Source organism: Dasypus novemcinctus, chromosome 13 (genome assembly GCF_030445035.2).
Source record: "Dasypus novemcinctus isolate mDasNov1 chromosome 13, mDasNov1.1.hap2, whole genome shotgun sequence".
Classification (NCBI taxonomy): Eukaryota; Metazoa; Chordata; class Mammalia; order Cingulata; family Dasypodidae; genus Dasypus; species Dasypus novemcinctus.
Window position 1 is genome coordinate 38,618,355 of NC_080685.1, and position 141,504 is coordinate 38,759,858.

The 141,504-nt window shown below is 44.5% G+C and overlaps 3 protein-coding genes, 1 long non-coding RNA gene, 12 other non-coding genes and 3 pseudogenes across 18 annotated transcripts; 6 read left to right on the forward strand and 13 right to left on the reverse strand.

The window, feature by feature from the left end:
* Positions 1-698: 698 nt before the first annotated feature.
* LOC101415597 (retinol dehydrogenase 10 pseudogene) lies at positions 699-27,747 on the reverse strand (annotated as a pseudogene).
* Positions 27,748-34,131: 6,384 nt separating this feature from the next.
* On the forward strand, positions 34,132-35,059 carry LOC101444765 (solute carrier family 25 member 44 pseudogene; annotated as a pseudogene).
* A 4,254-nt stretch (positions 35,060-39,313) lies between these two features.
* On the reverse strand, positions 39,314-44,339 carry MPZ (myelin protein zero). The gene is made up of 6 exons (XM_004448322.2): positions 44,231-44,339; positions 41,795-41,961; positions 41,293-41,506; positions 40,914-41,049; positions 40,694-40,754; positions 39,314-40,554 (listed from the first exon to the last, which is right to left on the reverse strand). The coding sequence occupies exons 1-6, from the start codon at positions 44,292-44,294 to the stop codon at positions 40,453-40,455; spliced, it is 744 nt and encodes a 247-aa protein (XP_004448379.3). The 5' UTR covers positions 44,295-44,339; the 3' UTR covers positions 39,314-40,452.
* A 3,357-nt stretch (positions 44,340-47,696) lies between these two features.
* SDHC (succinate dehydrogenase complex subunit C) lies at positions 47,697-88,392 on the forward strand. 2 transcript variants are annotated; one of them, XM_004448320.2, is made up of 6 exons: positions 47,697-47,772; positions 56,191-56,247; positions 61,466-61,586; positions 70,984-71,045; positions 85,394-85,557; positions 88,120-88,392. In XM_004448320.2, exons 2-6 carry the CDS (start codon positions 56,193-56,195, stop codon positions 88,222-88,224), a joined length of 507 nt encoding a protein of 168 aa, XP_004448377.1. In that variant the 5' UTR covers positions 47,697-47,772; positions 56,191-56,192; the 3' UTR covers positions 88,225-88,392. The 2 variants fall into 2 exon arrangements, with proteins under 2 accessions (XP_004448377.1, XP_004448376.1); XM_004448319.2 differs by having other exon boundaries at positions 47,703-47,772; positions 61,485-61,586.
* A 2,572-nt stretch (positions 88,393-90,964) lies between these two features.
* On the reverse strand, positions 90,965-94,095 carry CFAP126 (cilia and flagella associated protein 126). The gene is made up of 5 exons (XM_058310007.2): positions 93,990-94,095; positions 92,656-92,718; positions 92,381-92,461; positions 91,722-91,898; positions 90,965-91,381 (listed from the first exon to the last, which is right to left on the reverse strand). The coding sequence occupies exons 1-5, from the start codon at positions 94,014-94,016 to the stop codon at positions 91,085-91,087; spliced, it is 645 nt and encodes a 214-aa protein (XP_058165990.1). The 5' UTR covers positions 94,017-94,095; the 3' UTR covers positions 90,965-91,084.
* An 11,332-nt stretch (positions 94,096-105,427) lies between these two features.
* LOC131280804 (Fanconi anemia group E protein-like) lies at positions 105,428-106,345 on the reverse strand (annotated as a pseudogene).
* Positions 106,346-109,353: 3,008 nt separating this feature from the next.
* LOC139436232 (uncharacterized) lies at positions 109,354-110,783 on the reverse strand. Of its 2 annotated transcripts, none has more exons than XR_011645318.1 (2): positions 110,636-110,783; positions 109,354-109,672 (listed from the first exon to the last, which is right to left on the reverse strand). It is a non-coding gene; the product is annotated as an uncharacterized lncRNA (long non-coding RNA). The 2 variants fall into 2 exon arrangements; XR_011645317.1 differs by lacking the exon at positions 110,636-110,783 and adding an exon at positions 109,786-109,879.
* Positions 110,091-110,163, reverse strand: TRNAV-CAC (transfer RNA valine (anticodon CAC)). Its single transcript has one exon. It is a non-coding gene; the product is annotated as a tRNA-Val (tRNA).
* Positions 110,784-124,107: 13,324 nt separating the features above from the next.
* Positions 124,108-124,179, forward strand: TRNAE-UUC (transfer RNA glutamic acid (anticodon UUC)). Its single transcript has one exon. It is a non-coding gene; the product is annotated as a tRNA-Glu (tRNA).
* An 843-nt stretch (positions 124,180-125,022) lies between these two features.
* Positions 125,023-125,094, reverse strand: TRNAE-UUC (transfer RNA glutamic acid (anticodon UUC)). Its single transcript has one exon. It is a non-coding gene; the product is annotated as a tRNA-Glu (tRNA).
* A 3,272-nt stretch (positions 125,095-128,366) lies between these two features.
* Positions 128,367-128,440, reverse strand: TRNAN-GUU (transfer RNA asparagine (anticodon GUU)). The gene has a single exon. It is a non-coding gene; the product is annotated as a tRNA-Asn (tRNA).
* Positions 128,441-131,411: 2,971 nt separating this feature from the next.
* TRNAG-GCC (transfer RNA glycine (anticodon GCC)) lies at positions 131,412-131,482 on the forward strand. The gene has a single exon. It is a non-coding gene; the product is annotated as a tRNA-Gly (tRNA).
* Positions 131,483-134,096: 2,614 nt separating this feature from the next.
* TRNAE-CUC (transfer RNA glutamic acid (anticodon CUC)) lies at positions 134,097-134,168 on the reverse strand. The gene has a single exon. It is a non-coding gene; the product is annotated as a tRNA-Glu (tRNA).
* Positions 134,169-134,513: 345 nt separating this feature from the next.
* Positions 134,514-134,585, reverse strand: TRNAG-UCC (transfer RNA glycine (anticodon UCC)). Its single transcript has one exon. It is a non-coding gene; the product is annotated as a tRNA-Gly (tRNA).
* A 711-nt stretch (positions 134,586-135,296) lies between these two features.
* On the reverse strand, positions 135,297-135,368 carry TRNAD-GUC (transfer RNA aspartic acid (anticodon GUC)). The gene has a single exon. It is a non-coding gene; the product is annotated as a tRNA-Asp (tRNA).
* A 564-nt stretch (positions 135,369-135,932) lies between these two features.
* Positions 135,933-136,015, forward strand: TRNAL-CAG (transfer RNA leucine (anticodon CAG)). The gene has a single exon. It is a non-coding gene; the product is annotated as a tRNA-Leu (tRNA).
* A 2,036-nt stretch (positions 136,016-138,051) lies between these two features.
* Positions 138,052-138,122, forward strand: TRNAG-GCC (transfer RNA glycine (anticodon GCC)). Its single transcript has one exon. It is a non-coding gene; the product is annotated as a tRNA-Gly (tRNA).
* Positions 138,123-140,732: 2,610 nt separating this feature from the next.
* TRNAE-CUC (transfer RNA glutamic acid (anticodon CUC)) lies at positions 140,733-140,804 on the reverse strand. Its single transcript has one exon. It is a non-coding gene; the product is annotated as a tRNA-Glu (tRNA).
* Positions 140,805-141,165: 361 nt separating this feature from the next.
* Positions 141,166-141,237, reverse strand: TRNAG-UCC (transfer RNA glycine (anticodon UCC)). The gene has a single exon. It is a non-coding gene; the product is annotated as a tRNA-Gly (tRNA).
* Positions 141,238-141,504: the final 267 nt, after the last annotated feature.

The following is a 141,504-nucleotide window of genomic DNA, read 5'->3' on the forward strand; positions in this document are numbered from 1 at the left end:
CTGACCATCTCTTCCTGTTTCTTAGTATGGCTTGTAATTTTTTCCTGATGTTTAGGCCTCTGAATATGCTGGTGAATTTACTCTGATGGCCAATTTCTCTCTCTTGCCTATTGTTCCCTTTTCATGGCTTTTCTTTGATATTGGTTCAATTTATTCTCAGTCTTTAAAATCGCCCAGCTTAAGTTTTCAAAATCGGACCAGGGACTCAATAGTGGGGCACAGATTTTCACCCAGGGTTTGGATACAGAGAGCAGAAAGTTTTTGCCCATGCAATTTTCAGACTGGCCAGCAGATGGTGCTTGTCAGAGCACCTTTCCACTGAGGTGTTTCAGTCTCCACTTTCCTGTGTTCCTGTGTTGCGTCTCCAGAGTGGAGATTCAAAGCAGGCTCTGCTGGCTGAATTCACTGAAGAAAAGCACCTCGACCTCCTTTCCCTTTTCCCCTGAAACAACTGACAGGAAGGAAGATGTCTGTTCCCCTCAGTTGGCTGCAGTGAGCCAGGGTTTTAACGCAGCTTAATATCTTGGGGGTGAGGGAGGGGAGCCCTTCCCGGCTGCCATGGGGGCTTGGTAACTCATGTTTGTGGCTTCAGCCTCTTTGTTTCTCTGTCCATCATCCTCCTGGGAATTATGTAGCACTGTCCTGGTCTGCTGACCCCCATAGCAGGTCCCTCAGACAGCTTTTGTCTCTTTCTCTGTTGTTTTTGTTAGAGCATTCAGCTCTGCCTGTTAGTCCATTTCCATTTTCCCCACAATCCTTTGTGTATTATTAGGTTCCAGTTTTTGCTTCATTATTATTTGTGGCTTGTTTTCTTTGCTCAATAAAGGGGTGAATACACATGTCTGCTCCTAGGAACCAATATATGTGCACAATTGCTTCGAAAGGGAGGATGCTCTTCAAAGCTCAGTGTACGTGAGTCACAGTGTGCAGGTCGGGAGCTAGTCGTCAGGGATGGTCTTCATGGCCTGCTTCACACAGGAATCAGGCTTCAGGGGCTGCAGGAAAAGCTCAATCTCTTTCTTGATTTGCAGCCTCTGAACATGCCTGTGTTGACAAGGTAAGGGCAAACCAGTGCTATTTTAATTCCATTCTTTTCAGCAGTCCTTAGCTCATGACTCAAGGAGACATGAAAACCCACAACTCCACATTTACTGGCAAATAATACTCAACTGCAGCAGTACGGCACAATCCCAAAGAACTTGCAACTGTCACAATATGACCATGATTGAGCTCCAGCATTGTAGGAAGAAAAGCCTTAGTGGTTCAGAAATGGGTATAGCAACTGATCATCATGGTCTCAGTGAGATCAGTAGGACATTCCAGAAGATGAAGCCCAGAGACCATGCTGACATTACTACCAGGACTGTGACCTCGCCTACAGCCTTATGGACACTTTCTGCCATCAGGTAGAAAGGGTCCCTCTTCCCCACATCATAGATATAGGTAAAAACCTCCCTTTGCAGTTCTCACTCCCTGCCATGGGGTGTCTGGGCCTCCACCTACCAGCCCAGAGGTTGGGAGAGTCCTGGCTGCTGTGGCCATCTCCTGCTGGCCATCTGGTCTAAGACCACTCTTGGTACATATCTTTCTGTAACAACAAAGTCTTCCTTGTTCCCTATCACTAATTGACCTATTCTTGATATCCCTCCTTCTTTTCCCTCCCATGTCCCTTCCTCCTCCCCTCCCACTGTTTGTTTTAACCAAACTTAGGAAATGGAGAAGAGGACTCTGGGTCAATAGAGAGCATCACTGTCAAAGTGAAGATTTGAAATCATGAAACAAAATGATGACTTCAAGTAAGCTTACATTGCTGAGAAATAATCTCTCCACATTGAAACCAGAAGCCAAATGCTTTCAGATCAAGCAGGGAATATAGCCCCTGCTGACCCCACTCCCACTCCCCAATGTACCTGCCACTTCTTAGTATTTATCCTTCCCTTTTCAGTTCAAGAAGGCAGAAGTTTAAAACTTGTAGCAATTATGAATAGCAAACAAGGGACAATATCTCCGGAAAGCAACCTATATTTCAAAGTTTATCCACGTCTAGCAAACCCATAGCTACAGTGTATTAGGAGGACTGTACAGTAGTAGTTCAAGGACGTACCTCCTCCTCCAGATGCCAGAGAGAAAAATGTTGACTGCTGTACTTGGCATCTGTTCTGAGTAAAATATAGTGCTGGTGGTGGCCTTTTTGGCAGATAAAAGGCTAACTTCAGGGAAACGGACTTTGGCCCAGTGGTTAGGGCGTCCGTCTATCATATGGGAGGTCCGCGGTTCAAACCCCGGGCCTCCTTGACCCGTGTGGAGCTGGCCATGCGCAGTGCTGATGTGCGCAAGGAGTGCCGTGCCACGCAAGGGTGTCCCCCGCGTGGGGGAGGCCCACGCGCAAGGAGTGCACCCATGAGGAAAAGCCGCCCAGCGTGAAAAGAAAGAGCAGCCTGCCCAGGAATGGCGCCGCCCACACTTTCCGTGCCGCTGACGACAACAGAAGCGGACGCAGCAAATAGACACCAAGAACAGACAACCAGGGGAGGGGGGGAAATAAATAAATAAATAAATCTTTAAAAAAAAAAAAAAGGCTAACTTCATTGCCATACCTGGTGTGGGTCCAATATGTCCTATGAAAACACTAGTATTCCCTATTCCTTCATTGCATAAATATGAGATGGGAATTGAGTGGTGCTCAATCTAGACCATCTTGGTCTGCCCTGATGGAAACTTAGGTAGAGTAGGTGCTCCTTGTTCCTGGTGCTGTGGGCTTTGGAGAGTCAGCTGGTTGTTGAGACAATGGTGGAGTTCCACTGCCTGGAGGATATCTGTGAGTTGGTTGTTTTTATTTATTTATTTATTTATTTATTTAGCCACATTGATCTGGAGAATAGTCCTGAAATTATTTTTCTCTTCACCATCTCTTGCTCCAAAAGTGATGTTCTCATCACACTTTTAAGAAAAAGGCATGGTAGCAAAAGTATAGTCTGTTGCTTTTAAGAGAATTCTGACTGTGGAAAAAGAGTTTTGGGCATCCTTGGCTGAACCAACAGTATTCTCAGTAAAGATAATGAAAACTGGTCTCTTTCTGCTGGGCTGCTGCCCCTATTATGGGACATGAGTTGAGTCTCTTCTGTGTGTGTGTGTGTGTGTGTGTGTGTGTGTGTGTGTGTGTGTGTTTGGTTTGTTTGATTTTTGTTTATTGTGTGTGTGTTTTGTTCGTTTGATTTTTGTTTATTGTGTGTGTATATTTTGTTTGTTTGATTTTTGTTTATTGTGTGTGTGTTTTGCTTTGATTTTTGTTTATTGTGTGTGTGTTTTGTTCGTTTGATTTTTGTTTATTGTGTGTGTGGAGTCTCTTCTCTCTGGTGACACATCTATAACTCCTCCTTGGGGCCCTTGGCTTGGACTGGCATTTCCCCATTAAGGCCCTGGGGTGGGCTGGTATCTCCTCCTGGAGGTTCTAGAACACATTTTCTCCTCCTTGTCCTTCAGTGCTTCGTTTTGTGGAGCAAAAACTGCAGGTGAATTGGTGAATGCCCTTATAAACGACTTTGAAGGAGAGACAAGCATGAGAACCAGTCAAGGAAGAAGTGGTGCTGCTATTGCATTGATATCACTAATAAGTCTTTCAGTGCTTTTTCACTTGTATAGGAGTGGCAGACAAAGAGATTACAGACTTGATAAAAGTAGAAGAAGTCTGGAGATCTGAGTAGGGATATATATTTGAATATGTTCTCAAAACCCACACTTGGAAGATGAAAGCCTTGGGGCAATTTAGGCAGTTATGGGGACAAGGATCATGCTCCCTGGACAACCTTGTTCTCCTAATTTCAGGTACTTGATGTCATTCTGGCAAGTGCCCTTGGCCTTCCCTTGTTCTTGCTCCAATATCACACTTAACATCTCTTCTATCTTTTACTCTTGCATCTAACCCCTAACAATGTCCTTTTCAGAAGCTGCACCTCCTGCCCACACTTTAGCCTCTCTCTCCATCCCTTTTGCCATTGCTGAGTTTCCCTTTTTTCTGGAGTTGTTTGTGGAGGGAGTGGTCCCTGGTAGTTACTTGGCCTTTCTGTACTCAGTCCCCGAGAACCAATCTTCTTGGAATCACTCTCCAATGAGTTTCTGTCTTCTTGTTCTTTGCTATCTTTTCTCTTAATGCAGACTTTCTGCTGTCTGTGCCTCTGAAGTTTGAGGATTTCAGAGTCCAGGGGGTTTGTTTTTTGTATTAAGGTGGAGATTACTGGTGTTTTCTTTTCTGGTTGTTTGGATGGCAGTTGTGTCTCCAGATATGCAGAAACTCAGCCTGTTCACAAAGTGGGAAGGAGAAGCTTTCTTTTTTTTTTTTTTTTTAAAGATTTATTTATTTATTTAATTTCCCCCCCTCCCCTGGTTGTCTGTTCTTGGTGTCTATTTGCTGCGTCTTGTTTCTTTGTCCACTTCTGTTGTCATCAGCGGCAAGGGAAGTGTGGGCGGTGCCATTCCTGGGCAGGCTGCACTTTCTTTTCACGCTGGGCGGCTTTCCTCACGGGTGCACTCCTTGCGCGTGGGGCTCCCGCACGCGGGGGACACCCTTGCGTGGCTCGGCACTCCTTGCGCGCATCAGCACTGCGCATGGCCAGCTCCACATGGGTCAAGGAGGCCCGGGGTTTGAACCGCGGACCTCCCATATGGTAGACGGACGCCCTAACCACTGGGCCAAAGTCCGTTTCCCATTCACTCCTTGGCTGCTTCCCTCCTGCAGCCATTGGGTTACAGTGGCATTGACAACTCTTCATCTTCCTCCCGGCACACTGTTCTTCCACCGTCCTTCTATACTACTACTGCTGCTTCTACTACTATTACTGCTGCTGCTGCTGCTACTACTACTAAAAGGTCTTCAATATTCCCAGTAACCTAGATCTTCAAAAATGAAGGAAAGAGAAAAGAAAGAATGAAGCAAGGGGAGCTAACCCCACTAGATCAACTCAAACTATCCTCATCTGCACGTAATTCTCAGTTGACTTAAGTTTTGTAGTTAGGGTCCTTGGGAATGCTTGTCTGCCAGGTGGGCATGATTCCCTAGCCTTGTGCTACCTGAATGGTGATGATAACAGCTAGATCTAAGATTTGTAAAGTGCTGACTAAGTACTAGAAGTCTGTTCTAAGTACTTTCACATACCTTGACTAATTTAATGCTTATGACTCTGTGACAAAGAAACTATTATCTCCATTTTACAGATGAGAAAACTGAGGCATAGAGAGATTAAACAACTTGCCCAAAGAAAGACTAGTGAATGACTGAGCTAGGACCAGAACTCAGGCAGTCTGGCTCCAGAATGTGTGCTCTTTATACACTGCCCTGATAAGGGATTGGATGAGGGATGGACAGCCAGCTTGGTTGGATGTTGTCCGAGCCTAGTTTAGCTTAGCTTAGATAAAAGAAGCCAGAGCTTCCCTTAGCTCAGCCATACCTACTTGGTCCCTCATAGCCCAGAGAGCTAAAATCTGGATCCCCGCCTGGTCCGTCATCCTTCCAGGGGAGGACCAGAACCTGGCTTTACCTGACTCATTCCAGAACTGTAACAGTGCTTTGAGGTCATCCAGCTGCCTCCCCACGTGCTCCCAGGGATCCTGTGGCCAAGATCTCTGGAAATAGTAGTGGTTTGAAGTGAAATGGAGAGAAATGGTGCTCAGAACGGAGGTAGGGTTGATATGCAAGCCTAGAAAGAGGGAAGGGTCGACAGGCTCACATTTAGGATAATAAAGGTGGATAGGGATGGGCATCGGGAAAGGAAGTCAAACTCTAACTCAAGGAGGGCTTGAAGTCTCACTATTTCCCTGGCAGTTCTCAACCGGGGGGTTACACTGCCCTCTAGGGGGTGTTTTGAAAAATTGGGGGGTATTTTTCATTGTCACAATGATGTTTGTGTCTGCCTGGGGGGGGGGGGGGGGGGCGGGTACTCCCGGCATTTAGTAACTAGGGTCAGAGATGCTCAGTATTCTAAGATGAACAGGATGATGCTGTGCAAAAAGGAATTGTTCTACATCCCATGTGGCTTTTGCAAGATCCACCGAATATTAATGTATGTGAAAAACCTGTTCTTATCTGACTCTACAACTCAATTCCCTTTTACATACAAATCCATTTTTTTTGCACAGTTTCAGACATGGAATGAAATGACACCATGAACTGAAAGAAGATTATAACTTGTTTTGTTCAGATTTTTACCAAGAGTTGCTTACCATTTCACAAGCTAATATCACAATGACAACACTCATGGGAGTATGAATCACTAGTAGCTCTGACCCTATCGGTTTGCATTTGTTGCTGTTGCATTCATGGTGATTCTAGATATAGTTTAAGGCTCTGACCACTCTATTGTGTTTCCAGCATATTTATGCCTGCACATTACATATTAAAATACCTATAATTTTATCTTAAATTAATCTCTCTTTATTTTGTCTTTTTTATTTTTATTATATTTATTTATTGCCTTTATTTTTTAATGTTACATTAAAAAAATATGAGGTCCCCATATACCCCCCACCCCCCTCACCCCTCTCCTCCCATAACAACAACCTCCTCCATCATCAGGGGACATTTATTGCACTTGGTGAATACATCTCTGAGCACTGCTGCATCACATGGTCAGTGGTCCACATTATAGTTTACACTTTCCCCCAATCCACCCAGTGGGCCATGGGGAGGACATACAATGTCCGGGAACTGTCCCTGCAGTACCACTTGCAGCTCCAAGTCCTGAAAATGCCCCCACATTACATCTCTTCTTCCCACTCCCTACCTTCAGCAGCTACCATGGCCACTTTCTCCAAATCAATGCTACATTTTCTTCGATTACTAATCACAATAGTTTATGAATAAACTATCAGTAAGTCCACTCTGATCCATACTCTATTCCTCCATCCTGTGGACCCTGGAATAGTTGTGTCCACTCCACATCTATAACAAGAGGGGGCTTAGATTCCACATGGATGCTGGATGCAATTCTCCTGCTTTCAGTTGTAGGCACTCTCGGTTCCCTGGTGTGGTGGTTGACCTTCTTCACCTCCATGTTAGCTGAGTAGGGCAAGTCCAATAAACCAGAGTGCAGGAGTTGCTACTCTGTTGAGGCTCAGAGCCTGGCTATCACATGGACAGTCCAGAGATTCAGGTTCCCTGGGTATACCCCAGTGCCAACCACAGGTCCGGTAAAAGTAACAGGAGAGGTTTGTGAACAAAGATCACATTTGAGTCCAGTTCCATCACACAGAAACACAAACTCCAAAGTAGGGCCAACTGACATGGCACTGAACTCCATCTGCCATGACCATAGAATCTGTGGGTCTCTGTAGCCCTCAGAAGAACCAATACCTGGGGTTGTATCTACTTTATCTGTCTCTGGGACTCTGCTGAGGTGTGTGTAAGGGTGACCCCTCTGATAACCTTCCAGCTCTTTTTTGGAGACTCATAGCCATATAAACTCATTTGTCCTTTCCATTTCCCCCCTTTTATTCAGGTCAAAAAGCATTTTTAACTTCTGATATTGTATGTAGGCTGAGATATTCTGCTGGTCTGAGTTGACCCTTTTATTCAGGGTCATTTTCTAGTTACATCATCAGCTGGTAGTTGGTAGTAATCCCTCGGTGCCAGGGAGGCTCATCCTTGGGAGTCATGTCCCACGCTGGGGGAAAGGCAATGCATTTACATGCTGAGTTTGGCTTCGAGACTGGCCACATTTGAGCAACACGGAGGCTCTCAGGAGGTAACTCTTAGGCACCCTGCAGCTCTAGGCCTTGTTCTTATTTCAGGCGCACAGGCTCACAAGCATAGTCATTAGTATCAAGAGCTCATTGTTGGACCATCCTTCTTTTTTGGTCTTTGCTGTTGAACACGGGTTTATTTTGTCTTTATAATATAATTGGCATTATATAACTATTTTGATATTGTCTATAGGTTATATTACAAAATTAATCTCTCCTTACTTTGTCTTTATAATATAACTGGTGTTATATAACTATTGTGTGTGTGTGTGTGTGTATATATATATAATATAACTATTTTGAAATTATGTCTATAGGTTATATTACAAATGAATTTCATTTCAGGATAGTGAAGATGGGCTGGGTTCATTGCTTGGTGCACAAGAATAGACAAACACCAAACTAGGCTAGGAAGGAAAAGAGGGTTTTTTGGCTGGCAGGGGACCAGTGATGTACAATCTCAAATCAGCCTCCCTGAACTGCAGAAATTCTAATACTTTATACCATCAGGATGCTAATGAATAATAGGGGCAGAGTTGGACACAGGTTCCTTCATTAATAAACATTAAAGGATTGAACATGGTGGGGTGGATACAAACCAGGGTGAGTTACAAAGTTACAAGCATTATCAGACATCAAGGCTCTGGGGATAGGAAAGTACAGAACAGAGTAAGTCACAAGGTTTTCCACATGGATATTAAACAGGAGGATGGAGTGGTTACCATTACAATGCCAATATACAGAAGGGTGAGCCTAGTTATAAAATAACCATAAACAAAGGTAAATTCAGTCTAGAATTACCATCACAATAGTAAGTATACAGAAGGGAGAGGCTAAGTTTTGAGTAACCATAAAAGGGTGAATTTTGTTTAAAATGGCTGTAGTAATAGGCTAAATCCAGCCACTTTCAGGAGTTCAGATATTAACACTTTGCTATTTTTTATAATATAAATGGATCTATATAATTCTTAACCTTTGGTTACAAAGTTTCAGTACAATGCCTCAATATTTAAGCTCTACTGGGCTTTTCTAGCAGTACAATAGCAAAAGGGATGCTGGGTCTGATGGGATTGGGCACTATTGTTGTAAGCTTTTGAAAAGACATGCCCAACATGACCCTGAAAACTCAGGAATCCTGCCTATTTCCTGCCTCCCCTTTTTTCTCTAAAAATGAGTCCTCCAAACCTTACTGTCAAGTGGAGACACTGAGCTTGTCTGGGCTGGACACTCAGGAAGGGATTGTAGGATAGATAGCTGGGCCTAGGCTGGGAGCCATGCTTAATGCCTAGTAGGGAATGCCTTAGCAGGACAAAAGGATGGAGTCTGAATTGTGAAGCATGGTGACAACCTGATCCAGACAGTGAGTTAGCACTGCTCCCTTTAACCAAACAGAGGAAGAAAAGGGAAGTAGAGGATGAGTAGAAACTAGCATAGATGGAGCTCTCACTCTATGCAAAGTTCTTTGTGTCTTGGTTTGCATATGTTCTCGATTTCTTCCTTTAAATATACTATAAGAAAGCTATTATTAATTAATTAATTAATTTCCCCCTCCTTCCCTTCCCTCTGCCCTGCTGCTTTTGCTGTCTGTGCCCATTTGCTGTGTTATCTTCTGTATCTATTTCTCTTTTTGTCTTCTCATTTTTTTTCTTCTCTAGGATTCACAGGGATTCAATCTTGGGGACCTCTGATGTGGAAAGAGGTTCCCTGTCAGATTTGCCACTTCAGTTCCTGGTTTCTGCTGTGCTTCACCTTGACTCTCCCCCTTGGTCTCTCTTTTGTTGCATTATCAGCTTGCTGTGCAACTCACTTGTGCAAGTACTGGCTTACCACGTGGGCACTCAGCTTGCCATGCAGGCATTGGCTCACTGTGTGGGCACTGGCTCACCACACAGGCATGCTTTCTCTTCTTCTTATTCACCAGGAGACCCCAGGGATCAAACCCAGGTCCTCCTATATGGTAGGCGGAAGTTCTATCAGTTGAGATACATCTGCTTCCCTATTATTAATTTTGAAAAACCTACTTTTCTGCAGTCAAGTGATTTAACCTAGGTCACACAGAGCACAGAAGGAATTTAAGCCAATCTCTCAGAGATTCTGTTGATCCCTTCTTCTTCACCTAAAGCAATATTAAACAACATTCATGTACTATGCACACTAGAATCAACCCTCTGCTTATGAGATTTCTGTGTATGTGTACATCTGCTTAGTTCCAGCCTCCTTACTTTTGTGAGGAAAATATACACATTTGTCTTTGCCCACACTTGGGTAACTGTTTCCTAGGGGTAGCATGTTCTAATCTCTTTTCTTTCCCTAGAGCTTGAACAATTGGGAGTGAGGAGCAACAGTGAAAATACCACTATCTCAGTGGACTCTGGATCAATGTCCAAGACTCTGTTCTTTAGCAGCCATTTCTCATAAGAACTTTGCAAGCATTACATGTTCCATTCATTTCAATACTAAGTATAACTTTTTTTTTTTTGAGGTACTGGAGCTGAGTTTGAACCCAGGACCTTAGAAGTGGGAAATTGGCACTCAACCACTGAGCCACATTGGCTCCCCTGAGTTGTTTTTTCACTTGTTTGCTTATTGTTTGTTTTTTTAGGAGGCACTGGGAACCAAACTTGGAACCTCCTATATGGGAAACAGGTGTTCAACTGCTTGAGCCACATCTGCTCCCATTGCGTAAACTTATTTTTTAAAGATTTATTTATTCTCTCCACTGCCCCCTGTTTGCACTTGCTGTCTGCTCATCTTCTCTTTAGTAGGCACCAGAAACTGAACCTGGGACCTCCCATGTGGTAGGTGGGAGCTCAGTCGCTTGAGCCACATCCACTTCCCTGGTATAACTTCTTAATAGTCATATTTATTATTTTCACTTTTCTAAGAAAGAAAAAAAAATCACTAATTCTATGGTGAGTGTTAGGGATGCTTTAGGTCTAAAAAGATAAATTTGACTTAAAATCCTCTAGACGACTCCAAAGCACTCTCCGTGGAAGGAAGTTTTTATTGAAGGTTATTCTGACCCAGGCATATTCATGGGCAATAGTTCTTTATTCTAACCCTAATCTAATAATTTTGTATTAGATACTTTCCTTGATTTTCATTAGCAATTATCGTCCCTATTTTATAGACCAGGTAAAACTGGAATTCAGAGGAGTTAAATAATTCCCTTTAAAATTCAGGCTAGGAAGAGGATGTGGCTCAAGTGATTGAGTTCCCTCCTACCACATGGGAGGTCTCTGGTTCAAGTCCCAGTGCCTCCTAAAAGGGCCAGCAGGACAGCGAGCTGGCATGATGGAGAGGCACAGCAAGCTGGTGCAACAAGAGACACAAGGAGAGAAACACAATGAGAGACAAAGTAGGAAATAGAGGTGGCTTGAGAGATTAGGCACCTCCTTCCCATATTAGAGGTCCTGGGTTCAGTTTCTGGTGCCTCCTAAAGAAACAAGGAAGACAAAGAGACACAGCAAGTGCAGACAATGAGGGGGTGGGGAGAAATAAATAAATAATAAATCTTTTTTTTTTTTTAATGCAGCCTTTTGGGAGTGGATGTGGTCCAAACAGTTGAGCCCCTGCCTTCCATATAGGAGGTCCTGAGTTCTGTTTCCAGTGCTTCCTAAAGAAAAAAAGAAACAGAAACCGACAACAAATAAGCAAAAACAAGCATTAAAGGGGTGGGAATTTCAGGCTTTTCTGACTCCAGTACTCAGGTTTTATTCTGTACCTCTAATTCTCTCTGTTGGTCTCTGACTATGCTTAATATGCAACCCTGACTTGTGAGTCAGAATGGCACACTCAGCTCCCTTGAGTGGGTTGAGCAGGAAGACAAGAGTGGAGGACATCAGGAGACCATGTGGCCTGATCTTCCCATCATGAACTGGGTATTGGTTAACCTACTTGGCCTTTAGATTGGGCATACACACAGCAATTTATCATTAAATGGAATATAATACATCAAATTCAAGCAAGCCTAGAGGTAAATCCTATGAGCAGGTGGCTCAGGCTCTGATATTAGCTCCTGCTGGGGCATTTCTTATGACCAGCTAACTGAAGAAGAAAAAAAACTTGTATCTGGCATAAGATGGGTCTGTACCATGCATATGCAGGTACCACCCAAAAGTGGACAGCTACAACACTATAACCCCACTCAGGAGTAACCCTGAAGGAAAATTTTCACAGAGGGCAGAACTTTGAGCAGTACATTTAGTTGTCCACAATGGCTAGAGTGAGAGATGGCCAGAACTATAGGTCTACCTTGATTTGGGGGCAGTTGCTAATGGTCATTGGCAATGGCTGGAAGTCAGAGACTAGGAAGGAACAGGATCAGAAGATTGGTCACAAGGAAGTTTGAGGAAGAGATATGTGGATAGAACTCTCATAACGGATGCAGATTGTGAAAAAGATTTGTGCTAGATTCCATTGTCTTAGATTCCTAGGGCTACTGTAGCAAAGTACTACAAACCAGGTGGCTTACAATGACAGACATTTATTGTCTCACAGTTCTGAGTGCTAGAAGACTGAACAGAAGTGTTGGCAGGGCCATGCTTCATTTGAAGTATGCAGGGTACTGGTGGTGGCTGGCAATCCATGATGTTCCTTGACTTGTGGCATAGCTCAATGTCTCCCTCCATCACATGGCCATCTCTCTCTGTCTCTTACTGAATGTTTCCAAATTTCCTGTCCTTATAAGGATACCCATCATACGGATTTGACCTCATTTTAACTAAGAACATCCTTAAAGATCCTATTTCAAATAGGATCACAGTCATAGGATGGGTGATTAGAACTAGATCATATCTTTTGGAGGACACAATTCAATCCATAACACCCTCCAAAGGGCTCTTTCTCTGCCCACCCCCATGCTTGCTCAATAGGCCCTTGAACAAAGTGGCTATGTTGGCAAGGATGGAAGTCACGCATGAGCTCAACAACACAGACTTAGACTTCCCTTTATCAAAACTGAGCTGGTTAAATGCTACTGCTGAGTGCCAAGTCTGTCAACAGCAGAGGCTGAGTCCCTGATATGCACTATTCCCAGAGGAACAGTCTGTCACTTGGTGGCAGGTTAACTACATTAGGCCTCTTCCATCAAAGAGGGGGCAGAAATTTATCCTCACTGAATAGACACATTCTGTATCATGTGTCTATTCCAGGGAGACTTGCCCATTAGACTTCTGCCAGCACCACTATTTGTGGACTCACAGAATGCCTTATTCATAGTCACAGAATTCTCCAAGAGCATCATGTCTGATCAAGGAACTTATTTCACAGCAAAGGAAGTACAGCAATGGGCTCATGCCCATGGAATTAAGTGGTCTTACCACATCCTACATCATCTGGAAGCAGATGCCCAATTGAAAGATGGAATGATTTATTGAAGACCCACAGCACTAGTAGGAAGACAGCATCCTGAAAGAATGGGGTTCTGTCTTACAAGATACAGTATATATGCTTTGAATTAGAGAACATTATAGGGTGCTATCTTCCCTGTGGCCAGGATTCATGGGTCTGGGAGTTGGGGGGTAGAAGTAGGAGTGGTTCCTTTTACTATTACACCTAATAACCTATTCATAGAATTTTTGTTTCCCATCCCACAACTTCAAACTCTGCTGGCTTGGGAGAACATAGTTCACAAAGGGAACACAACAGCTATGCTTCCATTGAATTGGAAGATGAGACTGTCACACAGCCATTTTGGGCTTCATATGCCACTGAACCAAGAGGTAAAAAAAGGATTACTCTGCTAGCTGGAGTGATTGATTCTGATTACCAAAGAATAACTGGTGCTACTACACAAGGGAAGCAAGGAGAATTGTCTGGAAACCAGGGAATTCTCTGGGGATGCCAGTTACTACATCCTGGCCCAATAGTAAAGATACGTGGAGATCTTTAGTAACCAAAAACAAGCAGGATGATTGAAGACTCAGACCCTTAAGAAGGGAAGGTTTAGGGTCACTCCACCAGGTAAAGACCCCTGATTATCTAAGATTCTGGCTGAAAGTCACGGAAATACAAATTGGGTAGTGGGAAAAGATCATAGATATAAATTACAGCTTCTTGACCAATTACATAGATAATAGGCTCTAATAACTTTGAATATTTTCTATTTACTTTTTATAGATACGCACTGTATTAGTCAGCTAAAGGGGTACTGGTGCGAAATCTGTTGGCTTTTATAAAGGGTATTTATTTGGGGTAGAAGCTTACAGTTACGCAGGCCAGAAAGCACAAGTTACCTCCCTCATCAAAGTTTATTGCCACATGTTGGGGCAAGATGGCTGCCGATGTCTGCTGCCGATGTCTGCTTCCTGGGCTCCTCTCTTCCCGAAGCTTGCTTCTCTCCAGGCTCAGCAACTCTGTCAGCGCCACAAGGCCAGCTGTAGACTATTAGGCGAATGGCATGTTTCTCTTCCTGGGGTCTTTTCTCTTTCCTCATGACCAAGCTCCTCTGTGTGCTTACTTCCCAGGACTCCAGCTTAAAAACTCCAACTTCCCTTCTTTGCAGTGCAGTTTCTCTGTACGTCCTATTGATATGGCCCAATGAAAGCCTTAATCATTATTTAATCAAGTAAAAGTAAAACCTTTAGATCCAATACACTCTAATACGCCCAGAGAAAAAGACTAGTTTACAAACATAATACAATATTTCTTTTGGAATTCATCAATAATATCAAACTGTTACACACACTTATTTGCTAATGCTAACCATTTTCTTCATCTCTCTTCTTTCCGTTTTTTTTTTTTATCCCCCCTACTTGTAGCTTTTTGCGTGCTGTCTGTTCTCTGTGTCCATTCACTGTTCATTATTCTGTGTCTGTATTTAGTTATTTTATTTCCCCTCCCCCCTTGCGACTTGCTTGCTATCTGCTCTCTGTGTCCATCACTGCGGGCTCTTCTATGTCTCGCTTGTCTCCCTTCTTTTTGTTGGGTCACCTTGCTGAGTCAGCCCTCCGTGGTGTCTGTGGGCCAGGCGGTGTTCTGCAGCGTGCAAGTGAGCCCACCTTCATAAGGAGACCCGGGATGCGAACCCAGGGCCTCTCATATGGTAGACGGGAGCCCAATTGATTGAGCCATAGCTGCTTCCCTCTTCTTTCCATTTTTATTTTATTATGTAAGTTGTAACTTTAAACTTGTATGTACACTTTACAATTTAGGTTAGATGACAGAATATTCTGTGAGGCTGTGACTAAGTTTGAGGAGCACTAAATATAGCCAAAGGAGTGGCTACAATGACCGTGGGCCTAGTTGAGCAATTGTGAAGAACTCTGGGTATGTCGTCTGAACCCTTTTGGCTATACCTTACCTCTACTGAACCCCAGTCCCACACATGAATATTTGTCCAGCAATTTCTTGAGACAGAGTCACAAATTCACTTACTAAGGATGGTCAGCAGCAGGTAAGGAAATGAGAAAAGCGAGAATGCAGGCCCATCTAAATTTTCAACCGAAGGTGATTGTTGCCTATGTCAATCAAACGTGAATTAATTTGAATAAACAAATATTGTGTAGGACAAACAAAAGGTGTCTTCCAGTCTTTTGGAATCTGTGCTTTAAAGCTTTTTCATGTGTTTCTCAAACAGGTAGGCGAAAAACCAGGAGAATGGCTTTCGAGGAAGTCAGGCGATAAAATGTAACAAGAAGTAAGAGGCAGTTGAGGAAATGGTGCATGACGTTGACGGTGGCTGAGAGGATGAGAAAGACTGAAAAGTGACCACTGGATTTGATAAAGCGGATGTCATTATGGCATTTGATAAAAACAGTTTCAGGGTGTTGGCCTCGCTGCGGCACTGCAGGCGGGTCACTGCAGGCGAGTCGCTGCCGGGGATCGGGCCTACGCCACGGCCTGACCGGGGCGGCAGCGGGCGGCTCAAGGCTTGGTGGGGACGCGCGGTTCGATGGAGGAAAAACCACGGAGACGAGGTCTATGCACAGGTCTGATTTTATTCAGGAAGTACATGGGGTTTATAGTGTCATGGAGGCGGGGAGGTTGTGGGAGGGGCATGTCCGCGGGGCAGCTGAGGATTGGCTGCAGAGGCAAGGGCGGACCTGCGGTTTATGACGTAAGCCATTGATGGCAGAGGGGGTTGTTTCCGAGGTTGTGCCGGGGCAGATACGGGATGAGGGCGGTTGAAATGAGGCAGGGAGAACAGCGATCGGCTGGGAGGGGGAAGATAACAGTGGCTGGGAGGAGGGGGCAGAGGGAGGCAGCAGCACAAACTGCTGCTGAGAAGGGCCATAATACAGGGAGGTTACGAGGAACAGGCGGGCAAAAGTATAAGGAAGCGAAAGGCAGGGTGGGAGCAGGGGACATCAGGGCAAGAAATATGGGGACAGAAGCATGTTTGGAGTGGGTTGAAGAGAGAATGAGAGATAACGGAAATAGCATCCAAGACTTGTTCAAGTTTTGTATAAAGAGAAACATAAAACTGAGGCAGTAGCTGGGGGGTGGGGGTGAAAAGAAAACAGGAGCTATTAGAATATCATATGTATAGGACGATATTGCATATGTGTTATATTTTTCTCCATGATTACCAATTACCTTCTGAGTTTGTTTATAGTGTATTTTACCATTAGAGGTTAAGGATTTTATGTTATTCCTTTATAATTTTCGGATTTCCTATCTTACTTAAATGAAGTCTTTCCCCATCTGAGATTAAGCAAATATTCTTATTTCCTTCTATGTGTATTCTTTTATTTTTAAAAAATATTTATTTTTATTTATTCTCTCCCCCTCACACCCCCACTATCTGCTCTCTGTGTCTATTTGCTGTGTATTTTTCTGTGTCTGTTTGTATTCTCATTAGACAGCTCTGGGAACCAATCCTGGTACCTTCTGGAGTAGGAGAGAGGTGATCATTCTCTTGCACCACCTCAGCTCCCTGCTCTGCTTTATCTCTTATTGTGTCTCCTCTGTGTCTCTTGTTGCATCATATTGCTGTGCCTCGCTCCGTGTCGGCTGGCACTCCTGCGCTGGGGTGGGGGTGGGAGCCACAGGATGAGACATTCCTGCACGGAGCAGCATTCCTGGGCAGGGCAGCACTCCCGCGTGGACCAGCTTGCCTTCACCAGAAGGCCCTGGCATCGAACCCTGGACCTCCTATACAGTAAACGGGAGCCCAATTGCTTGAGCTACATCTGCTTCCCTTTTATTTTTTACATTTAGAGTTTAGTTTTGTGTAATAATAGTGTGAGATAAAGACCTTACTTTGTTTTCTTCCAGATGTATAAGCCAATTGTGCCTATATATGTTTTTCTTTTTTCTTTTTTTTTGAGGTACCAGGGCCTGGGATTGAACCTGAGACTGGCACTCAACTACTGACCATATTGGCTCCCCTGAGTCATGTTTTTTTGTTTGCTTGCTTGTTGCTGCTTTTTTGTTTTGTTTTGTTTTGTTTTGTTTTAGGAGGCACTGGGAATCAAACCAGGACTCCCATGTGGGAAGCAGGCACTCAATCGCTTGCACCACATCCGCTCTTTCTCTCTCTCTTCTCTCTCTCTCTATATATTTTTAATTTTTAAGAAAGCTTTAGAGTACATAAATGTTATTTCAAAAATATAGGGGATTCCCATATGCCCCACTCTCTCCCCCTCTCACACTTTCCCACATTAACAACATCTTTCGTGAGTGTGGTACATTTGTTACAATTGATGAACAAATATTGAAGCATTGCTATGAACCATGGACTATAGTTTGCACTCTACCCCACAAAAAAAATTTATAGGTTATAACAAAATGTATAATGGCCTGTATCCATCATTGCCACGTCATGCAGGATAATTCCAATATCCTGAAAATGCCCCAATGTTACCTATTCTTCCCTCTCCCCACCCTCAGAACCTCTGGTGTCCACTGCCTTTATATCAAGGATAAAAATTTTTCCATTGCTAGAATAGTAAGTCTATAGTAGAATAATAATAAGTCTTCCTTAGTCCATTGCTCATTCTTGAGGATTTGGGGGTGGTGATGCCCACTCTGTTTCTAATCGAGAAGGGGTCAAGGTTCCTTAGGGCAGTTGGATGGAACTATCTTGCTTGCAGTGGCAGACACTCTCTGTTCCTTGGGGTGGTCATTGTCCATCATCATCTCCTTGTTAGTTGTCCCCGGTGAGTCCAGCGAACTGGAGAGTAGGTGTTGCAACTCTGCTGAGATTCAGGGCTCAACTGGCACATGAACAGACCAAAGATTTGTCTCTGTGACATATATCTAACAAGTATGGTGCGAATTATAGATTCAAATAAAAGGGGCAGAAGAGCCACGTGTAGGGAAACTGTAAATGAGTCTAACTCTGTTACACTGGGGAGCATAAATTCCAAAGGAAGGCCCGCTGACAGGGTGCTGAATTCCTGAGCTTGTCTGCCCTGCTTATAGTGTCTAGATAGCTTTAGAACCCTCAAGAGCCCATTGTTTGAGGCGCTGTTTACTGTGGCAATTAAGTGAGATCCTGCCGAGATGTGCATAAATGTAACCCCTCTGAAATGATCTTCCAACTCACTTTGAAATCTCTTAGCTATAAAAACTCATTTGTACTTAATATTCCCCCCTTTTGGTCAAGGTCTTTTTCCAGATGCATTACTAGCTGGCATTTGGTAATAATTCCTCAGTGCCTGCGACACTCATCACCAGGGGCCATGTCCCATGCCGGGGGAAAGGTAGTTCTTTTATATGCTGAAACTGGCTTAGAGAGAGACCGCATTTGCGCAACAAGGAGGCTTTCAGGAAGTAGCTCTTAGGCAATATATAATACTAGACTAGGTTTCGATTTCACAAGTAAAGTTTCATATGCGCAGTCATCAATATCAAGGGCCTGGCATAATGGTCTGTCTCCCTTCACTAGGCCCTGCCCATGTGCTTGGATTCTTGCCACTCTGTTAGAGAATGTAGCAGGACACCCCAGGATGGGAATTCCATAGTCTTTTGGTTATTATGCGGGTCCCCACCCACTGAGACAATGCCCCATGAACACTTGAACATATTCATATGCCTTAGAGGCATGCCCAGGTGCACCCCTTGCCACACATCCCCCTTCGCCGATATCCCACACCAGTGATCCTCCCCTGCCACAGTCGTGACCCTTCTGTGACCCTCTCCAAAAACGAAGTAAAAAACAAAACAAAACAAATAAAATTAATAAGAAAATAAAATAATAATAACTTAAAAAATAACAAATAAAATAGAAAAATAAAATATAAAAATTTTGAAATAAAATAAAAATGTTACATACATTGTGTCTTTCATCACTGTAAGATCTGTATCTTGTATGTACAGTGATAATTTCTTCTGTATGTTCCCCCAGTGTCTTTTTTTTTTAAAGATTTATTTATTTATTAATTCCCCCCCCCCCCCCCCGTCCCCCGGTTGTCTGTTCTCTGTGTCCATTTGCTGCGTCTTGTTTTCTTTGTCCGCTTCTGTTGTCGTCAGCGGCACCATTCCTGGGCAGGCTGCACTTTCTTTTGCGCTGGGCGGCTCTCCTTTACGGGGCGCACTCCTTGCGCGTGGGGCTCCCCTACTCGGGGGATACCCCTGCATGGCACGGCACTCCTTGCGCGCATCAGCACTGCGCATGGGCCAGCTCCACATGGGTCAAGAAGCCCTGGGGTTTGAACCGCAGACCTCCCACGTGGTAGACGGATGCCCTAACCACTGAGCCAAGTCCGTCCCCCCCACCCCCACCCCCACCCCCAGTGTCTTATTTTTCTCTTTACCTTCAAAGAAGCTTTAGGTTACAGAAAAATCAAACAGAAAATATAGAGGATTCCCATAAACCCAACGCTCTCCCTTTTCCACTCTCCCTATTAATAATATTTTACACGTGGATGGTACATTGTTACAACTGCTGTACAAATATTGAAGCATCGCTACTAACCATGGTCAATGGATCACATTATGGTTTACATTTTGTACCATACACTTTTATAGGTTTTGATGAAATTTAAAATGGCCTGTATCCATTATTGCAGAACAATTCTAATGCCCTAAAAATGCCCTATGTTCCAGCTAGTCTATTCTTCCCTCTCTCTCCCCTCAGAACCTATGGTAACTACTAAGTTTTAATTTTTGAAGAATGAAATTCATGGTTTCTTGCAGTAATATTGAGGACTTGACGTATTGGTCTGTTTTTCTTTTATTTGGCATTGCCTATGTGTTTTTTTTTTAAGATTTATTTTTACTTATTTCTCTCCCCTTCCCCTTCCCCCACCCCAGTTGTCTGTTCACTGTGTCCATTCGCTGTGTGTTCTTCTGTGTCTGCTTCTATTTTTGTCAGTGGCATGAAGAATCTGTGTCTCTTTTTGTTGCTTCATCTTGCTGTGTCAGCTCTCCGTGTGTGCAGTCACCATTCCTGGGCAGGCTGAACTTTCTTTCACACTGGGCGGCTCTCCTTACTGGGCGCACTCCTTGCACGTGGGGCTCCCCTATGCGGGGGACACCCCTGCGTGGCACGGCACTCCTTACGCGCATCAGCACTGTGCGTGGGCCAGCTCCACACGGGTCAAGGACGCCCGGGGTTTGAACCGCGGACCTCCCATGTGGTAGGCAGATGCTCTATCTGTTGAGCCAAGTCTGCTTCCCTGCCTATGTTCTTGAGAGATTCTTGCCCTTCTAATTGAGAACATAGTAGGACTCCCCAGGAGAGGAGTTTAATATTTTCTTGTTTATTGTGTGGGTCTCCACCCACTGAGATAACCACCATGGCAAGATGAACACTTTGATGTTACATAAAGGCCTGTGCCAGGTGCACCCTATCCCACACATCCCTCTACGACTGATGACCTACACCAGTAACCCTCCACATATTTGCCAAAAGAACAATCCCATCATTGTAGTTTGAACCACAGACCTGCAAATCCCCATAGTTCAGCTGCTCTTTCTTCCAACCCTCCCCCCAGTTCCATGGATAGTCCAACCCCACCCTACCACCCTGCTCCTCCTCACAGACCAGCACTGCCAAACCCATTCACATCATTGCACCATTATTATTAAATAGTCCATTCTCTGACCACTGAACTGAAATTCAATTTAAAATTATAATATGTTCTCACATTTATTTGCATGTTTCTGGACTCTGTTTTTGTTTTGTTTTTTAAAGTAGTACTGGGGATTGAACCCAGAAACTCATCCATGGGAAGCAGGCGCTCAAACACTGAGCTACATCAGCTCCCCGGACTCTGTATTTTGTTCCACTAATCTCTTTGTCTAGACCAGTCCTATTCATAATATTTGATTACACTAGTTTTAGAGTAAATTTTAATATGTGGTAGGGTGAGCTTCTCATTATTACTTTTCTTGTTCAGAATGTTCCTGGCAATTTCTTGGATATTTATTCAACTATATGGACTTTTAAACAGTTTGGTCCAGTTCCAAAAAGAATCCATTTGGATTCCCAGTGTAATATTCTAAGCATGCTTCTTACTGATGAAGGCAGACATTTTTATATTATTATCTTTTTTAATAGAATGGGACATGGTATATATTTTTAGTTATTCAAATCTTAAGTCTTTTAATAAATTTTATAGATTTCTTCATACAAATTCTTAAGTTTTCTTGTTAATTTTTGGTTTGGTTCTTTTTACTGTTGTGAATGGCTTCTGTGCCCCATTCCCCATTTCTATTTGTAACTAGATGTCTACACATACATTTCAATACATTTATCTTGTACTCACATTACCAAATTGATTTATTCAATAATTTCTAGTTGAATCTTATAGCTTTGTTAAGAATACAATGATATCATCTGCAAATAAAGGGAAATTTTCTTCTCTATTCTAATATACAGGATGTTTCTTGTTCTGATTACCCTAGTTAATTATTCAAAACAATATCAAGTATTATTAGTGACACAGAAGTGTTTTCCTTATTTTCTATCTTAATGACATTTTCTTAACGAATTTTCTTGTTTTCTATCTTAATGACAAAAGTCACAGTATTTCACATTTGATATGGTATTTGCTTTTTTGATTTTATAAAAATAGTCTTCCTCATGTTTGGGTAGTTTTTCTTTTGTTGATATATTTTTGGTATAATTGTGTTTTTCTTTTCTCTAGGTTAATATGATGAATTTTGTTAGTACATTTCCTAATACTAACACTCTCTTACATTCCCACAATAATTTTTTATTTTTTAAATACTAGGGGCAGGGGTTTGAAGCCAGCCCAGACCACTGAGCCACATTGGCTTCCCTGAGTTGTTTTTTGGTTTGTTTTGCTTGTTGTTCTTTTTTTATTTTTCGGAGGGCACTGGGAACTGACCCTGGATCTCCCACGTGGGAGGTGGGAGCTCAACTGCTTGAGCCATATCTGCTCCCCCCACAATAAATTTTTCATGGTCATAATTTATTATTTTATTAACTCACTGTTAAGAAATGACTAATATTCAGAATTTTTTGCATGTATATTTGTAAATTAAATTGGGTTATAATTTCTGTTTTTTATTTTCAGGTTAGTGTTAGAAGAGGCTTTAAATTATCAAAATTAATGTTATGATTAATGTACTGGGGATTGTGAATGATTTATTGAAATGTGGTAATTAGATGAGATGCAACCTTGCCATTTCTTTTACCTGAATTATTATTCTAGACTTTAGGTAATAATTTTAAGGATAGAAAAAAATGGGACTTATTTTATTGGGAATTATAGAAGTTGTGCATAGTCCTGGAAAAACCCATGGAAATGTGCTCTGTCTGTGAAAATGCAGGGCGGAAAACTGTAAAATTTTTTAAAACGTATCCTGATGGAATCAGAAATATTGAAACAATTGGGTAAGCTGAGCTGGTAAAATGCAAGTGACTGGTAATTTTTATAGCGAAAGTGTATTTCAATGAGAAACTTTGGGCTAGGCTTTATCTCTGAAATGACACCATTATGAGAGTCTAATTTGACTCTCATAACATCCTGGAAGTTAAGCAGGGCACACAGCTGCAGCTATCTAATGAATAATGGACAGTTTAATATCTCTAGTGTAAAGGAATCTTTAGCTCAGCTTCTTTACCCTTCCAAAACAAGCTTTATAGGATCTATTAGTTTATATATTAAAATGAATATTCAGATACTTTTTCTTTTAAAAGAAGTGGAAGGACACCCTCTGGAAAATGATGCACTCTGGGTGTTGGCAAAGTTGGTATTAAAAATCTTATCTTGATCCATTTTAAGTTAATTCTTATACAGGGCGTGAGGTAAGAGTCTTTTTTCTTTCTTTTGGATATGGCTATGCAGTTCTCCCAGCACCATTTGTGCTGTTCTGGTCCAGCTGGGTGGGTTTAACAGACTTGTCAAAAATCATTTGGCTGTAGATGTGAAGGTTGATTTCTGAGTTCTCTATTTTGTTCCATTAGTCAATCTGTTTGTCCTTATGCCAGTACCATGCTGTTTTGGTTGCTGCTGCTGCTGCTGCTGTTGTTGTTTTTACCACTGTAACTAAGTAATATGCTTTAAAGTGAGGAAGTGAGAGTCCTCTGACTTTGTTCTTCTTTTTTAAGACTTTTTTTGGCTATTCGGGGCCCCTTACCCTTCCAAATAAATTTGATTATTGGCTTTTCGATTTCTGCAAAAAATGCTTTTGGGATTTTTATTGGTACTGTGTTGAATCTGTAAATCAGTTTTGGTAGAACCGACATCTTAGCGATATTTAATCTTCCAATCCATGAGCATGGAAGTCCTTCCATTCATTTAGGTCTTCTTCAGTTTCTTTTAGCAATGTTTTGTAGTTTTCTAAATACAGGTCCTTTATGTCCTTGATTAAGTTTATTCCTAAATATTTTATTGTTTTAGTCACTACTATAAACGGATTTTTTTTTCTGATTTCCTCTTCTGATTGCACATCAGTAGTGTATAGAAACGCTATTGATTTTTTTGTATTAATCTTTTATCTCGCCATTTTGCTGAACTCATCTATTAATTCCAGTGAGCTTTGTTGTGGATTTTTCAGGATTTTCCAGATATAGGATTCTGTTGTCAGTGAATAGGGAAAGTTTTACTTCTTTCTTTCTTATTTGGGTGCCTTTTATTTCTTTGTCTAGCTTAATTGTTCCAGCTAGAACTTCTAGCACAATATTGAGTAACAGTGGTAACAGTGGGCATCCTTGTCTTGTTCCTGACCTCAGCAGGAAAGCTTTCATTTTTCATTGTTGAGTACAATGCTAGATGTGGGTTTTTCATATATGCAGTTCACCGTATTGAGAAAATTTCCTTCTATTCCTATCTATTGCAGTATTTTATCAAGAAAGGATGGTTTATTTTGTCAAGTGCCTTTTCTGCATCAATAGAGAGATTCATATGATTTTTCTTCAATTTATCAATTTGGTTTATTATACTAATTGATTTTCTTGTGTTGAACCACCCTTGCCTACCTAGGATAAAACCCACTTGATCGGGAAACGGACTTGGCCCAGTGGTTAGGGCGTCCGTCTACCACATGGAAGGTCCGCGGTTCAAACCCCGGGCCTCCTTCACCTGTGTGGAGCTGGCCCATGCACAGTGCTGATGCGCGCAAGGAGTGCCCTGCCACGCAGGGGTGTCCCCTGCGTAAGGGAGCCCCACGCGCAAGGAGTGCGCCCCGTAAGGAGAGCAGCCCAGCGTGAAAGAAAGTGCAGCTACCCAGGAATGGCACCACACACACTTCCCGTGCCGCTGATGACAATAGAAGCGGACAAAGAAACAAGACGCAGCAAATAGGCACAGCGAACAGACAACCCGAGGTGGGGGGATGGGAATTAAATAAAATAAAATAAAAAATAAAAAAACCCACTTGATCATGGTGTTTAATTTTTTTTAAAGATTTATTTATTTATTTTCTTTTTCCTCCTTCCCCTCCTCCTGCCCTGCTGTTCTTCCTGTCTGTGTTGTCTTCTCTTCTCATTTTCTTTCCTCTAGAATTCCCTGGGATTCAATCTTGGAGATCCCTGATGTGGAGAAAGGTTCCCTGTCAATTGCACCACCTCAGTTCCTGGTTTCTGCTGTGCTTCACCTTGACTCTCCCCTAGTCTCTCTTTTCTTGATGTGTCATCATCTTGCTGCATGACTCACTTGCATGGGCACTGGCTCACCAAGCGGGCACTTGCACAGGCACTGGTTCACCACACAAGCACTTGCGCTCACTACACAGGCACTCACGTGGGCCCCGTCTCACCATGCGCACCCTCGCACAGGCACTGGCTCACTGCACGGGCACACTTTCTCTTCTTCTTTTTCACCAGGAGGCCCCAGGGATTGAACCCGGGTCCTCCCATATGGTAGGCAGAAGCTCTATCACTTGAGCCACATCTGCTTCCCAGCATATAATTCTTTTAATGCTTTTGGATTCAGTTTGCAAGTATTTTGTTGAGGATTTTTGCATCTATATTCAACAACCATAAAACTCCTAGAAGAAAATGTAGGAATACATCTTCAAGATCTTGTGGTAGGCGGTAGTTTCTTAAACCTTATACCCAAAGCATGAGCAACAAAAGAAAAAATAGATAAATGGGACCTCCTCAAAATTCAACACTTTTGCACCTCAAAGGACTTTGTCAAAAAGCCAGCCATCTTGATGGGAGAAAATATTTGCCAATCACATATCTGATAAGGGTTTAATATCCATGCTATATAAGGAGATCCTACAACTCAACAATAAAAACACAAACTATCTGATTAAAAAAGGGGCAAAAGACTTTAAAAGATGACTGCCCAAAAAAGAAATACAAATAGCGAAGAAACATGAAAACATGATCAACATAATAGTGATTAGGGAAATGCAGATCAAAACTACAATGCAATATCATTTCGTACCTGTTAGACTGGCTGCTATTAAAAAGCTGGAAAACTATAAACGTTAGAGAGGATGTGGAGAGGTAGGGATGCTTATTCACTGTTGGGGGAATGTAGAATTGTACAGCCACTGAGGAGGACTGTTTGGCAGTTCCTAAGGAAGTTGAGTATAGACTTGCCTTGGGACCCAGCAATACCACTGCTAAGTGTATACACAGAAGCACTGAGAGCAGTGACATGAATAGACATGTGCACACTGATGTTCATAGAAGCATTATTCACAATAGCCAAAAGCTGGAAACAACTCAGGTGTCCATCAACGGAAAAATGGATAAATAAATTGTAGGGTATACACAATGGAATATTATGCAGCTGTAAGAAGAAATGAAGTTGTGAAGCACAGGACAGACAACATGGATGAACCTGAAGGACGTTGAGTGAAGCAAGCTGGACACAAAAGGATAAATACTGCATGATTTTGTTATTATGAACTAAATATATTATATGAAATATGAATATGGGTAAAATTGAGTGTATAAGACTGTTTTTTTTTTTTTTTTAAAGATTTATTTATATATTTAATTCCCCCCCTCCCGTGGTTGTCTGTTCTTGGTGTCTATTTGCTGCGTCTTGTTTCTTTGTCCGCTTCTGTTGTCGTCAGCGGCATGGGAAGTGTGGGCGGCGCCATTCCTGGGCAGGCTGCTCTTTCCTTTCACGCTGGGCGGCTTTCCTCACGGGCGCACTCCTTGCGCGTGGGGGCCCCACGCGGGGGACACCCTTGCGTGGCACGGCACTCCTTGCGTGCATCAGCGCTGCTGCATGGCCAGCTCCACACGGGTCAAGGAGGCCCGGGGTTTGAACCGCGGACCTCCCATATGGTAGACGGACGCCCTAACCACTGGGCCAAAGTCCGTTTCCCAAGACTGTTTTTCTTTGAAGCTGAACAAATAAAGATTAGTACTATAAAATATTACTATCAGACCAAAAAAAAAAAAAACACCCCATTATACTAAGAGAAGGAGACCAGACACAGAGTACTGTTGTCGCCTTTCTCCGCCCCTCCTCCCCTTTCAGCCCCCGCCGCCCTTCCCGCCAGTCCCGCCCATATTGCCAACCTACAATCTGCCCTCTTCCCCAGTAACTGCTTACCTCAGGTCTATCCATCAGCTTCAGCCTGTCCACAGCCGCCCCTTAGCCAACCCTCCCTTCATCACGCCCCTCCCTCTACCCAACCCTATATAGCTAAGTGTACTTCTGTAATAAAGCAGACCTGTTCTTGCGCTCAAGCGGTCTCCGTGGTTTTTCCCCAACTGCGCGTCCCCCACGCCTGGAGAACCGGTGCTCCCTCTTGGGGCACCTCCCGCCGGCTGATCGGCAGGAGCAAGCCCCCCCGACTCTTGGGCCTGAGCGAGGACGAAACCCCCACGCTCAGCTACAACTGGCGCCCAACGTGGCAGCTCCTCCCTCGGCCCCTCTCTGCTGCTGCTGCTGCTGTAATCGGCCATCATCCTCCTCTCCAGGTAGGGACCCCTCGCCGTCGTCCCACCCCGGGGCCCCTCGCTGTCGTCCCGCTCCTATCTCGTCATGGGTGCCTCTTTGTCATTGCGTCAGGCGCCTCAAGTCAGGGCCCTCGCTGCCCTGCTCGATGCCAATGGAGGCCACGTCTCCCTGCGGCAGCTCCAAAAGTACTGGGATCTCTTGCTCCCTTTTAATCCGTGGCTCGCCACCTGTCAACTCTGGAGTCCAGATACGTACTCGCGTCTCATAGATCGAGTCACCTCCGCCATGGAGCACGAGAAACGCACCTTCCCAGCAGGCCTCTTACCCATTCTCGTTGCCATTCGCGCCTGTCTCCTTGGTGCTCCGACCGAAGCCGTTTATGAAGCTTCTCCCAAACAGCCTCTAGACTGTGATCCCGATGACCCGGCCGACACTGACTCTCTGTCTAACCAACTTGCTGCTGCTCTCGAGCGCGAACCTCCCCGCCCGAGCTCCCCGCAGCAGACAGAAACCACTCCTACCGCTCCCCAAGTAGGCGGACTTCCGCCTTCTTCCCCCACTTCTGCCCAAGATGGCGCGCATCCGGCTTCTTCTTCGCCGGTGTCCTCCTCCTACCTCTACCCGCCTCTTCCTGCCCAGTCAGCATCCGGTTCGGGCCCGGAAACTGCATGGTCGCCATCTTCCGCTAAACCGGAAGCGCCCCTCACGCCATCTTGTCCGCTGCCGGATGTCGCAGCTCTGCCATCTTTGCCGGCACCCGGAAGGGTCCCGCCGCCATCTTGTTGTCACCCGGAAGCCGCTAAGCTGCCATTTTCTCACCCGTGTTCCGCTTATCCCTTGCCGCCGCCGTACGGCAATAGTCCTTCACCTGCCTTGGCTGCTCCATCAGTCCCCGGTGCCACATCTTCTCAAACCCCTCAGCTATATCCGCTGAATCCGCAGCCCACGCCGCAGTGACCCCAAACTTGGTTACCCTTTACAGTGGAAGAGGTCAGAACCCTCCGCAAAGCTGTGAAGGAAGACGGGATTGGCAGCCCCTATGCGCAGCAACTCCTTGAGGAGTTGGGGACCCAACTCGTTCTCCCATATGACTGGATTGCACTGGCCCGTGCCATCCTGATTCTGGGTCAATTTATTGAATGACACGCCCATTACCAAGCGGCTGTTGACTGGCAAATCGTGGAAAATGCCCAAGCTGGCGTCCTCGATCCCTCCGATGCATATACAGGGACCAACAATTATGCAGACCCTCGTTCTTATCTCCAAATTGACCCAGGGTTTTGGCACCGGGTAAAAGTTCTCGTCCAGCGGTCTTTCTCTCTAGTCTCCACCAAGCAGCCCACCAAACTCGCGCAACTGCTTCAAGACTCTAATGAGACTTTCCCAGCATTTGTTGCCCGCGTCCTTGAAGCTTGTCAGCGAAAAATTTCTAGCGAGGATGCCCAGTTTGCGCTGGCCAAAGAACTTATCATAGACGGGTGCCTTGCGCCGTTCCGGGCCGTAATCCTTCCCATACGCGACAAAGCTCTGCACGAATGGGTCCTTGCTTGCCGTGACGTCGACCCCACAAGTCAAAACACTCACCGCTGCCTTTGCCTCTGCCATGGCTGTTTCATCCGGCCCCACTTCTGTCTGCTTTCGGTGCGGCCAGCCCGGCCACTTCGTCCGCGAGTGCTCCCAGCCAGGCCCAGCGCCTTGCTCAGACCCGCCGTTGCGACGGCCAAGGGGCCCTCCTACGCCATGTCCGTGTTGTGGGAAAGGATATCACTGGGCCCGTGACTGCCGTGCCGCCCAAGGTTCCCAGCAGCCTTTAAACTCCCAGCGGGGCAGGCCTCAGCCCCACCCTCAAGAGGCCCCCAGGAGAATTCCCAAGCCATAATGTGGACAATGCCCATCACACGCCGCCAAAAACCTTCACTGGAGCTCAAAATCAATGGGCAATGGCTCGATGGGCTCCTGGATTCTGGCGCTGAAGTCTCCTGTGTTCCCTTCGAAGTCGCTACGTTCAATCACTGGCCCCTGGAAACTGGCCCTCAAGTCATTGGCGCCACTGGGGCCGCCACCTCCTGGAAAACATCCCAGCCTCTGCATTGGAGCGACCGAGAAGGCCACGAAGGCCAAATTCGCCCACTCGTCCTTTCGTCTGTCCAAACCATCTTATGGGGGAGAGATGTCCTCAGCCAGCTAAAGGCCCGAATCACCACAGAAGCCTTCTCAGCTGCGCTGCCCCCCCCTTCTAGGGGCCACTGCTCCCATCTCAAAACCTGACCCTATCCCTCTGGAATGGGACACAGAGGAGCCCATCTGGGTCGAGCAGTGGCCCTTGCCAGCTCACAAGCTGCAAGCTCTCTCTGCCCTCGTCGAAGAGCAGCTACAAGCAGGGCATATAGAGTCATCCACTAGTCCCTACAATTCACCAGTCTTTGTCATTAGCAAAAAGAACACCGGCAAATACCGCCTTCTCCACGATCTCCGCGAAATCAACAAGCATATCAAGCCAATGGGGTCACCTCAGCCAGGATGCCCGCATCCCACCGCAGTCCCCCAGCATTTTCACGTGGCGACCATCGACATCAAGGACTGCTTTTTCTCTATTCCTCTTCACCCGCGAGACTGTCCGCGATTTGCGTTTACAGTCCCACGCACCAACAACCAGGGCGCAGCACTTCGATTCCAATGGCGAGTGCTACCGCAAGGTATGCGGAACAGCCCAACCATATGTCAGCTCTATGTCAACCATGCCATTGAGCCGATGCGCTCAAGGTTTCATCCAGAGCAAACATACATTCTCCACTATATGGATGACCTTCTCTTAGCAGCGAACTCCAGCGCGCTCCTCAATGACCTGCTCTCTGCAGTGATGACAAACCTTTCAAGCCTCGGACTTACCGTGCAATCAGACAAAATAAACCTCCAACCCCTTTTCAATTTTTGGGCTTTCATTTTCATCACTTCATTCAGCCCACAAGCCCACAAATTCATGTCTCTCACAAGATGACGCTGACTGAACTCCAACAACTTTGCAGACAAATCAATTGGCTTCGCTCGGCGCTGCCCATCACAACAGCGCAGATGCAACCCCTCTTCGAGTTCTTGCAGACCAAAGACAGCCCACCAACTGCAGCCACCCGCAGCATCACCATCACTCCTGCTGCTCGAGAAGTCGTCCAGCAAGTTAGCGCCGCTCTGCAGCAATGCCGCCTAGAGCGGTTCTCCCCTAACCTTCCAATTTTGGCTTTAGTTCTGCCGACGCTGGTCACTCCCACGGGTCTCTTGTGGCAAGATGGCCCCCTCCTCTTTCTTCATACGTCAAAAAGCAAGCTCCCAAAAATCTGCCCTTTCATAAGAGCCTGGATCACGTTGGCCACTGACCTAGTACTTCTCTCCATACAAACGTATGGTATTCCGCCACACACCATTGTCTGGCCTTTAGATGCCAAAGAAGTTACCTCTCTCATCATGAACAATGCCCAAATGCAAAGCCTAATAGAGCTCTTTCGCGGCTCCTTTGACAACCACTATCCTCATCACCGATTGCTGCAGGGAATGTCTCAATTGGCGTTTTCCAACCCGTTCCATCCATTGCCCGCGCGGAACCCAATCCCCTCAGCCATCTCTGCCTTCACAGATGCCTCAAAAACGGCATTTGCAGCCATTATATACACTCCTGGAAATCCTGAGCCACAGCAACTGCTGTTCGCAAATGACTTCTCTGTTCAAGTAGGTGAGCTTCTAGCCGTCGCTGCAGTCCTTAACCTCCACCCAAACCAGTCTCTCAACATCTTCACTGACAGCCTATACACCCTTCAAGTGTGCCGCAGCCTCCCGCTTGCCACTTTCTTACCGAGTGACTCAAACATTGACCGAGCGCTCGCCTTCGTACAGCGACTGCTTGAGGCGAGGCAGCAGCCTTGGTTCATTGCTCATATCAGAAGCCACTCTGGCCTACCAGGACCACTGGCTCAAGGGAATGACCTCGCTGATGCTTCTGTGTCAAGCCGCCAGGTAAACCCGGTCCTCCTACATGAAAACCCTGCCGACGGGCCGCGGCTTGGAGACTTTGTTAATCAAGCCAAGCTCCTGCATTCCCAATTCCACTTCTCCGTGCGGTCCATCCGGAAGCTCTTCCCAGACCTTCCCATTGAAACTTGCAAACACCTTGTGCGCGCGTGCCGGACTTGCGCGCCATTGTTGCCACTTGGGCCTTTGCAGCCTCAGGGTGTTAACCCCCGCGGCCTCCGCCCAAACTCAAGGTGGCAATTAGATGTCACTCATGTCAGTGCATTTGGCCGCCTCAAATATCTTCATGTGGCAATTGACACCTTTTCACATCTGTGCTATGCAGTCCCTCTTATGGGGGAAAGTGCTAAACACTGCGTCCAGGTGCTTCGCCAAGCTATTTTGTTCATGGGAATTCCATGGGATCTCAAGACAGACAACGGACCAGCATATCACAGTGCCGCCTTCGCCAGCTTCGTGCAGATGTATCACATCACGCATCATTTTGGCATTCCATACAATCCACAGGGGCAAGGAATCGTCGAGCGCACTCACCAACAGCTCAAGCTACTCATTCAAAAAGAAAGGGCCTCCTCTCCCCACAAGGCCCCCGCCGACGTCGTGACTGCCTGCCTCATTCATCACAATCTCCTAACCTTCGATGACCGTGGACTCTCCCCCACCCATAAACACTGGGGACCCATGTGGCAGCCCTCGCAAGTTCCCCTCGTCCATTGGAAAGACCCTGCCACAAATCGTTGGCAAGATCCAGCTCCCCTCCTAGCACAGGGGAGGGGCTTTGCTTGTGTCTTTCCAGAGTCTGAGCCGCAGCCGCTCTGGGTTCCTGGGCGTTGCATTCGGCCCGCCACTGACCCATTAGTTCCACCGAACGATCAGCACCCTATGCCTTCGGTGAGAGATAACATTGACAGTGGATACGGCCCAGAGGTCGCCCCGTTCACCCGGATCCAGCACCAGCCATCATCAAGGAACGCCCCTTCTTAAAACGTTTCAGACCCTTATCCCGCTCTCCTTACCCCCCTCATGCTGCCCGCTCGCCAAGTGTGGAGAGCGAGGAGTTTTCTCCACAGATGCCGCACCGTCAGGTGATGCCTCTACACAGCCTCGCAGCCGTTCTCTTCGTCCTGGCTTCCCTCGCTCTCCCAGCCGCTGCCAACCCGAGTCACCAGCCCTTCAATTGGACCCTCTCCCTCTGGCAACAAAAAAGGCTCCTCGCCTCGAACGTAACCGCCTCCGCCCCCTCTTTCACAACTGATGTCGCCAACCTCACTGGACGCACGAACCTTCCGTTTTATGAGTGGGGGGGACACAACCCCGCTGCCACAGGTTTCTCCACCTACTCCAGACTGCACGCCTATAGCTTCTTGTCTTCCTCTCCTTACTTCTCCCCAACTACTCCTCCCCCTCGGGCGAGGGGTACAGGGGCATCACAGGCCCGTTTCGCTGGCAAGGCTCGGCGCGCGCCAGGCGCCGGCGTGCGCCGACCCTAATGGCGGGCACATGCATCCTGGCCAGATGCTATGTCGTCCGCTCATGGCCGGCTGGTCCTCGTGGTCTTCCCCCACCCCTCGTCCTATTCCAGTACCCGTCCTTATAACCTCCTTTTCCTCCTCCTCCTCATAATCCTTGTCTTTTGTTGCTGCGCATGCCGAGTTATTCACACCCACAGTGCGCACCAAAACTTGTTGCCTCTATTTCTTTTTAAAACAAAAGGAGCAATTGCTGCCGCCTTTCTCCGCCCCTCCTCCCCTTTCAGCCCCCGCCGCCCTTCCCGCCAGTCCCGCCCATATTGCCAACCCACAATCTGCCCTCTTCCCCAGTAACTGCTTACCTCAGGTCTATCCATCAGCTTCAGCCTGTCCACAGCCGCCCCTTAGCCAACCCTCCCTTCATCACGCCCCTCCCTCTACCCAACCCTATATAGCTAAGTGTACTTCCGTAATAAAGCAGACCTGTTCTTGCGCTCAAGCGGTCTCTGTGGTTCTTTCCTAACTGCGCGTCCCCCACACCTGGAGAGCCGGTGCTCCGCCTGGAGCACCCCCCGCCGGCGGTTCGACTGGAGCAGCCCCCCGACTCCTGGGCCTGAGCGAGGTTGGAATCCCCCCACTCTGCCACAGAGTACTACATATTGTATGATTCCATTTATATATAATATAAGTATAAATCAATTTATATAGATGAAATTAGATTAGTGGCTATATAGGGCTGGGAAAGGAATGCTAAAGGGTGTGGAGTCTTTCTTTTTGGAGTAATGAAATTGTTTTACAATTTTTGAGAAGATGAACAACATTGTTATTATACTAAAAGCCATTGATTATACACTTTTTAAAAAAAGATCTACTTATTTATTTCTCCTCCCTCCTTGTTGTCTGCTTTCTGTGTCCATTTGCTGTGTGTTCTTCTGTGTCTGCTTGTTTTCTCTTTAGGTGGCACCGGGAACCAATCCTGGGACCTTCCAGAGTGGGAGAGAGATACTCAGTCTCTTGTGCCACCATAGCTCCCTGGTCTGCTGTGTCTCTTATTGTCTCTCCTCTGTGACTCCTTTTGTGGTATCATCTTGCTGCACCAGCTGTCTACTCAGGCCAGCTCGTTGTGTGGGCCAGCACTCCACGTGGGCCAGCTTGCCTTCACCAGGAGGCCTGGGAATCGAACCCTGGATCTCTCATATGGTAGACAGAAGCCCAATCGCTTGAGCCACATCCACTTCCCTGATTATACACTTTAGGTAGATCATATGGTATGAGAATACATCTCAAAAAAACTGCTTAATAAAAAAAATCTTATCTTTAGCTTCTTAACAAGAACTGACTTTGTGGGAGTCTTGTTTTTCTGCCAGGAGAAATGATACATACATACAAACATATTTATATATATGTTTTGTTTCCCCATGATCATTTAAGGATTCCAGGATGTTAATGGTGTACCTAAGTTGGCATTGATAGTGTACCTAAAATGGTATGCCAGCTATTTTGTTCATCAAAATTTCAGAGTACTGGGACCTGAGCCAAGATGGAAGATGCTAGTGGAGGCCAGCAGTCATCGGTTACGGAGGGTAGAGGGGTGCTGAGGCCTAGTGGTCTGGGCTTGGGGTTTGTCTCAGATGTGGCAGAACTACCTGGGCCTGAGAAGGTCTTCAGGTACAATGGAGGACAAACACAACATCCAGATCATCGAGCGGGAACACCTGGACAAGAAGAAGTTCTATGTGTTAAGTGTGGCAATGGTAATGATGATCTGTGTCAGCATCTATCTGTTCACTCTCATCCACACCTGGCTGCAGGTACAGAAGGGCAATAGTCTCTACCATGGGACCTTTGATGCCTTCATCAAAACCCTGTGGGCAGATGGAGTAACCAGCCTCTACCAGGGGTTCCTGGTCAACACCTTCACCCTCATCTCTGGCCAGTGCTATGACCACTTATGAGCTCACCTGGAAGTTTGTAACTGATTATAGCCAGAGCAAAAGTCAAATTGCTGGTGGTGGGTGGCTTGGCCTTGAGCATCACAGTGCCCATTGATAAAGTCTCCCAGCACCTGATGATGCAGCACAAGGATGATAAAATGGGTCGCTTTCAGGATAGGAGAACCTAGAGGGACAAGGGGTCCCTTGGTCCTTTGGCCAAACCAAGGACATCATCAGCAGAATCTGCAGGCTGATGGGCTTTGAGACTTCTACCATGGCAATGTGGCTTCACTGCTTACCTACATCCCAAAGAGTGCTGTTTGGTGACCCTTCTATCACTTCTATGCAGAGCAGCTCTCATACATGTGTCCTAAGGAGTGCCCTCACATTGTCTTTAAAGCTATCTTGGGGCCCTTGGCTGCAGTCACTGCCTCCATCCTCACCAATCCCATGGATGTCATCCAAACCCATGTGCAGGTTGAGGCAAGACTCCATCATACTGACCTTCAGACAGCTGATGACAGAGGAGGGCCCTTGGGGCTTTATGAAGGGCCTCTCAGCCAGAATCATCTCAGCCACACCGTCCACCATCGTCATTGTGGTGGGCTACGAGAGCCTCAAGAAGCTCAGCCTCTGACGTGAGCTGGTGGACTCGGGACACTGGTAACCAGTGATGGAGAGAGAAACCTTTGAACTGCTCTTGCTGAAGAGGCTCCAAGCCTGGATACCCTGCCTTCACTATTTTTAATTCTCTTTCCAAACTGGGCTCCCTCACTCAGGCCCTGTACTTGATCCTACCTTAAGGGAACTCCCACCTGTTAATGCTTCTTCTTTTTTTTTTTTTTAAAGATTGACTTATTTATTTAATTTCCCCCCCCTCCCCTGGTTGTCTGTTCTTGGTGTCTATTTGCTGCGTCTTGTTTCTTTATCCGCTTCTGTTGTCGTCAGCGGCATGAGAAGTGTGGGCGGCGCCATTCCTGGGCAGGCTGCACTTTCTTTTCACGCTGGGCGGCTCTCCTTACGGGCGCACTCCTTGTGCGTGGGGCTCCCCCACACAGGGGACACCCTTGCGTGGCAGGGCACTCCTTGCGCGCATCAGCACTGCGCATGGCCAGCTCCACATGGGTCAAGGAGGCCCGGGGTTTGAACCGCGGACCTCCCATATGGTAGACAGACGCCCTAACCACTGGGCCAAAGTCCGTTTCCCTGTTAATGCTTCTTCTGACTTCCCCCCCACCTGTATCCCTGAGATCCTGAGAAGAGCTGTACATAGAATTTTCTTCCTACCACTGGTTCTTCCTCTTGGACTTACAGACCAGAATCCAAGCAGCTGCCATCAGTCCTCTCCTGCTTCATCTCCTAGACTGGCTCATTTTTATTTTGGGACTGAGTTTCTCCTGCCATTGAAGCAAGGTACCAGCACTTTTGCATCAGGAGTAGGAGCAGCAAAAAACCTCTGGCTCTCCAGAGCTCTCATCCTTTTTGTTTTGTGTGTGTGTTTAACATCGTAAAACAAGCTATTGTCTTAGTCCTGCTAAAATGCTGATACTGCAGTCAGAGCCCACCCCCTCCTCTGCAGATGGGAAATGAATGTAGCTTTTTCCTTAACTCCACTTCCCTATCCTTTCTTTTTTTTTTTAAAGATTTATTTTTTATTTCTTTCTCTTCCCTTCCCCCCCCCCCAACACCCCCATTGTCTGCTCTCTGTGTTCATTTGATGTGTGTTCTTCTTTGTCCGCTTCTGTTGTCAGCGGCAAGGGAATCTGTGTTTCTTTTTGTGGCGTCATCTTGTTGCATCAGCTCTCCATGTGTGCGGCACCATCCCTGGCAGGCTGCACTTTTCTTTCACGCTGGGCTGCTCTCCTTACGGGGCACACTCCTTGTGGGTGGGGCTCCCCTATGCGGGGACACCCCTGCGTGGCAGGGCACTCCTTGCGTGCATCAGCACTGCGCATGGGCCAGCTCCACACGGGTCAAGGAGGCCTGGGGTTTGAACTGCAGACTTCCCATGTGGTAGACGGATGCCATATCATCTGGGCCAAGTCCTCTTCCCCGCCTATCCTTTCTATGTCCCCTTAGTCCCAGAGCCCCAGGACAATATAAGCTGTTGGCTTCCCCTGGCCCAGATGACCACAGTGGTGAGCGTAGTTCTAAGTAGGTCAGGCTGTCTGGGGCACAGTGGACCTGGACCACTATTCTTAAAGGCCAGTTCGAGAGCGACAAGGGGGTGCATGTGCCGCAGAGTGTCTCCCCCAGGCCAGCTGAGCCAAGCCTAGGAGAGGGCAATGGAGGTTCTCAGCTCCAGGCAGCTCTGATCCTGCACATATCCGCCCCAATCACTGGGGCTCATCGAAGCAGGCCTTCTTACATGGGAATCTCTGAGATGCAGGACTGTTTGTGTTTCTCCTCCCTGGATGCAGAGTCCTCCCAGTCATGTTACTCTGTGGAGGGAGGCTTGGAGGAGAGTAAAGAAGTCACCCAATACCAGGACTACTGCACTTACCAGCCTATACTGCTGAGATTATCTGTTGGTGCTCTCCTCAGGAGCTGGGAGATGGGCACTCCTTCCCTGCCTCCTCCTTCCCCCCAGGCCCTCCACCAAGTCTGTGTTGCACAGAGAGGGGCAGCACACAGAATGAGAAGAAGGCACCTCAAAAACCCTGATTTTCTCCTTGAGACATTCAAACCTTCTTATTGGTCCCACCCTCTGGTAAAGGGCATGGTGCCAATTTGAAAGGTGCTAGTTACCTGAAGCCTTGATATTTCTTATGGACACCCCACAGTCTTCTTCCCTGGCCAGAACAGAATTTGAAGACTTCATTTGTCTACCTTCACACCACCACTGCCCATCTTGGTTTCTAGAGGGTTGGGCCCATAAATCATTGAATCTTCTGGGTCTTCGGCCATGCTTTTACCTTAAGAGCTACAGTCTAATGGAAGCCAGGGGCCTTTTCTCTTCAAGCTTATCCTAAGGAAACCATTAAAAGCTAGTTTTCTTAGCTCCACACCTTCTTTTCCCTAGAGACTTGTCTTCAATCCTGCCACTATGGTGAAGTAAGTAAAGTGTCACAGAGGAGACCATCTCCTTGCCTCTCATGTTGTAGAGTATTTATCCTCCCAGACTCTCCTTTCCTTGTTTATTTTTCTTGTACAGTATTTCACAGCCTTTCACCCATAATCATTTCTCTCTCTCTGTCTCACACACATGCAGAGTTTTAAAGGATGATGTGTATATTACTAAAGGGACCCATGGCCCCAATTTCCCATCTAAATTAAGGGACTGGGATTGGGTTTAAAACATGTCTTGGTAGGGATAGTACCGTGGACCTCTGTTCTTCAGAGCTAGATACCAGATCAGCTGAAATTTTGGATGAATTGGTCTAAAGACAAAACTGTAGAAGAAATGTGGAAGACTGGGCAAGATGGAAAACTACTGAGGGACAGGGGGATGAATATGCAGATGCAGTATGGACTCTTGTGGATAGTAACAGTGAATATTCACTGTTAAATTGTACAAAATCTTTGAAGTATAATGAAAAGTTTTTATTGAGCCCCTGAAAAAAAAAGTTCAAACAGCAACTGTAAAGACTGCAGTAACTCAATCCAAGTCAATTCTGACCCTAACTACTGGGAGTTAGGCCAGATTCCACAGGGTAAGGAAGTCCTCCAACTTCTATCCATGAATGGCTATAAAACTGAACTTCAGGCACTAGTCTCAAGTTCAGGGGCCCAGGCTGACCAACTGGCTACAAGTTTGGGGGTTCCTACCACCCCTTCAGGTTTCAATAATTCTCTGGAATGATTCACAGAACTCACTGAAAGCAGTGTACTTACGATTATAGTTTTATTATAGTAAAAGAAGCCAAAAGAAGAGACACATAGCATGAAGCCTGGGAGAATCTTAAATACAAACTTCTACTCCTTTTTACCTAGAGTCAGAATACATCATCCTCATGGCACAATTTATCCCAATTATTGATAAATTAATATGGAATCTCATGTAGGCATGATTGATAGAATCAATGGCCACATGGTTGAACTCAATCTGTAGCCTCTCCTCTCTCAGAGGTCTGGGAGGTGGGCCGATAAGATGTGGGTCAAAGCCCCAACTCCCTTATCACTCTGTTGGTCTTTCTAGTGGGGCCAGCCCTTCACCCTAAGACTGCAGGTCTGGTTGGCCTCTCTGGTCATTCTTTTAACATATGGACTAGCAGGTAGGTAAGACCTTTTTCCACAGCACATTTCCACTAAGGAAATTCCAAAGATTCAGAGCTTACTTCCCCAGGAACAGAGGAAAAAGTTCAGCCAAGTTTTTCATAATACCACACCAACAAAGTTGTTGGGTTTTTTTTTTTTTTTTTTTAATAGGGGCGAATGTGATTGTGCTAGTTTGTAAAGAGGACTCCTTTAAGTGAGAACTAACACCATCTTTAAGAGGGCTGACCTTAAATATCTCTTAATAGTAAATCAGTTTATACAGGATCTCACTGGATTCTCATAAAAACCCTGGGAATTAAGTAGGGCACGTATCATTATCTCAGTTGTTTACAAATATGGAACACAGTTACCGAAGTCAAGAAACTTGCCCTGAATTCAGATTCTGGTGAAGAGGGATTCTAGTGTTTTAATTGATGTAAACGTAGAGTTTGATACACTGTTTAGAATATAGTATAAGATCATTGAATGTTTGTTGAATGAATGAATGAAAGCATCTTATCATCCTACTTCAGAGTTCTTTCCACTTTATATGCCCAATATACCATATATCTGCCCATACCATAAAAGTAAACTCTTGAACACTGAAATCAGCTAATGAGGCATAGGAGATGGGACGGATGGGAGAAGGTGGGAGTTTGAGGATGGGATGAGGGGCAGGGATTATTCCCTGGAAGATGAGGGAATGAGAGACGGAGGCAGCGGCTTCTGGAAATGTCAGTGTTTATTAAACATTTAAGGACGTTGGGGTTTTGAGAAGAAATGTACAGAATGTAGAAAAAATTCTAAGAATCCCCTGTGGCTGAGAGTGCAGCCTCTTCCCTTTCCCTCCCCCCACCCTCCCATTTCCCACTTGTTTTTCCTGCTTTCTGTTTGGTTGTTTAAATGCCATTTATTAAGGCTTAGCTCACCCCTCTTCTACCCCCTGACCTGTTAAGATTTATTGTCCCTCTCTCCTTCCCCGAGATCTTGAGTCCCAGGACTGTGCTCCAAAGTGATCAGGGGGACTAATCCTGTAGCTGAGGTTGAGGACCAGGTACCCTTTTTGTAGGGCTGGCTCTCATTTAAGGACTTAATGGGGGGTGGGGAGTTGCAAAAGAAACATGACGTCATTGGTCCTCAGTCATGAGGGGAGGGGGCAGAACAGGACTTAGGTTAAAAAAAAAAAAGGCATGGATTAAAAAATAAAAAATAATCAACAACCTAAATAAACCCTGAAGGAGAGACTGATCTGGGGTTAGCTCTGAAGACAGAATATGGGACTGAGCCACCCAATGGAGGGGAGGGAGGAGTGGATAAGAAAGAACCAGAGGGACAGGCTGGGCAGTGCAGGGGAAGAGAATGCCAGGTGGCTTGGAGTTGGGGGGAGTTATCAAGGTCCCTTTCTTCTTGGTGCCCAAGAGACAGGCACCAAACACACAGTCCTTGCGGCTCAGGTGGGGACTGGGATCTGTCTCTGGGCTTCCAGAGAGCCAAGGGGTGAAGGTGGGGAGAGTATGAAGTGCCTGGGGAAAGAATTTTGGAATGAAACTTACATCTCAAAGAGAGGGGAGGGGAGGGCAGGGCAGGGGAACAAGGGAGGAAAGCACCTAGACTGAGGATGAGTGGAGCCTAGGTCCCATGCTCTGGAAGGGCCTACGGGGGGAGGGGTGATCACTTGTCCGAGTCCAGGCCCATCATGTTCTTGAGGGCGTTCTTGAGGCTGGTTCTGCTGGGGGACTTGACAGCAGGCCGGAGCTCCGAGCTCTGCTCATCCTTTCGAAGCTCCATCTCGATGACCACCACCCGAGAGCTTTTGGAGGGCTCCGCCCCTGACCCCCGATCCCCCGCCCGGCCCGCTAACCGCTATTTCTTATCCTTGCGAGACTCCCCCAGCCCCTTAGATTTCTTCTCGCTGGCAGCTTTGGTGCTTCTGCTGTGGTCCAGCATGGCATACAGGACTGGCGTCTGGGGTGGGGGGAGAGGGTATGCACACGTCAATCACCACTCCGGTGAAGCTCACGGTTCCCATCCCACCACTCACTGCTGCCCACCAGCTGCCAAGGTTCTCCTCCCCCGGCTTATCCAGGCTCCCAGCCCCGCTAACCTGTCGGCCACGCTTAGACGAGTCCTTTGCGGCCTTGTGCAATTTCCCCTTCTCCATGGCACTGCAAGAAAAAGAGGAGCTGTGGATTTGTACCCGCCACAACCCTTAGCAGAGGGGACAGCTTCCTGTTTCCTTTGGCCCGCCCACCCACTGGACTAGTCTCCTCTCAGACGAGGAAGGGTGGGGTTGCCAGAGACCTGAGCCAGGCATAGCTCCTTACCTGAGCCTCCTCTGTAGGGCCGCCTGCCTGCGTAACCAGCAGTACCGGATCAGGTAGAAAAGCAGCAGCAGCAGCAGCACCACCCCCAGGACACCCCCGATCACGGCTCCTAGCACCACTCCATATCTAGTTGGCACTGGGAAGGGAAGGGGAAAAAAGTGAGGGAATGAGCTCTTTGGTTCCCAGCACCCCCGCTTACTCCCCGCCATTGAAGATGTGGGACTCCCAGCCGCCAAGGTGGCCTCCCGCCCACGCTCCCTGAGCTTGAAGGCCACTAGATGGAGCTTTTTGACACCCTCAGCCCCCAGCCTCTTGACCCTGTCCTTTCAAGGCCTTGGACTACTTTGTACTGCCTCCCCATCCCCTGTCCCTCTCACACCTTTTTCAAAGACGTAGAGTGTGACCTGAGAGGTCTTGCCCACTATATCTGGTGGGTTTTTGACATCACAGGTGAACGTGCCATTGTCACTATAGTCCAGGTTGTGAATGACAATAGAGCCATCCTTCCAGAGAGGATCCCCTACCCACTGGATGCGCTCTTTGAAGGCCCCCACCTCGTCGATGTAGGGTTGCCCCTTGGCATAGTGGAAGATCTGTGAAGAATGAGAAGTATGTGAGAGGACCCTATGAGAATAGGGCTGTCAAAACTTAGCTCCAGCCTCAAGGCAAGGGACGCTTGGCTGGAGACCATGGTACTGGGTAAGGGGAGATAGTGTGGATAGGCCCCGACCAGGGTGGCAAAGCAAACTTGCCAAAGTTGAGGTTATGACTCAAAAGATTTCCTGTTCCTTAGCCCAAGTTCTCTTCTCTGTTGCTCTTTGAAGCACCCCTTTCTGCCTCCCTTCCAGTTATCCACCCCCAAGATTCCCCCACGTGCTCACAGAGATGGCATCACGGCCCCCTTCTGGTTGGTAGCGCCAGGTGAAAGAGATGTCATCTGAGACCCACTCGCTGGACCAGAAGGAGCAGTGCAGGGTCACCTGGGAGCCCACAGCACCATGGACCTCCCTGTCTGTGTAAACCACAATGGCCTGGGCAGGAGACAGCACTGCAAGCACAGAGCAGGGATCAGATACACTGCAGGCCCAATGAGGGATATGAGGAAGAGAAATCAACAGGGGGTCAAGGGCTGAGTCACAGGACAGAGACCATAGCAAAGATTGGGGCAGAAGTGATCAATTCAGAGGCCGCAATCCCTAGACTAGCTGAAGAGATGCACATAAATCTTGGCTCAGTTCAAGGTCTTCAGTATGTTCTGTAAAGGACATGAAATTGGCAATAACAATTCTCTTGAGGACTTCCAGAGGTTGGATTCTGTCTCTGAGTCTCACTTTCCCTTGGACACAGACTTTAAATTTTTAAACAATAATTTATTAGAAATTATTCAGGTAGTACATAGTGTATTATTCTTATAAACTATTCAAGCAACAGAGATTAAGCTAAGGCCCCTTGACATCCCCAACCAATTCTCTTCTTGTAGTCCCCTCCCAGATAAAACCACCGTTATCAATTTTGGTGTGTGTCCTTTTCTTCTGCATTAAACTCAACATACACTCAAAATATACATATATCTATAAGAAATCATTTGTCCTGCGGACTTTTTTTTTCTCACGTTACATTATACCCTTTTTTCTTTTTCTATGTTCTGGAGGAGATTTCCATATTGATCTATACAGATTAATCTTATTTTAAACAACTGCATGGTATTTCATAGTATGGCAAACTCAAATTTCATAGAGAAAAATAATAGAGATAGCTGAAGAACGTAAGTCTCCTTCCCTGACCTGTCTCCCTCACTGTTGAATTCCCTGTTACTGTACAGCCTGCTCTTGGCTGGGGGATCAGGGAGAGAAGACCCTCACACCCTGCTCAGGAAAGCTGTGGTATCCAGCAAGGCCCCAAGCCCAGAACTCAGATGACTCTGCATGTGAGCCCTCTGTGGTTCTACCCCTCTCACTCTCCTCTTAGCCATTCTGGCCCAGTGCCACTCCAAGGCTTCCCACACAAGGCAGGCCATTCCATGGAGATTATGTGTGTGGGCTGGTGCCTGGCTGGGGGTGACTGTAGACCCTTTTGTTCTACAGAAGGGGAGGAGGCAACCAATCAAATAGAGCCTCATTGTCTGACTAGTGTTTTTTCATGCCACCTTCCCACGTGGTCCTGAATCTCCCACCTCAGCATGCAACATCATTGACTTCCCCCTGAGATCTCAACTTTAGAGCCTTTCTGGGAATCCCACATATACCAAGGGAGATTATTCATTAAACCTAATTTCTATTTCTCCTGTTATAATATCAAACATTGCCCTTCTCAGTTCTGCTCAACGGTTCTATGAGTGGAACAGGTGACAGGACAAGGCTATCTATCCTCCTGAACTCTAAGATTCCCCCTATTTTCCTCACTTCTACCCTTAATGTTTTTCAGTGTTCTCCAACTTCCTTCTACTCCAACTCCTTAACATTTTCTCATCGTGCCCAGAATAGTCCAGTGTAGCCTAGAAGAGTCTAGATTCCAGGTTTAGGACTCAAGTAGCTCACAGCAAAGAACCGTGGACATTCTGATCAGGCCCCCACCCCTGTCCTCCCGCCTGCCTACTGTTCACCCTTTGTACTAGCCTTCAGGGCAGTTCAGAGAAGGGAAGGATCCATCCAAATAACCCCATTTTGACCTCCTCTTGCTCACCAAATATCTGCCAGGGGACAAGGAAGGGGCTGGTCAATTTATGAAAGAAGGCAGCTTTAGAGGGCAAGATCCTAGAATCTCATAGAATCTCCCTTCTTCCTCAGGCACCCACATAACAGACAATGGAGCCACAGAAAAGCAATCAAGGCACTGAGAAACATAGGACATTGGATATGAGGAGTTGGGATGACAAGCTTTGGGCTCCCTCCCTTAGATCACACTCCCTGCCTTTTCTTTTCCAGGGAAACTCAGGTTAGTTACCTCCTATACTCCTAGGAGATGCATGGGGACTAGAACCCAAGTGTCTGGGCCTCCTCCTTCCTGTGCTCTAACACTGCCTCCTACCAGGCCCTCAGCATGGCTCTGTGGGCATGTTACTAGTTTCCCACTTGGGTCCAGTCACACCCATCTCAGGAAAACTGCATAATCACTCTCTTTTATCATCTCCCTTCACAGTATACCTTTACTGCCTCCCTCCAAACTGTACTTTTCCTCTCTCTGAATATATTCTTGCTCTTTCTTCGATTGTAGAGGAGGTGCAGCAAAGGCAGAAATGGATAAGGACCTTGCAGTGGGAAGTTTGCTGAAAGAAAACCTGAATCCCAGGGCTCCCAGACTAGGATAGCTCCACTTACCCAAAGAGAAGAGCAGCACAGCCAAGATAGGGCTGGGGCTGGACGAGGGCGCCCCAGGAGCCATGGCTGGGGCAGGGACTAGGGCCCGGAGTGTCTGCGGGGTTGGGAGAGTGGGGGACAAGGAACTGAGCGGGGGTTCCTGGAACTTGCTTAAAACCCCCCAGGGCCCCAGTATGAGGGGGTTGTCCTGAGCCAGGAACCAATTGCAGCCTGGCATGTGCAATTGAGAGGTGGTGGGGAGGGCAGAAGATTGCAGGGAGCAGAAGGGGCATTGTGTCCTCTGGGTGGAGGGCTGAGGGGGGCACATACCACCCCATACACAGACGGCTTTGTGTCCACTGGCCTCCCCCTGCCCCAGGCTGGAATGTTGGGGGGTGGTGGTGGTAAGGGAACAGGACAGAAAAAGGGACACAGACACACTTCTCTGAGGGATAGTTGGGCAGGAGAGCCTGAAACCTAACATCATGAAAAAGGATTCCTCCCTAGCCTGCTTGACAAAGAGTGGCTGCCCCAGAGCCCTAGTGGCTAGAGGCATGTTTCTCCAGAGAACAAGGAAAATGGGATATCCCTTGTTATCCTGACTACCACGGGCTGCAATACAGGCTTCTTGAGATGACCAGGTCCTTTGGGAGTCTTTTTTTTTTTCCTTCATCTCCCTGCCCACTGAGTGAGTAATTCTTCCCAGAGAGAAACTTTCCCCCACTGGAAGATTTCCAGGGAAGAAGCCCCTGACCTTTCCCTCTGTCACAAAGTTTTTAAATGCTTCATGCTTCAGTTTAAGCCCGTTTCAACTTAGAGCAAGCCCACAAAATTTTGTTGTGTGCCAACTGTTAAGTTAGGAAAGGGGATGGGAATAATAGAGGAATAAAATTAAGACCCTCCTTCAGTGAGTTCAAAATCTAGTTTGGGGAGTTGGAGAAGTGAGGATCAGAGGACAAACGCATCAACAACCGAGTATAATAAACCCTAAAGTAGAGCAATGAACAAAGTGCTGGGAGTACAAAGGAGGGCACATAGATGTAAAATCAGGAAGACTAAGTTCTGTAAAAGATTCAAAACAAAGATAAAGTTGATTTAATAAATGAAGTTCAGAGGAAGCATTTATAGGAGGCAATATTAGAGATGAACCAATTTTGAAAGATGTGTACCGTTTTGAAAAGGTCGTTTTTTAAGGATGGGTATACAGGCAGATAGAGAACCAAAAACAAAGAGGAAGAGATTTAGAGGTGGTGTGTGTGTGTGTGTGCGTGAGTGTGTATATGTGTGTAGATCTGGGCAGATTCAGGGCAGATCTTGTACCACCTCTTTTAACTTATTTGGGGGAACCTGAAGGGGCATAGTAAGAAACGAGCCTGGATAGGAAAGTTGGAGCTAATTTGTGAGAGGGCTTAAATGACCGACTAAGGAGGGTGAATTAAATTAGATATATCATAGGAATCTAGATTATTGCATCCTCTTCATCTAAAATGATTTTGCTTTTCCTGGCACTCGTATACTCATCTGAAATCAAAACGATTTCTACCTTCTCCTCCTTCTTTTCTCTTACCTCAGGCCTTCTTTTCCCCTCCCCCCTAGAATCCTGCTTACTTTTTGGATAAGCCTTGGCATTAAGGGGCTTGACTTTGTCTGGTTTGAATTTTTTCTTTTTTTTTTTCCAGGCACCCAGGATTGCACCCTGGACTTCAAACATGGGAAGCACACACTCAACCAACTGAGCAACACTGGCTTCTCTATGTTTGGTTTGAATTTTATAGTGATTCATTTCCATCAGTTATGGCCTGGAGTTCATTTGACAGGGGAGATCACTGTCATTCTTCCTTTTGGTGAACCCCTGAAGCAACAGTTTCTTGGCATCTCCTCAGACCACAGTCCTGGAGGATTCTGTGATTAGGATTGGATTTGGGTTGTAGAACTCTTAAAATGGGACTTGATTACAAATGCTACAAACAAAATCTTTACCATCAACAAATGCTTACAGGATGTTGTACTCAATACTTGAGGCCTTGGCATGCCTCCCCTCACCCCCAGCTATATATAATCATTTTCTCCTTATCCGCATACCCCTTTTATCTCTATACTTTCATGGGAATACTACTCTCTGTAATATTCTGCTTCTTTTTCTATTGCTCCTGACAAGGCTATAAGTTATTTGAGGACAATATATATGTCTGTACCTTTGTGTCCTCTACAGCACTTTTCAAAGACTCTGGCACAAAGCCAATATATATTTGTTATATGAAATTATTTGAAGAGCTAAGTGAAAGAGGCACTCATTAGATTCATTAATGTGAAGCTTCAGAGAGCTAAACTAGGATCAACATCTGGAAGGCCAATAACAGAAAACTATATTTTAACATAACACCTTCCTAATGTTTAAGCTGTTCACTAAATGAAGCTTGTTTTTTGGGGGGGTGGTAGTGAGGTACTTATCATTGAATGTGTCTGTCAAGGATGTTGCAGAGGAGATTCTTGCATTGGTTAGGAGATTGGACTGGAAATATCCATGATCTGTACTAATTTTAAAGTCTATGAAAGCACTTTCTTTGTCAAGCATTATCGAAATGCAAAATTGAATTATTTATCTGATGCAATAAAAAGTGAATTTGTGCTATTTAAATCCTGAAAGGAAAAGTGCAGGAGTACTAAATATAAACAGATCTGCATATTACTATAACTGAGTATGTCTTATTGTAGAAAAGGAGTTGTGCTCTGGGCAACTTTACTCCTCCACATTCCTCCTCCACCCAATGAAAGGCTCAAGAACTTTTGCTCTGTTTTCTTCCCTTCTCACTTGCTCTTTTTCTTATTTAAGTAGTAAGTCCCCTGCAATTAATTCCTGCCCTATGGGTGTGCATAGATGTGTATGAATATATATGTATATAAAATTGCGCCACCCCCACCCCCCGCCCCGGGTTCTTCTGGCTGTGGGTGTCGCCCACACAGCATTGAGACAAGGAACAAAGGAGCTTTATCTTTGGCTAGTGGGCATTTGGTGCATATAGCTACTCGAAGGTGGTTGGAGAAAGCTTTCTGTTCTTATGAGTGGTAGTCTGCGAGTGTCTCCGTTTTTGTTTCTTTGTATTGGTGAGTTACAAGAACGGGAGGGAGCCCAAAGGATACCCTTGGGTGTCTATCACAGCTGGCTTACCACGACGTTTTCAGGCTAACGTAGAGGTGAGGGGGTGAAAAACCGGTTGAGAAGTTTTCGGTGAAGAATCTGTGCATATATGTGTTCGGTAGTGCGATACAAATTGAATACATACGCAGGCAGAATATAGATGGCAGATTCTGAGCCAGCGGCACTTGCGCCAAAAGCCTTATAAATTCAGCAAAAGTAGGCAGGGGCTGAGACCAAACAACCACCGAAAACCAGCAAACGCCCTCTAAACTGAGCCGGAGAGGTTCCAGATGCCTTTCGAAAGCCCCGCGTTGTCACGTGACAGGAGCACCACCCCCTTCTCCTCCTCCACCTTGGGGTCGCGGGGCCACCTGACGTCACTTCCGTCCAGCCTGGAATCCAAGATGGCTTCTCTGCTGCTGAGGTGACTTTGGTGTGGGGCTGGGAGTCGGTGCCCGCGGCCCTCGGGAGACCTGAATTGGCTCCTCAAATCTGGTTGGCAGTGGTCTACCTGTGACTGGGCAGGGAAAATACCCGTGGATGTGGAGGCCCACGCTCCTTGGAATCCTAGGGACTCCCCCTCCCCAGCCGCTCCGCTGCGCTCGTTAGGGTTTCGGGGTAACTGGCGGTTCTCGCATGCCTCCTTAGGGCGGAGCGGTGGCACGGCTTTCGCTACTCCTCATTCCTCCACCTCTCACTTCTTCCCCACATTGCCTTCTGGGCCTCACCCAGAACCTAGTCCCGAGAGAGTAAATAGTCTACTTAGAGCAAAGTCAGCGGACTACGGGTTCTGCAGTTCCGAGATCTTATTTAGGAATAGGCCTCGAGGGGGGAAATCTTGGCTTCTAATTCTTGCAGACAATAACTGCAGCTTGCAGTGCGTGGGCCTTGTCCGGGTTCCTAACGGGCCCGAGCAGAGGGTGCAGGAGGCCTGGACGCCTACGGGACTGGCGGTTAGCAGTAGCGGGCCGAGCGGTTGCTCAGCTGTCTCATAGTTGCCTAGGGAATTCATTTTTATTTGGGGGTTGAGGTGAGAGGAGGTGTCCCAGTTTTTCTCTGCAGGGCCAAGTCACTGCCCGGATTAATAAACTATGATTTCTTCCTTTCTGAAATGTCCACTCTCCAGGCCTCATTTTCCTACGCAGCCTTTCTAGTCATAGCAACTTTAGAGACTCCTGGTACAAATCCCAGCATAGTTTTGTGCCAGCCCTAATTTTTTAAACTTTATTTTTATTTTAGTAACATATATATACAAACTAAAATTTCACCCTTTAACCACTTTCTGTGCCAACCCTAATTTTGGAAACTATTTGTTATGGAAAGTTAGCTTTAATGTTTTTGAGATCTCAATTCCTGATTTCCCAAAATGTCTTCTCATTTCTTTTCCCCCTTCAATCATCCAGGTTAAAAATAGAGGGACTTCGTTTATTTTTTCTTTGTGACCAAATGATTTCCTCTTGGAGTTGAGATCAGGAATGGGTTATTTTAACCCTTCATTTTCTCCTTACCTCTTATTTCCATATCTTGTTTTCTAAGCTATGCCAGGACCCATCTTGCCAGAGCTGCCCTTCTTTATTCCATGTGGTTTGAACATAATTGAATATTTAATTCTTTGATATATCATATTCTGGTAGATGTCAGGTACTGTTGGTGGAATTAACATTAATGGTTCCAAACAGTTCATTTTAGGATTTTCAGGATTAATGGTTAGAAGCTGAGGGTTATCATACTCTGGAAGTTTGTCCAGACAGTATCATTTTCAGTTCTGTAGCATAGTCACACTAGGATTCATTGCCAAGAAACAGACTTCTTTTTCAGTAGTGTTAATGCATTCTGAAGCTCTCATCAAAGGGTGCCTTGCTCCGTTTTTCACAAGGGCTTTTTTAGGAGGAGAAATAGGGACTTATTGTCACTAATTACATTTATTTTGAATAAGTCAAGGTCATAGAATCCATAGCTTTTTTCTTCATTTGTGAATTGAAAATAATAATTATTGGACCCATTTAGGAAAAATAGTGATTAACTTTTTTCCCAGTTAAGAGATGTGGGTTTACAGAACAATCATGTATGAAATACAGGATTCCCATATTCCACCCTATTATTTTTTTTCTGGCATTTAAAAAATTTATTAGGGAAGTTGTAGGTTTACCAAAAAATCATGCATAAAATACAGAATTCCCGTATACCACCCTATTATTAATAGCTTGTGCCACCCCATTATTAACACCTGGCGTTGGTGTGCTATGTTTGTTACAATTGATGAAAGCACATTTTGATAATTGCACTATTAACTGTAGTCCCTAGTTTAACTTAGGGTTCACTGTGCCATGCAGTTCTGCAGATTTTTTCCTTTTATTCTAATACCTTATGTACAACTTAAAATTTCCCCTTTTAACCACATTCAAATATATAATGTTAACATTTTTAATGCTTGGCTAATTAAAAATGACTGGTTGTCAAGAGTACTATATATCATGACTTTTGAGTAGTGCTCTATTATATATATAAAGACACTTCCTAAGTAGTTTATAGGCCAACCAGGGATGAACAGCCAGTCCCAAGTGACATAAACTCCACTGGCACTCACTCAAGGAATGGTTTGCCAAAGCCAAGAAGGAGGTAGAGAACTAAGTTCTGAACAGCTAGACTTCTATATAATAATTATGTAGTAATGTTTATGCTGCTTAACTACAAAATCAGCAGGACTCATTAGCTGCCTGGACAGTGCATGTCCTATTAAATGCTGTATGTATGTGAAAGACCTTTAAAATTTAGTTTCACTCTAAATTCAGGAGGCTGCTTTTTAAAACAAGCACTATTCATTCATAGACCATTTCTTTAGCCTCTTCTATTTGCCACATATTATTAAAGTTACTATGGCTACAAAATATTCCAGTCCTACCCTTGAGCTCAAAGTCTAGTAAGGGAGCTAAATAAATGGATTAATTATTAAGCAACTTAATAAATATTGATTAGAAATAACAAGTGGTGTAGAAGCATGACAAGCGAAGCAAGAAGTAAATGGTGAAGTTGCCATCCAGGAGTTGTTGGGTTTTGAAGGATGTGTTCATCAGGCTGAGAGGAGGGGTTCCAGTTAGAGAACAGCATGAGCAAAGGCATGTAGACAGTCATTAGAGGGCTTGCTGTATCTAGGCATTAGTTCAGTGTGACAGAAGTCTGGCAGGTGGAGAGGAGTTTATGGGAGGATAGGTCTGGAGAGTTGAATTGTGGCCATGTTGAGAAGGGCCTTGTTTACCCACAATTTAGAGTTTATACTATAAGCAATGATGAATTGTTACTAAAGATTTTGAAACAGAAGAGTTATTAAAAGCAGCTTTAATTTTCAATAAGCTAGCTCTGGTGATAATGATAGAGATTGGTGATATGGAGATCAGTTGAGGAGCTCTTGTTAGATTCCTCCCAGTAAAAAAATAAAGAGGATATGAATTTAAATAATGAACTGGAATGAAGAGACGTTTCCTAGATAGTATTGATAGGATTGGGTGATGTATTGCATATGTACGGGAGGCGAGAGAAAAGGAAATACTGAGGATGACTTAGGTTGTAGCTTGGGAGTTGGTTGGATGTAATAAGCATTTACCAGAACTTTATATATAAATGATTGCTTTTCATCATGCTCTTCAAGGTTATATATCTATTTTAGAGTTGTTGTTACCACGGACATTTATTAAACTCTTTTTGAGATCATGTAAGACAAATTCTCATTATGCTATGGTCACATCTTTTTGGATCAAAAATGGTATTACTCAATTTGATCTCATAGACTTGGCTTTGAATAGCTTTTGTTTTTTTTTCCAGAAATCAAATCCATCCTCAGCAGATAAATTTTTTTTATCACCAATGAGGGTTTTAAAAAAGAATGTGATAGAAATTCCAAAGACCTTGGGGGAACCAGTAATACTAATATCTTACATATATGTAGTATCTTGCAGTTTATAGAATACTTTATCTGTACATTTTCTCATGTAATCATCCCAGCAACCAATAAGGTATTGTAAATGAAACATGAGGTTGAGTGATTTGCCCTGAATTACACGACTTATTAAGGGCAGATCTAGAACTGTTGGAGAATAAATCATGTCTCCCACAAAAGGCATGTTCAGGTCCCAACTCTTGGTCCTGTGGGTGTGAGCCCATTTGTAAGTAGGACATTTGAAGATGTTATTAGTTAAGGTGTGCTCAAAGTGAACAAGGATGTGTCTTAATCCTTTATGGCTAAAGTCCTTATAAGCAGATTGGATGTGAAAGAAGCCATGGGAAGCAGCCAGAAGCTGGAAATCAATGGAACCTAGAAGAGAAAGGAGAAGGTGCTGCCATGTGCATTGCCATGTGACAGAAAAGCCAAGGATCCCCAAAGATTGCTAGCCAGCCAGAAGATACCCCAAGAGGAAGCAATCCTTCTAGCCTCTGACGCTCTAAGCCAATAAATTCTTATTGTCAAGCGAACCCATTGTATGTTATTTGCTTTAATAGCTAGGAAACTTAAAACAGTTTTAGGTTCCAGAGAGTGGGGCACTACTATGACAAATAACTAAAAATGTGGAAATGGCTTTGGAATTGGGTAATGGGCAGAGGCTGGAAGAATTGTGAGGTGCTTGATAGAAAAAGCCTAGGTTATTTTGAAGAAACTTGCTAGAAATATGGATATTAAAGATACTGCTGCTGAGACTTTAGAAGGAAACAGTGTATATATTAGAAATTGGAAAAGGTGAACTTTGTTACAGAGTAGCAGAGAACTTGGTAAAATTGCATTCTTTTGTTGTATGGAAGGCAGAACTTTTAAGTGATGAACTTGGATATTTAGCTAAGGAGCTTTCCAAGCTAAATGTGGAAGATATAGCCTGGCTTCTCCGTGTAGCTTAGTAAAATGTGAGAGGAAAAGGATAAGCTAAGAATTAAACTCTTAAGCACAAAGGAACCAGCAATTTGATCTTTTTGAAAACGTTCAGCCTATCCAGACAGTGTGTCCGAGACTAGTGCCAGAAGTGGCTCTCTCAGGGACCTATCTGAACTCCCAGGAAGTGAGTCCTCAGAGAACAGGACACCATGTTAGGGTTCTACTGAACAACCCTTTGCTGAAGAGGGTGTGGCTGAACATGGTTGCAGTCAGCCATTTCAGTGGATGTCAAGATTGGAAATTATCAAGTTATCCAGGAAGGATTTTTGGTTGTTTATATTTTCTGGTGGTTTGAACCCCCTGGAACTGCACACAAAACTGACAGGGTTTTTGCCTATTTTGTGTGAGCAGATCCACGGCTAGCCTTGACTGAAAGGGAAAGAGAAGGGACAACTTAAAGGAAGAAGACCTCAAGGGCAGAACCTTGGAAACAAAAATCTGGACTGAAAAGATTTCAGGCCAAGATAATGGGCCCACCCATATGTGGGGAAAAGGCAGGTTTGCTCCTGCACTTGGAGGGGCCAGACCTTCTGCCCACGTGCTTGGAGGGGTGGGTCTTGTGCCTTGTTGCTCAGGAGAGTTCCAACCCCAGTGCTTGGAGATAGTGAGGTCTGTGCCCCAGTGCTTACATAGAGCCTGGCTGCCATTCTGCTACTCGGAGAAGGTGGGGCATACACCCTAGCATTAAAAAGAAAATGGCCTCTGCACAAGTATTTGGGAGTGGTGGGATGGCTACTCCATCAGGCTGAGGACAAAGAATCAAGCCAGAGATGGCTCTCAGACTTTAAGGTCTAAAGAGTTTGCCCTGGTGGGTTTTGGACTTGTTTGAGATCCATAACCTTTATTTTCCTTCTCCCTTCTGGAATGGCAGTTTTTGTCCTACGCCTGTACCACCATTGTATATGGAGCAAACAACCTGCTTTCTGGGTTTCATAGATCCATCGGAGGAATTTTGCTCTAGGGTAGAACAAGTCTTTGGTATTTTAAAGCTGTATGTACCCCTGAAAAACATGTTCTTAAATCTAATTCATTCCTGTGGGTATAAACCCATTTTAAGTAGGACCTTTTGATGGGGTTATTTCAATTAAGGTGTGACCCACCTCAATCAGGATGGGTCTTAATCCTATTACTGGAGTCCTTGATAAGAGAATGAAATTCACACACAGAGCAAGCCACCAAAGCAAGGAACTGAAATTTACAAAATCCAGCAGAGAAGGGAGAGACGAGCAGATGCAGCCATGTGCCTCACCACGTGACAGGATCTGATGATCCTCAGCAGTGAAAGCAGGAGAGAAAGCATCACCTTGGTGATGCCTTGATTTGGACATTTTTCTGGTTCAAAACTGTGAGCAAATAAATTCCAGTTGTTTAAGCCAACCCATTTTCATGATATTTACTGGACCAGCCTAGGAAACTAACACAAAGCCCATAGCTGTTTTCAATGAGACTTTGTACTTGGCATTGTTACTAAAATGATTTAAGTCTTTCGGGTCATTGTGAAGGAATTAATATATTTTTGAATGTGGGAATAACGTCCTTTTGGGGCCCAAAAGGCAAACTGTTGGGAATTGAGCCATGTCCATCACAAAAGGTCCCAACTCCTGGTCCTGTGAGAGTGAGCCCATTTGTAAACTGGATCTTTGAAGATGTTATTTGTTTGGTGTCTAAGCTGAATGAGGGTGGGCCTTAGTCCAATATGGCTGAAGTCCTTAAAAGCAAAGGAAACTGGACATGGAAGAAGCAACAGGGAGCAGCCAAAAACTGAAAGTCAACTGAACCTGGAAGAGAAAGTAGATGGTGCCACCATGTGCATTGCCATGTGACAGAAAAGCCAGGGAATCCCAAAGATTGCTGTTCAGTCAGAAGATACTGACCCTGGGAGAAAGCAAGCTTTCCAGCCTCAGAAACTGAGCTGATAACTTCTTACTGTTAAGCCAACCCATTGTGTGGTATTTGTTTTAGCAACTAGTGAACTAAAACAACTGCAGTCTGGCTTTTTTACTTTGTCCATTACTGTTGCTCCCCCAGTGCAGAGAGGAGTTTCAAAAATGTTTTGAGCAATGATTTCCTTTTGTGGGAGAAGTATAATTTGGAAGGGGGTAACACTAACTAGAAATTAAAATTTCTGGTTTGTTAATTAAAAGTAAAAAAAGTACTATTACTTTCTCACTGTAACACCTGAAGCACCATTCACAGGTGGAAAAAGAGACATCAGTGTCCCTGGCTTAACATGAAAGCAGCGATAGAGATCTACTTTTGTCATATTTTGAATAAGGCTATGGAGTTTGTGCAGCTAGTTTTTGAAAAGGTCTTATGCAAACTTTACATTGGTATTTATCTGGGAAACAATAGCACTAGACAGAGAACGAGTCATAGATTCCAACCCACATCTGCAAACACTTGCTGGGTAGCTGAGTTACTGGGCCCAGCCTGGTGTGAGGAATGTGTGCCCTGCAACTTCAGAGCCACAATTACTTCAATTGATTTAAAGAGTTTTCTTCCCACTTCTTTCTGGGAGCCTTGGGCACACAATGATTGTATTTACCTCTTGCTTCCAGAGTTGAAAAGAGGGAAGAGCTGAAGAAGGAATTGTCGATTGGATTTTTTCCCTTCAAACCACGGGCCCTTCTCATGTTCTAGTGTTAGGCATCAGGTTCTTTAACTGTTTTTGCATCTAGTTATCAATGGTGTGAGGGACATCATAAGCCTTTTTAGAAGAGCATTGTGTCTTAAGGGGATCTTATGTCCCAATAGTTCCTTGTACATAGGTGTATGCACAATAATCTTTTGTCAAATTAGTATGTATTTTTCATTTTTTTAGTCCCAGAGCTTCACTCTGATTAAACTTAAATGCTTTTGGAAAGATTTGATATATTATGAGTAAAGAGGTGTAGCAGTCATGTACTTTTTCGTAATACTGTGCAAACTGGATCAGTTGAATTCTCCTTAGATAGAATCCCCAAGCATATCTTGACGTTTGCCATGAAAAGCAAGTCTGGTTCTAATGTATACATTTCAAAAACAGAAATATTTTAGTAGAAAATATCTGTATCCTGTCTTTTTTTTTTGAGGTGCTGGAACAGGGGATTGAACCCAGGACCTCATATGTGGGAAGCTGGTGCTCAACCACTGACCCACATTGGCTCCCCTGCATTGGTTTTTTCATTTGTTTGTTTGTTTGATTTTAGGAGGCACCAAGAACCAAATCCCTGACCTCCCATGTAGGAAGCAGGCCCTCAACAACTGGAGCCACATCCAGTCCCCAAGTGTCTTTTGTATTATTTTATGAGTGACTTTTTGACTCATCTAGGTTGACTGGAACTTGATGGTAGTTCCTGAAATAACTTAATATTCAGGACTTTCTTTCCACAGCCCTTAGTTCTTTAGCCTTTTCATTCATCCATTTGCAGCAGGTCTCTGCTATAGCTCAGCTTTATGCTTATTCTTGCCAATGGCCTATTTTTTTTTAACCATGCCTTTTAACCATCACCTCCTTTAAGACTAGGCTTTAAAAATGTCTTTCTCTACATTTCTCTGTTGAACATTATCAACTCTGATTATTATTTTACCTTATTTTGTGTTCAATTATAACTTTATTTTACATATGTAGTTAATGTTTCTGATTATTCTCAAGTTATTTAGTGTTGTAGCTTTCCGACTAGATAATAATCTCAAGAACATTGATTCTTCCATTGTTTTCTTCTTTTCAAATCTATCCCTCCACACAAAAAGTTTATTGCTGTACAAAATTAGAGAAGTTGATGGGGAGTGGGTGTGGATCAGTGGCTGAGCATCTGCTTCCTTTATACGAGGTCCTGGATTCAATTCCCATACCGCTAAAAAAAAAAAAAAAAAAATAGAGAAGTTGATACACCGAAGTTGGTCTCTAAATGTATACTGACACTTGATTTTCTTATCTTGCAGACATGTTGGCCGTCACTGCCTCCGTGCCCACCTTAGTCCTCAGCTTTGTATCAGAAAGTAAGTGTCTAAGTCTGTGGAGATTGTTACTTAACTTTTTTTCCCTCAAAGAAATCAGTAGGTCGTTGGCTTAGATTTGATTTTTTTTCTTATATGTTTTAATATGGGGCATCTCTCAGAACTTAGTCTTTAAATATATTTCTTCCTTGTATATTCATTCCTAATTGTTGACTTGTATATTCATTCCAATTGTTGACTTCAACAATTGTCTCTGTTATCAATAGTTTGTTTTTAACTTTTAATTTTGGAAATATTGTATGAAATTGTTTTTGTAGGTCAAAACTGGTCAAATATTTACAATTTAGTATGACTTAGCTTAATATAGAATTATTTATTGTTGCTATTTTTGCTGAATACTTTGAGAGTAATTTGCCGATATCATGACCTTTTACCTCTGAATATTTCTTCTAAGAACAAGGATACGTTCTTAAGTAACAATGTACAATAATAAAATTCAGGGTATTTAACATTGATGTACTGTTATTATCCATTATCATTTTCAGGTTTTCCTTTTTTCCCAAGTAATGGTACTTTATAAAAATACAGTCTCCCTTCCCCTATCCAGGATCACACATTGTATTTAATTGTCATGTTTCTTTAGTGTCCATTAATCTGGAACTGTTTCTTAGTCTTTCATTGTCTTTTATGATGTTGACATTTTTCAGAAATACAGGTCACTTGTTTTATAGAGTGTCTCTCCATTTGCGTTTGCTTGATTGTTTCCTACTGATTAGATATAGGTTACATTCCCCCCCCCGCCCCAAACTCCATTCCTTTTTTTAAAATCAGTTTTATTGATACACATTAATAAAGCATACAATCCATCCAAAGTGTACAGTCAATGGTATTTGGTATAATCACATAATTGTGCATTCATTACTTCAATCATTATTAGAGGATTTTCATTATTCCAATAATAATAATAATCAAAAACAGACCAGCACAAAAGCTGTACCCTTTAATAATCACCTTTCAATCTCTTTGTGCTTCCCCTGCCATCCATAGCTACTATTGTTTCTTTCTAATTTTTTATGTAATTTTATTTTGTATAGATTGAGTCAAACAGTATGTAGTACCTTTTGTCTGGTTTCTTTAACTTAGTATGTTTCCTTTTTATTTTACCCTTAGTGTCAAATTATTAATATATTACTATATAATATATTAATATATTAATATAATACTATCCATATTTTGCTTTGGTTATACGTTTGCCTGATACTAACATCTTGCAACATTAATGTATATTTTTTCAGTTTCAAAGAAAAAGTCTTATAATAATGCAATATTTTCCATGTTCATATTTCACATTAAAAAAAATTTTATTCTAGTAACAGAAAACCCAAAGTAAGCCCTTTTAACCACATTCAAATATATATTTCAGTGCTGTTACTTACATTCACAATGTTGTGCAGCCATCACCACCGTCCATCACCAGAATTTTTCCATTACTCCAAACAGAAATTCTGTATTAATTAAACATTAACTCCTATGCCCTCCCTCTAGGCCAGACCCTGGTAACCTGTATTCTAGTTTTCTGACTGTGAATTTGCTTATTCTAATTATTTCATATCAGTGTTATCCATTTCTCAGGAGGAGTAATACATAAGTGATGTTAAATCTTCAGTATCAGGGAGCATATGATGCCATTTGTCCTTTATCATTAATATTAACTTAGATCTTTTGAATAAAGAGATGTCTGCTAGGTTTTTCTCCGCTTAAAGTTCATTTTTCCTTTTGTAATTAATATGTAATCTTTAGGGAGATATTTTGAGAATGTGTATCTACAATTCCACATTTAATGCTCTTCTGTGTCCGCTTATATTCTTGTCAGTGGCATCCGGAATCTGAGTTCATGTTTAATATAGGCACATAATAAATTAAATTTGTTGAACATGGCTGTTTAACAATTGATTTCATCTTAGCCTAGCAACAAAGGAAACCAGGGAAACTATTTAGAGCTACTGAGCTGAATCCATTTCTTGTTTCTTTGAGAACCTGCAAGAATGATACTGTATTAATAATAATGCTGAAGTTGCAATTGTCACAGTGCCCCAGGGGATTTTATATTTTCTGCCTTTTGACTGAGTAAAAATTTTCTATGCTGATTGAATAGTATTGATTAACTATGTACTTTATGTGGTCAATCATTAACATGCTTACAATATTGTACTAAGTACTGTAGGTAGGTAAAAATAAAATGGCAGACATATGATTGTGGGAACATTTAAAAAGATAAGGGGCAATAGATAATGGTTGAGAATGAAGGAACCAAAAACAAGGGTAAACTTGGGCTGTATGACAACAGATAGATCCGTTTTCACCTTCTGAACTTACAGCTCCAGAGTTAGGGTATGTTAAATTGAGAAAAAGGTAGAATATTTAATTATAGATATTTCATGAATAATAATTCTTTCTTTCCCTTAACCACAAATTCAAACTAGGTGTTGACTTTGTGGGTAATTCCTAGTTACCTTGGATTTTTTAAGAGACTTTTTTTTCTTCGTTTCTTTTCAAAAGTCATGATCTTGATAACCTTAGTAATTTGATAAGGGCACATCCTTCTGTGGCAAGGTTAACTCTGATTTACCATATATTTTTGCCCAGTTTTACCATCCAAGGGAAAACCTCTTTGTCTGTGGTGCATTATATTAAACTAAACCTTTTGTCTCCCCCCATTTATGTTTTTATGCACACACATCCTATCTGATACATGCACATCCGTTTGTTTCATGCATAGACTCTCCATTTAAATTGTTTTATGACTTTATCTGTAAGAGATTAGAGTTTTTTATGCTTATTTTATTTTTTAAATGCTACCCCTCCCTTGTATAGTAATGTTGGTCAGCTTTTTTTTTTTAATTAGAGAAGTTATAGGTTTATTAAAAACCATGCATAAAGTACAAAAAGTTCCCATATACCACCCTCTTATTTTTTTTAAATTTCTCTCCCCTCCCCCCACCCCCTATTGTCTACTTTCTGTGTCCATTCACTGTGTGTTCTTCTGTGACTCCTTCTATCCTTATCAGCAGCACCAGGAATCCATGTTTTCTTTTTGTTGCGTCATCTTGTTGTGTTAGCTCTCCGTGTGTATGGCGCCATTCTTGGGCAGGCTGCACTTTGTTTCGCACTGGGTGGCTCTCCTTACGGGGCGCGCTCCTTGCACGTGGGGCTCCCCTACACAGGGGACACCCCTGCGTGGCATGGCACTTCTTGCACGCATCAACACTGTGCATGGGCCAGCTCCACATGGGTCAAGGAGGTCCAGGGCTTGAACCACGGACCTCCCATGTGGTAGGCAGACACCTTATCCATTGGGCCAAGTCCGCTTCCCACCACCCTCTTTTTAATACCTCGCATTGCATAGTTCATTTGTTAAAATTCATGAAAGAATATTTTTATAATTGCACTATTAATTGTAGTCCTTGGTTTACATTAGGGTTCGCTGTGTTGTACAGTCCTATGAGTTTTGTTTTTAATTTTTATTCTAGTATAATGCACAACCTAAAATTTCCCCTTTTAACCACATTCAAGTATATAGTTCATTGCTGTTAATTATGTTCACAATGTTGTACTACCATCACCATCTTCCATTACCAAAACTTTCCTGTCAACTCAGATGGAAACTGTACAATCGCAGCATTACCTCCCCATTCCATACCCATACCCCAGCCCCTGATAACCTGTATTCTGGTTTCTGACTATGAGTTTGCTTATTCTAATTGTTTCATATCATTGTGGTCATGTAATATTTATCCTTTCTTGTCTGGCTTATGTCCCTCAGCATGACATCTTCATGATTCATCTGTGTTTTCAAATATATCAGAACTTCATTCCTTTTAATGACTGAATAATATTTAAAGCACATTTTATTTATCCATTCATCAGTTGATAGAATTTCACAATTATGAATAATACTGCTATGACATGGGTGTGCAAATATCTGTTTGAGTCCCTGCTCTCAATTATTTTGGGTATATAACTAGAGGTTAAACTGCTGATACATAGTAATTCTATACTTAACTTTCTGAGAACCTGCCAAACTGTCCTCCAAAGTTGCTGTACCATTTTATATATCTACCAGCAATGAATGTGTCTTCCTATTCCTGCAGATCATCTCCAACACCTATAATTTTCCATTTTTTTTTAATAGTAGCCATTCTAGTGGGTGTGAAATGGTGTTTGGTTTTGATTTGTGGTTTTGATTTGCATTTCCCTAGTAGCTACTGATGTTGAACATCTTTTCATGAACTTTTTGGCCAGTTTTTCATAATTTATAATAGTGCCTTCCACCATAATTTATTTCATGCATGAGATAAAGAAGTTAATAAACATGTTTCAAAAGTCATAATTTGCTGTTTGAATTAACCTGTTTTCTTAAACTTTATTCCAGGTCCAGTTACACTTTGATGCCTATGTTTCCCAAATATTTGGTTTAGTTGATAATTAATTCTTTTTTTTAATCTTTTTTTTTTTTTAAAGATGTATAGATCAAAGACAATGTTATACTTAAAAATATAAGAGGTTCCCATATACCCCACTTCCCACACCCCCCACTCCTCCCACATCAACAAATTCTTTCATTAGTGTGGTACATTCACATAATTCTTAAACTGAGCATCTGTTTTTATTTGAGGGATATTCTTGGTTTAGAATATTTTTTTAAAAATGAGATGCAGGAATATTTGAGTTATAGAAAGTAGATTGGATGGTTGATATTCTATTTTTTATGTTTATTGACTAAAAGGAATATGAAAATCAAATGTAGTTGGAATCCACAGATATCATGATTTATCGGGAATTTTCTTGCAGTTATATTATCACAGGTTGGTAGGTGGACTAATAGAGGAACAAGGAAGAGAGCCTTCAAGAATTAGATGAGGGCAGGTGGTAACATGAGACAGCACTCAAAGCCTAGGAGAAGAATAGTCCATTTATGTGAATGGTTTTTAAATGTTGTACTTGTTCCACTGCCCAACAAGAAAGAAGTTGGGCTTTCATTGCTGAGTTTGTGTGTTGGGTGGGACTAGAAGAATTATGCTCTGATGGAACTGCAGTTACTGAAGTTACTAATAACTGAACTGAACTTGGCATAAAGATAAGGGGGAATGGGTGACGGTGTTTTCCTAATACAGTGCATTTGTCCGGTCACTTTACCTTTTTAAAAAACTTTTTATCATGGAAAAATATTAAACCAAGATTAAGTATAATCCCTTTAAAGCCTTCTGGTTTTATTTTAGTGCTATTCCTATGGGAACCACAGCCAAAGAAGAGATGGAGCGGTTCTGGACCAAGAACTTAGGTTCAAATCGTCCTTTGTCTCCTCACCTCACTATCTACAGGTAAGGGTTCTAGAGCCAGGGAATCTAGAGGTAGTGAGTAAAAGCTCTGGAGATTGGCCCTAGCCTTCCTGATGGTTCCCTCCCTTTTACTCAGTTGGGCTACAGCTATATAGATGAAGTAAACCTTTTAGGGAAGAGAGTAGTAACATAAGGGTTAAACAGAGTTAAAATTTTGTCTTCTAGCCTTAGAAAGGTAATTTGATTCTAAAAAACTACCATTTGTCACGTTCTTGTAGATCATAATGTATTTTCCATTAATTAAAAAATATTATTATGAAATAATTTCTAATTTACATGAAAGTTCCAGCAGTAGTACACAGAGTTCTCCAGTTGCTAACATTTCTGAACCATTTAAGAATATGTGAAGGGGTCATGTCTCAGTGTTCCTGTATTAGTTTTCTATTGACGCTGTATAGTAAGTTATCATGAATATATTGACTTAAAACAACACAAATTTATTATTTTACAGTTTTGTGGGTTAGAAGTCCAACACTGTTCTCACTGAGCTAAAAACAAGGTATTGGCAGGGCTGTGTTCCTTTCTGGAGGCAAGAATCAGTTTCCCTATGTTTTCCAGTTTCTAGAGTCACCCACATTCCTTGGCTTTCAGTCCTCTCTTTCTATCATGAAAGCCAAGAACAGCAGAGTCCTTCTTATGTTTTATCATTCTGACCTCTTGCTCTGCCTCCCTTCCCCCTTTTTTTTCTTAAAGGTTTATTTTATTTATTTCTCTCCCCTTCCCCCCATTGTCTGCTCTCCATGTCCATTCACTGTGCGCTACTCTGTGTCCACCTGCATTATCAAACGGCAGTGGGGATCTGTGTCTCCCCTTTGTTGCATCATCTTGCTCAGCCAGCTGTCTGCATGTGTCCTGGGCGGGCTGTGCTTTTTCTCACACGGGAGGCTCTCCCTGCAGTGTGCACACCCTGCGTGTGGGGCACTCCCACACAGGAATGCCCCTGCGCGGCATGGCACTCCCTACACACGGCAGCGCTGCACTTGGGCCAGCCCACCACACCAGTCAGGAGGCCCCGGGAATCAAACCCTGGACCCTCCATATGGTAGATGGACGCTCCATCAGTTGAGCCGTGTCTACTTCCCTCCCTTCCACTTTTAAGGACACACTCACTAAATCCAGGAAAATCTCCCTATTTTAAGGTCCTTAATTTTATTCTTAACTGCAAATTCCCTTTTGTGATGTAAGTTTCTGGGAATTAAAAGATTAAGATATCTTTTGGGGAATGATTATTTTGCCTATCATATATCACCCTTGTTCCCCAAATATTCATGTTCATCCCACATGCAAAATATATTCACCTCATTCTAATGTCCCCCAAAATCTCAACCCATTATAGCATCAACTCAAAGAAAAAAAGTGTAGCCTACCTCAATTAGGATAGAAATACTTTACAAGCAGAATGCAATTCAGATATATATGGAGAGAAGACCACAGAGGGAACAATCAGAAGGTGAACATCAATGGTACCCAGCAGAGAAGGAAGAGACCAGGAGATCCCACCATATGCCTTGCCACGTGACAAGCTAACATGACAAGGATTACAGACAACCAGTCCCAGAATACCACAGCCTTCAGGGAGAAAGCATTGCTTTGATGATGACTTGATTTGGACTTATCCTAGCCTTAAAAGCTTGAGCCAGTACATTTCGTTCACTTAAGCCACTGCATGGTATTTGCTTTAGCAATGAGGAACTAAACAGCTGTCAAATCCCCAACATTCTACAGACAAGAAACAAGCTGATAAAAACCACTTAATTGTAAAAGCACATGCTGCCTTTAATGAAAAAGTAAGTATGCCTCTGAGTGCAGAGCTTTAAGAGCTCTGGAGGATTATTCTCAGGCCTTGAAACCAAAAGGAGTTTGCATGGCTAGATTTCAAAATTGCTTGGGACCAATGACTCCTTTCTCCATTTTCTCCCTTTTTAAATAAGAATGACTGTAACTGTTACCCCATGCCTGTCAAGCCATTGTATTTTGGGAGCAGGTAACTTGTTTCTTGAGTTTCACAGGTTCACAGATGACGAGGAAGTGTGCTCCAGGAGGAGTTATAACCAGAGCCTCTCCCATCTCTGATTTTGATGGAGATTTGGGGCTTTTGAGCTGCTAAGATTTATATGAGCTTTTAGACTTTGAGATGCAGCAGACCAGGGAGCTGAGGTAGCACAAGAGATTGAGCACCTCTCTCCCATTCTGGAAGGTCCTAGGATTGGTTCCTGGTACAGCCTAAAGAAAAGACAAGCAGATACAGAAGAACACACAGCGAATGAACACAGAGAGCAGACAGCGAGCATAAAACAATGAGGGGGAGTGAGAAATAAATAAATCTTTAAAAAAAAAAGTTCCTATTTACAGTAGATTCACCCCCATGGATATGGAATAAGTTTAAGAACATGTTTTCCTGGGGTACATAGCTCCCAACCGCTACAACAGCCTTCTTTCATTTTGTCCTCTATGTCCCTTTCAGTCCAAGCTGGAAGTGTTTCTGCTGATATAACATTCCCAACAGTCTTGTGGGTCTCCTTTGTATGTCATAGGAAGTCACTCCATTAGACAGGAGGCTCTTTGTGATTACACTGGGCCCACCTGGATAATCCAGGATAGTCTCCCTATTTAAGTTTAGCTGATTAGCAACCTTCATTTTAACTGCAACCTTAATTGCCCTTACTGTGTAGGGATTAGAACATGGACATCCTTTTAGGGTCCATTTTTTTGCCTACCACAACTCCTTAATACTTGAACGTGTATTACCTAAATATAAGGACTCTCCTCTCAGTACAGTCATCACAGGCAGAAAATTAACATTGATCCAGTGTTATCCTCTCATCTTCAGTTTTCATTTATATTTTGCCAGTTGTCCTAATGATGTCCTTTATAGGTCCAGGATCCAACTGAAGTCATGTCTCTTTAATCTCCTTCAGTGTGGAACTGTTTTTTTCAGTCTTTGCTTGTCTTTTATGACCTCGACATTTTTAGAATGTTTCTCAGTTTGGGTCTCTTTAGTGTTTTCTTGTGATTTATGCATTTTTGGTGGGAAAATCCTTAAAGTGATGATGCTCTGATCTCAGTACATCATTTGAAGAGGCACATGATGACTTATCCCATTACTGGTGATGTTAATTTTGTCTCTTGTTTAAGATATGTCTGCCAGTTTTCTCCATTATAAAGTTCATTGATAAGCTATTTACTAATTTTTTTTTTTAGGATTTATTTTTTATTTCTTTCCCCTTCCTTAGCCACCGCCCCCCCAGTTGTCTGCTCTTCTGTGTCCATTCCTGTGTGTTCTTCTGTATCTGCTTATATTCTTGTTAATGGCATCTGGAATCTGTGTTTCATTTTGTTGCGTCATCTTGCTGTGTCAGCTCTCCGTGTGTGCGGCGCCACTCCTGGGCAGGCTGCATTTTTTTCATGTCGGGCAGCTCTCCTTACAGGGCACACTCCTTGTGCATGGGGATCCCCTATGCAGGGGACACCCCTGCGTGACATGGCACTCCTTGCACACATCAGCACTGACCATTGGCCAACTCACCACATGGGTCAGGAGGCCCTGGGTTTGAACCCTGGACCTCCCATGTGGTAGGCAGATGCTCTGTCAGTTGACCCAAATCCACTTCTCTCTTATTTACTAATTAATACATATTTTGTGGTGAAATACTTTGATGCTCTAAATATTCCATTTCTCATCAAACTTCTGCCTACCAGCATCTTTTTTTTTTAAAGGAGATACCAGGAAATGAACCCAGGACCCTCATGCATGGGAAGCAGGCACTCAACCACTGAGCTACATTTGCTCCCCAGTGAGAGTTGGCTTTTTTGTTTGTTTTGTTTTGAAGAAGTACCAGAAATTGAACCTGAGACCTTGTACATGGGAAGCAGGCACTCAGCCACTCAATCTAAATCCACTCCTGTCAGCATCTGTTGAGGATACTTGCCGCAATCATTTGTTACTGTGATGGTTGCCAAATGCTGATTTTCTAATTCCATCATGTCATCTATTATTAGGTTAGTGCAAAAGTAATTGCAGTTTTGCATTATTGAAATTTGCCGTTTGATGTTGGAATACATCCTTGAATAAATGTGGTTATGTTATATGACCAATTGAAAGCAATCTTTAAAGCTGTCATCTTATAGCTACACGAGAAGTTGCCAAAAAACTCAACCTTGACTGTTCTATGGTCATTCGGCATTTGAAGCAAATTGGAAAGGTAAAAAAGCTTGATAAGTGGGTGCCTCGTGAGCTGACCGAAAATCAAAAACATTGTCATTTTGAATTGTCTTCTCTTCTACGCAACAACACTAAACCATTTCTCGATCAGATTGTGACGTGCAATGAAAAGTGGATTTTATACAGCAACCTGCAATGACCAGCTCAGCGGTTCAACCAAGAAGAAGCTCAAAAGCACTTCCCAAAGCCAAACTTGCACCAAAAAATGGTCATGGTCACTGTTTGGTTGTTTGCTGCCAGTCTGATCCACTGCAGCTTTCTGAATCCCAGTGAAACCATTACATCTGAGAAGTATGCTCAACAAATCAATGAGAGGCACTGAAAGTTTCAATGCCTGTAGCCAGCATTGGTCAACAGAACAACCAACTTTTCAGAAGTTGAACTAATTGGGCTACAAAGTTTTGCCTCATCCATCATATTCCCCTGATCTTTTGCCAACCAACTACCACTTCTTCAAGCATTTCGACAATTTTTTGCAGGGAAAATGCTTCCACAACAAGCAGGATGCAGAAAATGCTTTCTGAGAGTTCGTTGAATTCCAAAGCATAGATTTTTATGCTACAGGAATAAACAAACTTATTTCTCATTGGCAAAAATGTGTTGATTATAATGGTTCCTATTTTGATTAATAAAGATGTGTTTGAGCCTAGTTATGATGATTTAAAATTCAGTCTAAAACTGCAGTTTCTTATGCACCAACCATTAGATTTATTTAATATTCTTGGGTGAAGCTTTTTTTTTTTTTCTTTCATTTTTTAATTTAGCAATTAGTGTGGATTCAAGGATTCTTATTTTGCTCAAAGAGCTTTAGTCTCATTATTTATTTTGATGTTCAACTTGTCCCAGACTTAACCACTAGTGGGTTCTTCTGAACGGCTCATGTGTCCTTTTGACATGTCACCATTACTTTTTGAGTACTTGCTTAATTTCTGGCTTAAGATGTTCCAGGCTCATTTTGTATTTTCCCTTCCCAATCCTCGTTCCTGTTAGTGGAGAAGAGTATTTAGAAATCAAGATGTGGTTGCTACACGTGCTCATTGCTACCAGAATATTGTTACTTTTTGGCCCTTTTAGCTTAAAGAGCTAGGATATATTAAGTATGCAGACATACACATGTGTGTTTATACACACCCATGTATATCTACATAATTTATTGTCAGAAATAGATAGTGGCTTTTATTGCTGATGGAGTCTAAGAAAAATCCCTGCAGATTTGCTTCCTTCTAGCTAACCCAGCAAAGCATCTTGAGCTCTGCTGCTCTCCTTACTTGGGTTCCTGCCAGGGAGGCTGGTCATTTTTTAACAACCTCCACAAATAATGCAACCCTTCAGATTTTTCCCAAGCCACATTCCAGGAATAATTCTGATTGCAGACACTGGGCATTCTACTAAAACAGAAGGAGGCTAACAAGTGTTCTCAATTCTTAATTCTTTATGGAAAAACCTTTTATCAGGAGATAAAAGGTTTGGGGAAAGATTCTAATGATGAAGAACTTTCCATATTCTTATAAAGCTCTAGCCTTTTTTCACAGGCCGTATAAAGAATGGTAGTAGGCTAGTAAGGTTAGTCTTAAACTACCTTTTTTGCTTTTCCAATAGTGAAACTCTAGACATACTGTGGTAAAAAGAAACACTGGAAATAGGACTGTTTCCAGGGTGATAGATCAGGGAAAGATGTCTGAGATATCTGGTATCTTATTCTTGATTACTGCTCATTTTGGAGACATGAACAGTAGATTGTTGTTAGCAATTTATGATACACTGTTTTAAGTCTTTATAAAATGAGTACATTTATCAAAGGAACAGTGTATACAGGGATTAAGTTTACTAGGAGAAGAATACAAGGCATTGTAACAAGAGTCATTAAAACGTTATTAGGAAATTTTTTTAAAACTTAAAAGTTGAAAGAGTTCTTAAAAGTTTAATTGTCAATTGCATTAGTGTTCAACAGTGCTCCTTAGGGCTTTGAATATTCCACTAAACCTCTAGGGAGGCTTGTGTGAGACTGGACAACATGCAGAATGGCCTCCAGACTCTCAGTTTTTCTTTGATCTGTTTAAGTGTTTTTTCCCCCTCCCTTCCCCTCCTCCCACCCAGCTCTTTTTGTTGACTATGTTGTCTTCTCATTTTCTCTCCTCTAGGATTCACCAGGATTCAATCCTGGAGACTCCTGATGTGGAGAGGAGGTTCCCTGTCAATTTTGGCACCTCAGTTCCTGGTTTCTACTGCGTTTCCCCTTGATTCTCCCCTTGTCTCTCTCTTGTTGAGTCATGTTGCTGTGTGACTCACTTGTGCAGGCACTGGCTTACCGCACGGGCACTTGTCCAGGCACTCATGCGGGCACTGGATCACTGCATAGGCACTTGCGCTCACAACGCGGGCACTCACCCCAGCGCTGGCTCACCATGCGGGCACTCTCGCAGGCGCTGGCTCACCACATGGAAACTCGTGCGGGCATGCTTTCTCTTCTTTTTCACCAGGAGGCCCCAGGGATCAAACCCAGGTCCTCTCATATGGTAGTCAGAAGCAGTATCACTTGAACCACATCTGCTCCTGATCTGTTTTATATATTGGATTTTTGCATTTGAAAAATGGATGCTGTATCAAAAAAAGAGTTTGAATCCACTGTTGTATGTAATGAGTGATTTTCCTCTGCATTGTTTTCATAAATGGTTGTTCTGCCTTTGCTTGAATACCTCCAGTGATAGGGGACTTTATTATCATTCTTTTCTAGTTTTGGGACTTCTCTTAGCATCCTCAATTTTTACTTTTCTAGCCTTATTCCCTTCCTCTAGACAGATAAGAGTTTATTAAAGTTTCCCAAAGCACAGAATGCAATATGCCCATGTGTCATTTAACCACCACAGAATGGGAATATACCTTCCTTGTTCTGAATAATGCATTTCTAATCACAGCCTAAACTGGCATTCTTTTTCTAGAGGCCATCTTATCCTTTTGTCCTGTTAAGATGAAAAAGCCTGTCTAGTTTTAATAAACTTAATTTTAATTTTTTTGATACTAATAAAGTATACATACGTTTTTAAAAAAATAGTACTACAGTGCTTATACTACAAAATAATATAGTTCTCTACCCTGGGTTACCATTTTCTGGAGGTAGTCACTTTCAGATATTTCAGCTGTTCCTTTTTTGTATTTCCTTCCATATTTCTAAATAACATGCTCATACTGCTATTTCATGATTCCTCAATTTTTTTTATATTGACTATTAACCTTCTATAATGGAGGATATAAATTTAGCTCTTATTATATACTCCCTACCCCACCAAACAAATCAAAACATATATACCTACATCCCTTCCCTTTATCTTCCCAATATTGTTGTACCATAATTTTGGTTAAATCAGTATTCCATATTTATGTTATTGTAACTGTAAAGTCTGTAGCTGAGCTATACATTATATTACTTTTTTTTAAGATTTATTTTTTATTTATTTCTCTCCCTACCCCCCTCCCCACCCCAATTGTCTGTTCTCTGTCTCTCTCTGTCTATTCGCTGTATGTTCTTCTGTGACCGCTTCTGTCCTTAGCAGCAACAGGAATCTGTGTTTCTTTTTGTTGCATCATCTTGTTGTGTCAGCTCTCTGTGTGTGTGGTGCCATTCTTGGGCAGGCTGCACCACCCTTCGCGCTGGGCGGCTCTCCCTACGGGGCGCACTCCTTGTGCGTGGGGCTCCCCTATGCGGGAGACACCCCTGCGTGGCACGGCACTTCTTGCGCGCATCAGCACTGCGCATCGGCCAGCTCCACACGGGTTAAGGAGGCCCAGGGTTTGAACCGTGGACTTTTTGTGTGGTAGGCGGATGCCCTATCCTTTGGGCCAAGTCCGCGTACCTACATTATATTATGATTATGATTCCTTGTTCAATGTTTTATTCATCTTGGAATTGTTAATTTTTAGCTTTCCCCTTATGTATTACTAATTCAGCCTCAAATTTTCTGACACAGCTATCACCAGTTCCGTTTTTCCCCCTTGGAGCTATTCCTCCTGGAGCCCTCTGACCACCTCTAATATGGGCTGGTTATTTTCTAGGCCTGTTGCACATGTCTTAGGTTTATGCTGGCTGTTGGACAGGTCCTCAGTTTCCCTCCACATGAGCCTTACCATGTAATCTTCCTGCATAGGCTACTTTGGTCTTCTTCACAGCATGGTGGCTAGGTTCCAAAATCAGCATTTTAGAGAGAATAAGAGCACAAATGCACTAAGTGAAAGTGGTATAAGTAATCACTCAGCATTACTTCTGCTGCATTGAAGTCCCACCCAGGTTCAAGGGGAGAGCCTAAAGACCCACATGGTGAGTGGCAAGATTCTGGAAGACATGTGGGACTGGAAATAATGTCATGATTATTTTTGGATATAAAATCTCCCTTACCTACTCAGTGCTAAGTTAACCAGGCTATGGTTTTTTCCATTTTTGAAAATTAGGGTAATGTTTGACATCAGCAGTCTCTCACACCACTTCCATTTTCATGCCAGTGTTCCTAAAAGATTACCAGAACAGTGCATATATTTTGTCTGTAGGATCTTTTAGTCATGGGATTTAATTCTTCTGGTCCAGGAGTCCTAAACTCTTTTGGAATGCTAAGCAATGTCTTACAATTTCCCTATCTTGCTAGAGTTTCCCTTCTCTCAAATCAGTATTCTCTCTTTTTCAGTCTAATAATCATTCTCTTTGACAAATAAAATAGGTCAACAGTCTGTTTCAGACTCTCTGTCATCTGTTAATTTAAAATTGCCCACCCAGTTAGGAGGCTTTATTTCCCTAAATACAATTTTAAAGTCCCCTTTTTGTAGTCTTTGACATTTTTGGGTGTCTCAGTGCATTCTGGGTTTTAGGCTCCTGATTCTTTTTACCAATTTGTGCCATTGTTCTATGCTTGTCTTGGTTATATGGCTTTTCTTACAATTAGTTCCTCTGCTCAGTTCTGTCAGTGATGCAGTCTGGCAAAAGGGAGAAACAATTTGTAAATATATCATTTAAAAATTTTTCTAACTAGAAAGTGAAAACACAAGAGTGTGAAAGCTGTTTTGTTTTTTTTTTTCCTATAGTGATTGTTTCAGAAGTTTATATTTGTCAGGATGGGCCTTCTACTGTGGTGTCATATTTTCTTTTTTTAAATTGTGTGTGTTTCTTTGCAGGTGGCCTCTTACCATGATAATGTCTGCTTCTCACCGTGGCACTGGTATTGCCTTGAGTACAGGTATGTATGTGTGTTTTTACACACACACATACACATACATTTTTGAGAAGCTTTACTGTTTTATGGTTCTTGCCACTGTCCCCTCTACAACTTACCAATTTGATTTAGAGAATGAGTTCATTTAAGCTTATTCTTTCATACTTCTAACAACTGTGAGTTCCCACTATGCTCAGGTACTTTTCTTATCAGATTTAAAAATCATCCCTAACACTTTCTGATATTATTATTATTGAAATTATAAAGCCACAGAGATAGATATGCCATATTGAGAGAGTGGCTGACTGAACACCATCCAGGATCAGTCATCAACCTATTCTTCCAGAAGTTCAACTCTAGCACCCAGTCTTTGCTACCTAGAATTGATCAGGCCCAAAGAGACTAACTCAAAATCAGTGTCACAGAATCTTGGTTTACAGACCAGAATGTCAATGTATTCATTTATGAGTATGAAATAGAGCTTCATAGTTAATTATATGCTGGCCTAGTAGATAGTACATCCTTTTCAGGTAGATTTTAATCAGATTTCCTGAGATCTCATGCCTCCCTCCACGGTAGGTAAATGCTTTATAAGAGAGCTGGCTAGATTTTTAAGTCTTCCTTTGGGAACATTGGACACACTTTTGCTTTCAGCTTTCCTTTATCCAACCTTAGAGTATACTTTGCTTCCCCAACCTCCTGTCAAAAACAAAAACTAGGTTAGATGCCCTACATAGGCACTTCCAAAGTATACTGGTTTTACTTATTTGTTGTCACTCTTCCTTACTGAAGAGTTCTGTGGGCACTTAGACCACATCTGTCTATTTTCATCACTGAGTATAGTGCCTAAAACAGTAGATATTCAATAAATATTTGCCGAATGCAAAATAAATACCACTTTCCTTTTCTGTTGACTTATTTTCTTCTATTTTTTCACCAGGTTTTCCTTCAATGCATAACCATATTTTCAGGCTTTGCAGTATCATTTTGCTCCCCTGCATATTGATATAATACATACCTAGCTAGTATGATAGTTCAACACTGATATTTTTGTATTATATGATTGCTAGTGTAGCTGAAAGCTATGTACTTAGTGGGAGCAAGTAGAGGTTATCAGGCGTTAGAGTACTGCGTAGGTAAATCCAAGTTTATTCTCTTGTCAGTCTCCTTGAGACACCAGAATTTGTCCTCTCAGTAATGGTGATTCAGCTCTTTTATATCTTCAAGAGGAACAGATACAAACTAAGAATGATTGTGGTAATTTGAGTCTTTTGTGGACCCCAACTGGTCAGTTCCTGTGGGTGTGAACCTATTGTTCGGTAAGGTGTGAACCAGGGTGGATCTTAATCCTCTTACTGGAGTCCTTTGTAAGTGGATGAATACAAGAGAAGGGGCCACAGAGACAGACAGAAACCTCCGAAAATTAAAATCAACAGAACCCAGGATAAAGAGAGTCCCAGAAACCAGGAAGCTGAAAGCAACAGAGCCTGTAGAAGGCAGAGACTGGCAGATGCTGCCATGTGCCTTGCCATGTGAGGGAAATCTGGGATCTTCCACAGCTGGTCAGGGAGAGAGCTTTGCCTGATGCCTTGATTTGGTTTTTTTTTCCTCAGCCTTGGAACTGTAAGCTTGCAACCTAATAAACCCCCATTGTAAAAGCAGCCCATTTCTGGTATATTGCCTTGGCAGCCTTTAGCAAATTGAAAATTTCAAATGGGCTGTAAGCACATATTCAATAAGCCTTCTGTTCTAAGTTGATAGTCCTAGGTCCTCTGCTGGCAAATGAGAATGAGCTTTTGACTTTAAGCAGCAAATACACCCCTCCTGTGTATACAAACTTGCTTCCCGTAGACAGTGCCCTGTTAATGTCTTCAACCTTATTCTAGGGAATGAGGGAAAATATCTTACCTGAAATCTTTATGAGGTCATATACCTGAGAGACAGAAGCGCCACTGCTTTTTCTTATGTAAAACTCTGAGCCTCTCTTCTCTCCTCTTTTTTGATACCTTAACCTGGAGCAAAGCCCAGATCTTACTCATCACATTAGGCATCATTGCCAGCTTGCCATTTGTATGGAATAAAGCACTTCAGGTCGTAGCAGGTAATGTGCTCTTGTTTCAAAATCTCTTTGTTTGGTGCCATATAGAGCTGTCAGGATAGGAAAGGAAATTTCTCTTGACTTGTACCTTGTTAAAGTTCTAGTCATATTGGGAAAGTGTTCTTTCTGTTTTTCATAATATCCTTCATGACCCCTCCTAGGCTTCTTTAGATGATATTTCTACTGAATTAGTCATCACCAGGAGTGGTGGTATAAGGATCATGTATTTAGGGAGTTGCTGCTGAGTTATTAGCGAAAATTTCCTAAAGCTAAATCTATGCTGTTTGTAATCATATATATACACATACACACATAGTTTTGTTGATAATCAAATAAGAAAAGGAATTCCTATCCAAGCTATGATGCCATCATTCCTTTGGTTGTTAAAGGGATGATAAAATATATATGTAAAGATCATTGTTATTGCCTGGGAATTCTTGTGTAGTTCCTAGCTTTTTAACCTGCTTGCACTGAATTCATTAATAGAGTGAATTCCAAGAGCAGTTTACTTACTAGGTTATATATAGTTTCTGGTATTATCTCAATATTTATCACCACTGAGTAAAGAAAAAAAAAGATAGTGATTTCTTTATAGATTGTAATGATAAAAAATGTGTTAATTTGCTAAATATATGGCTGAAGATGTATATATTTTTATTACTATATTTAATAACTTGTTTTTTGCAATCTTTCCCCCTTTGAGTAACCTTGCATTTTTCAGTAGCTATCCTTTTCTTCCCAGACCTTCTCTCCAAGTTCCCATGATAGAAAGTAGTAACTGGTTTAAACTGAGTAATGGTTTTCATGTTTTCCTCAAGTGCTGAAAGTCCCTCCTTCAAAACTGGAAGGGTGGGCAGTGGACTTGGCCCAGTGGTTAGGGCGTCCGTCTACCACATGGGAGGTCCACAGTTCAAACCCCAGGCCTCCTTGACCTGTGTGGAGCTAGCCCATGTGCAGTGCTGATGCGTGCAAGGAGTGCCCTGCCACGCAGGGGTGTCCCCTGCGTAGGGGAGCCCCACGCACAAGGAGTGTGCCCTGTAAGGAGAGCCGCCCAGCACGAAAGAAAGTGCAGCCTGCCCAGGAATTGTGCCACACACGGAGAGCTGACACAACAAGATGACGCAACAAAAAGAAACACAGATTCCTGTGCCACTGACAACAACAGAAGCAGACAAAGAAGACGCAGCAAATAGACACAGAGAACAGACAACCGGGGTGGGGGGGGGGAGGGGAGAGAAATTGAAAAAAAAAGTTGTAAAAAAAAAAACTGAAAGAGTGGAGAGCAGATGTTGCTGAAATGGTTGAGTGCCTGCTTCCCACATACAAGGGCGGGTTCAATCTCTGGCACCTAAAAACAAAAAACAAAAGAGAAAGAAACAACTTTCGTTGGGAAGGAGATATAGCTCAGTGGTTGGGCATCTGCTTCCCATAGACGAAATCTTGGGTTCATTCCCTGGTACCTCCTAAAAAGAAAAAAACAAAAAACTGGAAGGAAGCAGGATTTTTGCTAGGTTGTTAAGGCAAGCTAACTTTATACACCTCAGTTTGCTCCTTGTAGAATGGGACTATTAATAATGCCTATCTTAGAATTGATAGGGTTTCAAAAAGCTTTACACTCTGTGTTGAGTGATGAAAATAGGAATGAAAGCATAATGAATTTAATTGTAACAGTCCCTTAGAAGATGATGTGCCCTTGGTCAATGGCAAGAGGTATTGAATCATTTGGCCTCGTATGATGTCAGTCCCAGCAGCTGTGCATTCTTGTGGCCCTCTTCCAATTAATTTTTCACACATCAGCAAGAAAAAGCTTTTGAAAATAAATTGAATCATGTCACTCCCTTGCTGAGACTCTTCTAATTCTGTATTTGCCTTAAACTTAGATTAAAATTCAATGTTCAACATAGCCTAAAATGCCTTGCCCTGTTCTGGCCCTTGCCTAATCATCTCTCCCATTCTTTATTCTTCCGCTTACTTACTCTGTTCTACCCACCTTGGTCTTTGAATTCCTTGAAATAGGCAAAACTCTTTCCCTCCTCAGAGCCATTGCAGGTTTTGTTCCCTTGGTCTGAAATGCTCACCCTTACCTTTTACTCTACTGTACATGGTTAGTTCCTTCTTATTCTTGGATTTCTACAGAATTGTCAATTCAAAGAGGACTTTGTTTATGACCACAATAAAGTAATAGCTTCTTTGTTAATTTTTTATTTCATGGAACCATTCCTTCAGAGCTCTTGTTATACTTTTATAGCATTTATTTTTAAAATGAATAGTTATTTTGTTTGCTTTTTGTCTCTTTCATTAGACCGTAAACTTTTTTTTTTTTAAGATTTATTTTTATTTATTTCTCCCCACCCCCCTTTTCCCGTTGTCTGCTCTCTGTGCCCATTCGCTGTGTGTTCATCTGTGTCAGCTTGTAGTCTCATTAGGCGGCTCCAGGAACTGATCCTGGGACCTTCTGGAGTGGAAGAGAGGCGATTACTCTCTGTGCCACCTCAACTCCCTATTCTGCTATGTCTTCTTATTTTCTCTCCTCTGTGTTTCTTGTTGCATCATCTTGCTGCACCAGCTCTCAGCTTCAGCCAGCACTCCTGCGCTGGGCAGCTTTTCCCATGCAAGGTGGCATTCCCATGCAGGGTTGCTCTCCTGTTCAGGGCTGCATTCGCGCATGGGTTGGCACTTTGCGTCAGCCAGCTCACTGCATGGGCCAGCTTACCATCAGCAGGAGGCCCTGGGCATCAAACCCTGGACCTTCTGTATGGTAGATGGGAGCCCAGTTGGTTGAGCCACATCCATTTCCCAGACCGTAAACTCTTCAGAGAGTGGTAACTATATCTATCTTATTTACCTTCATATCCTTATAGTACTCAGTAAAAGCTTAATAAATATTTATTAAATGAATATACCCATGTAAATCACTTGCTCATAGTGATCATTTCAGAAATGTTCATTCTTCCTGCCCTCTGTAATCTCCTGTTATGCATTAGATGTTGGATAGGGATACTACCGACTTCTACCCTCAAGGAGTAATTAGTCTAAGGAATGAGACAACTAAATATTTGTAATGCACTGTGATAATTTTTTATTTAAGCTTTTTGTTTTGAAATAACTTCCAAACTTACAGGACAGTTGCAGAAATAAACCTCATTACATAGAACTCTAACATTTCCTACCCTTCCAGTCCTATCCCCAGACACCCAGATCTACCAATTTAACATTTGCCATATTTGCTGTAGCTGTGAAAATTTGTAGAGATATGGAACCCCAGAGGCGAGACTAACAAATACCCTAGAGGAATTGGAGAGCTTGAAAGGATGAATAGGAAAGTTCATGAAGAGGAGTTGGAAGAGGGCACTCCAACAGAGAAACTACCTTATGCAAAGGAATAGGGATTTAAACCACCCCAGGTCATTGGATAATTGTGACTAGGTCCAAGTGGCTTGAAAGTAGTGGTATTTATGGGCGAAATGAAGAAGATAGTGAAGTGACGAAAGTGTTGAAGATGGGCCAAGGCTTTTTTTTATCACACTGAAGTTGGAACTTCATCCTGTTGACCATGGGAAGCCATTAAAGGTTCATGTTCTCAGGAAGTGGATTTGACTCAACTGATAAGAGTGTCTGCCTACTATATAGGAGGTCCAGGGTTCAAACCCAGGGCCTCCTGACCCATGTGGTGAGCTGGTCCACGCACAGTGCTGATGCGCACAAGGAGTGCTGTGCGACGCAGGGGTGTCCCCCACATAGGGGAGCCCCACATGCAAGGAGTGCGCCCTGAAAGGAGAGGTTGTACCTTTGTAAGGGGAAAAAAGTATGTGGGAACAAAGGAAGGGGAGTCACTAGGATCAGAGACAGAATAAGAGGTGGACTCTTAGGGAGCCTGGATAAGTGGGGGGATCCAGGGACTCGAGGTGCTTCCTGGAGTGGGGGGAATGCAGCTGCAGTGCTTCCCCCTTCCCTCTTCCACTCCAGCCCCAGTCCTAGCCTTTTCTTTTCATCCCCCTTCCTCACAAGAGAAGCTATGGCCCTGGCCATGTCATCATGTCCCTGCATGTTCCCCCTCAAACTCTCTCCTTTGCATGGACCCGTTAAAATAAATTTTAAATAAAAACCTAAAAAAAAAAAAAGTTTATGAATATGTCACTGAGGAATGTATTACAAAAATATCAACCAAGATGACCTAAGTGTATTAGAGACTTAGGACCCCAGAATGTGATTGCAGTTTTTAATAGTAAGGCAAAATCTACTTGGTAGTAATGTATTCTATTTCAGGGTACAAATTGGCAGCCTGTGGCCATATTTGGTCCACAGATTTATTTTATTTATTTTGTTGTACCTTGTTTTTAAAAAATTGAATTTGAATATCTTTAAGTGGAGCATGTACCTCTCCAGGTCTTTGTGGACCCCACTGCTCTGTATTGCCTTATGTTCTGCTTGAATCACACATTTGTGAGGCTCTTATAGGCATTTGGGTTTTGCCAGCCCATTGGAAAGGGGCACTGGCAGGGGTGGGTGGTCGTAACATTGAGGGAGGAATGAGTAGTCAGGAGCATGAAAAGGGAAGAAGTGAAGCCTAAGGAATCAGACGTTGAGAGTGTTTTATCCACCTAGAGTCCAGGGGAGAGAATCACTGAATCTGGAAGACTCAAATTATCCACTCAGTGGAGAAATACATTCTTGTGTGACATGGGGGTTCTGATTCATCAGGGCTTACCTTGGCCTAGATGACATTTCTCTCAAAATTATTTCCTCCATTTGCTCTGATCTGCTAATTTTAAATTCGGCTTTCTGGGTCTTAGATTTTGATTGTTGGAAGAGATTTCCCACATGTGTATTAATCCAATGCAGTGTGTTTTATATAATTTAGTCTTCTGTAATTTTGACAAGACCAGGTAGGCCTTGCACTGTGGAAAAGCATCAAAAGTTCTTATTACTTATAAGATTTCTGGGTAGATTACCCTTCAATATGTTAGTCCATCACTTCCTTTTCTACTTTCATAGTAATACCTAGTTAGGATTGTGAGAATTAAATGAAATACTATATGTAAAGTTCCTAACGTAGGCCTGGTAGTGATTATTATTTTGCATTAACAATCAGAATATTTAATCCTTATCTTTCAGAAAATGTCTGATAATTTATAACTAAAATCTCATTCTCAGCCCCTTCCACTTGATGACATCTCAGCCCTTTCTATTTGCTACAATTTAGTTCTTACATTGTCAAGACCTAGAAAAACTGATTGTTACCAGAAGAGAAAATGCTTCTCAGAAATACTTTACTTACCTCAGTGCATGAATACTCCTGACCCTACAAAAGGTACTCCAAGGAAGCAGATGGGCAGAATACATGAGATTAATGATGACAACATTTTAGATAAAAGAGCAGTGAGGTGCTGTCAACCTGAGTTATAATCATCACTTAGGCAGCTCTGCCAAGGTTCTTTGAGGTGTTTTCATTTTCATTTACAGTGACATCTGCAGAGACTTGCTAGGAAAAAGTGTCCGAAAGAGCTCATGATGGCTTCTGGAAGTGGCAGAAGGACTTAATGACACTGTACCATTCTGTAGAGCTAGCAGGAGCTGATCTTGGCAGTTGAATGAAAGAATGATTTAATTTCTCTTAGTGATTAGATGGGACAGCATTGGTGGCTTTGTTTTCCCAGTTTAAATTGTTTATAGCTATTAGAGGATTCTCTTCTCAGGGACTCAGTTTAGGCAGGAAGGTTACTTTCTGCTTCCCAATATACTGAACTTCAGATGGGGATTTAGGAAATCTCATGTTTAATTTTTTAAATGTAATTTTCATTTAAATAAAGAGGGCTTTGGCCAAAGTAACTCTTGATTGAATTAACTGGTTTACATTCCTTGTTTGAAGAGGAGAGACTTTTTTGAGAAAATGAGACTGTCGGGCAACATGATCTCCCTTCTAATTATATTTGGGTTGGAATTTGTGTAATGATCCCAGATGTCTTTGACCTCCCAGAGACATTGTGTTAAGTTTTTTTTTCTGATGACTAAAGCATATTGCAAATAATTAAAACATTATAGAAATGTTTGACTTTTTAAAATTCTGAAAACTTTAATCCACCACTTGGAGAAAACCACTATTTTGGTTATATGCAGAGACTATTTAATTTTATGGGTTTTTTGCTGTAGTTGTTGTTATTTTTTTGTGTGCGTGTGTGTTTTAAGGAGTAAGCCTCTGAGAAAAATAATTAAATTACAGAGGTACCTGAGAGAGATTGTGAGTTCAGTTCCAGACTGCCACAGTGAAGCGAATATTGCAATAAAGCGAGTCACGTAAACTTTTTGGTTTCTCAGTACATACAAAAGTTATGTTTACTCTGTACTCTAGTCTTAAGTATGCAATAGCATTATGTCTTTAAAAAACCCAGTGTACATACCTTAATTTAAAATAGTTTATTGCTAAAAAATCAGAATAGGGAATTAGTTGAATGATCATTGAGCATATGCATCCACCTCCACTCTAGAGCTGTTCCTGCCATATGGGACTTGATGTGCCATACCTGGGTTAAGGCATCTTTTTCTCTGGATAATGCTGGAGACATACTATGGCAGTTTGAGATTATTTATGAATCCCAAAAAGAGAAGGATTATGTTTGTAAACTGTTCTGTACCTCTTGTTGTGAGCCCCTTTGATTGTATTAGATTCACTTAAGGTGTTGTATTAGCCAAAGGGGTGCTGATGCAAAATACCAGAAATCTGTTGGCTTTTATAAAGGGTATTTACTGGGGGTAGAAGCTTACAGTTACCAGGCCATAAAGCATAAGTTACTTTCCTCACCCAAGTCTATTGTCACATGTTGTGGCAAGATGGCTGCCAACACCTGCCAAGAGTTCAGGCTTCTTGGATTCCTCTCTTCCCAGGGCTGCATTTCTCTCTCTCTGGGCTCAGCTGCTGTGCTCACTCCACAAGGCCGGCTATAGAATACTAGGCAAATAGCTCTGTCTCTTACCCTGGGGTTCTGCCATGTGTAAGGAGCAATGTCTATTCCTCTCTCTTCTCCTTTGTGTTCACTTCCTGGGTTCCAGCTCAAAACTCTAGCATCAAAAACTCTAACATCAAAAGTCCAACTCTGTTCTTTGCCCTGTCTTTTATCTATGAGTCCCCAGCCACCAAGGGGTGGGGACTCAACACCCTACTGACATGGCTCAATCAAAGCCATAATCATAATTTAAGTAAATGTGAAACTTCAGACAGACCAGTTTACAAACATAATCCAGTATCTATTTTTGGAATTCATAACTATTTCAAACTGCTACAGATGTCTTTGATTAAATTACCTGTTAAGATTAGGGTCTTGATTCGACCATGTCAATAGGGCATGACCCAGGGTTGAGTCCTGCCCCTTTGGTAGGTTGATATAAATGGTCACTCACTTAAGAAGACACACGGAAGAGGAGAGAACTTGGTCATTGCAATCCTGCCATGTGACAGAAAGGAGAAGGTTTAAACAGCTCTGAGAAGAGAGATAAGCCATTTGTCTGATAGTTTGCAACCAAAGAGAGAACAGAGCTGCCGAGAAGGCCTGAGAGAACAGAGATCGCCCATCATCTTGCTTCAAAATCTGGCATCTGACTTTGGTGAGAAAAGCCTTGAGTTGGGTTCATTAGGGCTTTGTAACTATAAGATTTTACCCCAAATAAATACCCTTTATAAAAGCCAACAGATTTCTGGTACCTTGCATCAGCACCCTTTGGCTGACTAATACACATAATACCTAATTTTTCTTGGTGGACCTACTTTTTATAGGTATTATACAGATCAACCTCCTCGTGTTAACATGTTGCATTTTATTTTAAGAGAATAATACAGTATAGTAGATATAAGCTTTCTTGGTTAAAATTAACACTTCCAAGCATGTCATTTTGAGTTCACACAGATTTCCTTGAAGGGTTTTGGATGCTTTTTTTTTTTTCTTCAGTTCTTTTTTTATAAAGACTTATTTTTTTTTATTTCTCTCCCCTTCTCTGCCCTCCCACAGTTGTCTGCTCTCTATGTCCATTTGCTGTGTGTTCTTCTGTGTGTGCTTATATTCTTGTCAGCAGCACCAGGAATCTGTGTCTCTTGTTGCGCATCTTGCTGCATCAGCTCTCTGTGTGTGCAGCACCATTCCTGGACAGGCTGTGCTTTTTTCACGCTGGGTGACTCTCCTTATGGGGTGCACTCCTTGTGCGTGGGGCTCCCCTACGCAGGGGACACCCCTGCGTGGCACGGCACTCCTTGAACGCATCAGCACTGCATGTGGGCTAGCTCATCATATGGGTCAGGAGGCCTCCCATGTGGTAGGCGGACGCTCTGTCTGTTGAGCCAAATCTGCTTCCCTGGATGCTTTTTATTAATAGATAAACTCATCTTTAATGTCATTTTTACAGATACCTGTTATCATTCATTACTTTTTGCGTTTTCTCAATTTCATTCTCAAAAGGGAACCCTAACTTCAGTTTGGGTTTTACTCCCTTGTTGTCCACATTAGCTACTTTGGGGAGCTACTTTAAATGTTTTTCCTCACCCTCTGTGATACAAACTACTACTATTTTCACCCAATAAAGAATAATACAAATTTGGTACTGGGAAGTGGGTTGCTACTGTAACAAATACCTAAAATGTGGAAGTGGCTTTGGGATTGGATAATGGGTAGATGCTGGAAGAATTTGAAGGCATTTAAGAGTAAAAGCATAGCTATTTAATGTAAAAAAAAAAAAAGAAATGTTTCTGGTGAGGCCTTAGAAGGAAGCGATGAAAGTGTTGTTGGAAACTGGAGGAAAGGCAGTCCTTGTTATAAAGTGGCAGAGAATTTGGGGGAACTGCATTTTGATATAGAGTGGAAGGCAGAATTTGTCAAGGTTGAACTTGGATAATTAGCTGAGGAGATTTCCAAGCAAAGTGAAAGGTGCAGCCTTGTTTCTCCTTGCTGCTTTTAATAAAATGAGAGGAATGAGATAAATTGAAAATATGAACTCTTAAGCAAAAAGGAACCAGCAGTAGATTATTTGGAAAACCCTAAGCCTATCCAGATAACATGCTCTGGAAACAGGGTCAAGGGTGTGGCTGAACAAACATTTGCTGAAGAGATGGATCCCATTTCAGAAGAAGCTGGGAATCGAGATGGAACCATCCAGGAAAGACATGTGGAGGACCTTATCTAATACCCTAGAACCCCTTGTATTGCCTGGAATACCAACAGGATTTTTATGAATTTTATATCAGCAGAAGCACTGCCAGCCTGGACTTAAAGGGACAGAGATGGCATGAAATGAATAAAGGATGGCTCCAAGGATAGAGCTGTGGTTAGAAATGTGTAGGTGGAACAGACCTCTTTGGGTCAAGATTGGGGCCATCACTCTTTGTTTTGGAGAGGGCAAGGTCTCTTCCTTTGTGTTTGGAAAGGATGTTGCTAGGCCCCAGTGTTCTGAAAGAGGAGCCACCCCAGCGGTCCTGGAGGACAGAACATTGAGCCACTAGAAGATTATTCTCAGGCCTTGGTATTTAATGGAATTTGCCCTGCTGGGTTGCTGATTTGCTTTAGACCTGTAACCCTTTTCCTTCCAATTTTTCCCTTTTGGAAGAAATAAATGTCTATCTAGTACCTGTCTGATGACTCTATTTCGGGAGCAGATAACTTATTTTCTAGATTTCACAGGTCCACAGGTGGAAAGGAATGCCCAAGTTTGGACCATTTGTGTACTGATTTAGGTGAAATTTTGGGCTTAGGTTTGGTGTCAAGTGACTTAAGGTTTTGGAGATGTTGGATTGTGGGTGAATGTATTTCATATCGGAAGGGCATATAAAGATGTTCGAGTCTTGATCCACTGTCCTGTGGATGTGATCCTATTTGGAAAAAAGGGTCTTTGAAGAGGTTGTTAGTTAAAATGAGGTCAAACTGGATTAGGGTGGATTCTAATCCAAAATGACTGGTGGTGTTATTAGAAAAGAAAATTGGACACAGGGAGAGGGAGATGATCGAGGCAGAGGTTGAGTTATACCACAAACCAGAGAACTCTATGGATTTCTAACAAGCCACTGCTAGAACCTACAGACTTGAGAGAAATAATGGCCCTGCCAACACCTTGTTTTTGGACTTTTAGCCTCCAGAACTGGGGACCAATAAATTTTTGTTGTTTTAAACCCAGTTTGTACTTTATTATGGCAGCCCTAGCAAACGAAGACAGTATGCTTTCAATAAATGAGAAAGAAAGAAAAGAGTACATGTTTGCTGCATTTGGCAGCATTAGAATTAGAATGGACCTCTATAAGTTACACATTTTGCATCCTGTTTTCCATCTCCAACTGCTATAAATGTTTCATGTTCTTCAGAATATTCTTGGAAAGATTTTGCATAATCATCTCAGTAACCTTACTCTCTTTATTACATAACTTCTGGTGTTTTTTAGACACTTTTCTGACTTGAGTGGAAGTAGAGAATAAATGCTTGTTAAAATAATTCTGTATAATTTCAGCAAGCATGCTTTGTTACTCTACTCTGTAAGTCACAGTTACTGATGAAATATGAAGGGATAGAAACTAGGTTACAGTTACTGTGGTGGAGATTATTTTTTTAACAGCTTTAATAAGCTATGATTCACATACCATGCATTTTACCCACTTAACAAATATAAATTCAGTGTTTGTTAATATATTCAGAGTTTTTCAGCCATCACCACAATCAATTTTAGAACATTTTTATCACCCCGAAAAGAAACCCTGTGCCCATTTGCAGTCACTCTGCATTTCTCCCAGCCTTCCTCAAGCCCTAGGTAACCAATAATCTATTTTTTTTCTTTATAGACTTGCCTCTTCTAGACATTTCATATATGTTGAATCATACTATATGTGGTTATTTGTGACTGTCTTCTTTCTATTAATGTTTTCAAAATTTATCTGTGTTATAGCAGGTATCAGGTGTTCATTTCTTTTTATTGCCAAATAATGTTCCATCGTCTGGATATACCACATTTTATTTATCTATTCATCAATTAATGGACATTTGGATTATTTCTACTTTTTTTTCCCTACTTTTTAATTATTATGAATAGTGTACAAGTTTTTGTATGGATGTATGTTTTCACTTTTCTTCGATACGTATCTAAGAATAGAATTGCAGCATCATAGAGTAATTCTGTTTAGCCTTTGGGACTGCCATACTGTTTTCCAAAATAGCTGCACCATTTTACAATCCCACCAGCAATGTGTGAGGGCTCCAATTTCTCTACATTCTTGCCAACCCTTGGCTTGGTATTGTCTGTCTTATTTGTAGCCATGCTAGAGGTGCAGAGTGTTATCTCATGGTTTTGATTTGCATTTCCCTAATGGCTAGTGATATTGAGCATCTTTTCATGTGCTTGTTGGCCATTTATATATCATCTTTGGAGAAATGCCTATTCAGATCTCTTGTTTCATTTTTTAATTGGATTGTCTTTTTATTGTTGAGTCTTAAGAGTTCTTCTGAATACAAGTTCCTTATCAGATATATGATTTGGAAATATTTTCTCTCATTCTGTGGGTTGTAATTTTACTTTTTTTATAGTATTGTGTACAGCACAAAAGGCTTTAATTTTGATGAAGTCTTAATTTTTTTCTTTTGTCATTTGTGGTTTTGGTGTCATATCGAAGAAACTATTGCCTAATCCAATATCACAAAGATTTAATCTTATGTGTTCATCTAAAAGTTTTATAATTTTCACTCTTAAAATAGATCTATGACCCATTTTGAGTTAATTTTTGTATGGTAGTGATTTGAATGATTAAAAATTTTGTCTTATGGGGGTGGGGGGTGGGGTATGAGGTAACCTCTTGTATTTTTTAATGTAACATCTTTTTGTGATCTATGTACCTAAAAAAAGACAATTTGATAAAAAAATAAAAGTAAAAAAATTTTTGTCTCAGTCTTCTTTTCTCTGCACTGAATATACTGCTTTTACTCTTCTTACTAAGATAATGATGTAGATTTCTTACTGAGATAATGATGTAGATAGAGCCACAGGGTGACCCTGTAATGTGGCAGATGAGGATTTTTATAGAGAAAGATGTTAGAGGAGGAATAATGTGCTAAAACACATGGCATATTTAAGAGATGAGGGTCAGGTCCCAAATAGCCTATTTCCCACCACAAACTTGAGTGTTAGTTTAAAACTTTCCCATTTCAGAATGGGTTAGAATTGTATGAAGTGTCAAGAGCTGTTGTAGAACTCACTTTTATACACTATATTATTTGTAACTAGTGGGCACCTGTGATAGGCTTCTTGGTTTTCTCCTCAGGTTTCACTCTTTTTGGCTTGTCAGCCCTGATTCTCCCTGGGAACTTTGAGTCTTATTTGGAACTTGTGAAGTCCCTGAGTCTGGGACCAGCACTGATCTACACAGCTAAGTTTTTGCTTGCCTTTCCTCTCACATATCACGCCTTGAATGGAATCCGACACTTGGTGAGTTAATAGTGGACTTGAAGATTTTCTGGGTGAAGGGAGTAGGGAGGCTGGGAGGATTCTCTCTTTCACTGTCTGGATTTAGTGCTGTTCTTAAGGTTAGTTGTGCTGGCCTTTTCAAGGCCCTCTAGGGGAAAGATGAACAAGGCCTCTGTGCCTTCTTGGGCAGCATTGCTGGTGGTATAGTTGAGCAGTCTTTGTCAAATGCTTGTGGGGTCTCAATATGAACTCTTCCAGTTTTAAGAGAGATGTTACTAAAAGAGACCCCTGAAGCCAGATCATAATCTGGTATAGAAAGCATATATATTAGGCAGTTATTAATTAGCACCTATGATATGTTAGGCATTATTGTAGAAACTAGAGATTCAGTTATGAACTAGATAAACCTGGTTGCTGCTTTCATTCAGTCTAACATTTCTTACAACCCACAGTGACAAGTCTGGTTGGAGGCAAATATATTATTTTTTGTTATCTTCACATTGAACTGTTAACCCTTTTTTGTTTGTTTGTTGAGCTATTAAGAGACACTGGAGTCCATTTTAACAAAAACTGAATACCTTGGATCCCAGGTTATAATACTGGGTTCAGAGGCCTGAAAACTGTTAGTGTTGCCACCTATGTGACCTTGGGGGTCTGTCCAAAACTGGTGTCTCTAAAGGAATTAAAGCTTAATCAAACCTGACCAAGGTTTGACATTAGTCCCTCCTCCAGTATTTTAAGATTTTATATTTTGTGGTCTCCCTTTCCCAAGTCTTGCTTCCTCCCTAAGTAAACGATTATAATTTCCATTCTATTTGGTTGTCTATAATCTGCAAATTTGAGCCATGCGTTAATGGATGCTTTTGCTTTAATTTGACCTTTATAATTTTCATATCAGAGCCTAGAAATAAACACTTTCTGAATTTCAATCTAGTCCAATAGCCAGTTTGATAGAATCAGAAAAGTAAGAGACTAAATGACTTATTTAATTAAGTGTATCTATCAACTGTTCCCTGGGGCAGTATTAAGCCTTATTTAAAATGTCTTTTTACTTCCCTGAGTGGGGAGGGCTTGGAGACTTGGCAGGGCATTTCCATTAATGACTTGTTATTCCACCAAACAAAGCTCTCTAATGAAAATCAGCTGATGATCAGCTTCCTCTGTTCACTTCCTGGTTCAGGTGGAATATTCTTTTGTCTTAAAATGGGGGGGGGGGGGGGGGGAGAGTAGGGGAGAAGTTTTTATAAAATTCCAAAATGCAGTTAAGCCTTTTCTGCCCTGATTCTGCCTATAATGGTAATTTTTTTATTGAGAGAAGAGAAGACCCTAAAGGCTTTTCTTAAACTCTTCAATTTGCTTTTATTTTTATTTCTGGCAATTAACTGGCTCTCAGTGTGGGTCAGAATTTTAGTTTGTTTCTTGTGACAGTCCTAGTTGATGACCTCTGAGCTTGATAATTGCCTTGCCAAAAGATCTTAATGAGAGGATGGAGAGTGGGATTGATGTAAGAGAGTAGGAAGCCATAGGGTCTGTGGCATTCTAGAGAGTATCCCCTGACCACCATACTACCCAATACGATGCATATTTTCCATGCCTTTATGAACAAACCAGTAATTTGTAGAATCTGCTTAACTCCTAATTTGATCTAGATAGAAGCTATTGGGGATTGAGGTGGGGGCATTGCCTCATCTTGACTTGTTTCCTGGACTCTCTCCAACTTTTCTCTGAAGTGATTCCTAATTTAGTCAGTTTTTCTGTTAGTGTCAGTATGTATGCGTTGGGGTGGCCATGTGTATGGAACCCAAAGACCCCACTTTTGCCCTAGGAGATTTTTTAAATTGTAGGGTTTGACCAAATAGGTAGAAAATCAATTTAGTGGGTTGTTACCAACAACAACAAAAGAGATTAAATAGAAAATACAGAGTGCAGCACACATAATAATGCTAAAATGTTTATATTGTTTTATGAACCGTCATTATATATATATATATATAAAAAATTGAGTTCCAATTTAAGATATAGCCTACTAGGGTCACTATTAAGAAATAGTGCTCTAGATTCCAAAGAGTATTCATTAGAATACTAGCCTTCTGATAGAAAAGGATTCTGTGATTGACTTTATCAAGGAAATCATGCATATTATAGTCCCCTTTTAGATATTCACAGTGCATATTAATAAAGTAAATTGTCTGAGAAGTCTTACAATTAAGTGTTTACCAAATTTATGTGACCACTGAACTTTTTCCCCCATGTAAATGCCTTTCAATATTGTGAGGAACTAGTTTTTAGAGGAACACACTTGGGAAACATTGGTCTGGGTGTATTGTCGTGAATGTTTTATCTCTTCAGTCTGGAAGACTGTATATAGGAATTGAGGATGCCTTTTCTGTTATTGGGATAATGGATGTAGATACCCTGTGGTTGGTTTTTGAGAAGGGCAAAGGTAAAAGTAGAAGTGCTTTTCTCCAGAATCATGCTGAGAGGAGTTACCTGTTTAACTAGGTAGAGTTCTTTTCTGAAAAAGGAGCTATGAGAGCCACTAAGATCTTGATTGCTGAAATTTTTCTTTTTCTTTTTCTACAGTCGTGGGACCTAGGAAAAGGCATGAAGATTCCTCAGCTATACCAGTCTGGAGTGGTTGTCTTGATTCTCACTGTGTTATCTTCTGCAGGGCTGGCAGCCATGTAAAGAGATGAGATTCTCAAAATTATCTTCCTACAAATTATTACATTGATATTTTTTTGTTTGTCACTGTTATCTCCAGTCAGGGCAAAGATGTCCTGATTTCTTTGACTCTTTTCTGTTCACAGATGCCCTTGGAACTCAGTAATAATAAAGTACCTTACAGAACCATAATTGTCTAAGAGTCCAGTCCCTTGTTTCTAAAGATGAAATGGTTGCAAAACTCCCTTTTCCTGCCCTTAGCTTAGAGCCTACTCTGGGTCTAGGAGCCCTTATTCGCCCTCCTTATTGGGCCTTTTTTGTGCTGAGGGTCAGCATTTAGCTTCTTCCTGAGACACTGGAAACAATGCCAGTTCTGTGGCCTCTGCCCTGGAGACTGGGGGTGGGGCTTTGGGTGCCACTGTCTGTGGGTTGCTGGCTTGAAGGACAATTCTGTTCATTGGTAAGAGTCCAGGGTCCTTAGCACCCACACAGTGTGACTGAAAGAAGAGAGATGGGGGTGGGAGAAAATTAGCTTGTCCCAGCTAGAGGGAGATAAAGAGAGTGAGCTGGCTCTTGGAGCAGGTGCTTTGGGGAGAGGACATACAGCCTTTGATACAAGAGGAAGATCCAGAAAGTTATCATTCAATTTATTAAGGGTTATTTCTTTTCCTTGCATTTCTGGAAAAACAAACCTCTTAATGCCATGTTTTCTGATCTAAGTTCAAGTGACATCTTTTTCAGAAACTGAATTAAAATACTCATTTTGTCTTTGACTCTCCTTGAACTCTAAATGAGCTGGGAGAATATCCAATTCTCCAATATCCTCCCTCTCCCTCTGCCGTTGCGCATTTACACCCCATATTCTGACCTTTCCCAGGAGGAAAACAGCTTGTCCTGCAACTGACCACTGGGAAAATTTTCAGGGAATCAAACCCAAGTAGCCAGAGATTTAAATATCACACAGAAGCCTCAGATAGGGAAGGGACCAAGAAAGGAAGTTAAGCATGCAGAGAGCTTTGGGGTTATTACTGACTCCAAAATCCCATTCAAGACTGATTACCAGCAGCCTTGTGGTATAACTGTCATCAAATAATGGACCAGTGAGGGAGGCAGGGGACCAGTGACAGCAAAAGCTAAGGAGTAAGCTAGAATGTATTAATAGATTTGGAAAGAAAGAGATGGTTGAAAACCTGACAAAACTTTATAGTTGGATGAGGAAACTGTCTACTTTTATAATCCACACAGGCCAGGCAGGAATGCTGTCTGTATGTATAGTCTTGGAAACAGGGTAACAGATAGTCTTGTCCATCATGCTGACTTGTTAACTGTCCAATTAAACCCCTGGTTGGGTAGGAATAACAATGACAGTAACTTGTATCGTTGGAGAGAAAACTTTACTTAAGACAGTGGGGACCTGCTGCCTCAACAGTCTTCATCCCAGCTCCCTACTAGTCTTTGGTTTTCAGTAGTGTTTTCTTCTCCCTTTTTGCTAAACTGGTCATGGGAATTTATTATAGCCCACCTCCAACTTAAACCAGCTGTTCTCTGTACTTCTGTCCTTGGAGTGAAGGACAAGGGTTCATAAGGGAACGCTTTGGCACAGGGATTGGGAAAAATTTGGCAAGGGGATAAAATTTAACAGCCAGTACCAGAAAGATGAAGAATGGGACCAAAGACAAACAGATGTTGGGTACTGGGAAATGAATAGGAATTTTATCTTCGTGGCTCTTTTGGTGGCTTCTTAACATTCAGGTGACTGAAAGCGTATCATGGGAAGTAGATGTGGCTCAGGCAACTGGGCTCCTGCCTACCACATGGGAGGCCACAAGTTCGATTTCCAGTACCTCCTGAAGAGGAGAAGCAAGACAGTGAGCTGACAACAAGATGACATAACAAGAGACATGAGGAAAACATAATGAGAGACTCAGCAAAGCAGGGAATGGAGGTAGCTCAAGCAATTGGGTGCCTCCCTCCCACATCAGATGTCCCAGATTTGGTTCCTGGTGCCTCCTAAAAAGAAGACAGCTCACAACAGAGAGACACAGCAAATGCAAACAATGAGGGAGTGGAGTGGAGAGAAATAAAAAATCTTAAAAAAAATAAGTGTATGGAGGTAGAGTATTCTTCATGTTTGTCATACTACCATAAATTCCCTACTTACCATCTTACCATCTTACTTTGTTTTTCTTCCTTTTCCTCCAATCACTTCTTTATGTTCAGTTTTCAGACTATATTGGTATTTTTGCTTGAGTTTTGCTTTTGTAAATCTTTCTAATTTGTTTTCCGCGTATGTTCTGTCATTGATTAGATATGAAGTCTTTGTAGACAAGGATAGTGTCTTCTACTTTGGCTTTTCCCACCTTTGCCTCCCCCCCTTTTCCAAACACACATGGACATACTGTACTAAACAATTACATTGCTGACTTTGAAATTGTCATTGTGCATGCTTTCCATTTCCAAGGTCACTTCTTATCCCTGAGTTTGGTTACAGATATCCTAAAATATGGGAAACTTCAATGTTGGAGTCCAATCCCAGGATGAAAAATGAAGGGATTGGGGGGATGGTTTTTAAGGTTCTGCTCTTCTGCTGTGATTCATACCAACTTTCTCTTGGTCATTTCTGGAGTATAATGGACTCAAACCTTATGGAAACATGTTCTACCCCATGCTTTTTTCCCTACTCTACTGCCCCAACCTTCCTCCTCCTAGTTATTTATGGATTATAGGAGGCAGCCATAAGCAGCAGAGAAAATCAGGATCAATAGAAGATTCAACAAATGATGTTTATTTTCCAAACTTGCCTTTACACCCACCCTTTAATTTCTCTGTTCCACATTCCTGATGGAGGTTTTGTTTATTTTACTCAATTACTATATAGGTTTTCTCAGTTTGGCCCCTTAGTCCCTTCTGGAGTTCCTGGTTCGCATTTCTGGATCTCTGTTAGATGAGGACCTACCAAGTTTTCTTGCACACATGGGCTTCCAGGTGGGCTTTTAGGAGAGTTGGTTAGGCTTTGGGGACCTGGAGTGTGACCTGCAGAAGGGTGTGCACTTTGAGGTGCATCTGGAGAACTGAGGGTTTTGGCTGGGGAGTTTGGAATTAAGGTTGGACTTGGTGCTTGTTGTACAGTCTTTGTGGCAGACTTCTTCCCAAGTTTCTTCTGATTGTCTGGATCATGGGGCTGTTGGGAGTGGAGGGAAGAGACAATCATGTTTCTGCTCAGGCACAGATCATTCCCAATGTATTTCAGAATTCTGATTCCCTTTCTCCACATATCCAAGGGCCAAAGGTCAGATTTCAAATAAGAGTTCAATTTTGATTCACCTAACCTCCTCTTAGGTGTAAGATGTGCTTAGCTTGTCTCTTCAGGTTTCAGAGGGTGATCAGGGACTAGCCAGCATTAGACACAGTTGGTTAGAGGGCCCTCTTCTGGGGAGTGGTAGTATAATAATAGGCAATTTTGATGTTGAAAAGATTGAAACCGTAGGGTTTGGGGTTAAATGGAAGGAAGAGATAGATACCTTGCCTAAGATTTCAGGGTGGAGTCCATTGGAAGCCTTGAGTAAATCAGGATTTTTCTGTATCCATTTGGTGAGTGACGCAGCACCAGCAGTTGTACGGGAGGTCAGGGTCACCCGAGCAGGGGGTATCTTCAGAGGCATTTGCCAGGTGCCCATGAAGGAACCCCAAGGATTTGCCTAAAAGGAAAAGGGCTCCTTAGCAGAGCTTCTCACTCCCAATAACTGACCTATTGGCAGACCCTCTCTTCATCTTATTTCCATCCTTTACCTTTTGGAGTGATGGTAATGAAACAAGCCTGACAGCACAATCTCCTCACTCTTCTTCCCCTGCCTCATTTAGGTTACCTGAAGTTTTTTATACCCGTCCCTCTGCCTGCTTAAATTCTACATCCTTAGGGTAAGTTTGGCAAAGGAGTACCCACAGCATTAGATATCATCACCTGTGGGCATTCTTTTCATAGAGGACATTTCATCAATTCACAACTCTGTCCTACTCGATAAACTGACTGGAAGATTGGGATAACTCATGTCACAGCATAAATTATATTGAACTTTGGTTTTCCAGATAGTGTCTGTGAGAGATTGCAAATCTCTCTTTTCCTCAGTTCTATGCTTCAATTCTTAACCTGTTGTAATGGCAGTGGAGATGGATATCTCACCTTGGAGCGGGGCACTGAAGGCAGCAGGTGACCACGGTCATTGGCAATAATCTGAGTGTAACCTTCATGAGAAGAGATACTCTGGTGTAAAGACAGGAGAAAGAACTGCTTGTGAAAATGGAGTAAAAAAGTAGGAGGGGCTTGAAATTAAGGAAGTATGGGAAATAGTAGGGGAGTTTAGAGAAGGCTAAAAGGAACTAGATTCCAGGGAACTATAGAGAACATGTTACAAAGAACTAGAAACTGGCCTTGTGGGTGCATTGAATTTGTCCTACCTCTTTCGTTGGCTTGGCAGGAGACCAGTTCTGCAGATACTTGGGTGAGAAAGCTTTTTCATACTGTGGAAAGAAAGATGAGAATCCTTATGAGGCTCAAAAGCCCCAAGCCCAAGAAATAAGGACTGGGCACAGGGTTTAGATTTGAAGACCAAAGGCTTAACAGTCCTGCTTGGCTTTAAACTATAAACTATATAAGCTTTAGAATGGATGTAATTTGGTTTAGATAGATGCTGTCCAGTACAGTGACCTTTAACCACCACATGTGACTGGCCTTTAGCCACATGTGACTGTCAAGCATTTGAACTGTGATTAGTGTGAATTGAGGTGCACTGGAGTTTGAAGACTTAATACAAAAAGAAAAGAGATATAAAATATCTAATATATAACTTTAAAAAAATTAAAATACTGTGTTGCAAACAAATGGTAATCATCATCTGAGCCTTCAGCTGGTTGTAATCTTTTTGCTAGTGGAGGGTCTTGCCTAACGTTGACGGCTGCTGACTGCTCAGGGTGGTGGTTGCTGAAGGTTGAGGTGGCTGTGGCAATTTTTTTAAAAGCAGTTTTATTGAGATATATTCACATACCATACAAACTACCCAAAGTATACAATCAGTGGCTTTTAGTATAATCATAGTGTTGTACATTCATCACCACAAATATAACTTCTAAATATTGCTGACATGTTAAAATAATGTTTTAAATATAATGGGTAAAATTCAGTATATTATTAATTTTTTTTTCATGTGGCTGCTAGAAAATTAAAAATTACATTTGCGGCTGGCATTATCTTTTTATTGGACAGAGCTCATCTAGACCAGGGGTCAGCAAACTATGTTCTATGGGCCATAGCCCTCCTGCTGCCTGTTTTTGGACGGCCCACAAGCTAATAATAGTTTTTATAGATGAATATTTGTAATTGAACTGATGAAATGGAATACTAACTTTGAACTCAATTAAGTGACTTGTTTTCTTCCCTGAAGAATTCCATTCTTTTCATTAAAGTCCTATAGTACAAAAAAATTGCACTCAATTATTTTATTAAGTATCTACATGTTATCTTTGAGTTTATCACTTGGGCCTCAAAGCCTAAAATATTTAGTTTCTGGCCCTTTACAGAAAAAATTTGCAGATCCCTGGTCTAGAGCCTACAAACTCAACCAAGATGCCTTTTGCTTGTCTCTGAGCCCTCCCTATCCTGAGGAGATGAAATACTTCCATACCCTGTACTCAGCCATCTATTCAGTGGTCAGAATCGTATGGGAGGGGTGAGTCCAAAGATAGAATCTGGAAGGCAAAATTAAACAAAGGAGACATGGAGAAAGAGAACTTACCTGGTTGGCGCTGTAGTTAGTGGCCATGATCTTGCCACTTCTGCTGTTTACACTCGTTGCCTGGCAACTTCAGAAGGCCAGCATTCCAGGGCTACCTCCCAATCAGCAGGCTGCCTTTCCTTTCATTTGTTTACTTCCTTGTCTGACACTGCCCAGATCCTTTCTGCCTGAGACTTAAGTTCATTTTCATTTTAGAGAGGTGAGGGAGAAAGTAAGAATGAGAAAATTAGCTGAATCGTGGCCCTCTTTTTTCCCCCTGGCTTTAGAACTTTCAGATTGTCTTTGACCAGGGCATTGAACCATTTTTACAAATGATGGAAACCCAACAGCTGTGTTCATTGGGAAGCGGTAAAAGGTACCCCAACTTTAGAGCCAGGCGCTAAAATTTGAGTTATTTTTCTAGAGCATACAACTGTATGACATTAAGCAACTGACTTCCCTTCACTAAATTTCTGTTGCTCGTATTGTGGAGATAATAGAACCTGCCTTTATAGCAGGGGTTCTTAATCTTTTTTGTTCCACGAACCCCTTTGCCAGTCAGGTAAAATGAATTCTACGGTAATTTATTTATTGCATACATTCATAAGTGAAGGAAATGCTAGAGTGCAGTTAGAGGTAAGACAATATAATGATAATAAGTTGATTTTTTTTCAGCTCAAACTCACGGACCCCCTGAAATCTTTAGGGGTCCATGGACCCCTGCTTAAGAATCCAAGCTTTACAGGGTAAGTGGGATAAAGTGAATAAATTGCCTAGAATGTCAGCCTAGTAGGTACTTAATATATTGGTAAGAGAGACCCTGTTTATAGGGCCCACTTCTTTGTTTTCTCAGGCAAAATAACAAAGGAATAATGTTTAGAAAGAGATTGACTCAAATCTGTCCTTGGTCCTTAAATGATTCCTGTTTCCTCTGCACACTCTGGCAGCGTGGTACTAAGAACACAGGTACTTAGTGTTGTTTGTAATGAGGTAGAATCAGGAACTAGTGTAGGGAGATGGAGCAGGGAAGATGAGAGAGCCATGGAGTAGAAAGGACGTGGGCATGCACAATAAGGACTAGAGAACCAGGATTTAATCCCAAGTAATGTGATTACATTATATTTCCTCTCAAGATCTAGGTGAAACATGGTGAATCAGTGTTTTAAATTTGCACTTCTGGGGATGGGTATAGCTCAGTGGTTGAGCACCTGTTTAACATGTCCAAGGTCGGGGGGGGGGGTTCAATCCCCAATATCTCCTTTAAAAAAAGACTACATAAACTAGCATTTCTTTAATTATGAGTTTTTTTTTTCATGTTTTTAAGCCTTTAATCTCCCTCCCACCATGGCCTTCCATGAATTTTGGCATTTATTATATTGGTCATTTTTATTGATCTTTTTGAACTCTATAGTAAGGAAATTAACCCTTTGTCAAATAATGCTGCAAGCATTTCCCCCCAGCTTGTCATTTTTTTATCATTTAGTTTTGTTTTTGGGTTTTTTGTTTTTGCCATGAAGATATTTTTAATATTTATGCTGTCAACTTTATTAATCTTTGTTTCTGAATCTTGTTATTCTTTGAATTGCTTTTTAAAAATTCCAATATTTAAAATATAATTCACCCATGGTTGCAGTTTTTATATTTAATTTTTGTTTTAGTTGGAATTTATTTTGGTGAACAGGCTGAAGTCAGCCTCCAAGTGACTAACTAGTTGTCTTGGCACCATTTATTGAATAAGCCATATTTTCCCCACTGATTTGAAATGCCATCTTTATCATATTCCCTAATACATTGGAGTCTTTTCCGGGATCCTCTTATCCTTCTGGGGAGAGGAATGACCGTTTTAGGCTACTTGTCTCTCTCTCACTTAAAATCTAAGGTGCAGTCCTTACTAGGTTATATGTGAATTCTTCCAGTTAAATTTTTTCACGCTGTGAATTTACCTTTTCATTTAAAAAAAAAACACAAATACAAGGAAATTGTAATATAAAAAATAAAAAGGCAGTTTCAGGCTTCTAGTAAATTTGTATTGAATTTTAGCCTTTTTTCAGATAAACTGTTTAACTTCAGATAGAGCTGATGGTCTTTTATCAGGACCAGATTTAATTCTTTCAAAGTTGGAATAAATGGGCTAATAAAGAACCCACCCTCAAAATATACCTTAAGATCTTTTTGTCCTTCTTTTCAGTTCTCTGATACCTGAAATTAGACCATTAGGAAATTTTTTATTTGGATTGAGATCATCTGCTATTGAAGAATAAGTTTACCTTGTAGCTAAGGTATTGTATGAGCTGGACCTACGTGAGGATAACCACTGGACAGTGTTAGAAACTAGGAGCCACAAAGCACCCAAGTTAGATTGCCTGGGTTTCAGTTCTCGCTCTGCCTGAATGTGTGACCTCAGACAAGTTACTTAATCTTTCTAGGCCTTAGTGCCTTTATATGTCAAATGGAGATAATCTTAGTCTTGAGCATTAAATTTATGTAAACAGCAAGTGCTCAATACTTTTAGCCATTATTATTGGCTTAAGACTACCCAGTAAGAGGAAGTACCCATTCATATTACCTTAAACAAAAAAGAAGGAATGTATATAAAGTTATAGGAGTATTTAACAAATTCCAAAGGTAGGAAATATAGGTAGGTGGTTTTCACAGGGTACTAGAATGTGGAAATAGCCCATGATCAGAAAGAAAGGTGGTATGTTGTTTGGTTTTTTTCCCCCTCTCCTTCATGTCCATTTTTCACCGCAGTGCTTTATTTTTATTTCTCTGCAAGCCAGCCAACAGGACTTTCTCCCTAGTTGAGAATCCCTGTCCTAAAATAACCTGGTGGGGCTTGTACCTTTCTTGCAACAAAAGAGTCTAAATATAATAGGAGAGATTGGAATGAACAAAAAGAATGCATGTCAGTTTAAGTGGAAAGAGAGAATAAAAGATAGTTTCCTGGTTTTGCTTTGAACCTATGGCTTTTTAAAAATAAATATAATGCTTTTTCACACAACACTTTAGCCGTTTTTGTGTAGTTTTCTCAAGGTTTTATAGCTATATAAGAAATATAATTAATAAGAATGGATATTTTATCCTCCACAATTATCTTTTTATACAAATTATAATATATCATCCTACTTAATTTTTTAAATAAAAATATATACTCTGGATATTATTACATATTAATACATAAGGAGCTTTTTAATATATGTAATACATAAAGAGCTTTTTTATATATGTAACTATTACATTGATGATATATTATAATTCAATCAGTTCTCTATTTTTGAACATTTAGTTTGCTTCCAAACTTGCTATTACAGTAATTCTGCAGTGAATAAATTTTTACACCTGTCATTTTACATGTGAATATATTTGTATGATAAATTTCTAGAAATGAAATTGTGAAGTCAAAGGGCATGTATGTTTTGATAGATATTGCCATATTACCTTCCACAGAGGTTACACTCCCTCCAGCCTTGTATCAGAGTTCTCTGGCACATCTTGAAGCCTTTGCTAGATTGATTAAATCTCCAAGATGCTTGCTTTCATCTAAAACCCCTTCCAAAATATTAAAGGGATTCACAGCAACTTCTTCCTCAAAAATTTGCATTTTAGGAAAACTGCCTTATCTAGTGCTTTCTCATTTATAATAGTAAAAAGTTAGCAATTCAAATTTTATGTATTTTCCTTCCCATGGCAATTTTTAAAATCAGAAGACTCGTTAACTTTTTCTCAGAAGACTCGTTAACTTTTTTTTTGTTAAGATTTATTTTTTATTTCTCTCCCCTCCTGCCAAGTTGTCTGCTCTGTGTGTCCATTCGCTGTGTGTTCTTCTGTGACCACTTCTATCCTCATCAGAGGCACCGGGAATCTGTGTTTTTCTCTTTTTGCTGCATCATCTTGTTGTGTCAGCTCTCCGTGTGTGTGTGTCTGGCCCCATTCCTGGGCAGGCTGCACTTTCTTTCACGCTGGGCAGCTCTCCTTATGGGGCGCACTCCTTGCGTGTGCAGCTCCCCTACATGGGGGACGCCCCTGCGTGGCAGGGCACTCCTTGCGTGCATCAGCACTGCTCATGGGCCAGCTCCACACGGGTCAAGGAGGCCTGGGGTTTGAACTGTGGACCTCCCATGTGGTAGGCAGACACCCTAACCACTGGGCCAAGTCCACTTCCCTTGTTAAGGGCTTAGTAAAACTTTGGCCATCTCATCTATTACACAGTTTGACTTCCTGAATCATCGTCTTTAATCCTGCCATTAGCTTTCTAAGGTTTCTTTAGAATAGCTCCAAAATATCCTGCATGCTGCCTCACTATTGTCTTGGAGACCAGACTTTTGCTCCTTTTCCTAGACTAACAGGATTTTATCCAAGCAGGCAGCTGGCCCGCCTTTGAGCTATTCATACCCCCTTTTGTAGATTTCGTAATAGGATATAGTGAGCAATCAAGAGTGGATGGCTACAAATGCAAAAGCTATATTTTCAGAACTTTTCTCTAGATTACGGTTTTGGATCCAGTTTTCTTTCCTGGGGCTCCCTCTAGTGGAGACTGCTAATAATCTCCCTCCCATACACCTCGAAAGAATTTTTTTTTTTAAAGAATATTCTTGATAAGAGCCCTTCCTGAGTAATCTGGAAAAAGAACAAGTTTTAGACAACCAAAATGACTGAAGGCACATCAACAGAAGGACTGATGGTGATAAATTTATATTTAATTGCATAACTATGATTGTTGTAATGGAGAAGGACAGGATGTAATGGCTGTGTTTGACAATATACAGTGGTCAAGACTAAAAATAAGTACTATTTTACCATGTGTTGAAATACAATGTCAATTAACCATTATTTTGTATCTATGTTTCCAAATTTCTTGGAAATCCTGTATATATAGTTCAAATATCAAACAATATAGAGAGAATAGGGAGACTATGTGAGAAGTAGAATCAACTTTCTAACTGTCCTATACAGATATTAACTAGGAATAAAAGGATTTTGCCTCAAGTTAGGTGCTAGGGGAGAGAAATGGGAGGGAGAATTAAAGGTTACTAGATAATTTCAATATTGCTTATAATGTTATAAACAATAGGCAAAAAGAGAGAGTCTTTACATATTGTTTAAAAGTATTCGGATAAAGGTAACCAGTAAAACAAAAATATAAACCTTAAATTCCAGAAGATATGTTAAAAAAGAAAAAAAAGGAGGTGGAGAAATGAGCAAGCCAATGAAACAGATCACATAGTGAAAGACAAATACAAACAAGTATAAAACAGTAGGCAGATCTGAGGCCAAACGTATTGATTAGGTCAATAAATGTAAGTGGGCTTTCCTTACCTATTAAAATGATTTTCAAATTGATTAACAAAACAAAACCCAACATTATGCTGTATAAAAGGAACACATCTAAAAGGTTCAGGAAGACTAAAAATAAATGATTGGACAAAGATGTACAAGAGCTTTTTAAAAATTTAAGCAGAGGTTGCAACTGTGATGATTCAAGAATTTGGGCTAAACAGCATTAAAAGAAATAAAGAATGACACTTTGTATAACAAGAAATAGAACCACACTAATAATAGGCTTTAACACATGCCTCAACTTTAGGTAGATCAAATGAACAAGAAATTAGCAAAGCATAGAAGACAAACATAATTAAAATATATCAAACTCTGAACCTTGATAATAGAAAATAAGCTTTTTTTACCCCCAAAATGCATGTAAAACACTCACAAAACTCACAAAGATGTGGCACATTTACATTTTAGGTCACAAAGAAATTCTAAGTAAATTTCTAAGAAAATAAATAATACAAATAGTATTCTCTGGCTACAAAGTATTATAATTAGAAATGAACAATAACAACAAACCAAAAAAGCTCTTCCAATTGGAAAACTTAAAACATTTTATTAAATCACTCTTGGATAAAAGGGGAAATGCAAAACAAATTCTAGAATTTTTTTGCAAATAGTAATAAGACCAGAGTCCATGGGAAATTAAGAAGCTTCAGAGAAAGATTTATAGCATTCGATAACTATGTCAATAAAAATGAACAAGTAAAAATAAATAACAGCACTCAAAAAGCTAGAGAAAAACAGAAACAAAAACAAGTTAAACCAGAAGACCACAAAAGGAAGAAACTAATAAAAATAAAGGTAGAAAATGAATTTAAAAATAAAAACTTGGTAAAATTAATAAATATATACAAAAATTGTTTCTTTGAAAAAATAAAATCGATTAATTCCTAGCTAAACTAATCAAGAAAAAGAGAAAGGCAAATTCATGAAATTAGAAAAGAAAAAAAAAAACAGAAGAGAGACTTAAAATAATTTTGTTAATGTACTTGAAAATTTACATTAAATGTATAATTTTCTAGAAAAAAAGCAACTTAACAAAATTGACCCTTGTAGAGACAGAAAGCCTAAACAAACCAATTAACTTAGAAGAAACAGAAACTAAAGAGATGCCCTACAAAACAAAAGAGGTCCATATGGTTCCACAGAGGAAGAGTGGAACTGAAACTTCAAGAAAGAAGTCCTTAGCTTTTAAACTACTCTAGAACACCGCGAAAGAAGTGAAAGAAAAGGCGAAGTGAGGTCGCCCTTCTCCGCCTTCCAGCACTGACTCGGGCCTAACTCGGCAGCGGTCCCAGGCGGCGGCTCCAGAGGCGCAGCGCGGGGGAGGCTGGCGGCGAGGCCCCCGACCGCTTTTCCTCCAGACCCCGGGGCCTCTCGCTGCGGATCTGGAGCTCCCGGGCCGGGCGTTCCGGCCCGGAGGTGGGCTCTCACGCGAGGCTCTTTCGGGACTCCGCTCCACTGAGGCCTGATTCCGGCGCCACCCGGACAAGCTGTAGGAGGAGGTTGGGGGTGAGTTGAGGCCTAGAAGCCCCCAGAAGACGAAGGCGAAATCACAATGTGATGACTTAATTTTAGGAAAACGCACGTTTCTATCATTTGTTAATATATAAATATTTTCTTTGTCTTTGCAGTGAAAACTTTGGAAAATCACTCTGGAAAATCTCACGGGACTTTGTTTACCATGCTTACAGTCTTCTGCCCACTCCAGTTCATGTTGTAGTGACATACTCACTTCAAGTTAGGCCCATACACCTTCCACATTTCTATTTAGTCTTAATGGTGTTGATTTTTTTTGGCCTTAAAAATATTTAATATTTTTGAATAGGTACTATATGAACATAATGAAAATTCAAACATTAAGAAAGTGTATCTGTGGACTAAAGTAGACTTATTATTCTAGCAATGGAAGAACTTTTATTAATATCATTGATGTAAAGGCAGTGGCCATCAGAGGTTCTGAAGGATGGGAGAGGGAAGAATAGGTATAATATGGGGCATTTTGGGGACGTTGGAATTATCCTGCATGGCATTGCAATGACAGATATAGGCCAATTTTATGGGTTTGTCATAACCCATAAAATTGTGCAGGACAAAGTGTAAACTCTAATGTAAACTACAGTCCGCAGTTAGCAGCAATGGCTTTAATATGCGTTCATCAAATGTAACAAATGAACCACACTAATGAAGGATGTTGTTAACGTGGGAAAGTGTGGGAGGCGGAGGAAGTGGGGCATGAGTCTCCATCTCTACTCTCAGTTCTGCGTCCCTTTTCCCAGAAGCAACCCCTCATGAGTTTTTTGTATGCCCCTCATAGATAATCTATACATGTCTATCTATGTGGATAAATATATGTCCCCCATTTTTCCATACCTGGGTACCTCATACCACACACACCACTCTGCACCCAAATCTACTCAGTTAATATATCTTGGATGAGAAACGGATGTGGCTCAACCAATTGGGCTCCTGTCTACCATATAGGAGGTCCAGGGTTTGATGCCCAGGGCCTCCTGTGAGGGCAAGCTGGCCCATGAGGTGAGCTGGCTGATGTGGAGTGCCAGCCCATGTGGCAATGTGGCCCTGCACAGGAGAGCCACCCCGTGTGGGAACGCTGCCTTATGTGGAAAAAACCACCCTGTGCAGGAGTGCCAGCTAATGTGGAGAGCTGGCAAAGCAAGGTGATGCAACAAGAGACACAGAGGAGAGAAAATAAGAAGACATAGCAGAACTGGAGAGCTGAGGTGGCACAAGAGAGTAATTGTCTCCCACTCTGGAAGTTCCCAGGATTGGTCCCAGGATCAGTTCCCAGAGCCGCCTAATGAGAATACAGCAGACACAGAAGAACACACAGCGAATGGCAAATGGAAACAGAGAGCAGACAATGAGGGGAATGGGGGTGGGAGGAGAAATAAAAAATAAATCTTAAATATATATATATATATATATATCTTGGAGACCAAGAGCAGGATGATAGGCAAGATGAGGAATGACTTGAGACCGTCTTACTATGGCTGGGCTTTAAAATATTTCCAGCTTTTTGCTAATAGAGGCAGAGGGCCCAACTATGGGAATTATTGATGCGTTTTTGGCCATTACCATGCATTAACTGTTTCTTTCTAAACAATGAAGAAAGGTTTTCCTGTATTCTTCCTGAAGTTGGGCAGAATGGTGGTACCTGAGGCTCCTGACTCGGCTGTACGGAGCCTCTTTCCCCTGTTCTGTGCAGAGCCCTTGCCTAATTATCGAAGCATAGGATGAATTCCTGACCTGTGCAGTGGCCTCCTTGAAGCCAAAGCTGTATTAGTAGGAGATGCTAGGCCTTTCCAGATAGGAAGCAATCGTGCAGACCATTTCTTTCGGCCCCAAAGTGCTTGTGCCATTTTCTTATTTCTTAGCAGGCCTCACTGATTCTGCCCTGAAACTCTTCAGAAGGCTCCTCACACTTTCCTCAGAGCTGGGGTAATAGCAGCCTAGAACCTGTATGGCAGAAAAGAAGGGAACAGATTGAGAAGACCACCGGGCCCCTAGGAAAGCGCTGACTCAGCTCAACACCACCGTTCACTAAAATTTACCTTACAGCCCCGGTTGAAAGCCATGGTCTTGTTTCTGCAAATAATCAAGGCCTGTTTCCCTGACCCTGGATTTTTCTCCTGCACCAACCAAGAATTAGACTTTGGAAGATCCTGACTGGTCTGGGTGGGTCAGGGCCATCACCTTACTGTTTCTTTGCACTCTCTCCATAAAACTCTGATATATTCTGACAGATAGGGATGGACTCTTCAAGCTCACAGAGCTCTGAGGATTTTGCCCATCCTCTTCTTCCCCCAACTGCCCCTGGTTGCTGGTGTCTGTGTAGAAAGGAGCTAGTGGAACGGGTAAAGTTAGGAGTGCTAGAGTAGTTTCTCTGGGACAAGGGTCAGGTGGAAGGGAATCACCTATTCTGGGCTGAGGATGGAGAAGGAAGCAGGGTCACCAGGAGAGCTGTAGTTATCCCTCCCTGCTGTTATTTGGCTGTAGTTTTTCTCTCCCATACCTTTAAGACATCCCAAAGAAAAGAAACCGTATGTATGCTGGCTATTTGCACTCTTGGTCTCAAAGCATTCCCTGCCTTACCTCTGTTCTGATTTTATTGCAGGGAAATGTGTTTTCCAGGCTTTCATCTCACTCAAAGTGAAAGCCAAGTTCCTTACTGCGTTCTCCAAGTCCCTTTATCTACCCCGAGCGCCCTCTGATCCAGCTACACTGGTCTTTGTGCTGTTTCTGAAACATAAACGCTTGTTGCCACAGAGCTTTGCACTTGCTGTCCCTTCGGCCTAGAACCTTGACTTCATGATCCCCTCTCCCTCCCCCTAAAGTATCTACATGACTAGTTTCCTCACTTCTTTCAGGTCTTAACTCAAAAGTCATTTTCTCAGGAAATGTTCCTTGGCCACCTATCTAAAATTTTATATGTTCCCCCCAGGACATTTCATTACCTGCTGCCCTCTTAATTTCTCCTTAGCACTTATCACCAATTAACATATATTTTATTTATATTGTTATTGTCTGCCTCATCCACTAGAATGTAAACTCCATGAGGGCAGGAATTTTTTTTTTTTTTGGTCTCTTTTTTCTTTTACTGAATCTTCAGAGGCTAGAACATAGAGTAGGTATCTGTTTTAGTTTCCTAGGCTGCTTAAGTGAACCCATGAAATGGTTTGGCTTAAACAATGGGAATTTATTCAGTCATGGCTTTGAGGCCTGCAAAATGTCCAAATTAAAGCATCATCAGAGTGATGCTTTCTTCCTGAAGACCAGCTGTTGGCAGTCCTTGGCTCCTCTGTCACATGGCAAGGTACATGGAGGCATCTTCTGGTCTTTCCCTTCTCTTTTGGGTTTCCTTGATTTCAGCTTCTTACTTCCATGGCTTTCTCTCTCATGTCTGCTTTAATTCCATTTATAAAGGACTCCCAATAATAGTATTAAGGCCCGTCTGATTAGGCTGGGCCACACATACCTTAACTGAAGTAACATCATCAAAAGATCCTACTTAGGGAAGAGGACTTGGCCCAATGGATAGGGCACCCCCCTAACACATGGGAGGTCCGCAGTTCAAACCCCGGGCCTCCTTGACCTGTGCGGAGCTGGCCCATGTGCAGTGCTGATGTGCACAGGGAGTGCCATGCCATGCAAGGGTGTCCCCCACGTAGGGGAGCCCCACACGCAGAGTGCACACCCCATAAGGAGAGCCACCCAGTACGAAGGGGTGCAGCCTGCCCAGGAATGGTGCCACACACACGGAGAGATGACACAACAAAAAGAAACACAGATCCCCAGTGCTGCTGATAAGGATAGAAGCGAATGGACACAGAGAGCAGACAACTCGGGGGAGGAAGGGGAGAGAAATAAAAAATAAATCTTAAAAAAAAAAGGGTTCTACTTACAGTGAGTTCACAACCACACAGATGGACTAAATTTATGAACATATTTTACTAGGGGTTCATACAGCTTCAAACTACCATACTACCCGATAAATATTTGTTTAAAGAAGAATGTATGATGTCATTTTTAAATCATAGTAAGGAGTCAAAGACAATCTGGTGTCCATCATGGGAGAAAGAAAAGCAAAATGGGTGCTCAGTATGGAATTATATTGCATTGTTGAAGCTAAGCTCTGGTGAAAGGGCCAGCAGCCAGGTGCAGAGTTGCAGGAGACCAGAGTCTGAGAGCTGGGGGAGCTGCAACGGGACACAGAGCAGATCCATCTGGCTGGGACTGCATTTGTAGAGAAGCTGCAACTCAGCCAACCCCTCTCCGGAAGTCTTCAAAAGCTACTGCAGCTTGGGAACCTGGTCCTGGATAGCTTTGGGCAGCTCCAAACTCTGGGCTTGGCCATTACAGCCTCCAGAATCTGACCACCTTGTTTTGGGAAACTGGCTTACCTACTTGTTGCTTCCTGTTATTGTAAAAGATGTTGCAAGTTGCTTCCTGTTATTGTAAATTACCTTATTGTAGATGTTGCAAGTTGCTTCCTGCTTTTGTAGAAGATGTTGCAAGTTGCTTCCTGCTACTGTAGAAAATGTTGCAGGTTGCTTCCTGTAGCAAACAGCTGCTAGTTAGCTTTCAAATAAATGCGATGTGGAAACTAGGATTGAGGCTCTCCTTCCAGAAGATGTTGAGTCCCCTGGTCCCATCTTTACCTTCTCTCTTGTGTCTCTCTCTGTCTTTTATTTCGTAAAGTTCTGCGTGGCCATCCCTTTGAGGAAACCGATAGCTGACTTAATGCAGCACCACCCCAACCCTCACAATGGGCTGGTTTTTAACAGACAATGCACCTCCTCCATCTGCCAGGACTTCCACTGATTCATGTTCAGAGCTACCCTCGTCATGATCTTCTTCCTTCTCTTCCCTTTGAAAGCACCGGAATCCTTCTGGGAGCCTTCTCGCTCTCAGAACTGGCAGGCGCTTGCTCTGGCTCCTTTCCACATTTCCCAGGCCAATGGGATTCATTTCCTCCCTCCTCCCCTTCTTTCTCCACTTCCCCTTACTGGTCTGGAGCTTGGGGCAATCGCAATCACCTGCCTCCCTGGCCCAGCAGTCTACACAGGCCTTGGACCTGACTCTGGCAACTTTGGGACAGTAGGGAGCCTCCCTTGACAGAGACCCCAACCCTCAGATCCCTTTTCAGCAACTCTCCCAGGGCCGGGCGCCAGGCATGGCAGCCCGGGCCTGCGTGCTGCTGGGCAACCTGCAGCACAGGGAGGAGCCTGCTTTCAGGCAGCGGTGACCCAACAGCCATGAGCTGGGACTTCACGTTCCTCTGTCATATCCAGCGTGATCGCGGCAGCAGTGGTGTCAGCTCGTGGCGGCAGTCCGCCACTCCACGACGGGCTTTTACAGGCACAGCACCTCGAAGAAGCGCTCCAAGCAAAGGGCTCCCCCGTGGCCCGCAGAGCCCAGAGCGCGCTGAACCCCGAGTCCGCCCTGCGCCTCTCGGGTCCCGCCGGCGGAGCCAGCTGCGCCCAGGGAGCCGAGCCCGCGCCCTCAGTCCAAGGCGTCCCCATGGCCGTGGCAGGGCTCCACGCCTGCCCTAGCTCTGGTTTTGGGCCTCTGCCCCCAGGCTGGCCTTGTCGCCCGGCAGGCGCTCTCCAGGCACTCGCCGCATCCTTCCCTGCGCTGAAAAACCCTCCCACGCTGCGGGAATCCGTGGAGATGGGGCGAGACCGCAAGAGGAAGGAGGAGGCCCCATAGTTTTTATTTTAGACAATACTTTTAATAAGAAGAAACATAAAACTGTTATAGACTAGCAATATCGACCAGACTCAGACTCTGAATAAAGTTCCAATTGAGAGCTTTATTAGCCGCACAGCGACTGCCTCCTCCTATGCAGAGGGGAGAGCAGCCCCGGGGGGGGGGGCGGGCTTGCTTATATAGGCTTTTAGGTTAGTGGGGGGGCAATAGCTCAGCAAGCAAGGAGGTACAGGAGCAGGTGTTTGTGGTTAATCAAGCACTGGGAATTCTATCAGGGGAGATAAACTGTTGGGGAGTACTTGTTATTTATCAGGGTCTGAGTCAGGTTGGTCTAGGAGCTGAGGACACTTTCTACAGGACGCCTTGAGATAAGGTTTTACAGTCGAGCAAGCTTGTTACAGCAGCGAGATATAGGCGGTTAGGGGGCTGTGGAATTTCCCTCTCGCGTGGGGGTGGTCACAGGCTCCTACTTCTCCACAAAACTATTTGTATGAGTCTCCAGAATCAGCCTTCACAAGGTGGGTTTCTTTCTGGAGAAAAAAAAAAAGTACTAGCTAAATTAAGGCATGATTCTAATACAATAAACTGGGCATATTTAAAATGTACAAATTAAGTTTCGCATGTACACACTTGTAAAACCATCGCCACAATCCATGGACGACCAGTAGTTGGAGTGCCTAGAGACCGTGAAACTTTTAGTTAGGAGCCCATGAAAATGTTTTAATTTCTTTTAAATTTGAAAGAAAAAAATAAGCTTCTAGATAGAAGAAAATACTTTAATAATAATATAATAACAACACATTCATCTTTATAACAATGCAGCCCTAAAATACTTTCTATTATATTAATATATTTAAAATTCTTTAATATTACAAGAAATACAGTTTTATGGAGGAAGGGACCCAGGCAGCTAAAAGTGCCTGGGGCCAAGCAAAATCATAATGCAGCCCTGCCACGATTCAGATAATGAACATGTCTATCCTTAGAGATTTTGCCACCCCAAATCCCTCTCTATGGCCAGCCCAGATCCCTCCCATCCCCAGCCACCACTGATCTACTTTCTGTTACTATAGATTAGTTTTCATTTTCCAGAATTTTATAAATAGAATCACACAGCATGCGGTGTTTTTGCTGGACATCTTTCACTCAGCATAATTATTTAGAGATTCATCGATGTTGTTGTGTGTATCAATAGTTTATTTTGTTTTTTTTTCAAGTAGTATTCCATTGTATGGCTATGCCACAACTTATTTCTCACCAGTTGTTGAATATTTGGATTGTTTTCCAGTTTTTGGCTATTACAAATAAAGTCACTATAAATACTCATGCACACGTCTTTGGACATATGCTTTATTTGTTCTTGGGTAAATGCCTAGGAGTGGAATGACTACCTCATATAGTGAATTTTTAAGAAATTGCCAAACTGTTTTCCAAACTGGATGTACCATTTTACATTTCCACCAGCACTGTATGAGGTTTCCAGTTTCTACATATCCTCATCAACTTGGTATGGTCAGTCTTTTAAATTTTAGCCACATGTAATGGTATCTGATGGTGATCTTAATTTGCATTTCCCTAATGATTAATTATGCTAAATATCTTTGCACGTGCTTATCTGCCTTCCATATATCTTCTTTGGTCAAGTGTCCTTTTTTTTTTTTTCGGTTTGCTTGTTGTATTAGTCAGGGTTCTCCAGGGAAGCAGAATCAACAAGGGATATCTGTCAATAGTAAGAGATTTATCAGAGTCTCTCATGCAACTGTGGGGATACACAAGTCCAGGTTCCACAGGCAGGCTGCAACCAGGATCTCTGGTGAAACTCCAGTGAAGATTCTTGATGAGTTCTGGGAGATGTTGGCTATCCAAAGACTAGCTGGGAAATTCTCTCTCAATGCTGGAATCTCTTTCCCTTTTAAGGGATTCAACTGATTGGGTTAAGTATCACTCACTGCTGATGGCAATCTCCCTGATTGATGTAATTATAACCAGCTATCTATGATTTACCACTGCAGTAAAGTTAATGGTGACTGAAGTCCATAAATGCCCTCCTATTTCATTTAGCCCAGTGCTTGCTTGACCAAACAACTTGGGCACAATTTCCTGGCCGAGTCGACACAATAGCCTAACTATCAGAGTTGTGTATATAATTTTTAATTAAAAGCAAATATGTGTTGTTTCCACCTGATTTAAAACAAAGGTCCTTAGAATTCTCTGTAGGGAGAGACGGAGAGGAGGGGGGGAGAAAGAACTATCAATTTTCATGACTGAGAAATGGATGAATGGTGGCAGCTTAAATTGAGAAAAGAAATATAATAAGGGCAGGTTTAGTGGGGGCAATAAAGAAGGCTTCCTTTATTATTTAATTTTCTAAGTGTTTGGGTATATTCCTGTTATCATTCCGTATTAATTTCTAGTTTGGTTCTATTATGGCCTGAGACCAGAGTATGCACAATGACAATTTTTGAAATCTTGTTAAGATTTGTTTTATGATCCGTTATGTGTTCTATCTTATTTAATGTTATATGTGCCCTTGAAATGAATATTCATTCTGCTATTGTTGTGAAGTAGCATCTCAATGTGATTTTGTTTTCATTTTCCTAATGATTAATGATGTTAATCATCTTTTCAAGTGGCTTTTTGCTGTGTTTGATGTTGTTGTTTGACCATTTTACATCCTTTTTGGAGAAATATCTATTCAAGTCTGCACATTTTTAAATTGGGTTGTTCTTTTACTGTTGAGTTCTTTACACTATGATTTCCTTACATGTTCTTGATACTAGATCCTTATGTTATGACCCTTAAAGTAATGTTATTGACTTGGAATTTTTTAAAAAATTTTATTGAAGAATTTATGTGCACAGTAAAGTTGATACATCATTTTAAAAACTAAACATTTTTTAAAAAGGGTAGCTTTAGAGCCAGTTTCTGTGTGCAAAGCGACTCGCGTTCTTGCGATTTTCATTCCTCAACCGCGTTGCGCCCGTTCCTCTGCCCTGCGGGGTTAGGTCCTGGTCGTCAGCGCACAGCGAGGGCATCGGCGGGCGCCCCGCGGGGCTTCCACGCCGGGTGGAACTCTCGGGGAGACGGAGCGGACCGACCAGTCGCAGTCCCAGCAGAACAGGCCGGAGCCAGAGCACGATCTGAAAAGGGGATTGGCCTTTCAGGAACAGGCCCTGAGCCAGAACGTGGCCTTCGCGGACCTGGATCCGGACCGACGGCCTCATTCGCCCAACGGCCGCTTCCGGCTCCTAACCTGCGCAGAGCGCCTTCCGGGTGTCAGAAAGACCACAGAAAACCGCAGGGCTCGAGCAGGTGCACACGCTCCCCCTTGCCTGAGTGTCCCGGAGTTTCCCAGAGAGCCCCGCCCCCCCACACCCCTCCCCCCCGCCCCATCCCCCACCGCTCCCACAGGTGGGCGCAGCGGCGCCTCTCGAGTCAGCGCCTGGACCCACCGCCCCTCCTGCGACACGGGGGCCCTGAATCTCACTAAGGTCTTTAAATGATTGATTCTTCTAGAAGACTCCCTAACGGAAAAACAAAATGGCCAGAGCCCGGCGCTGTTTCCGCCCGGTTTCGAACCGGGGACCTTTCGCGTGTGAGGCGAACGTGATAACCACTACACTACGGAAACCCGGCCGGGAGCCCGCTGCTTCCAGACAGCCCTTGAGCCGCAGCGGCTGCTCACGGCGCGCCGGCCAGCCCCTGTCAGGCCACGGCGGCTCGCGGGGAAGTCGTGGCCACAGGTACACGGTGCCTCCTCAGGAAACTGCCTGTAGATCCGGCAACAACGCCTGGCGGCGAGCGTGGACCTGCGGGCCCTTAACGCGCGCGCCCTGCCGCGGGCCTGGAGAGAAGCGGAGCAGCAGCCACAGGTAGGAAGAAACGTGGCGCAGACTCGGACAAGGTAAAACCAGCTCAAACATGAAACAATAAAAATACACCTTACCTTTGCCCAGCACTTAATTTAGAAGGCACTTCAACACACTTTATCGCGTTTATAGTTAATTTTTACAAGAGTGCTATGAGAGAAGTATTAACCCTATTCTAAAGATGAGACTGAAGTTGAGTAAATTTGAAACGCTTGAAATGGGGCAGCCAATTACCGGCAAGGAAGGGTGTGTGATCCCGACGTTCTGCACCTCCTCGCCTGAGAGAGCAAAGGGAGAGGGAAGGGTGGAGCCATAAAGACTGTAGAGGCTAGAGTGAGGGAGTATGACTGGAAGAGTTCAAGATGCCTCTGTGGACGGTATCTGGAACCTCAAAATACCCTGTGTAGAATGACAGCTCAGGTCACATGATCTCATCTTCAGATCGTGGTGGAGCTGGTATTATCTGGTGAGGCAGGGGGTGGGGACACGTTGGGAGTGCCATTGTGAAAAAGGCATTGGGGAGGTTAGGGCTTGAACGTATCTTTTTGGGAGACAATTCAATCTATAACTTCTGCACATTTTCAAAATGATACATGTACAAGGTTATTCACAGCAGTGTTATTTGTAATAAGGAAAGATTGGAAGCAACCTAAATACCCATTAATAGAGAGGTGGTGAAATGTATTATGAACATCTATACAGTGGAATACTATAAATACTATAAAAAGAAATGAAGTAGATAATCTAAATGAAAAAAGCAAGGTGTAGAAAAGTATAGTATGATACTATTTGCATAAAAAGGAAATAAATGTATAGCTATTAGGGGTATAACCATAAAATATCTCTGGAAGTATATACAAGAAACTGATAAGTTCATTGCCTCTGGATAGAATTATGTAGAAGAAGATATGGGAAGGATTTTCACAATACCTATTGAAGTGTGAATTTCCTTTATTTATTTATTTCTCTTCCCTTCCCCCAGTGTCTGCTCTCTGTGTCCATTCACTGTGTGTTCTTCTGCATCCACTTGCATTATCAGGCAGCACTGGGAAACTGCGACTTGCATCAGCTCTCCACTGTAGGGTGCCTCACCTGGGTGGGCTGTGCTTTTTTCACGTGGGGTGGCTCTCCTTGCGAGGCACACTCCTTCCACAGCAGCACTGCACAGGCCAGTTCACCACATGGGTCAGGAGGCCCTGGGTATCAAACCCTGGACCCGCCATATGGTAGGCAGACAGTCTATCAGTTGAGCCAACTCCGCTTTCCAAGAAGTATGAATTTCTAACCAGGCAAATTAACCCATTCAAAACCTAAAAAAATTACATGAAGACTTAAAAGTGGCCTGGCTTAATTGCCCAATTGGAAAAAAAGTATGTGAATCATAGGAAAAGGACCATGAAATGGGGGGAAATAATAACTAAGTAAACATTAGCACCCAAAATAAAAAAGAGGAGAAGAAGAAAAAGGAGAGAAGAAATACTTAGACATAGAATTAACAAAGTATATATGGGATTTATATGAGAAAAAACTTACAAAACTCTGATGAAAGAAATCAAAGATCTCAATAAATGGAGAGATAGTCCATGCTCATGGATAGGAAGACAAAATATTGTTAATTGAATCAATTCTCCCTAACATGATCTAGAGATTCAATGCAATTGAAATAAAAATCCCAGCAAATTATTTTGTGGATATCAACAAACTGATTTTAAAGTTTATATGGAAAGGTAAAAGATACAGTGTAGCCAACACAATACTTAAGAAGGAGTCAGAGGACTGGCACTATCCAATTTTAAGATTTACTATAAAGTGACAGTAATTAAGACAGCATGATATTGGTGAAAGAATAGGCAAATTGGTCAATGGAACAGAACAGAGAATGCAGGATAAACACTCACAAACACAATGAAATGATCTCTGACAAAGGAACAAAGGCAGTTCAATGGTGGAAGATAGTTTTATCAACAAATGGTCCCCACTCAGCTAACATGGAGTTGAAGAAGGTCAACCACCACACCAGGGAGCCATGAGTGCCTACAACTGAAAGCAGGAGGATTGCATCCAGCATCCATGTGGAATCTAAGCCCCCACTTGACATAGATGTGGAATGGACACAACCAATCCAAGGTCCACAGGATGGAGGAATAGAATATGGATTAGAGTGGACTTACTGATATTCTATTCATGAACTATTGTGATTAGTAATCGAAGAAAATGTGGCATTGGTGTGGAGAAAGTGGCCATGGTGGCTGCTGGGTGTGGGGAATGGGAGGAAGAGATGAGATGTGGAGGAGTTTTCGGGACTTGGAGTTGTCCTGGGTGGTGCTGCAGGGACAATTACCGGACATTGTAGGTCCTCCCATGGCCCACTGGATGGAGCGTGGGAGAGTGAGGGCTATGATGTGGACCATTGACCATGAGGTGCAGCGATGCTCAGAGATGTATTCACCAAATTCAATGAATGTCTCATGATGATGGAGGAGAATGTTGCTATGGGGGGAGTAGTAGGGGGTATATGGGGACCTCATATTTTTTGAATGTAATATTAAAAAAGTTAATAAGGCAAAAAAATTTTAAAAATTAAAAAAAAACAAATGGTGCTGGAACAATTGGACAGTCATATACAAAAAAATTTAATCTAGACACAGTCCTTACACCCTCCACAAAAAGTAATCCAAAATAAAACTTACACACAAATGTAAAATTCAAAATTATAAAACTTTTATTTTAAAAAAAAAGATTCATTTTATTTCTCCCCACCCTCTTGTTGTTTTTCACTTGCTGAGTCTGTTCCTCTTCCTAGTTTCTTTAGGAGGTACTAGGATCCAAACGAGTGAACTCCCACGTGGTAGGTGGGAGCCCAGTCCCCTGAGCCACATCCACTTCCCTATAAAACTTTTTGAAGTTAACAGGAGAAATGCTAGGTGGCCTTGGGTTTGTCAATGAGTTTTAAAATACAATATCAAAAGCATGATCCATGGGGGAAAAAAAGATAAGTTGGACTTCATTAAAATTAAAAACTTACACTCTGAGAAAAACAGTTAAGAGAATGAAAAGACAAGCCACAGGCTGGGAGAAAGTATTTGCAAAAACACATATCAGATAAAGGACTTGTATCCTGTACACAAACATTTATGGCAACTTTATTCATTTTTTTGAAATTTACCAAGAAAAATAGCTAGAGGACATGCAAAAATGCCCTGGAAAAAAATCTTCTAGGGTTTAGAACACCAGGGAAAGGTGGACATCGCCCAAAATAGATAGGGGCAAAGGAAAAGAATCTCAACACTGAGTTAAAAGCTGCAGTATCCTGCCCCACCCCATAGACACTTTCGAACTCTCAGGCCTCAGGGCCAGCAACTACAGACAAAGAGGCCCCGGGGACCCACCTCCCCAAGAAAGCAGGGGTTCAGGCCTGAGTCTGATTCAGATTTTGACCCACAGTTTTGGTCTGCTCTTCCCACTAACTCTTCCAGGCTGTGCAGGGCCGCACCTTTGTTTTTCTTGGGAGCCTGCAAGGGCCTAAAGAGATGCTACCCTCTCAATCTCCCTCTCTGCAGATCAGGACTTGTTGAGGACGCAGAGGGGAGTGGAATTATTTCCTACCCTGGAAAAGGGAGGGGGCTGCAGCAAAGGCTGGAGAACTACTTCAGAAAATTTTGAATCACAAGGCTTTTAGCCTCCCGGCAGGATCCTCTATCACCTTGTTCCAGTCCCTGCTGCAGTGAATAAACTCTGACCAGGCTTTGAACTGAGAGCTGTCAAAGAGCACCATCTGCTGGCAACCATTGAAGTGCATATGAGGAAATTAAATAAGAGAAGCTTTTCCCGCCTTTACAACCTCCCTCCTCAAGGCCTTTGGAAGCCAGTCTGCAACCCATTACTGGGCCCAGAGCCCAGACTTGAGCAACTAACAGGGACAATCCTAAAGACCCAGAACAGGTTGAACCAAGAATCAGAGACCAACAGTAACACAAAACCTCCCACCACTAAATCCCCATGAAAGAGAGAGAAATTGAGCATTTAAGTAAATTGACCATCAGAATCAGATGGTAGACATCAGCAAAAATTTATGAGCAATACTAAGAAAATGGAAGAAATGGCCCAAAGAAAAGGAATATATAAAAGCCCCAGAAGAAACACGGGATTTGAGACAACTTATCAATGAGACGCACACAAATTTACAAAATCAAATTAATGAGTTGAAAGACAGCATGGGTAAAGAGATAAAGGACATTAAGAAGACACTGAGCAAACACAGAGAAGAACTTGAAAACCTAACTAGAAAAGTAACAGAGCTCATGGGAATGAAAGACACAATGAGTGAGATAAAAAACACATTAGAGGGGAAAAAAAGAAAAAAATAAACACATTAGAGGAATGCAACAGAAGACTCAAAATGATAGAAGAAAGAATAAGTGATACAATAGACAGAACAGCTGAAATTTGAAGAAAGAGCAGAGAGAGAAAAGTAGGGATCCCCACTAAGAGTACATATTTCTCATCAGAAACAATGGAGACGAGAAGACAGTGGTGTGATACAATTAGGATACTGAAAAAGAAAAACTGCCAGATGAGAATTCTTTATCCAGCAAAATTGTCCTTCAAATATGAAGGTGAGTTTAAAATATTCACAAACAAACAGAAACTAAGAGAATTTGTAAAAAAGAATCCACATTTGCAGGAAATATTAAAGGGAGCCTTATAACCTGAAAGAAAAAGACAGGAAAGAGAGGATTGGAGGAGAGTATATAAGACAAGAATAGCAGAAAGGATAACCAAAAAAGTAAAAAGACAGACAAAAATTAGATATGACATATGAAAACCAAAGAATAAAATGGTAGAAGTAAATAATACATTTACAGTAATATCATTGAATGTGGATGGATTAAACTCCTCAATCAAAAGATATGGGCTGGGAAGCGGCTGTGGCTCAATCAGTTGGGCTCCCATCTACCACATGGCGAGGCCCTGGGTTAGAGTCCCAGGGTCTCTTTCTTAAGGTAAGCTGGCCCACGCACCGCAGACAGCTAACGCAGCAAGATGACACAACGAAGGGAGAAAAGCAGACACAGAAAAAACGTGCAGCGAATGCACACAGAGAACAGACAGCAAAAAGAAGCCGCAAGGCTGGGAGGGGGGAGTAAATAAATAAATAAATATAAAAAAGATATGGGCTGACAGAATGGATAAAAAAACACACGAGCCATCCATATGCTGCCTACAAAGACTCACTTTAGACTCAGGAATACAAACCAGCTGAAAGTGAAAGGTTGGGAAAAGATACTTCACACAAACAGTAACCAAAAAAGAGCAGGGGTAGTTCTGCTAGTATTGAACAAAACAGATTTTAAATACAAAAATGTTATGAGATACAGAAGGTCATTATGTATTAATAAAGGGGACAATCCACCAGGAAGAAATAACAGTCATAAATATCTATGTACCTAAGCAGAGTGCTCCAAAATACATGAGGCAAACTCTGGCAAAACGGAAGGGAAAAAAGAGACATCTCTACAATAATAGCTTGAGACTTCAACACACCACTCATATCATTAGACAGAACAACTAGACAGAAGATCAACAAGAAAACAGAAAACTTGATGTGATAAATGAGCTAGACGCACCCAAAGTCAGCAGGTTATACATTATTCTCAAGTGTTCCCGATCGTAGGTCACAAGGCAGGTCTCAATAAATATAAAAAGATTGAAATTACACAAAGCACTTTCTCAGATCATAATGAAATGAAAATGGAAATCAATAGTAGACAGGAAAAAAGTTAACTTGCAAATGTGTGGAGGCTGAACAACATACTCCTAAATAATCAGTGAGTCAAAGAAGAAACTGAGTGAAATTAGTAAATATACTGAGATGAATGAAAATGAGAACACAACTTATAAAAACTTATGTGATACAACAAAGGCAGTGCGGAGAGGGAAACTTATAGCTCTAAATGCCTGTATTTAAAAAAAAGAAAGAGCTGTAATCAAAGATTTAACCGGCCAACTGGAGAAACTAGAAAAGGAACAGCAAACCCATTCCCAGAGTAGAAGGAAAGAAAGATTAGAGCAGAAATAGATGAAACTGAGAAGGAAAAAAAGCAACAGAGAAAATCAGCAAAACCAAAAGCTGGTTCTTTGAGAAGATCAATAAAATTTACAAACCCTTCACTAGACCAGCAAAGAAAGAGAGACAATGCAAATAAAATCAGAAATGAAAGGGGGAAGTTACTACTGATCCCACAGAAATAAAAAGGGTCATAAGAGGCTATTATGAGAATTTGTATGCCAACAAACTAGACAACCTAGATGAAAAGGACAAATTCCTAGAAAGGCACCAACAACCTACATTGACCCTACAAGAAATACAAGAACTTAACAAACCAATCACACCTAAAGAGATTGATTCAGTCATCAAAACTCTCCCTACAAAGAAAAGTCCAGGACCCAATGGCTTCACAATTGAACTCTACCAAGAATTTCAACAAGAGTTAACACAAATCCTGTTTAAACTCTTCCAAAAAATTAAAGAGGACGGAAAATCACCTGATAACGTTTTATGACGCCAGCATCACCCTAATATCAAAACCAGATAAAGACACTACAAGAAAAGAAAATTACAGACAAATCTCTCTCATGAACAAGATGCCAAAATTCTCAACAAAATACAAATAAAATCCAACAGCATATCAGAAGACTTATACACCATGACCAAGTGGGATTTATTCCTGGTATGCAAGTGTGGTTCAACATAAAATCAATTAACGATATTTACCACATTAACAAATTGAAGAGAAAAAATGACATGATCATCTCAATCAATGGAGAAAAAGCATTCGACAAAATCCATCATCCTTTCTAGATAAAAACACTTTGAAAGATAGGAATAGAAGGAAAATTCCTCAATGTGATAAAAGACATATATGAAAAACCCACAGCCAACATTGTACTCAGTTGGGAGAGGCTGAAAGCTTCCCCTCTAAGATCAGGAACAAGACAAGGATAACTGCTGTCACCATTGTAATTCAGTATTGTACTAGAAGTTCTAGCTAGAGCAATTAGACAAGTAAAAAAGATAAAAGGCATCCAAATAGGAAAAGAGAAAGTAAAACTCTTACTATTGGCGGATGACATGATCCTATATTGAGAAAATTCTGAAATGTCTAGGACAAAGCTACCTGAGCTAATAAACAAGTTCAGCAAAGTACGGGGTACAAGATCAACATGCTAAAATCAGTAATGTTTTTATACAGTAGTACTGAACAATGTAAAGAAGAAATCGGGGGAAGAGGACGTGGCTCAACTGATAGAGCATCTGTCTACCATATGGAGGGTCCAGGGTTGATCCTCAAGGCCTCCTGACTCGTGTGGTAAGCTGGCCCATGCGCAGTACTGCTGCGCGCAAGGGGTGCCCCACGTGCAAGGTGTGCCCCCCACAAGGAGAGCTGCCTGGTGTGAAAAAAGCAGAGTGGCACCATACACATAGAGAGCTGACACAGCAAGGTGCCGCAACAAAAAAGAGACTCAGTTTCCCTGTGTTACCTGATAGTGCAAGCAGATGGACACAGAAAGCAGACAATGTGTGTGGGAGGGGGGTGGAAGGGGAGATAAATAAATAAAGTAAAATCTTTAATTAAAAAAAAGAGGAAATCAGGGAAAAAGTTCCTTTTGCAATAGCAACAAAAAGACTCAAATTCTTAAGAATGAATTTATCCAAAGAAGTTCAGGACCTATATGCAGAAAACTACAAAACAATGCTAGAAGAAATCAATGAAGACCTAAACAAATGAAGGGACTTCCTGTGTTCATGGATTGGAAGACAAAATATTGTGCAGTTGTCAATCCTATCCAAAGCGATTTATAGATTCAATGCAATATCAATCAAAATTCCAACAGCCTATTTTACAGAAATAGAAAAGGCAATTACTAAATTCATATGGCAGGTAAAGTGCACCCGAATAACCAAAACATTCTAAAAAAGAAGAATGATGTGGGAGGAATTTCACTGCCTGGCCTTGAACATGGTACTGGCATAAAGATAGATACATTGATCAATGGAATAGAATTGACAGTCCAGAGATAAACCTTCACCTCTACGGCCAAATGGATTTCAACAAACCTACCAAAACCATGTCAATGGGACAAAACAGTCTCTTCAACAAAAGGTGCTGGGAGAACTGGATATCCATAACCAGAAGAATGAAAGAGGACCCCTATCTCACTCCCTGTACAAGGATCAACTCAAAATGGATCAAAGACCTAACTATAAAAGCCTGGACCATAAAACTGCCAGAAGAAAATGTAGGGAAACATCTTAATGACCTTGTGGTGAGTGGTGGTTTTTTGGACCTTATGACCAAAGCACAAGCAACAAAAGAAAAAATAGATAAATGGAACTGCCTTAGAATTAAACACTTTTGCACCTCAAAAGACTTTTATCAAAAGATGAAAAGGCAGCCGACTCAATGGGAGGAAATATTTGAAAAACATATATCCAATAAAAGTTTAGAATCCATGATATATAAAGAGATGCTACAACTCAACAAGAAAAAGAGAAATGACCTGATTTAAAAATGGGTGAAAGACTTGAATAGACATTTGTCCAAAGAAGAATAAAAGTGGAAATGCAAATCAATGTTGCAATGAAACATCATTTCACACCTATTAGAATGGCTACTACTAAAAAGACAGAGAACTACAAGTGCTGGAGAAGACGTAGAGAGATAGGAACACTTACTCACTGTTGGTGGGAATATAGAATGGTACAGCCACTGTGGAGGACTGTTTGACAGTTCCTAAAGAAGTTGAATATAGATTTGCCATGTGACCTGGCAATACCACTGTTGTGTATATACCCAGAAGAACCGAGAGCAGTGACACGAACAGGCGTCTGCACACCAATGTTCATAGTGGCATTATTCAACATAGCCAAAAGATGTAAACAACCCAGATGTTCATCAGTGATTGTAGCTGAGCGAGAGGGTTTCGTCCTCGCTCAGGCCCAAGAGTCGGGGGGGGCTTGCTCCTGCCGAACCGCCGGCGGGGAGTGCCCCAAGAGGGAGCACCGGTTCTCCAGGCGTGGGGGACGCGCGGTTGGGGAAAAACCACAGAGACCGCTTGAGCGCAAGAACAGGTCTGCTTTATTACGGAAGTACACTTAGCTATATAGGGTTGGGTAGAGGGAGGGGCGTGATGAAGGGAGGGCTGGCTAAGGGGCGGCTGTGGACAGGCTGAAGCTGATGGATAGACCTGAGGTAAGCAGTTACTGGGGAAGAGGGCAGATTGTGGGTTGGCAATATGGGCGGGACTGGCGGGAAGGGCGGCGGGGGCTGGAAGGGGAGGAGGGGTGGAGAAAGGCGGCAACAAGTGATGAATGGACAAATGTGGTATATACACATGATGGAACATTATGCAGCTGTAAGAAGAAATGAAGTCGTAAAGCATATGACAACATGGATGAAACTGGAGGACATTATGTTGAGTGAAGCAAGCCAGACAAATACTGTATTATTGTGCTATTATGAACTAAATATGTTGTGTAATTTCATGGAGTTAATAACTTGAATATGGGTCACCAGAAAATAGAATGAGGTTAGAGAATGGAAAGCTGAGGGTTAACTTGTGCAGAATTAATAAAAAAGATGGGTGTTAATCTTTGGAAAAGAGTAGAAAAGGTCCAAGCACAACATAATATTTGTAACTAGCGGTACTAATATGTGGGTATGACAGTGGTTTAAAGGGAAAGTCTAAGGTCATGTATACTACTGAAAGGAAAGCTAAAGAAATGTAACATGGGAGTGTATAGCATAATGAAACTACAGATGAAATATGATTATGGGTAAAACTGCATATATAAGACAGTTTTTCTTTGAAACTGTAGTAATATATGTTTTGCTACATGTTAAAATCAGACAAAAACATGCTAAGTGAAAGAAACCAAACACAAAGTACTACATATTCTATGATTCCATTTATATCAAATGTAAATATAAATAAATTTATAAAGATAAATCAGATTAGCAGTTATGTAAGGCTGGGAAAGGATAGAAGGATTGAGAGTTGATTGCTAAGGGATATGGAGTAATGAAATTGTTCTAAAAATTTTTTGTGTGATGAATGCACAACATCGCAATTATACTAAAAGTCATTGTTTATACACTTTGGATAGATCATGTGGTATGTGATTATATCTCAATAAATAAATAAATAAGAATAGCCAGAAATAGCTTCTGTGTACAGCAGGGGAAGAATAGAGATTGAGAGGTGAAGAATTTTCTTGTTTGTTTGTTGTTGTTATTATTATTGTGGAAATAATGAAAATGTTTTAATAATGATGGAAGTGATGAATGCACAGCTATGATTATCTCACATACCATTGACTGTATACTTTGGATAAAATGTATGCTTTATTAATATGTATCAATAAAATTGATTTGTTTAAAAAAAAAACAATACCTTGGGGAAAAAACACCAAAAATTGGAAGCAACCAAGATACCCTTCAGTAGGTGAATGGATAAACAAACTGTAATATATCCATACAGTGGAATATTATTCAGTAATTAAAAATAAATGAAAAAATAAATTTTCTTATTTGTCTTTATTATTATTATTATGGAAATAATGAAATTGCTCCAATAGTGATTGAAGTGATGAGTGCACAACTATGTGATTATCCAAGATTCCACTGATTGTACACTTTGGGTGAACTGTATGCTTTTTAATATGTATAATAAAATAGATTTGTTAAAAAAAGAAAAAGGAAAAAATGAGGGTGCAGGTGTAGCTCAGTGATTGAGCGCCAGTTTTCCATGTATGAGGTCATGTGTATATGTCATGATTTTGTCAAAACCACAGAAATGTACAAAGAGTGAGCTTTAATGTAAATGATGGGCTTTAGTTAATGAAAATGTCTTACTACTGGTTCTTCTATTTATAACAAATGTATCACACTAATGCAAGATGTTACTGTTGAGGACACTGTTGGGGGGAGGGAGAGGGCATATATGGTAACTCTATGTATCATCTCTTTATTCTGTAAATTTAAAACTGTAATTTAAAAAAACAGTTCCATGAAAAAAAATGAGAGAGGGCTTATCCCCAGGAACCCACCTATGAAAGAAATTGAGGCCTGGCTGCCAAGGAACAGACGCTCCCCTCTGAACTGGTTCAGCATGTCTAGGATTCTGGTGACGGGCCATGAAGTAAGCTCAGCGTTCACCTGCTGGGACTTTTGCATCTTACTAACTCAGTCCTGTGCAGAATGATGTCAAGTAAACTTCTGCGACAAAGGTTTAATCATGCAGTCATTACCAAAACAAAAGACTAATAGTGTTCCATTAAGGGTGAAAACAAAAACAAACAAAAAAAGGACATATTATGTATTGTTTGACTCCATCTATAGAAAATATAATTACAAATAAATTACAGAGATGGAAACAGAATAGTAATTATGTAGGGCAGATAGCTGGGGAAGGATAGTGAGATTGAGAAGGGCTTATTAAGGGGTAGAGTTTTTGTTTGTCTGTATTTTATTTTTTATTATTATTTCTACTATTATTGGAGTATTGAAAATGCTCTAATAATGATTGAAGTGATGAATGCACAACTATGTGATTATACCAAATACTATTGATTGTACACTTCGAATGGACTGTATGCTTTATGAATATGTACCAATAAAATGGATTTTTAAAAAATCATCAGTTTTTAGTTGAAGATATTAGCATTCTCCCATTCTAAGAGAATTCTACACTCTTGGGAGTAAAAGCGATGTTATATGACTTTTTTTCTAAATTTAAATGTATACAAAGTTCCATCCCTCTCCCTTGAACAACACACCAAGTGGAGAGTTAAACGTGGCCTGAATTAATTTGCCAGGGAAAAAAATGCATGGCTCATAAGGAAAAAATCTTGAAATGGGGGGAATAAAATTAAGCTTCAGTTCAAGCAAATTTCCCCAGACATCCCCCACACCCTGCCGGAGGTGGCTCCCTCTTCTGTTTGCTGGTTGTCTGCTCGTTATTTTTTGTGTGCTTTCTCTGCTTCTTGATGCACGCTCTTTCTGCCATCAGTTTGCTGATAAGGAAGAACTGAAGGAAAAGGAACTATGGGTTACCGCCGGCAGCCTGCTCGCTGTGCCCGACGGTCAGTCAGAAGGAGAGACACCTATTCCCATCTCTAAGGAAGGACTCTCAGTGCATGGAGGGTACCAGGAGCACACCAGGGCCTGCCACAGGAACAGCAATCCTAGGTGTCAGCACACTGCAAGGTTTGCAGATGTTGGGTCGCCAGCAAAAACACAACCCACTGACAATGGATGGAGCAGCGGTTTATTCCCATAGAGGAGAGCAGAGAAGGTCAGCCTTACTAGTGGGCACGGGGCCCCCATGACCAGCAGGTCTGGATCTGCAGCCCAGGGAAGGAGCTAGTCAACATACACCTTGCGCTTGTGTTCTAGTGGAGGGGTGCTGCGCCCTCCCTGCCTGGAACGAATATACGGAAGGGGTCAGCCTAGAGACAGAAAACAAGCATGCTTTAGCCAGCCAGTCTGCAGTGGATGTTGATAAACGCTTGGGATAAGAGGGGATGGAATGGGTGGCAGGCCTATATCTGCTAAGGGATATGTCTTATCTCAAGGCACTTTCGAAAAGGGTGTCAGCCCACGTTTGTCATCTCATCCTAGGAGCCCGGCTAACACATTTAGTCCAGAGCAGAGGGTTTATTTCTGGGTCACAGGGAAAGGTGGCAGGCTGCGTTTGGACTGATCCCTACCACAATTACTCCATATTCCCCTTCCCTGCTATGTCATCGTTTGCCACATAAGTGGTTGGCTACTTTGGGGAAGTGAGGCTAGAAAGGAAATGATATGGTTCTTTGATCCTTCGTGCTTCTTAGAACGCCACTGCTTTCACCCCCACAGGGCCCTGGGGTTCCTCAACGACACAGGGCCTCGGCATGGGAGCCGTCCTTGGGCCGTGATTTAAAAATTGGCCGGTGCACAAGGGATCTTGGAGTGGCGGCGCTGATAAGTGTGAAACGACGGGGGAACCGAGGACCTGCCGGGTCGGGAGGCCCAGGCCTGGGAGGACGCCTTCGGCTCCAGGGCCGGGCCGGGCGGGGCCGGGAAGGTAGCTGGCGGCCGTGTCTGAAGTGGGCGGATGGTTCCAGGAATGCACCGGTCGAAAAAAGGGAGAGCATCACACTTCTTTTGGGACCACTGGCTGAGGGGGTAAGGCTTTGGGGAAACGATTCTTCTGCCTTCTCTTGGGTAGGTGTTGAATTTCTGAAGAGATCCAGCAGCCGCCGCCAGTGAGCACTGGCGCAGCACATCTCCCAGGCCTTCGGACCCTGTCACGGTGGTGACAGCATGGGCTGCAAGCTTCCCCCCTGCTCCTTAACCTACCGTGGGGCAATCTATATAGAAGCAAGAGAGGCGCACAGATTTTGGGAACGAAAAAAAGAAATATTAGAGGACCCTGTGGACAAAGGGAGTCAGTGACAAATGTTGTAAGAAAGATTTTCCTCTTCCCTGGCTTGCCTTGTGACAATTCTCTGCCACTAAAGTCTCCTACTACCCTCTGGGCCAGGCGGTGGTTACCGCATTTAGCATCACACACACCACTTCAGAGCGCTGCTCAGAAGTCCCCTAGTTGCTATTGCTAAGATCTCCTTTCAGAAGATGTTGCCTGTTATCTTCTTGTACTTGTCCCTGGTGGTCTAGTGGTTAGGATTCGGCGCTTTCACCGCTGCGGCCCGGGTTCGATTCCCGGCCAGGGAATGTGTAGTTTTGTGCGGCAGTTCGCTGGCCTTGGTCGTAGCCAAAGCTCGCTTGCGTGCACCCCCAACAAGCCCAAAGAAGATCGCGTGGCACTGGGCGCTGATCACCAAAGCGATACTCAGTGCTCCTCGGTTCAAAGTGGTGCAACAGAAAACCAACATGGCTTTCAAACTTCCCCTAAGTAGTTCTGGGATATATTTTGAGAACAGCTGAACAAGGACACTGGGGATCGTTCCAAGAGACTGTTCCCATGTGAGTATCATTTTAAGTGGACCATTTTTGATCTATTATGGTTCCAGGTTTACAGGTACAGTTAAAATAGAAAAGTATTCCATGCAGACCGAGCGGATTAAGTGTGATTTCCCATTCATAAAATACGTAAATAAGCATAACGGACGGGTTCGAATTCCTAATTGGGACAATTGGGAATACCTGGCCACAGCCATGGGGGGGGCCGGGGGGGGCGGGGAGGGGGCAGGAAGACAGTGGATCTCATAAAATTATCTGGGCTGTCTGTATCTCCGGAATTCAACTGCTTTTAGGGTTTCAATGAACTGGAAAAAATTAAATCCATTACTAAAATTTTGCCTATGCCAACCAAACCTTTCTAGAATTATAAGTCATTTGATGTAAAAGTTACTTATATTGAAAAAAAACATGTCAAAGATTTTTCAGTGGGATAATATACAGAGATGAGTTTGAATCTACATATAGGATTTTTTCCTCATATCCTCCTTGTTACCCGGATGTTAATCTGCCTTGTGACAAGATATTAAAGATGCTTCTGGGGTGCGTGCAAAATAAGTGAAGCTGCAGGGGCAGCAGCAACACACACACACTGTGTTCCCTGACCGGGAATCGAACCCGGGCCGCAGCGGTGAAAGCGCCGAATCCTAGCCACTAGACCACCAGGGAAAGATGAGAGTGCTTTCTCTGCCTCATTTTCTGAAAGATCCTATGATGACTCAACCTTCAGGGATGTCTGAGTAATGCTTTGAAGTGGTGTGTGTGCTGCTAAATGCAGTGACTACCATGTGACCCAGAGGGTGGCAGGAGGCTTTCCTGGCACAAAAGTTGGAGGAAAGATGATCACAGGGCAAACCAGTGAAGAGGAAAATCTCTGACAAACTCTATTTGTCACTGACTCCCTCTGCCCACAGGGCTCTTGTGTTCCCTTTTTTCATTCCTAAAAATCTGTGCACCTCTTTTGCTTCTATGACTTCCCCACAGTTGGTTGAGGAAAATATGTTCCTATCTTGCTCCCTACACTCTCCCTACCCCTCAAAAAAGTACCTGCCTCATGAACGTGTCCCTTCCTAGAGAAGGAAAGGAACAATGCAGTGCCAAGGTGCCATGCCTGCCTAGAGCTGCACAGCAGCACCGCTCCCCCACCCAGAAATGATGTCCACGAAGGCCAGGAATCTGATTAGGTCTCTTCTCCCATTAGTACTGCTAACGGTGGATTAGGCCTACAGTGTGTGCACCCAAAGATCAGGTGGCCAAATTGGAAGCTGTTTGCCAATGTTTGGACAGAGCTTGGTCATGGTAGATGAGGTGCCCACACACCTACACAAACCTCTCTCAGTACGGGAAGGAGCTAAAGTTGAGAAGAGAGGGACCTCCCTGGACTGCCATGGTCAGGCACAGAACTGTGACGAGTCCCATAATTCGAAATGCAAAAGTGGACTCAGTCCTTAAGATGGTATTTTTTTATACATGTAAGATAGGAGGAATGATCTTATTTCCCTTACTATATCTTAGCTTAACCCTTAAAATAGTTAGATACATGGTTATGAGAGCCCCCATTTGTATCTTTGCTCACTGCTGCAAATATTGGGGACATGCTTACTTCCCTGGCCTCCAGGCCCATCTAGGTATCCAACTATCAGATCCTCATGACCCGTTGGATTATGAGCCCATCTGCCTCCACTCCTGCAACTGGGAGCCTTTCCCTGGGTCCCACCCACCGAAAATGGCAGCACCCTTGGAAGAATAAACCCAGAACCTTTCTCTACTATCATATCCTTTATACATCAAGCCCTTTCTGTTTTCACCCCTATGACTTCCCTCCCAGTGAGGACACTGCTGAGTTCTGGGGGAATGGTCTCAACTCAACAGTTTAAGCAGTCCCCGTGTGGTTTGAAGGTTGTGAGCTAACTGGGTATGCTTTTTCCTTTTAACATTGTTTTCAATAATATATTTCCAATTAAGTATATATTTATATGTATAGAAAACCTGTTTCTGCTTCCTTTCACTCCAGGAATCTTCAGATTCTCTGCTAGGAGTTAATGAAAGGAGGGAAAAGAAGAGGCTTGTAAAGTTTCTTAAATGTTGAACTGGATGGGTGGTGACACTATTCTAAGTACAGAAGGGAGAAAACTGCATTGCTTGGGTTTAGTTTAGGACAACTGCTTCTTCAGAACAATCTTGTTTCTGAACTGCCCTGAAAAGGCAGTTTCTATCTGGATATGATGCGAAGATGCTTTTATCTGGTTACACAGGAGGGATAAATTAAGAGAAAAAACGTCCCCTCTGGCAGAGCAGTAGAGGTTGTATGAAAGCTTGCATTTGAGGCTCTCCCAAGCCTCACCCTATGTGTCTCTTCTTCTGGATTCTTCTTGTTGTGTCCTTTTAGTATTTAAAAAAAAAAAAACTATAATCATATACAATACTGCTTAGAAGCTATTCGTTATCCTAAATGAGAAAAATTATATTTCTAACCTTATTCTTTCCTGAATTTAATTGCATTCCCTGAATTAAATATTATTCTTCAACAAATCCAAGGATGACAGCCTGGCCTGATTAGTTTTGATTAAAATGTGATATTTACTCCTACTGAGGTGCGTCAGTTTCCTTCAAAGAATTTGGAATCCCTGCATAGCATAGTCTTTGTAAATGGACAAAAAGGAAGAAGAAATAGGGACCACAAAGCCCTTTTGTGCTGGGCAATTCCCAAGCACAATCTGTTCACACTGTCCTTGTTGCCAGGAATTCCAGGAAGTGTTTTATGAACTGAATTGATAATTATACCTGTTTTCTTGTTCATCATTTTCTTTCCAGCTCCTTGCGGAATGCCTGGCACATAACAGTTCTTAATACATATTTGATGAATGAATGTGGAAATAAGTAAATGAAAAACACATATTCAGAAGCTAGAGACAAGCTGGGATTTTGTGTTTTATTAGGAGAATTCTTCAAGAGACCCAGTCAATGGTAAGAAAGTCTGCTTTAGTCAGCAAAGAGTTTCCCCTTGGTGGTCTTCTGGTCCTGAGTCCTGAGCTCAGAGGGAGACCAGAGAAGAAGAAAAATCATCAGTGGCTGAGGGGAAGGCCAGGACGCTGGAGCTCCGGACTTGGGAACAAATGCAGACTAAGGTCTTGGTGGTACCTTCTACTATACCAGGCTCCTTGAGCTTGCAGGAAAGGAAGTCAAAGATGTTAAAAGGGAAAAGATTTGATGACTAATGGATTTCATAAGTGAGGGGAAGAAGTTTCAAGGAAGTCCCTTCTTTGTGTGGCTTGTTTCTCTGAAAGGATGGTGCTGCCATGCACTGGGAGAGGGAACCTGAGAAGACTCCCTCTTAAAGAATTTGGAAGAGGGCCAAGGGGTCATGTGGAACAGGCAGGTGGGTGCAAGGATAAGTTTAAAACTCAGAAAAGTGTTGGAGACACAAATTTGTGAGTTGTCTGTATAATTGCAGACACAGGAATGGTGAGATCACCTAAAGAGAGTGTAAAAAAATGAGAAGAGGTAGATCCAAGGGCAAAGCCCATAAAATATTACTTCTAGAATTTTCACTGCAGTCCTGTGGGTAAGAGCAAAACTTCGAAACAAAGGCAGTGGCCAACTATAGGTGAGTAGCTGAATAATTAGAGCACATTAATGCATGGGACACTGAGCTGCCCTTAAAATCAACCAGAAGTCACTGGGATTTTCCAGCTGTTTAACTTCTGCCATAAGAATCAACTGAGAAGCAAAGAGACAAAGCTGTTTTATGTAGTAGTTGTGCCTACTTGTAAAGGCCTGCTGGCTCGGAGACTGCAGGAAAAGGAAAAACAAACTCTCAAAAGATCGGCTCTTGAAAACCATCTACTTTAGGTGTAATTGATATCCGAAACGGGGGTTGGAGGAAGCTGGAAAAGGTCTTTTAATAGTTAAACAATTCATACCTTCAAAATACATACAAACGTCCCTGGGTGGGCTTGAACCACCAACCTTTCGGTTAACAGCCGAACGCGCTAACCGATTGCGCCACAGAGACCTCAGGTGGGCTCCTGTACTTTGAAGGACAAAGTTATAGATTGCTGGTCAAACACTAGCATTCTGCTACTTAGATTATGGCTTCGCGCTTTTCAAATAGGCCTGAGTTGTGTGACTGTAAAAGTAAAAAAACGAAAACATTCCCGTCCATTCTCACCTTGAGACACTCAGGTCCACGCTTCTTTCCCAATTCCTTAGCACTAGCGAATAGCAACTGCCTCTTTCTCCCAAATTTGAGACCCAAACACCAATAAAACCAAACTCTCCATTGGCTTGAGGGAATGGGAAATGCGGTGAGGGTGAAGGATGTTGAGAGAAAAACTCACTGCTTATTTGAAGAAGCAGAGATCACTTTTTGGGAGGCTGCCTGACGTACACATTTCAGCTAACCTCTTTGAACAAAGCCCAGTTTCACCTCTTTTTCTGAATTTATTTAAAGATGACTTAAATATGGCAGTGAGTTCCAAATCTTTCCCTGAATATATCTAAAGGTAACAACGGGGAGTACTAAATATTCCTTGGGGAGGCAAAACAAGGAGGACCAAGGAGACCCGGGTAGTTTGAACTCCCCCCTACTTCTTCCTACAAAAACGCCCCTAATCAAATGTTCCAAGGTTTTCCATAGAGATCACTAGTATATAATTATTTATAGTTTATTAGTTATATAACGTAAAATTAGTTCAACTAGAATTTTTTTTTTAAATTGTCAAAGTATATAACTCATACATAAACATACATAAACAGTAAGTGTATAGTAGTAGTTGTGAACTTACAAAACAAACATATATAACATCATACAGGACTTTCATAACTCACCCTACCACCAATAACTTGCATTGCTGTTAAACATTTTTAACTAATGATTAAACAGTATCATCAAAATAATACTGCTACCCAAAGAATTTTCCCCCAACCTATCCTATTATTATTATCTTTATATCATTTATATATGAACATACAAAACAATAAGTGTAAGGTCAAAGTTGTGAACTTACAAAGCAAATATGCATAACATCATACAGGAGTCCCATACATCAACCTTCCACCAACACCTAGCATTGTCATGAGACATTTGTTACAAATTATGAAAGAATATTGTCAAAATCTTATTACTAATTATAGTCCTTATCTTACATTTTGTCTATTTTCCTCCCAAACCACCCTATTATTATTTTTAAAATATATTTTTTATGACAGAAATTGTAAGCTTATAAAACAATCATGCACCTGTGCAGAATTCCCAAACAACACCCATCTATCAACACACTACACTGTGGCGGAACATTTGTTACAGATAAGATAATATTATCTGATTGTTACCGAGTCCATGGTGTACATTTGGCACACATTTTCCAAACTGCCCCATTATGAACACAGTACATATTTGGAATAGATGAAAGAATATTATATTATTGCTGCTAACCACAGTCCATAGGTCACTTCATTTGTATCTTTCCCATACTTCTCCACATTCTCACCACCCTGCAATAGTGATGTACATTTGCTCTAGCTCAGAAAGGACACTCCTGCATCTGTACCATCAACCACAGTTCTCATCCACTTCTTGGTTTACTGTGCTATTCAGTCCCTAGATTATTCTCTAGCATTCTGTCAACTGGCATTTACATATTAGACTACCATTTTCAGCTACATCCCATTTATAAACCAGTTGTTACTATTTGTTACCATTCACTCTATACATTTCCACACTTTTGCAGTAAAGCTAATTAAAACTTCTACATACATTAAACATCAGTAGTCCTTCTCAATCCTCCTCTTATCGTCTTTAAGAATCCACCACCTACCACCAGGTCTTGAAGGTATTTTCCTACAATTTCTTCTTGAAGCTTTAAGTTTCTTGCTTTTATTTTAAGGTTTTTAAAATTATTTTGAGTTAATTTTTGGATAAGATGTGAGATAGGGGTCCTTTGTACTTCTTTTGGCTATGGACATCCGCTTTCATCAGCACCATTTGTTGAATGGACTGTTCTGCCTGAGCTGTGTGGTTTTGACAGACTAGTCAAAAATCACTTGACCTTACCTGTGAGGGTCTGTTTCTGAACCATCAGTTTGGCTCTATCAGTTTATGTTTCTGTCTTTAAACCAGTACGATGCTGTTTTTGCCACTATACCTAGGTATGGAATGTCAATCACAAATAAGAAGGAATAAAGTCCTCATATATACAACAACATGAATAAACTCTGAAGATATCATGTTGAGTGCAGTAAGAAAGACAAGAAAGTTTATGTATAATTCCACTTACATGAAATAATGAGAAAAAAGATATAGAGACATTCAGATCCTATCATACAGGATAGCAGGGACTGGGGAAGAGGAGACAATTGGGGCGATAAGGCAAAGAGTTTCTAAATACAAAAATGGAAAAGTCATGAAAATGGATGTTGCTGATGATAGCACAATTTTCTGAAAGTAATTAAAGCACTTAAAGACACATTCGAATATAATTTAAAATGTATACGATATATTTGAAACATGGACTACCCACTGTGCCTCTCATCACGACTCGAGAAGACACTGGACAGAGGTTCAATCCCCCGGGGCGAGCACAGGCACAGAAGGCCGCCGAGGAAGGGGGCTGCGGGAGGGGTGGCTTCACCGCGCCCCTCGGCTCCCCGGGCTCGGGGCACGGTCACGCTGGATCCGGCGGCTGTTTTCGTCCCGGGGACAGCGGCATTTCCGGGAGAGCGCAGGCTCAGGCGACAGGGCCTGTCTCCCCACCCCCCTGCCCCCTCCCCCCGCACGCCCCCCACGCCCGCAGCCCGCGCCTCCGCCTGCGCGGCGCCTCTCCTCCAGGTGGGCCGCCCTCTCCCAGGCTGGCAGGGCGGCGCCGCCTGCCACGCTCCAGGAGCGCTCCGGGCGCACGGCGGGCAGCGGTGGGGGCGCGGCGGCGGCGGCGGCGGCTGGTGGCGAGCACGCGCTGAGGCGAAGCGGGAGGGGGCCCAGCAGCGGCGCATGGGTGGTTCAGTGGTAGAATTCTCGCCTGCCACGCGGGAGGCCCGGGTTCGATTCCCGGCCCATGCAGCACACTCCCCCCTTTTGGTGTCCCACCCACTCGAGCCGTCTCCTGCCGCCTTCCCGGGTCTCTACCGTGCGCGCCTCTCGCTTCCTCACACCGCCCGCTCCTCTCGCGCCTGCCCGTCACCGCCGTCCCTTGCCCGCGCCTCCCTCGCCCCGCACACACCACCACCTTCGCCGACACGCCAGCTCTCCAGCTCACTCGGCCTCCCACCGGACCGGCACCTCGCGCTCGCCCTCAGGCCAAAGCTCAACGGTCAAGAGGCCTCTCCCCAGAGGAAACCAGGACACCCTCCTGCCACGTCACCGGCCCCAGCGCCCAAAAGTCTCTCCCCTACACAGCCCGCGCGGCCGTCCCGCCGGCCGCTTGAGCCGGCGCCTCCACCACGACTTCGGTGCACTTGCCCGCTCCTCCCTCCACACGCACCATCCGAATCTTCATTCGCCCATCCCGCTTTGCTTTGCCTCGGTCTCTTGTTCTGACATGCCCAAACGCCCTGCGTCCCTCGCACGGCGCCCAGACGCCCTGCCCGGCGGCGCACGGCCGCGCTCCGCCGAGCCCCCGCCCCAGCCCCTGGCCCGCAGCAGCTTGGCCCCGCCCCCGCCCCGCCCCGCCCCGCCCGGCCCCGCCCCGAACCAGCCCTCCCCACCCTCCCCGCCCCCCCCCACCCCCCCCCCCCGACCACGCGGACAAGCACCTCAAGTCTTTGCCTCTGGACTGACCAGGGGAGTGAACCCGAAGCCTCTGGGTCCGTGCAATTCACCACCCCTTGCACACCTAGCACAGACGCCACACGACCCCTCCCTGGCCCCTCCCCTCCCCTCCCCCGCCCCCTCCCCACTTCGCCCTCCTGTCTCCCTCGCGCGCGGCGCTCTGCCTCCAGGGTCCCGTTGCCTGCGACCCGACTCACGCCCCTCGGCCTGGTGGCCCTCCAGGGCACCACCTCCAACTGACCCGATGGGGGTCCTGTCTGCTGATGGGCTCTTGGATCTCATCCTCTCCGGAGCCCTCTCCTCCCTCTTCTAAGTCCCCCACGCCCTCCAGCTGCCCACTTGCTGCCAGCCGCTTCTCCCAGACGCCTTGCTCTAGACAACGCCCGTCCGCCCGCCCTGGCCACCCCGTCTATGCTCTGAGACGTCCCGGGCTCCCGCCCACCGCACCCGGTCCCGCCACGGCCCGTGCACCCGCCCCAGGCACGGCGGCCCATCGTCCTGACGCCCCTCCCAAGCCGCCGGGCCACCCGCCGGCCGCACTCGCCACCCACCGGCAGCTAGCTGGGCCACCCTAGCCCTGCGGACCACGTGACCACCCTCTACCCCGACCGCCACCTCTCAGCCCTCGGCACACGCTGGGCTCCTCTGGTCGCTTTCCGGCCCTCTGCCCAGCTCCGTGTGCAGTGCTCTCCGCGCACCCACCCGTTTCCTCCCTAGCCGTCACCTGAGACCCACATCCTCTAATGGCCGCACAGGGGGCACCAGGGGACCTCGCGGTGGGGATGGGAAGCTTCTGTGTGCCGAGAGGGAGGCTCGTTGAATCAGGCAGGGCCTCTCACCGCGCGTCCCCCCGACGTCCGAAAGGAAACCTTCCGCCAGCCGGTGTTCGAGTGAGTTGGGCGGTGCGGCGGCCGCTGGGGCGGTCTGGGCAGCAAGGAGGCTGCTGACCGACTCTGCCCTCCAGCAGCAGCACGGCTGGGCTGAGCGCGGTGCAGGGGTGCAAGGAGGGAAGCAGGCCCGCTTGGATGGGTGGTAAGGCAGGAAGGCCAGAGAGCGCGAGTTTACGGGTGGGCGGTGGCAAGCGGGAGGTCGTGGGTCGACTTCTTTCCACCTGGAGTCAGCGTTAGACGGCACGACGTGGCGGCGCTCTCCCGAACCCAGCCGGGCCCCTGACGAAGCGGGAGGCTTGACTCGACAGCTCGACAGCTCGTCTTCCCCACTGGTTGGCCAATCTGCTGCCTCCTACTTCTGCCCTGCACGCCCGCCCCCGCCTACAGCCCGCTCGGCCATTTCAACACGGGTGTTCGCGTCGACGTCTCGAGGCCACCGTGGCCAGGGTGCCCGGGCGCACAGGGTTGCGGTTCCTCTTCACCAGCCCGACCGGTGGCTGGCAGGAGTGGCGCGATGCCAGGCACCGCGGGGCCCGGCAGGTGGGCGGTGTGTTCTGGGTGCGGGTGCCCTCACCCTTCTCCCCCGAGCGCCTCCCCGCCCCCGGGGTGGGAGGGGGCGTGGAGGTGGTGCCACACAGGCAGAGCTTTGGCCCGGCGGAAGCCCGTAGGCCTGCCAAGGGCCAACACGTGGGCTGGCCCGAGCGAGGTGGTGCCGATAGCCAGGGGAGTGTCAAGGCGGTCGTGGCCGCTGGAGCTGGGTGCTGAGGGCGAGCGGGAGCGAAGCGAAGCGAAGCTTGGGAGCCTAGGGAAGGAGAAGCTGGAGAAAGGCAAGAGGCTGGAGCGGGCCAAGGGAGGCGAAAAGGACGGCATTGTAGCGGGCTTGCGGGCGGCCGTGGAGATGAGGTGGGTGGTGCCCCGGGCGTGGCGCGGCCGCTGGCTCGGCAGGGAGCGAGTGATGGGCTTTGGGTAAAAGCGAGGCGGGCGGGGGCCGCGCTGGGGCGAAGAAGAAGAAGGGCTTCCCTGACCGGGAATCGAACCCGGGCCGCGGCGGTGAGAGCGCCGAATCCTAACCACTAGACCACCAGGGAGCGTCGGGCCACGCGGCCGGCCGCCGCCTCCTGGACTCGGCTGGGCGCCTCCACCCGGGCCCCGGGCGCTCCCTTGGCGCCAGGCCCGGGCGTCGCCCAGCCTCGGCCTTGGCCCTGCCCGCCGCCCTCCCCCTCTCCCGCCATCGGCGCAGCCTGCCTCGCGGGCTGCTGGCAGCACCCTCAAAACACTGCTCGCCTCCTGCCCACCCACCCACACCGCCTCCGCTTCTGCCTAAGCTTCTGCCCCGACCCCTGGCACCACGGCACCACGGCACCACGGCACCACGGCACCACGGCACCACGGCACCACGGCACCACCGCCCGCAAAACGTCAGGCTGGGCTGCTGCGTTGGCCGGGAATCGAACCCGGGTCAACTGCTTGGAAGGCAGCTATGCTCACCACTATACCACCAACGCTGCACAGCCCGGGGAGCCCGCAGTCGCCGGGCCGGGACTCCGACCAGAGGCCTAGCCGCCGCCCGCCTCAGCCCTCGGCCCTCTGCCACACGCCCCGCCCGCCTCCCGAACGCGGCCGCAAGACCGGCCCGGCCGCCTGGCGCCCGGAGGCCCCCTCGCCGCCTCTGCCGACGCTCTCGCTGCTGCCTTTGCTCCTTGGGACTCCGGGCTCCGGGCTCCGCGGCCGTGGCCGTGGCCTCGGCGCTGCTCCCAAGCCCGGCGCTCGGAGACCCTCGGCTGCTGCTTGCAGCCTGCCGGCGGGGCGCGCATGCCCACGGCCCGGGTGGCCAGCGGTCGTCGTGGCTCGGCCAGGACACGGCGCGCAGCGCGTTGGGCTGCCGAGCTGAGCCGAGCTGAGCGCGGCCAAGACCTCTCGCCGCTGGGGGCGGCGCCTGGGCGTGGCAGGGAGTGGCTCGGCGACCCCGGGTGGGCGGGCGGGCGGGCCGCGGCGAGACACCCCGTTGGGGCGGGCCGCCGGCCGGCTGCCGTGAGCAGCCGACGGGGTCCCTGGGGCCACCCTGCCGTTTGGCCTGGCCGGGAAGGAGCGGGCCAGGCAGCAGGTGGCGCCGTGCACCTGGGCGCCGGGGCGCGGGGCGGGAAAGCAGGCGGGCCGTCGTCGGTGGGCGGGAGGCGGCCTGGAGGGCGGTGGCGGGGGCCAAAAAGGGCGGCAGCCTCCCCGTCGGGGAATCGAACCCCGGTCTCCCGCGTGACAGGCGGGGATACTCACCACTATACTAACGAGGACGGTGGCGCCGGGGCCCTGCGCGCAACGCTCTCCCGCAAGCCTCGCCCAGCCCTGCTCTGGGCCTCCCGGGCCCACGCCCGGCGGCGCTCCAGCACGCGCCCGCCGGGCCCCTTGCCTCGCCCACCCCCACCCCCACCCACAGCCAACCAGCCTCCGGCCCTCACCCGGACCTCACCCCGATGCCGACCACCGACACCCACCCACCAACTCCGGACTGGGACCCGGACCCGGACCCGGACCCGGACCCGGACCCGGACCCGGACCCGAGCCGCCTGCCGACTCCCCACTGCCGACTCGGGACTCCGCTGGTGCTGAAACCTGGCAGGGCCGCGCGGCCTCTCGCCTCCGACGCCGGCGACACGCCTGGGGCAACTGGCCGCAGCGGGAAGGAAGCGCGCCAGGACGGGCTGGGCGCGCGCCCTGCCGACTCCCGCCGCCACACGCCGCTCCGCTCCGGCGCGCACCGCCACTGCCCGCCGGGAGGCACTTGGGCCCAACGCTCGAGGACAGCGCTCTTGCCGCCCGATCCCAGCCAGGCGGGCGCCAGCGCGCTCGCTCCCACCGTCAGGATGGCCGAGCGGTCTAAGGCGCTGCGTTCAGGTCGCAGTCTCCCCTGGAGGCGTGGGTTCGAATCCCACTCCTGACACGAGTCAACCTTTTGGCCCCCAACTCTCCCCACCTTTCACCACCCTCACCGCCCTGCACTACCTCACCAGCTCCGAAGGTAGCCCTCGCTGACTGGCCACTCGGGGAGCCCTTCACCAGCCCGACTCCCCTGCCACCTGCCAGCCCGTCCGCCTCTCGGGGCGGGGCCTACGTACCCTTACCGCTGGCTTCTCACACTCACCTACCCTTTCCCGCCACCCTCCGCCAAGCAGAAACCGCCCCTCGCCATGCTCCCGGGCCTTCCACCTTCTGCCCGCTTCCTTGCCCGCAAGCTGTGCCCCAAGCCACCTCACACACCCCTTCCACCTGCCAGACCGAGGGTACACTGAAGGACTTCAGAGCACCTGGGCCGCGCCCCGTCCTTTCCCTCCCTCCCTCCCTCCATTCCCCCTCCCCTCCTTCTCTTCTGCCTGCCTTTCTGCCTTTCTGTCTTTCTCCTTTTTGTGTCTTTCTCTTCATCTCCTTCAACCTATTTGCCAGTCTGCCTTCCTAATCTCTGACATTTCTGCCTGCCTGCCTGCCTGCCTGCCTGCCTGCCTGCCTGCCTTTTTTCTGTCTCTCTCTCTTTCTTCCTCTCCCTCGGTCTCTTTATCTCTTTCTCTTACTCTCTCTTCTCTCTTCTCTGTGTTCTCTCTCTCTCTCTCTCTCTCTCTCTCTCTCTCTCTCTCTCTCTCTCTCTCTCTCTCTCTCTCTCTCTCTCTCTCTCTCTCTTCCTCTTTCTCTGTTTCTTTCCCGTTTCTTTCCCGCGTTCTTTCTCTCTTCTCTCTTCTTTCTTTCCCCCGCCTGCCGCGGCCACCCAGATTCACCCTCTAGCACCTACCCGGTGAACAGCAATTGCTTTCCGTGCCATACACCGCCACAGCCTGCATTGCCGCGTGTGAGAAATGGCTGTGCCGGCGTCCCGTCCGTGCCTCTGCCTCCATCGGTGCCCCTGCTCCCACCACCCTCACGTCCCTCGGAGCCCCCGGGCTCGCCCCCACGCTTGCTCTTTCCATTCCCTCGCCAAATTGCTGCGTCAACTTCCCACCAGCACGACTGTGCACCCGGGCTTACCCGTAGTCAAATTTCCCTGGGCTTTTCACTCTGGGCCCTTTACCGCTCCGCACTTGCCCGCTCGGGCCCATTCAGGCCCTGCCTCAGCGAGACAGAATGGATCGAGCCAGAGCCTGGCACAGGACCTGCGTGGCTCGGTACCTGGAGGATCCCGAGAAGACTGTTCCACGGACACCTCGCAGATCCCGAAGCCCACCCACGCAACTCCACGCGGGAAGCTGCTGCCGAGCCCGAGCAACCACACCAGTGCGCCCGGCGCCCCCACACCTGGACGTCCGGGTGCCGGCAGCCACGCCCCCCGGAACACACTCTGCCAGAGGGCTCCCCCCACCCTCCCTTTGGAGCCCTCCCGCCTCAAAAGCGACACCGCGGCCCGGGATCCCTAGCGAGTGCCGGCGGCCAGACGGTGGAAGTGAGCCTCGCACAGACCGGCCACTCTACCAGACGTGCGGTGTCGTCCCGCCCCGACCCCCCCACCCCCCCACCCCCCCATCCCCCCCCCACCCCCCGCTCAAGTCAGAGGCCCAGCACCCGTCCTCCTTCTCCCCAGGCCAGCACAGGCACAGAAGGCCGCCGAGGAAGGGGGCTGCGGGAGGGGTGGCTTCACCGCGCCCCTCGGCTCCCCGGGCTCGGGGCACGGTCACGCTGGATCCGGCGGCTGTTTTCGTCCCGGGGACAGCGGCATTTCCGGGAGAGCGCAGGCTCAGGCGACAGGGCCTGTCTCCCCCCACCCCCCTGCCCCCTCCCCCCGCACGCCCCCCACGCCAGCAGCCCGCGCCTCCGCCTGCGCGGCGCCTCTCCTCCAGGTGGGCCGCCCTCTCCCAGGCTGGCAGGGCGGCGCCGCCTGCCACGCTCCAGGAGCGCTCCGGGCGCACGGCGGGCAGCGGTGGGGGCGCAGCGGCGGCGGCGGCGGCTGGTGGCGAGCACGCGCTGAGGCGAAGCGGGAGGGGGCCCAGCAGCGGCGCATGGGTGGTTCAGTGGTAGAATTCTCGCCTGCCACGCGGGAGGCCCGGGTTCGATTCCCGGCCCATGCAGCACACTCCCCCCTTTTGGTGTCCCACCCACTCGAGCCGTCTCCTGCCGCCTTCCCGGGTCTCTACCGTGCGCGCCTCTCGCTTCCTCACACCGCCCGCTCCTCTCGCGCCTGCCCGTCACCGCCGTCCCTTGCCCGCGCCTCCCTCGCCCCGCACACCCACCACCTTCGCCGACACGCCAGCTCTCCAGCTCACTCGGCCTCCCACCGGACCGGCACCTCGCGCTCGCCCTCAGGCCAAAGCTCAACGGTCAAGAGGCCTCTCCCCAGAGGAAACCAGGACACCCTCCTGCCACGTCACCGGCCCCAGCGCCCAAAAGTCTCTCCCCTACACAGCCCGCGCGGCCGTCCCGCCGGCCGCTTGAGCCGGCGCCTCCACCACGACTTCGGTGCACTTGCCCGCTCCTCCCTCCACACGCACCATCCGAATCTTCATTCGCCCATCCCGCTTTGCTTTGCCTCGGTCTCTTGTTCTGACATGCCCAAACGCCCTGCGTCCCTCGCACGGCGCCCAGACGCCCTGCCCGGCGGCGCACGGCCGCGCTCCGCCGAGCCCCGCCCCAGCCCCTGGCCCGCAGCAGCTTGGCCCCGCCCCCGCCCCGCCCCGCCCCGCCCGGCCCCGCCCCGAACCAGCCCTCCCCACCCTCCCCGCCCCCCCCACCCCCCCCCCCGACCACGCGGACAAGCACCTCAAGTCTTTGCCTCTGGACTGACCAGGGGAGTGAACCCGAAGCCTCTGGGTCCGTGCAATTCACCACCCCTTGCACACCTAGCACAGACGCCACACGACCCCTCCCTGGCCCCTCCCCTCCCCTCCCCCGCCCCCTCCCCACTTCGCCCTCCTGTCTCCCTCGCGCGCGGCGCTCTGCCTCCAGGGTCCCGTTGCCTGCGACCCGACTCACGCCCCTCGGCCTGGTGGCCCTCCAGGGCACCACCTCCAACTGACCCGATGGGGGTCCTGTCTGCTGATGGGCTCTTGGATCTCATCCTCTCCGGAGCCCTCTCCTCCCTCTTCTAAGTCCCCCACGCCCTCCAGCTGCCCACTTGCTGCCAGCCGCTTCTCCCAGACGCCTTGCTCTAGACAACGCCCGTCCGCCCGCCCTGGCCACCCCGTCTATGCTCTGAGACGTCCCGGGCTCCCGCCCACCGCACCCGGTCCCGCCACGGCCCGTGCACCCGCCCCAGGCACGGCGGCCCATCGTCCTGATGCCCCTCCCAAGCCGCCGGGCCACCCGCCGGCCGCACTCGCCACCCACCGGCAGCTAGCTGGGCCACCCTAGCCCTGCGGACCACGTGACCACCCTCTACCCCGACCGCCACCTCTCAGCCCTCGGCACACGCTGGGCTCCTCTGGTCGCTTTCCGGCCCTCTGCCCAGCTCCGTGTGCAGTGCTCTCCGCGCACCCACCCGTTTCCTCCCTAGCCGTCACCTGAGACCCACATCCTCTAATGGCCGCACAGGGGGCACCAGGGGACCTCGCGGTGGGGATGGGAAGCTTCTGTGTGCCGAGAGGGAGGCTCGTTGAATCAGGCAGGGCCTCTCACCGCGCGTCCCCCCGACGTCCGAAAGGAAACCTTCCGCCAGCCGGTGTTCGAGTGAGTTGGGCGGTGCGGCGGCCGCTGGGGCGGTCTGGGCAGCAAGGAGGCTGCTGACCGACTCTGCCCTCCAGCAGCAGCACGGCTGGGCTGAGCGCGGTGCAGGGGTGCAAGGAGGGAAGCAGGCCCGCTTGGATGGGTGGTAAGGCAGGAAGGCCAGAGAGCGCGAGTTTACGGGTGGGCGGTGGCAAGCGGGAGGTCGTGGGTCGACTTCTTTCCACCTGGAGTCAGCGTTAGACGGCACGACGTGGCGGCGCTCTCCCGAACCCAGCCGGGCCCCTGACGAAGCGGGAGGCTTGACTCGACAGCTCGACAGCTCGTCTTCCCCACTGGTTGGCCAATCTGCTGCCTCCTACTTCTGCCCTGCACGCCCGCCCCCGCCTACAGCCCGCTCGGCCATTTCAACACGGGTGTTCGCGTCGACGTCTCGAGGCCACCGTGGCCAGGGTGCCCGGGCGCACAGGGTTGCGGTTCCTCTTCACCAGCCCGACCGGTGGCTGGCAGGAGTGGCGCGATGCCAGGCACCGCGGGGCCCGGCAGGTGGGCGGTGTGTTCTGGGTGCGGGTGCCCTCACCCTTCTCCCCCGAGCGCCTCCCCGCCCCCGGGGTGGGAGGGGGCGTGGAGGTGGTGCCACACAGGCAGAGCTTTGGCCCGGCGGAAGCCCGTAGGCCTGCCAAGGGCCAACACGTGGGCTGGCCCGAGCGAGGTGGTGCCGATAGCCAGGGGAGTGTCAAGGCGGTCGTGGCCGCTGGAGCTGGGTGCTGAGGGCGAGCGGGAGCGAAGCGAAGCGAAGCTTGGGAGCCTAGGGAAGGAGAAGCTGGAGAAAGGCAAGAGGCTGGAGCGGGCCAAGGGAGGCGAAAAGGACGGCATTGTAGCGGGCTTGCGGGCGGCCGTGGAGATGAGGTGGGTGGTGCCCCGGGCGTGGCGCGGCCGCTGGCTCGGCAGGGAGCGAGTGATGGGCTTTGGGTAAAAGCGAGGCGGGCGGGGGCCGCGCTGGGGCGAAGAAGAAGAAGGGCTTCCCTGACCGGGAATCGAACCCGGGCCGCGGCGGTGAGAGCGCCGAATCCTAACCACTAGACCACCAGGGAGCGTCGGGCCACGCGGCCGGCCGCCGCCTCCTGGACTCGGCTGGGCGCCTCCACCCGGGCCCCGGGCGCTCCCTTGGCGCCAGGCCCGGGCGTCGCCCAGCCTCGGCCTTGGCCCTGCCCGCCGCCCTCCCCCTCTCCCGCCATCGGCGCAGCCTGCCTCGCGGGCTGCTGGCAGCACCCTCAAAACACTGCTCGCCTCCTGCCCACCCACCCACACCGCCTCCGCTTCTGCCTAAGCTTCTGCCCCGACCCCTGGCACCACGGCACCACAGCACCACGGCACCACGGCACCACGGCACCACGGCACCACGGCACCACGGCACCACGGCACCACCGCCCGCAAAACGTCAGGCTGGGCTGCTGCGTTGGCCGGGAATCGAACCCGGGTCAACTGCTTGGAAGGCAGCTATGCTCACCACTATACCACCAACGCTGCACAGCCCGGGGAGCCCGCAGTCGCCGGGCCGGGACTCCGACCAGAGGCCTAGCCGCCGCCCGCCTCAGCCCTCGGCCCTCTGCCACACGCCCCGCCCGCCTCCCGAACGCGGCCGCAAGACCGGCCCGGCCGCCTGGCGCCCGGAGGCCCCCTCGCCGCCTCTGCCGACGCTCTCGCTGCTGCCTTTGCTCCTTGGGACTCCGGGCTCCGGGCTCCGCGGCCGTGGCCGTGGCCTCGGCGCTGCTCCCAAGCCCGGCGCTCGGA

Bases quoted from the DNA above. Each gene is read 5' to 3' on its own strand.
- MPZ (XM_004448322.2), bottom strand. From the start codon at position 44,294: ATGGCTCCTGGGGCGCCCTCGTCCAGCCCCAGCCCTATCTTGGCTGTG. The intron at 41,050-41,292 runs GTGTGAGAGGGA...TTCCCTTCCCAG, and splicing joins ACTCTACGTCTTTGAAAAAG to TGCCAACTAGATATGGAGTG. The intron at 40,555-40,693 runs GTTAGCGGGGCT...CCCCCACCCCAG, and splicing joins CGTCTAAGCGTGGCCGACAG to ACGCCAGTCCTGTATGCCAT.
- SDHC (XM_004448319.2), top strand. From the start codon at position 47,753: ATGGCTTCTCTGCTGCTGAG. The intron at 56,248-61,484 runs GTAAGTGTCTAA...GTTTTATTTTAG, and splicing joins CCTCAGCTTTGTATCAGAAA to TGCTATTCCTATGGGAACCA. The intron at 61,587-70,983 runs GTAAGGGTTCTA...GTTTCTTTGCAG, and splicing joins CCTCACCTCACTATCTACAG to GTGGCCTCTTACCATGATAA.
- CFAP126 (XM_058310007.2), bottom strand. From the start codon at position 94,016: ATGGCCACTAACTACAGCGCCAACCAG. The intron at 92,719-93,989 runs GTAAGTTCTCTT...TTCTTTCCACAG, and splicing joins CTAACTACAGCGCCAACCAG to TATGAAAAAGCTTTCTCACC. The intron at 91,899-92,380 runs GTGAGATATCCA...TTTTCCTTTTAG, and splicing joins CTTCAGTGCCCCGCTCCAAG to GCAAATCCTTGGGGTTCCTT.